At 36.0% G+C, this 133,251-nt stretch overlaps 7 protein-coding genes and 1 long non-coding RNA gene across 12 annotated transcripts; 2 read left to right on the forward strand and 6 right to left on the reverse strand.

Moving 5' to 3' along the window:
• Positions 1-39,641: 39,641 nt before the first annotated feature.
• LOC116199915 (probable serine/threonine-protein kinase PBL3) lies at positions 39,642-42,757 on the reverse strand. Its single transcript, XM_031530502.1, has 6 exons — positions 42,601-42,757; positions 41,635-41,981; positions 41,400-41,535; positions 41,041-41,177; positions 40,794-40,917; positions 39,642-40,542 (listed from the first exon to the last, which is right to left on the reverse strand). The coding sequence occupies exons 1-6, from the start codon at positions 42,662-42,664 to the stop codon at positions 40,088-40,090; spliced, it is 1,263 nt and encodes a 420-aa protein (XP_031386362.1). The 5' UTR covers positions 42,665-42,757; the 3' UTR covers positions 39,642-40,087.
• Positions 42,758-50,675: 7,918 nt separating this feature from the next.
• On the forward strand, positions 50,676-53,384 carry LOC116199893 (UDP-galactose/UDP-glucose transporter 3). Its single transcript, XM_031530475.1, has 7 exons — positions 50,676-50,948; positions 51,212-51,309; positions 51,417-51,544; positions 51,727-51,757; positions 52,098-52,201; positions 52,397-52,518; positions 52,646-53,384. The coding sequence occupies exons 1-7, from the start codon at positions 50,845-50,847 to the stop codon at positions 53,052-53,054; spliced, it is 996 nt and encodes a 331-aa protein (XP_031386335.1). The 5' UTR covers positions 50,676-50,844; the 3' UTR covers positions 53,055-53,384.
• Positions 53,385-53,919: 535 nt separating this feature from the next.
• On the reverse strand, positions 53,920-58,194 carry LOC116199858 (transcription factor MYB88-like). 4 transcript variants are annotated; one of them, XM_031530420.1, is made up of 14 exons: positions 57,793-58,194; positions 57,383-57,665; positions 57,235-57,281; positions 57,081-57,137; positions 56,876-56,948; positions 56,683-56,738; positions 56,385-56,564; positions 56,188-56,303; positions 55,793-55,938; positions 55,409-55,551; positions 55,125-55,330; positions 54,873-55,021; positions 54,527-54,626; positions 53,920-54,421 (listed from the first exon to the last, which is right to left on the reverse strand). In XM_031530420.1, the coding sequence occupies exons 2-14, from the start codon at positions 57,467-57,469 to the stop codon at positions 54,414-54,416; spliced, it is 1,368 nt and encodes a 455-aa protein (XP_031386280.1). In that variant the 5' UTR covers positions 57,470-57,665; positions 57,793-58,194; the 3' UTR covers positions 53,920-54,413. The 4 variants fall into 4 exon arrangements, with proteins under 4 accessions (XP_031386280.1, XP_031386278.1, XP_031386277.1 ...); XM_031530418.1 differs by having other exon boundaries at positions 53,920-54,626; positions 57,970-58,187; XM_031530417.1 differs by having other exon boundaries at positions 53,920-54,626; positions 57,793-58,187.
• Positions 58,195-67,329: 9,135 nt separating this feature from the next.
• Positions 67,330-68,087, forward strand: LOC116199959. Its single transcript, XR_004155622.1, has 2 exons — positions 67,330-67,463; positions 67,742-68,087. It is a non-coding gene; the product is annotated as an uncharacterized LOC116199959 (long non-coding RNA).
• Positions 68,088-71,032: 2,945 nt separating this feature from the next.
• On the reverse strand, positions 71,033-72,432 carry LOC116199906 (homeobox-leucine zipper protein ATHB-13-like). Its single transcript, XM_031530490.1, has 3 exons — positions 72,161-72,432; positions 71,648-72,060; positions 71,033-71,529 (listed from the first exon to the last, which is right to left on the reverse strand). Exons 1-3 carry the CDS (start codon positions 72,282-72,284, stop codon positions 71,209-71,211), a joined length of 858 nt encoding a protein of 285 aa, XP_031386350.1. The 5' UTR covers positions 72,285-72,432; the 3' UTR covers positions 71,033-71,208.
• A 13,961-nt stretch (positions 72,433-86,393) lies between these two features.
• LOC116199824 (sucrose transport protein SUC3) lies at positions 86,394-91,317 on the reverse strand. The gene is made up of 14 exons (XM_031530367.1): positions 90,991-91,317; positions 90,337-90,402; positions 89,687-89,785; positions 89,543-89,607; positions 89,379-89,463; positions 89,246-89,279; positions 89,006-89,105; positions 88,688-88,763; positions 88,018-88,374; positions 87,754-87,897; positions 87,400-87,633; positions 87,248-87,311; positions 87,100-87,143; positions 86,394-87,019 (listed from the first exon to the last, which is right to left on the reverse strand). The coding sequence occupies exons 1-14, from the start codon at positions 91,315-91,317 to the stop codon at positions 86,852-86,854; spliced, it is 1,863 nt and encodes a 620-aa protein (XP_031386227.1). The 3' UTR covers positions 86,394-86,851.
• A 567-nt stretch (positions 91,318-91,884) lies between these two features.
• On the reverse strand, positions 91,885-94,821 carry LOC116199885 (binding partner of ACD11 1). 2 transcript variants are annotated; one of them, XM_031530467.1, is made up of 5 exons: positions 94,530-94,821; positions 94,138-94,264; positions 92,998-93,073; positions 92,775-92,891; positions 91,885-92,671 (listed from the first exon to the last, which is right to left on the reverse strand). In XM_031530467.1, the coding sequence occupies exons 1-5, from the start codon at positions 94,804-94,806 to the stop codon at positions 92,240-92,242; spliced, it is 1,029 nt and encodes a 342-aa protein (XP_031386327.1). In that variant the 5' UTR covers positions 94,807-94,821; the 3' UTR covers positions 91,885-92,239. The 2 variants fall into 2 exon arrangements, with proteins under 2 accessions (XP_031386327.1, XP_031386326.1); XM_031530466.1 differs by having other exon boundaries at positions 94,518-94,821.
• A 4,587-nt stretch (positions 94,822-99,408) lies between these two features.
• Positions 99,409-100,920, reverse strand: LOC116199951 (transcription factor PRE6-like). Its single transcript, XM_031530545.1, has 2 exons — positions 100,430-100,920; positions 99,409-99,833 (listed from the first exon to the last, which is right to left on the reverse strand). Exons 1-2 carry the CDS (start codon positions 100,553-100,555, stop codon positions 99,681-99,683), a joined length of 279 nt encoding a protein of 92 aa, XP_031386405.1. The 5' UTR covers positions 100,556-100,920; the 3' UTR covers positions 99,409-99,680.
• Between the last annotated feature and the right edge of the window lie 32,331 nt (positions 100,921-133,251).

The following is a 133,251-nucleotide window of genomic DNA, read 5'->3' on the forward strand; positions in this document are numbered from 1 at the left end:
TTAACCGGAGTTCCCCCAAACACTTCAGTAGGGCCATGAGCCTACTAGTATGGCATGGAAATCGAAACATAGATCTCGGAAAGTACTTAAAACCGGGACAAGAATGTATCTCAATTAAGTAGCCCAAGTGAAGTGCTAGAAGGGAACTCCGGGGAGCAGCTGGCGCTCTTGTGATGCAATCTGCAGCGGGAACTGCATAATTTAATTTATACTTAGTGTGTGCTCACTATTACGAAGCGCTTTTGCATCTGAACGGTCAAAGAACCTTTCATAAAGGAGAAGAGATCCTATAAACATATTCTAGATGAAGAGATCCTAGAAACATATTCCAGATGATCATCGATAAACCGATGAACCTGGTCTGGATTGCTGGCTAGATGAAAGGATGAGAATCATCTTTATGCAAGTGGTGAGACATGGTAATGTCCTTCCCCTCGACTTGTCCGTTAGTATTAGTATTCTGAAGGTATCGAATTAAGAGGAACTAATTACTATAAATTCTGCAGTTTGCGGAACCGTTTTTCTGCACTGTTGTTACACTTTTGGCACTTTTACTGGCAATATGTATATGTCGCATTCGAAATCTCATAACTGATCGAATCTGGTTTAATATTGAGTCATATCCCGATAAAGCCATTGAACTGTGGTCGTCAAGGAATGTTGGCCTTAGACTCACTTCAAGGGCCATTTCGAAGGAACACGACTGCAATGCCTGCATGACTAGTGAAGTACTTTTGATCTCGTGATCACGGTAGTTGTATGAGTTTGAGCTGTTGTAATTATTCTTATGATGCGAGCCTCAGGCCATCATTCCGAAAAACCAAGACTAGAAAGACATGGAGAAAGTAATTCATTCTTGCAGAAGGTGCAGAGACGACACAGATCGAACAAGTAGAACATATGAATAAACAGCTGTGTCTGTTTCGAAGATGCAGTAACTGAAATTTCACATTTCTTTTGGCGGAAAGAAAATGTGCGTAAAAATTCCAGAGGATGACCTATGGTCGTAACCTGGTATGGATAAAAGTCTGCGTTATCTCTCGATGCTACTCCGTATCTTAAAGATTACCGAAACGTGTGAAAGACCAGGCAAATAGTGGATATCTAGTTTGACAGACTCTTCAAATAGGATAAGCCATATATGTAGGCTGGAATTTAGACGGTAAATGACGCAGCGTACAACGTGAGTAACCGTCACAGACCCGTTGATTCGCGCACGAATACCGAAATTACGACCTTCTATACTTGTTGATTCTACGAATACCAGGAAATAGGCATCAAACTCGAATCGATCCGAGATTGGACAAAGCACGAAAGCTCTGAATTTTATTGATAATCTGAAAAGACGACTCATTCTGTTCAACCCTAGGGTTTACATCACTTAAATAGAATTAAAAATGCCTAAATTGCACAAAAGACATAAACTTTTCCTAAAATTGTAAAAACGCCCAAATAACATAAAAATGCCTGTTTGAGACCTTAAACGACCGAATTCGGCCAAAATCTCGTCTTTTCATAGCCTAAGGCTATGAGTTTTTCTCCGGAGGCCGTTTCCCTTGAGACAGGGTCATTAATGGCCCGTTTTTTTGGAGGCACTGATTTGACACGTTTTCTGCTGCATCAGTAAACTTATCCAAGGATTGGTCGCACAAGTTACAATACGTGCCAAATTCGAGTTCCGTGTTGAGAGAGCAAAATCTATTTAGAGAGCCATAGCAGCATACTTTGGTTCCCCTCAGTATGATTCCTCAATTCAATTGTCTATATATATTCATTGGATAAAAGAAGTCAAATTAACTCTTTCGAATTTAGATTTATACATATTATATGAAAAAATGTGGGATTTACACCGGGCCCAACAGCACTAACACAGATGATCTCAATAGAACTTCTGGCCTTTTATATCACATGGTTATCATACCTCGTTCCGGGGCTGTGGTAACTTTTGCGACCTCGAAATTCTATGAGTTAATTAGCATCATATAATATGTTCTAATTCCCGGGTCCATTTAACATTTGTTTGATGGATTATATTAGAAACATACTCATGTTTTTACATGAAAAAGAAAGGGAAACTGGCTTTGTTTGGTTTTCGGATAATTCTTTTTTACTCTATTTAGCTCAACTCTATTCTCCTCAAATTCAACGTTACAGTAATTACTGTTTTGTCTTTTTCTCTATTTAATAATAATTTTTCACTCATATTTTTTTCTAACTATTTTTATAATCAATTTTTAATATAAATTATCCATATACTTTTACATCTATATACACAAACACACATATATATATATATATATATTTTCACTCATCTATATATTTGTCAACACTTGCAATTATTATATAAAATCAAATTGAGTTGGGTCATAATCCAATTCAAAAACCAAACGCAACCTATGTCTCCGATGACCAAATGTTAAAGCTAAAAAGAAAGAGGTAATACTGAATAGATGTACAACATCAAATTCGAAATTAGATCTGCCTTTTGTCCCCGTATATATAGAAAAAATCTCAAATCGAACTTATACTTAGTTTATGTACGGTGCTCCATCGGATGTCATACGGGAAGTAACTCTCATGGAATGCATATAATTAAGCTTAACATAGGCTTAGTGCGAAAAGCAGAGGAGTAGAATATCTTCTGGATCAGTCCAAGTTCATATATGGCGAGATCATACATTTCAAGGCTGCATCTCGGTGTAGTCTGCCATTGCATTATCCAAGTTCAAGCCATCTCAGTGTAGTCTGCCATTGACACATAATGTGACTGACTTTTGAATGATGGTGGTATGGATCAGACGTTACAAAATATTCCATATATAGTCAGTGTTAACAATTCAAATACATCTTAAAATTATAAAATTGTAAACCTCCTGATACAATTATGAGCCTTGGAATAGCTTTATTCCACTGAATCTCTCATCCTTTAAGAACAACATGGTCCTGACTCCCGCGAATCCATAAGATCATGTACTCTCGGTGTAAACATCCATTCGTGTAAGTGGAGGCATGAGAAGATTATACTGCTCCGACTGACAAGGTTGAGGATCTTTGACGGCCTCAGTCCTGACACCATGGCACGGGATTAGCATGGTCAATTGGCAGTTTGAGTGAAGAGAGAGAGAGGCAGAAGAAGAATTTCATGAAGAGAAGGCAATGGGGGAAAGGTGGAAGAAAAGGTTTCTCCACTGGAAGTGTTCGTCAGTCAAGCTGCCTAATAAGGTTGCAATGGAAGTGTTCAACTCCAGATAACCATTTACGACGATGTCGTTGCTGGACATCGAGTTGACATGATTTATAAATTTTGTAATTTTTTTCAGAGTTTGAGACAACTGCTTAGACATCTCTTTAGAACAAATAATTTGTGCTAGAGGACGGACAGTGGATGTGTGACCGAGAAAAAAAAATGGAAAACAGAAGAAATATACCTAAAATAAGTTACTAGAATCACTCAGTTTAAAGTCCGACTAAAACCTTTACCGTGTCTTATCAATCTGACACCTGCTGAAGAAAATGTTATGTTTACTGCTAAACTGAATCCGAAGGTAGAAGAACCAGAACCAGACAAGCGAGGCATACTATGATGCATACATACATGTTTCTACATCATTGTTAATATCACATGCTATTCAGTGTTCCCCCAAACACTTCAGTACGGCTATGAACCACACTAGAGGTAAGGGAACTCTAGGGAGCAGCTGACTAGAATTCTGATCTATTACGCTTCTCTATCGTTTGCAGATTTGATCACGTGGCAGTGTTCGAAAGGAAGCCACAGAATTCATAGCTAATTCGAAAGGGATTTTGCATCCAAACATGGCCTAGCTTGATTGCTGCTACCCTTGTCTCGTTCAGTCATTTTTCCCTCAACGCAATCAAACGGATAGTCGTAGGTCTATGACTTGCATGCTTGGGTTAGGTTCAGTTAGAAGCTCTGTATTAGTCTTATTATAGGGTCCAGAGTGAAGAGAAACTAGAAATTAACTTTAGCATCGATATATAAAGTTGAGATGGGCTCTCAGCTTGTTCTCCATATAGCGAGTTTTTGGTTGGTCTTTTTTAATTTCATTACAAAAAAGTAGCATATAATATGATGGATCTCAATTTTGTGTACAATAGCTACCTAAGCTAGCTTGACTTCTGTGAACGTGTGTGTGTGTGTATATATATATATATATATGAATCTATATATGTCTATATCAAGGAAAATTACTTCAGACTTTCTGAAGGACCACTTATTTATTTTATTTTTTTGAAAAGAATGGCAAATTTTATTAAAGACCTAACCAGAACATAATCGGAACTATGGACAACAACAATCACCTCCCATAAACAAAAGGGATTGCAAAGCTCTGGATATTCCAAGACAAAGGTAACAAAAGAGCAAGATAAACACATATCCCAGCACAAAGATAAAAACGACCCATAGAAAAATCAAGTTTGTCAAAGAGAAGAGAAGTCCATTTTAGATAGTGGAACCAGTCCATGCAATGAATTCGACTTTCCCGTTTGTACCTTGCTTCGCAAAGAAGTCTGCCATACTGTTGGCCTCTTTGAGTGTATGAACAAATCTTACTTCAGCCAAGTGATATTTCAAAGCCAAAATCATATTAGTATCGCCACTTCTGAAGGACCACTCTTTCAGGAACAAAAGGTTGAAAATCAATCTACTTAGTACGTAAAACTACGTCCAGTTTCCACTTTGTTTAGTTAATTAGATTGAAGCTAGCTAGGTCTTGAGTTCGGTTCCATGCAGCCCCTAATTACGTAGTTCAAGCCACCTCTTGAACAAGATAAGGCAATCAGGCCTGTCTTATTACTTTTTTCCTGCTTTTTCTTGCCAAACGCAGATATCCATCTTTCTGAGAAGCCTTTATTAGGGTCGTATATGCAGCAGAATATTCTGCGTCGGCTTCTAATAACATTAATTGTTCAGCTAGAAATGGTTAATCGGGTCGTAGAAATATGAAAAAGCCGAAGCTCAAGAAGGTGCTGTGTAGAGGAGGGTATCGCATCTAGAGCAGTACTTGCTGTAGAAAGTAGATAAGAAAAGGTGCAAGGACAAGGCATATATCTCATCAATCCCAATTCCGCGCAGAAAAGAAAGAACATGTGTAGTTCTCAAATGTTAATACTATGCATAGCTCTGTCTATGTACATTTGTGTCAAAAAATAAAAAAGAGAAAAAAAAGAGAGAGAACGGTATATGTATTCCTCTGTTGGTATTCTGTTGCTTTCTTTTCTCTTTTAGCATCAGAATTATTGAACGTGGGCTTGCAATTGAGGCCGATAGAAAAAGTAGAGATAAGTGCATGCAAAGATAGTTTTTATTTATTTTGGCAATTTCACAAAATGCATATTTCCAAAGACCATCAGGTTAATACAATAAAATAGAAATATAATAGCTAATAAAATGACATGAGTAATTCCACCAAGAGTATCGAACATAGAATTTCTTGATTACCTGTAAATGAGAGCGTGAACACTATTTATCCGCAAGTCTATAATCAGAGTACTACTATCGTGTTACTAATTGAGTTACACCTCTTTGGTTATGTTTCTTGTACTTAAGGAAAAAATATTTGTTAAGATATAACGCTCTGCCCTAATTGTTAACATTGTTTAAATCCCCTTTTTTGGTTAATTCACCTAAAAAATCCTTTTTTTTGGTTAATTAAAAATTTTAAAATCATTTGCATTACGCCAGAGAATGAAATAAAATGCATCTCAGACGGATAGCTAATAGTGAACTACTTATTGAACAACATGAAGATACTAGGATAAAATTTTTAATAATCTTAGAAATTATATATTGAACATCGCATATTTCTTTTCTTAATTAGTTTTTTTTTATTTAGACTTAGAAATAGTACCCGCCACCTCCGTGATATGATTTTACCTCGCGATGATATATATATGGAAAATCCTATGGTGCTCCGCCGCAATATATATATATATATATGCAAAGAGACAATTTGTTTACAGGATCAACAGGAATTATTGAGTGTTCTCGCATGATTAGTCTTTGTTTGAGAATGGAAATGAAGTTTAACTCCACTCCGTTTCAATTATAAATAATTATATTTACTTGAGATTGTGATGATTATGTTATTGAATTATGGGAAAAAGTGAAAAAAAATATGAATAGTTGGGATAAAGTAATGATTGTGTTGTTCAATTATGAAAAAAATAATAAATAGTTGAGAGAATTAGTATTAAAAATTGAATTAAATGGTAATTAAGATAATTTTTTGTAAAAAAAAGAAAAAGTAATAATTATGTCATTTAATTGAAGATAAGTAAAGTTAAAGTGGAGTAGAGTAAAAAAAAAATACTCATTTGCCAAACAAGGCCACTTTTCAATTTTTAACCATAACTTTTTGTAATATTCGTAGCTATCTAACAGTTTTTTATACTACGTGATGAGATAAGATCACTAGAAAATTTTTATTGTCCATCACATCCTAAACCGAAGAATATATCCTAGATTATTTTATTTAGGCCATCAAAAGAAAATTCCATTTTTTTTGGATCATCTCATCATGATCCAACTTACATTGATTTTGTATAATGATTGCAAGTATTGACAAATATATGGATGTATGGAAATATATATATATATATATATATAGATGTGAACGTATATATTAAATTTATTATTAAAAAATTAATTATAAAAATGGTTAGGAAGAAGTATGAGTAAAAAATTATTATAAAATAGTGAAAAAGACAAAATAATAATGATTGCAGTGTTGAATTTAGAGAAAAATATAGTAGAGTTGAGTTGAGTGAAGTAAAATTTTTTATTGAAAAACCAAACAAAGCCTTACTCCCTCTAGCCACTCAAAAGCTTTCTGCTATGTTTGTTTACAAAATCAAATTTAACTTAACTTAACTTAATTTTACATTTTCCTCAATTAACAACACAATCATTGCTTTTCTATCTTTTTTCTTCAAACTCTCTCTCATACCTTTTCTTATGGGCAAATTACAAAAAAAAACTCAAATTTTGTAAAAAGTCTCAGTTTTGTAATAAAAAAAACCATAAGTTTTCTAAAATGTTTCAAAAATGACCTCCGTTATAACTTCCGTCAATTTTTGTTGCTGATGGTGGGTCCCTTTAACAGTCCACGTAGGTCACACGTAGGCAAAAATTGACGGATGTTATAACGGAGGTCATTTTTGAGACAGTTTAGAAAACTTATGGTTTTTTCTGTTTCAAAACAAAATTTAGGACAAAATTGAGATATTTTACAAAATTTGGGTTTTTTTTTGTAATTTACCATTTTCTTATATATTATTACAATTAATATTTTAATACTAAATTCTCTCAACTATTCAATATTTATTCCTCAATTTTAATAATTTTTCCTCAATTCAACAACAAAATCGTTACTTTTGTATTTTCTTCTTCAAATTCTCTTACATATTTTTGCTAACTACTTTTGTCTTCCTCTCCTCAAATCAAACTAAATCAAATTAAATCAAACTTAACTTCATTATCAATTGCAATGTTCATAATTCATTGAGATGTATGTTCGGTTCTCTCTCTCCTTTAATTTGTGATTGTAACATCTCAATCTTGGCTGCTCTTGCGTCCAAGTTCGTTCATGGAGCAAAACTATGATTCGATAAATTAGAGGACGTGCCGCATTTAACAGTAAGCTCCACTGGGTCTAGTAAATCACTGCCCTTAGAAATACTTTTTCCCTCGCCTTTATCACGCATGTCGAAATACTAGAGAGAGAGAGAGACGGGAATGGAATCAAACCTAATATATGCAAATATTAAAAACCGAGTCAAAGTATCAAATGATGCTACATAGGATGAAAGTCCTGTCAGGTTGAGTGACTTTTAGTGTCCCACTCAATGGAAAATTTACAAATGGAGTAATCACTCATGGGAAGTCAAAAAGTATTTCGGTAATGGAAATCCAAAAATTGAAAGTTTAGAAGTCATGCATGTATAAATAGCACAAAAAGACTCTTAAGAAGATCAATATTGAAGACAAACGCTCTTAACATGAGGAGAGAAAAAAATATATCTCTAGAAGTTATTCATTCAAGATATATGCTTTTGATAAATAAGATCAAGATCACCCAAGGTTTTTAGGAGGACTTTAGGGCAATGACAAGGTTTGATCTCTTGATTTTGTTAGTTGTATATTTTTAGCTGGATATGAATATCATAAATTGTGTAATAAAAAACACTATCGGATTTAGTTTGATTTATTTGTTGATATTATTGATACATTATTCTATTATAATATTAGTTCAAAAACTTTTGTTGTTCCTTGCTTCGAAATTGCAAAAATTTTATGTCAATTGGGAAAGTAAATTTTTTTTTATCTATGTGTCAACCTATGAGGATTGCGATAATTTTGATTTCGTCGTTATGTTTTCATATTTGAAATTTATATCATGCATATTAAGTAATTGTGGCAACTACTTCGATAGAGTGGTTTATTCGGTCATACTCTTTTTGAAGGCTAGGTTCTCATCGGTTCTAAGTGTATCCTTTACTCGTGGACACCCCTATTTTCATATGTAAGTCTACATATGGACATAACATATTATTTTCACTATTTGTCCATTTATATATTGAATGTTATGTTTTATATTTTCAAATTTAAACCATATAAAAAATATGGCGAAAAATATCAAAAATAAAATTAATTGATTTATATATCTCTAGCCCGCGCATAGTTACTATAAATACGGAAATAGTTTGCAACAGGAATATCCACAAGTTATAGGATTAATTAGGGCTAGGGTTTATATGAGTACATTAATTATCAAGTTAGATGCCCTCTAGAGTACCATAAGGAGTTATGGTCTAGTGATTTCAAGCTTACTCCTTATTGGGTTGGAGACCCCAAGGTCTCGAGTTCAAACCCCCTCCTGGGAACATATGCTAGGGTGGACACTTTAACTTGGGAATTGGGTCATCTCCACCTTGTGTGAACTATACTAGGTCCCTGGTGGTGTTATATTGACGGGGTAGAGCTTGCGCTGGTTGTTCAGTTTGTTTGATATGTTCGCAATTTTACGATTTTGAGGCATTGTGCACCTCAATGATCGAATCCTTTAGATTAGTTAAGAATTAAGTCTCAGAACATCTTTCTTTTGCTTCTTCAAGCTAATAATCTGACATCTAATGTCAAGCTACTCGTACATATAAGGCCCATTGATGCGACAGAAGACTTGACAAGTCGGTACTTGAAGAAAAATAGGTTCTGATGACCCTATTTCGAAGGAAACGGCATCAGGAGCAAAACTTATGGCCTTTGGCCGTGAAATTTCGATATTTTAGGCGAATTTCATCGTTTAAGGCCTCAAACATGCAATTTTATGTTAATTAGGATTTTTTTTACAATTTTAGAAAAGTTTATTTCTTTTTATGCAATTTAGTTTTTTTTAAAACCCTATTTAAGCTTTGTGTAAGCCCTAGGGCTAGATAAGTTGTTTTTTGGATTATCAATAAAAAATGGAGCTTTCGTGCTCTTACCCAATTCTTGGATTCGGTCCGAGTTGGATGCCAATTACCTAGGTATTCGAAGAATTAATAGGGAGTTGAATGTCGTAGTTTCGGTATTCATGCGCGAATCAACGGTTCTGTGACAGGTTATTTGCGTGTACGCTGCGTCAGTTGGTATTAGAGCCCACAGTTTGATCTTGATCGACCATGCTGCCCAGGAGGAGGGATCGTGTGGAAGATGTTCATGACAGTGAAAATCTGAGACATCTGAAGTAGATGCTGGAGCAAATGGATCAGAGGGATCAGAGGATGGATCGTATGATGGAGCAGCTAACATAGCAGATGGCTGCACTTTTGGAGAATCGGAATTGGAGAAACCCTAATCCGAATTCTGACCCTGATCGAGAGGAAATCGAGTATGATTCCAATTCTGAAGGGGACGCGACTTTGTTTTCCGAAGAGGATCTATCCGATGAAGCATTTTTTTGTAGCGGGAGGCGATGGAGATCCCGAGTTCGACGAGGAGGAGGAGATTGTGACAGATTTCAACATCAATGATAATGGTCTTCAAGGATTAGGCTTCCATGAGGGCGCTTTTGACGACTGCTGGTCTGCGGCCCGTGCGACCGTCGGAATCACTGGAGGAAGGGATTGTTTTGGTTACAAGATTGTTTCAGTGTAGCCAGTTGACATGTCAGACACTCCTCCCTAAGATCAACATCTTTGCTCGATTGGTATCTCTAGAGTGGAGGAATCTGTAGAGAACCTCGAAGAAACCCAACACAGTTTGGTTTCGGGAGCACAGGAAAATTCTTAACCGCCTGAAAATTTCGGATTATGGTGAAAAGTTCGGGATTGGCGCTACAATTGTCTGTGTTGTCGACATTGAGAGTGCTGGAAAGTACTCAAAATATGCTATCATTGGTTTCTCTAAGAATGGCCAGTGGTTGGGAACAACAACAGTATTTTATATTAGTACAATGCTCAGGGTGAACGACGCTTCAGTGAGAAAGCATCAGTGGAAATTGGCCCAATTTCCACATGTTATGCTGAAAAATGTTGGTGGTGTTAGGAAGCAGATGGCTCAGATTCGGGAATTAGTTGAGCTTCCGCTAAGGCATCCACAGTTATTCAAATCCATTGGGGCCAAGCCACCCAAAGTGATGCAGCGTACAACACGAGTAACCGTCACAGACCCATTGATTCGCACACGAATGCCGGAACTACGACCTTCTATACCTGTTGATTCTATGAATACCAAGAAATAGACATCAAACTCGAATCGATCCGAGGTTGGACAAAACACGAAAGCTCTGAATTTTATTAATAATCCAAAAGACGACTCCTTTTACCCCAGGGCTTACAACGTTTAAATAGAGAAAACGAGAATAAATCAAAGGAAACAAAATATCCTTAATGATAAACTATCTCCTAAAATATCGAAATATTCTTAAAGATAAACTAACAAAATATCTTAAAGATAAATTATCTCATAAAATATCGAAATATTCTTAAAGATAAATTATTTCCTAAAATAGCAAAAAACGCCCTAATTAATATAAATTGCCCGTTTGAGGCCCTAAACGATGGAATTCGGCCTAAATCTCGTCTTTTCACGGCCAAAGGCCGTGAGTTTTGCTCCTGAGGCCGTTTCCTTCGAAATAGGGTCGTTAGAACCTATTTTTCTCCAGGTACCGACTTGCCAGGTCGTCTGCCGCATCATTCTTTCATGGGTGGAGAGAATTCGCCCTAGGAGTCTAGAGATAAAATTATCCACACAAATATACACATCTTCCACACTTGACCGAAAATCGATGTCAGCATAATTTGAGTACTTTCCAGCACTTTCAATGTCGAGAGCACATATAATTGTATGATCAATCTCGAACTTTTCACCATAATCCGAAATTTTTCCAACGGTTAAGAATTTTCCTGTGCTCCCGAAACCAAAGTTGTGTTGGTTTCTCTGAGGTTCTCTACAGGTTCCTCCATTCTAGAGATATCAATCGAGCAAAGATGTTGATCTTCGGGAGGAGTGTCAGACATGTCAACTGGCTGCATTGAAACAATCTTGTAACTAAAACAATCCCTTCCTCCAGTGATTCCGACGGTCACACGGGCCGCAGACCATCAGTCGTCAAAAGCGCCCTCATGGAAGCCTGATCCTTGAAGACCACTATCATTGATGTTGATCCCTCTGCTGATCCCTCTGATCCAGCCCCTGCTCCAGATATCGCAGATTTTCACGGTCATAAACATCTTCCACACGATCCCTCCTCCTGGGCGACATCGTTGATTCAAGAACGAACGCAGCTTTGATACCAACTGACGCAGAGTACAACGCGAGTAACCATCATAGACCCGTTGATTCGCGCACGAATACCGGAATTACGACCTTCTATACCTGTTGATTCTACAAATACCAGGAAAAATGTATCAAACTTGAATCGATCCGAGATTGGATAAAGCACGAAAGCTTTGAATTTTATTGATAATCCAAAAGACGACTCCTTTTGCCCTAGGGCTTACAACGTTTACATAGAGAAAACGAGAATAAATCGAAAGATACAAAATATCCTTAAAAATAAACTATCTCCTAAAATATCGAAATATTCTTAAAGAATAATTATTTCCTAAAATAGCAAAAAACGCCCTAATTAATATAAATTGCCCGTTTGAGGCCCTCAACGATAGAATTCGGCCTAAATCTCATCTTTTCACGGCCAAGAGCGGTGAGTTTTGCTCCTGAGGCCGTTTCCTTCGAAATAGGATCGTTAGAACCTATTTTTCTCCAGGTACCGACTTGCTAGGTCGTCTGCCGCATCAGACAAGGATAATGTTCTCTGGCGATGCCTGTCCCAGCACGCCAAGCATGGTCATTGGCAATTTAAGTGAAGTGAGTACTGCATCAAAGAGATCCTCAAACCAAAGATAAGAGAGAGGCAGAAGAAAAAATTGATGAAGGTGGAAGGAAGGGTTACAGCAACAATCTCAAGTCCGGCTGCCTTAGGATGTGACTTGGAAGCTTTCAGATCCATATAACCATTTAAGACGATATTGTTGCTGGAGGACGAGTTGCAAACGATTATCGGTTTCTGTTGCTGTTCACCACCTTTAACAATACACAATTACATGTATACATACTTCTTTTTTCGAGATTGAGATAGCTAGCTGCACTGCCTGTTCAGACATGTCTAATAAGAACCCATACCTTGGATCAATCCGTCAACTGAATGCTGAAATAGTGTTTTGTATTACTGTCAAGCTGAATTTGAAGATAGAGTGGAACGTGTGTTGTGTATATTTATATATATATATATATATATGCATGTGTATAATTGCACATACCAATGAATGTCACATGCTTCCCAGAGTTCCCCCAAACACTTCAGTAGGGCCATGAACTACTGATCGGTTGGGGAAGGGAAATTGAACACATAGCCCCAGTGAAGTGCTGGAAGGGAACTCTAGGGAGCAGCTGACTCTGATCTATTACGGTTCTCTATCATCTGCAGATTTGATGGGGCAATGTTCAGAGGGGAACTAAGAATTTATAGCTAACCTTAGCCGGCTTTTTCGCATCCGAACAGTCCAAGATTCTTTTGAGCAAAAAGAGATCCGATATGAAAATATTCCAGCTATAGAGCAGAAGATTGTTGATAACATATGAACCTGGTCCATATTGCTGGTTATACCAGACGATCAGAATCATATCAAGTGGCGAACATTACACCTTGCCTTCCTTGCCGCTACACTTGTCCGGTAGAACTCTTTTTGTTACTGAAACGTCCTTCTCATTGTTCAGTCATTTTTCCCTTAGTTTAGGTTCATAGAAGCTCATATTAGACTTATGGGTACAGAGTTCAATTAACTTTAACATTAAGTAAGAGTCGAGATGGGCACGTATAACTTATTTCCATTGCATTGAGTATTCATCAGTCACTCTCTTTTAATTATGTTTCGACAAAGCTATAATTTCATGATTTGAAAATTGTGTAGAATTGAGCCACACCTAGTTAGCTCGACTTCTGTCAATCGTGCATATGCGTATATATATGTCTGTATAATTATCAAGAAATATCACTTGATGAGACTTCCTCAAGCTAGGCCACTCTAAACTAAGGAAAACTTAAAGATGCAAATCTGCATACATATATAAAATAGCTCGAAGCTGGCTAGGCCTTGAGTTTGGCTCCTTTGCAGTTCCATTGGTATACTTCGAAGGAACTATTAATCAAGATAAGCTAAATTTGTATATATGCATGTTTAATCGGGTTATAGGAATACAAAAAAGCCACTGCTCGAGAAGGGTGCTGCAGAGGAAGGTATCGCATCTCTAGAGCAATTGCTGGAGAAAGTTGATAAGAAAAGGTGCAAGAGGAGAAGGCATCTCATCAATCCCCAACTCCACACAGAAAATAAAGAACAAATGGTTGTCCTCAAATGTCAATACTATGCATAACTCCGTCTATGTACATTGTGCCCCCCAAAAAAAATAAATAAATAATATATATATATATATATATATATACACTCATTCCACTGTCGGTATAATTTGTTGCTTTCTTTTCTCTTTTAGCATCAAAATTATTGAGCAAGGTATTGCAAATGAGGCGGATGAAAAAGCATAGATAAGTGCACGCAAACGCTTTTTTTTTTTTTGAAATGCATAATTCAAAAGGAGTATGGACAATTACCATTCTTGAGAATGCTTGTGAATTCCGAGAGAGAGCCCATTTCTCTATAAATTCATCTGTTTAGATGTATATGAAGTTTGTTTTACCTGAATTGATGATAAAACGATTTATTTCATATCAAGAAAAAAGAGTTTATCATATAAATGATGGGACATCTTAAAGAGATAAGGGTATATCTTGGATCCTCTCCCCTTCGAATTCCTCCCAATTCTTCCATTGAAACAAGCTATAAATCAATTTCTTAGGGTACACGTTAGCCAAACCCAACTCAAATAATGGTATGTGAAATATTTTTCCTTCCACATTGGAAGTACTGAATATATAGCTGTGTTTTGTTCCCTAGTTTCACAAAATTGAAGATGCTGTGAAGGAAAAAACTAAATGTGCTTTATCAAAGAGGGTGTAACGGGGCGGCACATGCAACATGTTTTCATCAGATAACCAAAAAGTTCCAAGTTTGATATATACTCGATGTGAGACTACCTGTGCCATTTTATTTTTTCAGTTCATGTATATATCCCTTTATTAACTATTAGAATTTTTATTTTATTATACTAACTTCATGAATCTCTATAACAAAAAAAAAAGCTACTTTTTACCATAATAAGCAACGATAGAGTTCTATGTCGTTTCTTGTACTTAAAAGAAGATTCATCTGTTGAGATATTGCTCTAATGTTAACTTTTTTCTAATTTTCTTTTGATTGATGAATAACATTTTTCAAATCATTTGGATTACCTAATATATTTCAGACAAATACTAGCTAATAATTGTGTAGTACTTATTGAACCCGACGACGATACTAGGATAAATTTTAAATAATCTTCTAAATATTATTTAACATGGCATATTTCTTTCTTAATTAATTAATTATTTCTGAACTTAGAAATTCGTACCCGCCACCACCAATATGATCTTACCTCGCGATGTTTTATATATATGTATGTATATACATACATACACAAAATGAGAAATTCGTTTTTAGGATCAAGAAGAATTATAGAGTGGTCTCGCATGATTAACACTTTTCAAACCAATTAAATTCTTGTAATACTCTCACTAGCTAGTGTTTTTTTTATTTCACGTGGTGAGTTAAGATCACTAAAGAATTTTTGTCACACATCACAATCGAAGAATATATCCTAAATTTTATTTGGGCCATCAAAAAAGAAATTCCATTGTCTCTCTCCTTTAATTTGTGATTGTAACATCTCAATCTGGCCTGCTCTTGCGTCCAAGTTCATTCATGGAGCAAAACTGCGATTCCATATTAGAAACATTTGTGCAATCAATCAACGATCGAGGACGTGCCGCATATGATAGTAATTAAGCAGTCAAGTCAACAGTTAGTACTATATCACTGTCATTGGAGATACTTTGACCCTCACTTTTATCACTCGAGCCAAAATACTAGAGATAGAGAGACGGGAATGGAATCAAACCCGATTACTATAAATACGGCAACAGTTTGCAACAGGGACATCAGGAAGTGTAAGTTATATGGTTAGGGTCAGGGTTTCGATGAGTACATTTATTATCAAGTCAGATGCCCCCTAGAGTTCCTCTGAGCACTTCATTGGGGAGCAAATCGATCTCTTGCCTTCTCTTGAATCCCCACTGAAGTGTTTGGGGGAACTCCCGGTGCCATTTGACAGCAGCTATAACATGCCTGTTATAGTAATGTACACACACTGCTCGTAATAAGGAAGGTAAGTACGTATATAATTGATTCAATAATGTTAGTGGTTTTACGATGAATCAATGTGCACATCAATTATCGAACCCTCTAGATTGGTTAAGAAATCCCAGACAGAAGATTTTTCTTTTGCTTCTTCAAGCTAATCTGAAATCTAATGTCAAGCTATTCATACGTACAAAACATATTCCTAATAATGTGTGTGTAAATGGCTCAGTTATACGACTCCTGTATGAAGGAGGAAGAACCGCACGACCAAGCAAAAGTTTGAGGACAGCACGTTCGGTACTGTTACTTTGCCCCGCCTATAGTCATGAGCTTCACGGTTCGATTCCTCTATGCAAGCTATAATCAATCTGTGCTGGCCCCTTTCTTATATGGACTTCTTAAAGTTATTACGTGAAAAGAGAAAATCAAGGATAAAGGGAGGCTGAGAAACTAAGTTCTCCTCATATATCAATATGGCACCGTTGTGCATGCCTGCCCTATGGCACAGGTGAGCTATAGGCAGTGAAGGATCCAAGATTGCTATTCTGGTTTGAGATGAAATTTACTTGAATCGTAGCCGATATAGATGCATAATTAATAGAGATACCTGATAAAATACTATATATGCAAATGTTCTATACAAGGTTGTCAGAATCGCGATTCTACCTAAAATCGGTTGAGGATTGTAGAATCGTGAATCGTAAGATTCTACCTATAATTAAAAAAATAGCATATATATGTATCATACTTTCCTGAGAAAAAAAAATCAATCCTTGTATTCTCGAGCAATATTTGAAAATGCTTTCGATAGGATCTATCTAGAGATTGATTCGAGAAACAATTTACAAACATATAAAGGGCTTTTTTATGATTATATGTGTATACTTTTGCGGGTATTAACAGCTGGAAACTTGGAAGCGTGACAAATTTCACATATGGCTCCATTCAGTTTCCGTTTCGTCTTGTAAACAAGGAGGTTGTAAAACATAATCAAATGGCAATGTGAGAATCACCTGGTTAGCAAATCCAATACTGAACCCAAGGAAGATCCGACCCAAAACTAGCATCCATACCATATTTAACAGAACAACATAAGATAGCACCAAAACAAGATAGGATTACTCGAAGAATCATGGAAACCTCTCTACCTGGTCTGGTCGAAGCTCAGACGGTCAAAGCTCGGCCATTGGCAGAACAAGAAGAAATGCCGAATAAGAAGAAATCGCGGAAGCTCGGACCATCGGAGACTCGGAGGATTAGGGCACAATCGGGAGAAAAGGGGAAATGCCGAAGAAGAAGAAAGGGAAAAGAAGGAAAAAAAAAGTGTTAGGCTTAGGACCAATGTGCTGGGCTTCGGTCCGACTCTGGCCTGGCCTTCACCCGAGAGCCCGAATTTAAGCTAGGCTTCGCCCCAGTTTGGGTTGAATTCAGAAGAGTAGAATCGGCTAAATTCCGCGATTCACAGCCCGATTCACCTTTGATTTTACATTTCCCGACTCAGCCTATTGAATCGGAATCGTACACCACCATCCGAATCGTAAAATCGTACGATTCTACCATTCGAATCACGATTCTGACAACCATGGTTCTATAAGATGATATATGTGTTCGAGAACAAGAAATAAATCAAATATTAAAAGATTGAAGAAAATATATTATACTATTATTTAAGGGAAAACTTTATTTGTAATTATCACAGATTTTCCTAATGTTAAACTTTATTACAGACACAAATTATTAAAATCTATCCGATCTCCAAGAGATGTAAAAAAAAACATCTATTTTTATATCCTCAAAAATCTTACATTCTATTCTATTATGTTCTTTTTTTAAATAAGTAAATTCTAAAAGAGTCGAAAAGTCGGGTAAAAAACAACTTTAAAAACGTGAGAGAAATTTTGCACTAGCGCTTGGGGTCGGGACAAATTGCACTATGTACTTTTATTAGGGACAATTAACCCCTTTGTGATGTACTCCGTCAACCATAGGGGTTACAATGTTTATTTATTTAATTTTTTCCATTCATAATCCTCAATCATTAACTCAGCGGCCTCTATGAAGGGGCTAGGGTTGTCGTTTGGCTGCCCTAGCCAGCGAATTGATCGGGAACTCCGACTTGGAGTCCTCAATGGATTCAGAGGTTGGGGCCGCCACGGCGGCGTCTATGGAGGGGCTAGGGTTGTCGTTTGGCTGCCCTAACCAGCGAATTGATCGGAAACTTTGACTCGGAGTCCTCAGTCAATTCGGAGGTTGGGGCCGCCAATTGGCGACCCCGCTCGACTGAAGTCGCAAGTACCCACGGAGGACGCCGGCGATCTCAGTCGAGGTGTCGGGGATGCCGATTGGCTCCCCAACCCGCGAATTGATCGGGAACTCCGACGCGGAGTCCCCGGTCAATTCGAGGGTTGGGGCCACCGACCCTTCCACCGAGGTTGCCGGTGACCTCGGTCGAGCCGACCCCTTCTTCCCTTTCGATTTTATTTCTAGGACTAAAATGAAAAAAAAATGGAAAGGTGAGGATAGAAATAATAAAAGAAAAAAAGATTTAGAACCAAAATGATTAAAAGGTTAAAGATTGAGGACTAAAAATGGAAATAAAAACAAACGTCGTAACCTCCTATTGCTAATGGAGTATACCACAGGGGTTTAATTGTCCATAATAAAAACACATTGTGTAATTTGTCTCGACCCCAAAGTATAATGAGAGTTTTTGTACTTTTCCTTATAAATTAAAAATACATATGGAAAAAAGGAAAAGGAGAAGGAAATATTAGTTGAGACTTGAACTTAGGATGTTTAGAGAGATTGAGGGAATGAAAGTAGAATGAAACATATCAAATCTACTTACGATATATAAATTATGATGTTTGAAACATCGTGACCCCATATATAACATATAAATTATATATGATTTATGAAACATAGTGACTCCAATTCGACAATCCGAAGCTCATAATTTCTCAATTTTTACTCGTTCTATCTTAATTAAGTTAATGTTAGTTAATAATTTCAGTAAATTTAAAGATGCTAGTAACTAAATATTGCAAACATAAGAACGAAAAATTAAATAAGTTATCAATAGCTTTTAGTTTGCAGGAACATATGTATTACATGAGTAAATTTAATTGATATATTGACACATTCGGATAACAAATTTAGTTTCAAAGAGTATATTCAATTTGAATATTTGTCATCTCCATTGTTCGATTTGCTTTGAGAAATTCTTACCGCTATCTTTATCAAAATTTGTTACACATGTTAGATTATCAAAATTTATCAAAAGGAGATTCCATTTTTTTTGGATCATGTCATTGTCATCCAACTTATTTTAATTTTGTGTAATTATTACAAGTATTGACAGATATATGAATGTATAAGAATATATATATGTATGCATACATAGTTGTAAAAGTACATGCAAAAATTATTATTAAAATATTGATTATAGAAATGGTTTGGAAAAGTATGAGTAAAAAATTATTATAGAATGGAAAAAAGACAAAATAATAATGATTGCAGTGTTGAATTTGGGGAAGAATTGGGTTGAGTTAGGTAAGGTAAAAAATTTTACTTAAAAATCAAACAAAGCCTTACTCCCTCTAGCCACTCAAAAGCTTTCTGCTATATTTGCTTACAATATCAAATTTAATTTAACTTAACTTTACTTTATTTTTACTTTAATTTAACAATACAATGATTATTCTTTTATCTTTTTTCTTCAAATTTTCTCTTATACTTTTTCTTATATATTATTACAATTAATTTTTTAATACTAATTCTCTCAACTATTCAACATTTATTCCTTAATTTCAATAATTTTTCTTCAATTCGACAACACAATCATTACTCTTTTATTTTCTTTTTCAAATTTTCTTACATACTTTTTCCAATTACTTTTGTCTTCATCTCTTCAAATCTAACTAAATTAAATTATAGATTAATTACACTGGTGGTCCAAAAAGTTTTAATAATGTATCTGGTTGGTCCAAAAAGTTTTTTTGCTACTTGATGTTACAAAATGTTTCAAAGTTGTAACATGATAGTACAAACCGTCATTTCGCCATTGACGCCGTCAACCCGTCCTGTACAAGACTATAAATTTGACACCATCATGTAACTTACGTAAAATATTTTGTACTATTAAGTTACAACTTCAAACCATTTTGCACCACCATGTAATGTCCCACAAAAATTGTTTTGCACCATCAGCGTCAGCTTGACGGCGTCAATGGCGAAATGACGGTTTGTACTATCATGTTACAACTTTGAAACATTTTGTACCATCAACTAGCAAAAAAAACTTTTTCGACCAACCTGATACATTATTAAAATTTTTTGGACCACCGGTGTAATTTACCCTTAAATTAAATCAAACTTAACTTCGTTATCAATCATAATTTAATGAAATATATATTCGGTTCTCTCTCTCCAATTTGTGATCGTAACATGTCAATCTTGGCTGCTCTTGCGTCCAAGTTCATTCATGGAGCAAAAATACGATTTGATAGTAGAAACATTAGAGGACGTGGCACATATGACAGTAAGCTCCACTGCGTCTAGTACATCACTGCCCGTAGAGATACATTTTCCCTTACCTTTATCACACGCGCCGAAATACTAGAGATAGAGAGACCGGAATGGAAACAAATCTAATTTAGTTTCTAGAGGAGATTTAATATGACTATGTGTCATATACATCATTCGATCTGCTTTAAGAAATTCTTACCTCTATGTTAATCAAAAGTTGTCATACAATGTCGTACATTATTAATTTGTAATTTGTAGCTTATTCATAATATCATTATTTTTTAAAAGATAATTTACCTAACAATTAAATTTATTTTTTCCGAAAGAGTTATTTGATTTCATTTTAGATATTATTATTGAAGTCCTTTTTTTTTTCTTTTTTTGTTTAGAAACTCAAAGGAGAATTTGGAATCGCAAACGTTTTCTTTACAAATTTTTTAGATGTTGGGATGGACTCCTCCTCCCTCCCTTTCTGGTTACAAGATGTTGGGATAGAATTTTAATCCAGAGTTCATTCATCGATAAAAAAATTTGCCACGTCTATACGTTGACCTATTGATACATTATGTGCTACAAATTTTTGGATTTGATACTGTGATACATATGAGCCTTGGAATAAAGATTCATTGCAGTCCGATCCTTTTAGCAACAACAAGGTGCCATGTTTCCGTAAGATATATACTGGTGTAAACATCCATTCTGCTGGAAATTACGAAGGCATAAGAGGATCGTAAACAGCTCCGACAAGGACAATGTTCTCTGGCGATACCTGTCCCAGCACGGCATTAGCATGGTCATTGGCAATTTAAGTGAAGTGAGTACTGCATCAAAGGGATCGTCAAACCAAAGATAAGAGAGGCAGAAGAAAAAATTGATAAGGGCAATGGAGGAAGGTGGAAGGAAGGGTTACAGCAACAATCTCAAGTCCGACTGCCTTAGGATGTGACTTGGAAGCTTTCAGATCCATATAACCATTTAAGATGACATTGTTGCTGGAGGACGAGCTGCAAACGATTATCGGTTTCTGTTGCTGTTCACCACCTTTACCAATACGCAATTGCATGTATACATATTTCTTTTTTCGAGATTAAGATAACTAGCTGCACTGCCTGTTCAGACGATGTCTAATAAGAACCCATACCTTGCACCAATCCGCCAACTGAATGCTGAAATAATGTTCGTATTACTGTCAAGCTGAATTTGAAGATAGAGTGGAACTATATGTAAATATGCATGTGTATACATGCACATACCAATGAATGTCACATGCTACCCAGAGTTCCCCCAAACACTTCAGTAGGGCCATGAGTTACTGATCGGTAAGGGAAGGGAAATTAAACACATAGCCCCAGTGAAGTGTTGGAAGGGAACTCTAGGGAGCAGCTGACTCTGATCTATTACTGTTCTCTATCGTCTGCAGATTTGATGTGGCAATGTTCGGAGGGGAACTAAGAATTTATAGCTAATCTTAGCAGGCCTTTTTTCATCCGAACTGTCCAAGATTCTTTTGAGCAAAAAGAGATCCGATATGAAAATATTCCAGCTATAGAGCAGAAGATTGTTGATAACATATGAACCTGGTCCATATTGCTGGTTATACCAGACGATCAGAATCATATCAAGTGGCGAACATTAATTCACCTTGCCTTCCTTGCTGCTACACTTGTCCGGTAGAACTCTTTTTGATACTGAAACGTCCTTCTCATTGTTCAGTCATTTTTCCCTTAGTTTAGGTTCATAGAAGCTCATATTAGACTTATGGGTACAGAGTTCAATTAACTTTAACATTAAGTAAGAGTCAAGATGGGCACGTTTAACTTATTTCCATTGCATTAATTATGCTTCGACAAAGCTATAATTTCATGATTTAAAAATTGTGTAGAATTGAGCTACACCTAGTTAGCTCGACTTCTGTCAATGCGTGCATATGTGTATATATATGTCTGTATAATTATCAAGAAATATCAATTGATGAGACTTCCTCAAGCTAGGCCACTCTTAACTGAGGAAAAATTACAGATGCAAAGCTGCATACATATATAAAATAGTTCGAAGCTGGCTAGGCCTCGAGTTTGGCTCCTTTGCAGTTCCATTGGTATCCTTCGAAGCAACTATTAATCAAGATAAACTAAATTTGTATATATGCATGTTTAATCGGGTTGTAGGAATACAAAAAAGCCACAGCTCGAGAAGGGTGCTGCAGAGGAAGGTATCGCATCTCTAGAGCAATTGCTGGAGAAAGTTGATAAGAAAAGGTGCAAGAGGAGAAGGCATCTCATCAATCCCCAACTCCACACAGAAACTAAAGAGCAAATGGTTGTCCTCAAATGTTAATACTATGCATAACTCCGTCTATGTACATTGTGTCCTCCCCTCCCCCAAAATATATATAAATATATATTTCTAAATTATTGAACCCGACGACGATACTAGGATAAATTTTAAATAATCTTCTAAATTATTTAACATGGCATATTTCTTTCTTAATTAATTATTTATTTCTGAACTTAGAAATTAGTACCCGCCACCACCAATATGATCTTACCTCGACTTGTTTTATATATATGTATGTATGTACATACATACACAAAATGAGAAATTCGTTTTTAGGATAAGAAGAATTATAGAGTGTTCTCGCATGATTAACACTTTTCAAACCAATTAAATTCTTGTAATACTCTTACTAGCTAGTGTTTTTTTTATTCTACGTGGTGAGTTAGGATCACTAAAGAATTTTTGTCACACATTACAAGCGAAGAATATATCTTAGATTTTATGTGGGCCATCAAAAAAGAAATTCCATTGTCTCTCTCCTTTAATTTGTGATTGTAACATCTCAATCTGGCCTGCTCTTGCGTCCAAGTTCATTCATGGAGCAAAACTACGATTCCATATTAGAAACATTTGTGCAATCAATCGACGATCGAGGACGTGCCGCATATGATAGTAATTAAGCAGTCAAGTCAATAGTTAGTACTATATTACTGTCATTGGAGATACTTTGACCCTCACTTTTATCACTCGAGCCAAAATACTAGAGATAGAAAGACGGGAATGGAATCAAACCCGATTACTATAAATACGGCAACAGTTTGCAACAGGGACATCAGGAAGTGCAAGTTATAGGGTTAGGGTCAGGGTTTCGATGAGTACATTTATTATCAAGTCAGATGCCCCCTAGAGTTCCTCTGAGCACTTCATTGGGGAGCAAATCGATCTCTTGCCTTCTCTTGAATCCCCACTGAAGTGTTTGGAGGAACTCCCGGTGCCATTTGACAGCAGCTATAACATGCCTGTTATAGTGCTGTACACACACTGCTCGTAATAAGGAAGGTAAGTACGTATATAATTGATTCAATAATGTTAGTGGTTTTACGATTTTGAATCAATGTGCCCATCAATTATGAACCCTCTAGATTGGTTAAGAAGTCCCAGACAGAAGATCTTTCTTTTGCTTCTTCAAGCTAATCTGAAATCTGATGTCAAGCTATTCATACGTACTAAACATATTCCTAATAATGTGTGTGTAAATGGCTCAGTTATAGGACTCCTATATTGATGCGGCAGAGGTAGCAACAAATCTGTATCTGAAGAAAAATAGGTTTTGATGACTCTATCTTAAAGGAAATGGCATCCGGAACAAAACTTATAGCTTTGCTATGACTTTTCGATATTTAAGGCAAACTCCATCGTTTATAGCCTCAAACGGGCATTTTATAATTATTTGGGTGTTTTTGCAATTTTAGGAAAGTTTATTTCTTTTCATGCAATTTAGGTTTTCTTAATCCCTATTTAAGCTTTGTAAGTCTTAGGGCTGAAATAGTTAATTCGGATTTATCAATAAAGTTCAGAGCTTTCATGCTCTTTGTCCAATCTCGGAGTCGATTCGAGTTTGATGCCTATTTCTTGGTATTCGTAGAATCAACAGGTAGTAGAAGGTCGTAGTTCCGATATTCGTACGCGAATCAACGGGTCTGTGATAGGTTACTTGCGTGTACACTGCGTCATGTATGAAGGAGGAAGAACCGCACGACCAAGCAAAAGTTTGAGGACAGCATGTTCGGTACTGTTACTTTGCCCCGCCTATAGTCATGAGCTTCTCGGTTCGATTCTTCTATGCGAGCTATAATCAATCTGTGCTGGCCCCTTTCTTATATGGACTTCTTAAAGCTATTACGTGAAAAGAGAAAATCAAGTATAAAGGGAGGCTGAGAAACTATTAAGTTCTCCTCATATGTCAATATGGCACCGTTGTGCATGCCTGCCCTAAGGCACATGAGGGTTAATTGTCCATAATAAAAGCACATTGTGTAATTTGTCTCGACCCCAAAGCACAATGAGAATTTTTGTACATTTCCCCATAAATTAAAAATACATATGAAAAAAAGGGAAAGGAGAAGGAAATATTAGTTGGGAGTTGAACTTACGATGTTCAGAGAGATTGAGGGAATGAAAGTAAAATGAAACATTTCTGATACGTTTGGTTTCAGAGTTAAAGTAACTTTGATTTTTATTTTAATTTGATTGTGGAAAAGGACAAATGAAATGAGATTTTAAGTTTGACTTGGGAAACGTGTGTTTTTGTTATGTAATGTGTTGAGTTAAAGTTAAAATTAAATTTTTTGACTTGGAAAATACGTGTTTTTGTTGTGTAGTATGTTGAATTAAAGTTAAAGTTAAAGTTAAAGTTTTTTTGATTACCTATCCAAACAAGGCCTTCAAATCTTCTTTTAGTTTGCAGGAACATATGTATTACATGAGTAAATTTAATTGATATTTTGACACATTCGGATAACAAATTTAGTTTCAAAGAGGATATTCAATTTGAATATTTGTCATATACATCGTTCGATTTGCTTTGAGAAATTCTTACCGCTATGTTTATCAAAATTTGTTACACGTGTTAGATTATCAAAATTTATCGAAAGGAGATTCCATTTTTTTTGGATCATGTCATTATGATCCAACTTATCTTAATTTTGTGTAATTATTGCAAGTATTGACAAATCTATGAATGTATGAGAATATGTATATATGTGCATATATAGATGTAAAAGTACATGCGAAATTTATTATTAAAAGATTGATTATAAAAATGGTTAGGAAATGTATGAGTAAAAAATTATTATAGAATGGAAAAAAAACAAGACAATAAAGATTGCAGTGTTGAATTTGGGAAATAATTGAGTTGAGTTAGGTAAGCTAAAATTTTTTACTTAAAAATCAAACCAAGCCTTACTCCCTCTAGTCACTGACTCCCTCTAGCCACTCAAAAGCAATGCCATGTTTGCTTACAAATTCAAATTTAATTTAACTTAACTTTACTTTACTATTTTCTTTAATTCAACAATACAATGATTATTCTTTTATCTTTTTCTTCAAATTCTCTCTCATACGTTTTCTTATATATTATTATAATTAATTTTTTAATACTAAATTCTCTCAACTATTCAACATTTATTCCTTAATTTCAATAATTTTTCTTCAATTCGACAACACAATCATTACTCTTTTATTTTCTTCTTCAAATTTTCGTACATACTTTTTTTAATTACTTTTGTCTTCATCTCTTCAAATCTAACTAAATCAAATTAAATCAAACTTAATTTCATTACCAATCATAATTCAATGAGATATATATTCGGTTCTCTCTCTCCTTTAATTTGTGATCATAACATGTCAATCTTGGCTGCTCTTGCGTCCAAGTTCATTTATGGAGCAAAAATACGATTTGATAGTAGAAACATTAGAGGACGTGGCACATATGACAGTAAGCTCCACTGCGTCTAGTACATCACTGCCCGTAGAGATACATTTTCCCTCACCTTTATCACACGCGCTGAAATACTAGAGACAGAGAGATCGGAATGTGATCAAACCTAATCTATATAAATATTAAAAGCCAAGTCAAATTATGGGATGATGCTACATTGGATGAAGGTCCCCTTAGGTTGAATGATTTTTAGTGTCCCAATCAATGAATAATTCACAAATGGTGCAATGCTATTGTGCCACATCAGTCATGGGAAGTCATAAAGTATTTCAGTCATGGAAATCCAAAAAGTTGAAAGTTTAAAAGTCATGCATGTCTAAATAGCACAAAAAGACTCTTTAGAAGATCAATATTGAAGATAAAAGCATAGATATAGATAGGCACGGATAGTTCACCACGAGAATTGAACTTGCAACTTCTTAGTTGATAAGTGAGAACATGTCTTATTACGCTACATCTCTTTTTTAATAAGAAAATTTTACTAAGGGCTTTTTGAGAAACTAAAAGTTACGCCACCACTCCCTTATCCAATATAGTAATAATACATAAACTATGTAACTCCAATGCTATAATCCGAAGCATAATTTCTCAAATTTTTACTTGTTCTAATTTGATATTAAGTTAATGCCGGTTAATAATTTTAGTAATAAAGTTGTTAATAACTTAATATTGTGAACAACTTACCAAAAAAAAAAACTTAATATTGCGAACATAGGAACAAAAAATTAAATAAGTTACTAATAGCTTTTAGTTTGCAGGAACATAGGTACTATATGAAATATTTCATTGAATTAATATTTGGACACATATGGATAAAAAATTTAGTTTCAAGAGGAGATTCAATAACTATGTGTTACATCATTCGATCTGCTGTAAGAAATTCTTACCTCTATGTTAATCAAAAGTTGTTATACAATGTCGTAGATTACTAATTTGTAATTTGTAGCTTATTCATAATATCATTATTTTTTAAAAAGATAATTTACCTAACAATTAAAAATTTATTTATTTATTTTCCGAAAAATTTATTTGATTTCATTTTAGATATTATAATTGAAGTCCCTTTTTTTTTTTTAAGAAACTCAAAGGAGAATTTGGAATCGCAAACGTTTTCTTTACAAATATTTTAGATGTTGGGATAGACAAACACCACCCCCCCTCCCCCCCTTTCTGGTTACAAGATGTTGGGATAGAATTGTAATCCATTGCATGGGATATACGTTTCACTGCATCTCTCCGTGCAGCCTGTCATTGCATTATCCAGAGTTCATTCATCGACAAAAAAATTTGCCACGTCTATACGTTGAGCCTATTGATACATTATGTGCTACAAATTTTTGGATTTGATACTGTGATACATATGAGCCTTGGAATAAAGATTCATTGCAGTCCGATCCTTTTAGCAACAACAAGGTGCCATGTTTCCGTAAGATATATACTGGTGTATACATCCATTCTGCTGGTAATTACGGAGGCATAAGAAGATCGTAAACAGCTCCAACAAGGACAATGTTCTCTGGCGATGCCTGTCCCAGCACGGCATTAGCATGGTCATTGGCAATTTAATTGAAGTGAGTACAGCATCAAAGGGAACGTCAAACCAAAGATAAGAGAGGCAGAAGAAAAAATTGATGAGGGCAATGGAGGAAGGTGGAAGGAAGGGTTACAGCAACAATCTCAAGTCCGACTGCCTTAGGATGTGACTTGGAAGCTTTCAGATCCATATAACCATTTAAGACGACATTGTTGCTGGAGGACGAGTTTCGAACAATTATCGGTTTCTGTTGCTGTTCACCACCTTTAACAATACGCAATTGCATGTATACATATTTCTTTTTTCGAGATTGAGATAGCTAGCTGCACTGCCTGTTCAGACATGTCTAATAAGAACCCAAACGTTGCATCAATCCGCCAACTGAGTGCTGAAATAATGTTTGTATTACTGTCAAGCTGAATTTGAAGATAGAGTGGAACTTAATGTATGTATGCATGTGTATACATGCACATACCAATGAATGTCACATGCCACCCAGAGTTCCCCCAAACACTTCAGTAGGGCCATGAACTACTGATCGGTAAGGGAAGGGAAATTGAACACATAGCCCCAGTGAAGTGCTCGAAGGGAACTCTAGGGAGCAGCTGACTCTGATCTATTACGGTTCTCTATCGTCTGCAGATTTGATGTGGCAATGTTCGGAGGGGAGCTAAGAATTTATAGCTAATCTTAGCAGGGCTTTTTTGCATCCGAACGGTCCAAGATTCTTTTGAGCAAAAAGAGATCCGATATGAAAATATTCCAGCTATAGAGCAGAAGATTGTTGATAACTTATGAACCTGGCCCATATTGCTGGTTATAGCAGACGATGAGAATCATATCAAGTGGCGAACATTAATTCACCCTGCCTTCCTTGCTGCTACACTTGTCCAGTAAAACCCTTTTTGATACTGAAACGTCCTTCTCATTGTTCAGTCATTTTTCCCCTAGTTTAGGTTCATAGAAGCTCATATTAGACTTATGGTTACAGAGTTCAATTAACTTTAACATTAAGTAAGAGTTGAGATGGGCAAGTATAACTTATTTCCATTGCATTGAGTATTCATCAGTCACTCTCTTTTAATTATGTTTCGACAAAGCTATAATTTCATGATTTGAAAATTGTGTAGAATTGAGCTACACCTAGTTAGCTCGACTTCTGTCAATGCGTTTATATGCGTGCATATGCGTATATATATGTCTGTATAATTATCAAGAAATATCACTTGATGAGACTTCCTCAAGCTAGGCCACTCTTAACTAAGGAAAACTTAAAGTTGCAAATCTGCATACATATATAAAATAGCTCGAAGCTGGCTAGGCCTTGAGTTTGGCTCCTTTGCAGTTCCATTGGTATACTTCGAAGCAACTATTAATCAAGATAAGCAATTGCTGCAGAGGAAGGTATCGCATCTTGATGCGGCAGAAGACCTGGCTAGTCAGTACCTGAAGAAAATTAGGTTCTGACGACCCTATTTTGAAGGAAATAGCATCCGGAGCAAAACCCACAGCTTTGCTGTGATTTTTCGATATTTGAGGCTAATTCCATCGTTTAGAGTCTCAAACAGGCAATTTATGTTAATTAGAGTGTTTTTGCAATTTTCGGAAAGTTTAGTTCTTTTTATGCAATTTAGATTTTTTAAACTCTCTTTAAGTTTTGTGTAAGCCCTAGGGCTGAAGGAGTTGTCTTTTGAATTATCAATAAAATTCAGAACTTTCGTGCTTTGTCTAATCTCGGATCGATTTGAGTTTGATGCCTATTTTTTGGTATTCGTATAATCAACAGGTATAGAGGGTCGTAGTTCGGGTATTCCTGCGTGAATCAACAGGTCTGTGACGGTTACTCGCGTTGTACGCTGTGTTAGTTGGTATCAGAGCTGCGTTCGTTCTTGGATCAACGATGCCGCCCAGGAGGAGGGATCGTGTGGAAGATGTTTATGACCGTGAAAATCTGCGACATCTGGAGCAGAGGCTGGATCAGCTGGATCAGAGGGATCAACAGAGGAATGAGAGGCAGGATCGTATGGTGGAGCAGCTAACACAGCAGATGGCTGCACTTATGAAGAATCAGAATCGGAGAAACCCTAATCTGAATTCTGACATTGATCGAGAGGAAACTGAAGCAAAGTTGGAAAGGGAGAATTTTTTTGCTGATATTCCACGAAGACATCAAAGAGGCCCAATCGAGGAAGACAGACAGTGATGGGAGACGGGCATTCGGACCGATATTCCCGAATTCCAAGGGGGTTTGCAGCCAGAAGAGTTTCTAGATTGGCTGGCAACGATAGAAGTGGTTTTGGAGTTCAAGGGGGTACCTGAGACCAAGCGGGTACAGCTTGTGGAGACTCGGTTGCGTGGTAGGGCGTTGGCATGGTGGCAGCAGGTGAAGTTTACCCGCAGTAGGATGGGCAAATCGAAGATCACGTCGTGGGAAAAGATGAAGAAAAAGATGTGGGCTACCTTTATGCTCTATAATTTTCAGAGGATCATGTACCAACGCCTGCAGAACTTGAGGCAGGGCAGTAGGTCCGTGGATGATTACACCAACGAGTTCTACCAGTTGGTTGCTCGTAACGAGCTTCAAGAAATCGAGGATCAGCTGGTGGCGAGATATATTGGCGGGCTGAGAGTGCTGCTACAGGACACGGTTAATTTGTTCGACCCCGTTAATGTGTCTTCCGCCCATCAGAGGGCCCTGATTATCGAAAGACAGCAGAAGCGAGCGGGCAGCGGGGTGTTCGGTGGAGGTATTGCCGTTGCAGGAACCGGTGGGGCCGTCCAAGCTGACGGTAGTAGTGTTGTTCCTGGTCGTCTGATGAGGCCTGCCAACATTGGGCCGAGCAGTAGCAGGGCGAAGTGCTTCAAGTGTGGAGAGCCCGGACATCGGCAATTTGAGTGCAGAAAAGGGGAAAAAAGGGTGATGTTTATTGAAGAGGAATTGTCTGATGACGAAGTTTATGTAGCTGGAGGCGATGGAGAGGTCGAGTTTGACAAGGAGGAAGAAATTGTGACCGGAGATGGAGTGCCCAATTTAGTGGTGAGGAGGTCTTGCATGACCCCGAGAGCTCCGGACGAAGACTGGCTGCATAACAACATCTTCCAGTCCACCTGCACCATCGGGAATAAAGTTTGTCGTTTCATGATACACTCGGGCAGCTGCGAGGACATCGTATCTGCTGAGGCAGTGTAGAAGTTGAGTCTGCGAAGTGAGCCACATCCCAAACCGTATAAGTTGGCATGGCTGAAGAAAGGAGGTGAAGCGAGTGTGTTGAAGCGCGTGCTAGTTACCTTCTCTATTAGCCCTCGGTATAGGGACTCTGTGTGGTGTGATGTTGTCATGATGGACGCGTGTCACTTGCTGTTGGGAAGGCCCTGGCAGTTTGATAGGAGCGTGAGGCATGATGGACGGACCAATAAATACAGCTTCACGTATAAGGGATTAAAGATTGTACTGGTACCGAACAGAGGTAGGGACGCTATCGAGCTCGAACCTGCGAATCCGGTTACCGCAACCAACTTGTTGTCCCTTGCCCGATTTCAGGAGGAGTTGCATGATGCAGAGTTTATGTTTGCTCTCGTGGGTAGGGAGGTTGTGAAGGAGGGTCTTATGTCTTGTGAGTCCTTACCGATCTTGAAAGAATTTCAGGATGTCTTTCCTGAGGAGCTGCCAAATGGTCTACCACCCTTGCGGGACATCCAGCACCATATCGACCTGCAGCTTGGTGCGGCCCTTCCGAACAGACCATACTACAGGATGAGCCCGGCTGAACATGAAGAGTTAAGGAGACAGGTGGAGGAGCTGATATCGAAAGGGTTTATTCGGGAGAGTATGAGCCCGTGTGCTATCCCGGCACTTCTAGTGCCTAAGAAGGATGAATCATGGCGTATGTGTGTAGACAGTCGAGCCATCAATAAGATAACAGTCAGGTATCGTTTTCCCATTCCTTGCTTGGATGATCTGCTTGACCAGCTGAGTGGTGCTAGGATTTTTACTAAGCTGGACTTGAAGAGCGACTATCACCAGATTCGGATTCGTGTTGGAGATGAATGGAAGACCGCATTCAAGACTAGGGAGGGGTTATATGAATGACTGGTAATGCCAATTGGGTTGTCGAATGCGCCGAGTACGTTCATGAGAGTGATGAACCAGATTCTGCGGCCTTTCATTGGTCGATGTGTGGTTGTGTATTTTAATGATATCTTGATCTACATCGCCGACCCCAAGCAACACTTGGCTCACTTGCGAGAAGTCCTCTGTGTCCTTCGACGCGAGAAACTATATGCGGCGTTGAAGAAATGTGTTTTTAAGAGTTCAGAAGTTCTTTTTCTTGGTTATGTTGTTGCTGCTAATGGTTTGAGGGTTGACTCATCCAAGGTCGAGGCAGTCAAGCAGTGGCCTAGACCAACGAGCATTACTGAAGTCAGGAGCTTCCATGGGTTAGCCTCCTTCTGCAGGCGGTTTATTCCTCGTTTTAGCAGTATTATGGCTTCCTTAACTGACTGCATGAAGGGAGGCAAATTCGAGTGGACTGAGGGGGCAGAAACGACATTCCAGAATATTAAGGAGCGTTTGACGACCACCCCGATTCTTGTCCTGCCTGATTTTCAACAGCCCTTTGAGTTGCATTCTGATGCATCGAAGGTGGGGATTGGAGCAGTCTTGAGCCAAAACAGCAGGACAATTGCTTTCTTCAACGAGAAGCTGACGGGGGCGAATGTGAGATACAACACCTACGAGTGGAATTCTATGCTGTAGTGCAGGTGGTGAAGCATTGGCGACATTACCTTTTTCACAAGGAGTTCATTTTGTATACTGACCACGAGGCCCTGAAGCACCTCCATAGCTAAGATAAGGCGTCAGCTCGTCATGCATCATGGGTGGCTTACCTAGAGCGTTTTACTTTCGTGGTAAAGCTCAAGAGCGGAGTCACTAATCACGTTGCATATGCTCTTAGTCGGAGGCGTAGTATTCTAAGCAGGATGATGGTTGAGGTACTTGGTTTTAGTTCTTTTACTGAGTTGCTTGAAGTCGACCCCCATTTTTATGTGACGCTAGCTAAAGTTCGGGTGGAGAAAGAACATAATACGTGTTGCATGATGGTTTTCTTTTCAGGGGAAATCAGCTCTGTATTCCTGATTGTAGTTTGCGAGCCCACATTATTTAGCAGCTACACGACGAAGGTCATGTGGGGAGAGACAGGACCTTGCAGCTGGTCCAGTCATCGTATTTTTGGCCTACAATTCGTAAAGAAGTGGAGAAGTGCGTGCAGCGCTGTAAGGTTTGTCAAGTGTCCAAAGGTACAACAACTAATGCGGGGTTGTACATGCCCCTGCCGATTCCCTCGCAGCCATGGGTGAATATCAGTATGGATTTCGTCCTCGGCCTACCCTGTACCCAAAGAGGAAATGATTCTATATATGTGGTCGTCGACAGGTTCTCCAAGATGGCACACTTTATTCCGTGCAAGAAGACCACTGATGCTGTGCGAGTTGTTCAGTTGCATTTTCGGGAGGTATACCATCTGCATGGTCTGCCAGTCTCTATTGTGTCCGATAGGGACACCCGCTTCGTGAGTCATTTCTGGCGGAGCCTTTAGAAGATGGTAAACACCCAGTTGAACTTCAGTACGGCGTATCACCCGCAGACAGATGGACAAACAGAAGTGGTTAACAGGTCATTGGGCAATCTGTTGAGAGGTTTAGTAGGGGAGCACGTGAAGAGCTGGGATCAGAAGTTAAGTCCGGCGGAGTTTGCGCACAACCACGCTGTTAATCGCAGCACTGGTTTCAGTCCCTTCCAAGTGGTATATTCTATTACTCCCCGGGGTCCCCTTGATCTGTTACCCGTGCCGGATAAGACCAGGGTTCATGGTAAGGCGGCTGACTTCGTTCACGGGCTACAAGAGATTCATGAAACTGTGCAGAATAATTTGAAGAATGCTGTCATGAAATACAAGGCTGTTGCTGACTGAAGGAGAAGGCACATGGAGTTTAAAGTTAGCGATTTTGTTTGGGCTGTCCTTACGAAGGATCGATTTTCTGCTGGTGACTACCACAAGCTCGTTGCTAGGAAGATTGGTCCTGTGGAGGTCGTTGAGAAGATCAATTCGAACGCTTATCGGCTTAAACTTTTCAGCCACATTCATACTGCCGATGTGTTTAATGCTAAGTACCGGATTCCTTACACAGGTGATAACTCGGACGAGAAAATTAGGTTCTGACGACCCTATTTTGAAGAAAATGGCCTCCGAAGCAAAACTCACAGTTTTGCTGTGATTTTTCGATATTTAAGGCAAATTCCATAATTTAGGGCCTCAAACAGACAATTTATGTTAATTAGGGTGTTTTTGCAATTTTATGAAAGTTTAGTTCTTTTTATGCAATTTAGGTTTTCTTAAATCCTATTTAAGTTTTGTGTAAGCCCTAGGGCAGAAGGAATCGTCTTTTAGATTATCAATAAAATTCAAAGCTTTCGTCCTTTGTCCAATCTCGGATCGATTCGAGTTTGATGCCTATTTTCTGGTATTCGTAGAATCAACAGGTATAGAGGGTCATAGTTCCGGTATTCGTGCGCGAATCAACGGGTCTGTGACGGTTACTCACGTTGTACGCTGCGTCACATCTCTAGAGTAATTTCTGGAGAAAGTTGATAAGAAAAGGTGCAAGAGGAGAAGGCATCTCATCAATCCCCAACTCCACACAGAAAATAAAGAACAAATGGTTGTCCTTAAATGTCAAACGTGAGAGAAATTTTGCACAAGTGCTTGTTGGAGGCTAGCAGTAGACATGATATATTACTGCCCATAGAGATATTTTTCCCTCACCTTTATCACATGCGCCGAAATACTAGAGATAGAGAGACCGAAATGGAATCAAACCTAATCTATATAAATATTAAAAGTCGAGCCAAAGTATCGGATGATGCTACATAGGATGAAGGTCCCCTTAGGTTGAGTGACTTTCAGTGTCCCAATCAATAAAAAATTCACAAATGGTGCAATACTATTGTACCACATCAGTCAAGGGAAGTCATAAAGTATTTCAGTTATGAAAATCCAAAAATTAGAAGTTTAAAAGTCATGAATGTATAAATAGCACAAAAAGACTCTTTAGAAGATCAATATTGAAGATAAAAGCACAGATATAGATAGGCACGGATAGTCCACCACGAGAATTGATAGAGTTGTATGACGTTTCTTGTACTTAAAGAAGATACATCTCTCAAGATATTGCTCCAATGTTAACATTTTTTTAATTTTCCTTTGATTGATGAATAACATATTTCAAATCATTTGGATTACCTTGCACGGAGAATGAATTAAAAATATATTTCAGACAAATACTAGCTAATAATTGTGTAGTACTTATTGAACCCGACGACGATACTAGGATAAATTTTAAATAATCTTCTAAATATTATTTAACATGGCATATTTCTTTCTTAACTAATTATTTATTTCTGAACTTAGAAATTAGTACCCGCCACCACAGATATGATCTTACCTCGCTATGTTATATATATATATATATATATATATATATATACATACACAAAATGAGAAATTCGGTTTTAGGATCAACAAGAATTATAGAGTGTTCTCGCATGATTAACACTTTTCAAACCGATTAAATTCTTGTAATACTCTTACTAACTAGTGCTTTTTTATTCCACGTGGTGAGTTAGGATCACTAAAGAAATTTTTTCATACATCACAAGCAAAGAATATATCCTAGATTTTATTTGGGCCATCAAAAAAGAAATTCCATTGCCTCTGTTCTTTAATTTGTGATTGTAACATCTCAATCTGGCCTGCTCTTGCGTCCAAGTTCATTCATAGAGCAAAACTACGATTCCATATTAGAAACATTTGTGCAATCAATCAACGATCGAGGACGTGCCGCATATGATAGTAATTAAGCAGTCAAGTCAACAGTTAGTACTATATCACTGTCATTGGAGATACTTTGACCCTCACTTTTATCACTCGAGCCAAAATACTAGAGATAGAGAGACGGGAATGGAATCAAACCCGATTACTATAAATACGGCAACAGTTTGCAACAGGGACATCAGGAAGTGTAAGTTATATGGTTAGGGTCAGGGTTTCGATGAGTACATTTATTATCAAGTCAGATGCCCCCTAGAGTTCCTCTGAGCACTTCATTGGGGAGCAAATCGATCTCTTGCCTTCTCTTGAATCCCCACTGAAGTGTTTGGGGGAACTCCCGGTGCCATTTGACAGCAGCTATAACATGCCTGTTATAGTACTTTACACACACTGCTCGAAATATGGAAGGTAAGTACGCATATAATTGATTCAATAATGTTAATGGTTTTACGATTTTGAATCAATGTGCACATCAATTATGGAACCCTCTAGATTGGTTAAGAAGTCCCAGACAGAAGATCTTTCTTTTGCTTCTTCAAGCTAATCTGAAATCTGATGTCAAGCTATTCATACGTACAAAACATATTCCTAATAATGTGTGTGTAAATGGCTCAGTTATAAGACTCCTGTATGAAGGAGAAAGAACCGCACAACCAAGCAAAAGTTTGAGGACAGCACGTTCGGTACTGTTACTTTGCCTCGCCTATAGTCATGAGCTTCGGGGTTCGATTCCTCTATGCGAGCTATAATCAATCTGTGCTGGCCCCTTTCTTATATGGACTTCTTAAAGCTATTACGTGAAAAGAGAAAATCAAGGATAAAGGGAGGCTGAGAAACTAAGTTCTGCTCATATATCAATATGGCACTGTTGTGCATGCCTGCCTTAAGGCACAGGTGAGCTAAGGATCCAAGATTGCTACTCTGGTTTGAGATGAAATTTACTTGAATCGTAGCCAATACAGACGCATAATTAATAGAGATACCTGATAAAATTACTATATATGCAGATGTTCTATAAGATGATATATGTGTTCGAGAACAAGAAATAAAACCAATATAAAAAGATCGAAGAAAATATATTATACTATTATTTAAGGGAAAACTTTTTTTTTGTAATTATCATAGATTTTCCTAATGTTAAACTTTATTACAACGCAAATTATTAAAATCTATCCTATTTTCAAGAGATGTCAAAAAATACATCTACCATTATATATCCTAAAAAATCTTACATTATCTCTTCTATTATGTTTTTTCTTAAATAAGTAAATTCTAAAAGAGTTGAAAAGTCTGGTGACAAACAACTTTAAAAACGTGAGAAATTTTGCACAAGCGTTTACGGGAGGCTAGTATTAGACATGATAATATAAATGAGGGAAAAGTACAAAAACCCTCCTTGTGATTTGGAGTCATGACAGATTGCACCATCTGCTTTTGTTAGGGACAATTAGCCCTCTTGTACTGTACTCCATCAGCCATAGGGATTACGACGTTTATTTTTATTTTATTTTTATTTTTAGTCCTCAATCTTTAGCTCAGCGGCCTCTATGGAGTGGCCGGGGTTGTCGATTGGCGACCCCAGCCAGCGAATTAATCGGGAATTTCGACTCGGAGTTCCCGATCGATTTAAATTGGCGGCCCCGCTCGACTGAGGTCACCGATACCCACAAAGGACGTTTGGCGACCTCGGTGGAGGGGTTGGGTCGCCGATTGGCGACCTCAATGGAGGGGTTGGGTCGCCGATTGGCAGCCCTAGCCCGTGAAACGGTCGGGAGCTCCGACTTGGAGTCCTTGGTTGATTCGAACCTCTCCACCAAGATTGCCGATACTCACGGAGGACGCCAGCGGCCTTGGTGTTGGGGTCGGGTTCGCCGATTGGTGGCCCCAGCCTACTAATCGATTGGGAACTCCAACTCGGAGTCTCCGACCGAGGTCGCCAGTACCCACGGAGGACGTTGGTGACTTCGGTGGAGCCGACCCCTTCTTCCATTTTGATTTTCTTTTTAGGACTAAAATGAAAAAAATGAAAAGGTGAGGATAGAAATGATAAAAGAAAAAAGATTTAAAACCAAAATGATTAAAAGGCTAAAGATTGAGGACTAAAAATGAAAAAAAAAACTAATGTCGTAACCCTTATGGCTAACGGAGTACTGCACATGGGGGCTAATTGTTCATGATAAAAGCACATGGTGTAATTTGTCCCAATCCCAAAGCACGATGAGGTTTTTGTACTTTTTCCTTTAAATTAAAAATACATATGAAAAAAGGAAAAGGAGAAGGAAATATTGGTTGGGAGTTGAACTTACGATGTTTAGAGAGACTGAGGGAATGAAAGTAGAATGAAACTTATCAAATCTACTTATGATATATAAATTATGATGTTTGAAACATCGTGACCCCATAATAACATATAAATTATATATGATTTATGAAACATAGTGACTCCAATTCGACAATCCGAAGCTCATAATTTCTCAATTTTTACTCGTTCTATCTTAATTAAGTTAATGTTAGTTAATAATTTCAGTAAATTTAAAGTTGCTAGTAATTCAATATTGCAAACATATGAACGAAAAATTAAATAAGTTATCAATAGCTTTTAGTTTGCAGGAACATATGTATTACAGTAAATTTAATTGATATTTTGAAACATTCGGATAACAAATTTAGTTTCAAAGAGGATATTCAATTTGAATATTTTTCATATACATCGTTCAATTTGCTTTGAGAAATTCTTACCGCTATGTTTATCAAATTTGTTACACGTGTTAGATTATTCATTTGTAATTTGTAACTTGTTAATAAATCAATGTTTTCTAAAGAAAATATTTTCGCTGACCATTTATAAGTTATTCGATTTTATTTAAATACTGAAATTGAAAGTTTTTTTTGTTGGAGAAACTTAAAAAAAAAAAACCACACAATTTAAAGAGTTTCTTGTATAATATATAGTCTAGCTAAGAGGGATAAAAAAATGTAATGGTAAAGATTAGGAATAAAAGAGGAAGGAGTCCTAATACAATAGTAATACAATAGTACAAGGTACTAAATTGAAATCAAGAGATTCTGAATTCGATTCTCATCAATAGAACTTATATATTATTTATTTCCTATTTGTATATTATATTGAGCTCATCAGTTTCCTTTTTACCAAAAAAAAAAAGGAACAATGTGCTCTCAAAAAAGATTTGGAATCACAAACGTTTCTGACAAACATTCCAGATGTTGGGATGATATATATATATATATATCTATGTCTGTGTGTGTGTAAATATTACTTTCAAGATGTTGGGATAGACTTAAATCGGATGCACGAGATAGACTTTAATCGACTGTAGATGCTAGACTTTTTTTTTCTTCCTTATGTGTCCACCTTCGTATCTGAAAACCTATTAAACTCTAACTAATTATCTAGATTGAGCCGCGTTGGCCTATTACACAATAAAATTATAAATCATAGATTTTATCCATCTATAAGAATCAAATCAAACATCTTACATAGGGAAAATAAGTATCAAACTGATTCAATCAATCTATGATTGTAAATGATAAGAGTTTTTCTTTTTTTGTAATTGAGACACATAAATGTACAGAGCATTCTAACCTCATAGTCATTGACATGTAGATGTATATTGTCTCGTCTCTGCTTCGATTCAGGATTTAACTCTTTTATTTACTCAAATTTTGATTCAAATTTCCCCAAAGTACATAGACTGTTTAGATGTATTTGTGCATCTTCCACGGTATATACATCTTCTTCTTCTTGATTTTTTTTTGGTGAAATGTTTGTTATAAATATTCTTTGTATGACTAATAAAAAATGGAAGTTTTCAAATTTATTACTAGTTGTATTTGCAATTTAAAGTTTCTCTTTGCATGGCTATTAATTATTGTAATTTCAAATGTTGCTTCGCATGGGGTGAATAATCTTCAAAGCGTTTCAGCATTTTCATAAGGATATGGGAAATGGGAAATGCACTGGCCCACAGCAATAGCTTCAGAGTTTTTACTGTTTCTGAAAAAAAAACTGTTACTGATTCAAAAACTGTTTATTCTTTCATTTTTTTCTCAAAGAAATTGCTATATAGATTTCAAATTTATGTAGCACTCACCTAATAATTGCCCGTCTTCTTTATAAGAGTACAGACCCATAGAAACCGCTTCTTTTGCCTTATAAACCGTTCCTTATACCTGTAGGACTCAAACCCATAGGACATAATATGGATAGTGCTAATGTTCAAGTGCGGTAGTCTTGTCGTCCCAATCCAAGCAACCAGGCATCAGCTATACCCTACCAATCGATGATTAACTACAAACCCATCTATTCCAAGAGACTCGTAAAATATCACAAGTTGTTGATCTTCACAATCGGTTGAAATATATGATTCATCCCTCCTCCCAACCCTCCCCCCACTTCTATTCATCATCATCAACAACAATAACAATACATATAAACCGTAGACCCCAAAATTTACCGTCGAGAAACCGAACCCCACTCCACCCTCTTTAGTGGACCGGCACCGAATGCTGGTGAGACGGCAACGGGGATGCACAAGGCGTCATGTTCATGGGAGATCTTGCATGTCTCAGCGGGGACTTCATTGTGGTTCTCTGGAGACCTTGCTGCTCCGGTGGGGAATGCCGGGTCCCGTCCTTGGAATTCTCAAGCTGTTCCAATGTCGCTAGGACCTCGGACATCTTGGGTCGAGATTTAGCATCCATGTTTAGGCACCGGACTGCAAGGGTAGCGGCAGCATGGGCTCCCTTCTGGGGGTACTGGCCTTCCAGTTTGGTGTCCATGATCCGGAATACTTTCCGCTTATCCCCCAAGTAAGGTTTCGCCCATTCCACAAGGTTCTGCTCCACCCCGACTTTTGTATTGTCCAGGGCCCGTCGCCCGGACAACAGTTCAAGCAACACCACTCCGAAGCTGTAGACGTCACTCTTCGCCGACAGCCGCCCTGTTATTAGCATATGCTTTTTCAGAACATAGTACTATGGCAGTTGATCCAGATAAACTAAGGAAAGATTTATTAACATTAATGTTAATACTGAGTTATCATCATCTTTAAGTCAAGTTTACGACAATGCCATTATCAATTAACCCTATCAGTGGACACCCTGTATTCTGGCCTAGCTAGCATGACCGGTTGTTCATAAACATAATGAAAGTAGAACCATGAGAATGGACACCAATCGAGCATTAACGAACCTGTAGCCACATATTCAGGGGCAGCATACCCGTGAGTACCCATGACTTGTGTGGACACATGGGTCCTATCTCCAGTGGGACCTGCCTTTGCTAAACCAAAATCGGACAGTTTCGCACTGTATTCCTGCATTTGCATATCGTAATCAATGCCATTTAGTACCTTTTACATGGATAGACATACAGAGTGAATCATGCCAACATAACGGAGAGAGAGCAACTGTTTAGGTTTCTCACGAATTGAGCATACCACATCTAAAAGGATGTTTGAAGCCTTGAAATCGCGGTATATGACCGGTGAATTAGCATCATGCAAGAAACAGAGCCCACGGGCAGCTCCTATTGCCACTTTTAGCCTCACAGCCCATGGAAGTGGTTGAGGCCCTCCTGCAAATTAAAACGACCAGGAGTTAGCTGCAGGTTTTAGACTTAATCACATTGAAATTGTGCACGAGAGGCTCCATAGACTTTTAACAGTAAAAGCATGTTTCAATCGGCCAATCGTGTTGACCTTCGCTTAACCTTAATGATAGTCAATATGGATAAGGCGAGATGCCATCTAGTAGTTCCTGAATCTCAAAGTACAGATGGACCAAAATAACAACTTACTTCTGAAGAGATGATTCTCCAGGCTTCCTTTCGGCATATATTCATAAACCAAGAGCCGGTTCTCACCCTCTAAGCAATACCCGATCAGTTTGACGAGATTTGGGTGATGAAGCTCCCCTAGATAATCCACTTCAGTCTGGAATTAATGGAAGATTCCCATCAATTGACGAAAACATTTCTAGAAATTGCAGAAGACAATAGTATCATTCGAAAGTTTCAAAGCTTTCTGACTCACCAACCACTCCTTGTGGCCCTGAAACCCTTCTGGTTTAAGTTTCTTCACAGCCACAACCATTCCCGTCCCGGGCTTCGAAGGCATGAGAGTGTTCTCATCCATCCAGCCTTTGTAGACAAACCCGAACCCGCCTTCCCCGATAAGACTGTCTTGGCGGAAGTTTCTCGTGGCATTCTTCATCTCATTGAACGAGAAGGCCTTTAAGTTCGGGGAGGACAAGATCTCACCCTCCGACCGTGGGGTGGGGAGGCTCAAACTCGAGGCATTGCTCTTCTCACTGTAAGATGGTATGGTGAGGGAGGAACGGGCCGAGGAGCGGCTGGTCTTGCTGGAGTTTTTCGAGATTCCTGCAGTTATAAGCAGAAATTAAGCGCTCATCATAATCCCAATCAAAAGCAAAACTGACGATTTACAATCAAGAGAACTTGAGGTCATCTGATCCACAAGACTCTGAATCTACAGAAATTTCCGATTTTGAAGCTAACAAATTGGGTAGCCACCAAATTTGGATTAGTTTTCGGGTTTATGCATCCAATTACATGTATAATCCATATCCATTTCACTGGAAAAAAGTTAACTTTGCGATTTCTCATTTCTTACGAGTTCATGTTAAACATTACCTGCCCCACTGATACAGACATATACTTAGTAAACAATCATGACAATCAAAACATAGGATTCTACGAATCTAACCTACCAAGAAAAGAAATCAGCAAAAGCAGGGCATCACGAACAGCAATTACTTCACTCACAATCACATGATTCATTAACAAGAGCTCAACTTCAAAGCAGACAAAACCCAGCTTAATTAAGCATCCATGAACTCTCCACCTCAAAAGCACCGACCTTTCAGAGCCGGAAAATCTACTGAGCGAAAGCATTTCAAGAAGGGAAAGATTCGAAAGAACTCTCAATCTGCAGCAAAATGGGGAAAAAGAAGACAAAAGATGTCGTGCCGCAGGTTACCTGAACCGACCCGGGAGCTCTGTGCTGTGTCCACTCTAGCAGAGGAGCCTAAGCAGTTCCCCATAGAAACAGAGACAAGATGCTTCTTCAAGAACCGGGGGCCGGGGGTGGTGTTGGTGAAAGGAAGAGACTTTCTGGTTGGAAACAAATCAGAAGAACATCATCCTGCTTTGAGGTTGGTTGAGGAGAACTTGGGTTGATGAAACCAAAGAGGACCCTTTAGCTGCTCGAAGCAGATAGCTTTCCGCAGAGAGTCTATGCTCTGTTTAAGGAAACCTAAAAACCAGCAGTGCCTCGAAGGGAAGCGGAAGCATCAGAAAAGCAGAGCAAGATCAGCGGGCAGGTGATTGGGGCCAGAAACCTGCATGCGGCCGGGCGTATCGTCCGATCGGGCCACAGATGTGGGGCCCATCCGGGACTCGTGGGTAAGGTGCATTGATCCGGGAGCGTCGCTATGGGTAGAGACGATGGGGATGGGACCCTCATTGTATTTGTTTCATGGTGTGAACGCGACAAACGCGTGGAAGAATTCGTTCCCCCACGACGTGTCCATCACGAGAGCGATCATGAATGACGGAAACACCCCTCCGGTTCATTTTGTCATACGGAAAAAGACAAAAATGTACTTGCACAAACGACAAAGGACCCACTTTGGTCTCGTTAACCTGGACCGTGAATCCCCGAATTAGTAATCCTCATCTGTTATCTACTAGACTAGAATTCTACCACAATTACATTCTATAAATTAACTAATGCAATTAATAAAAATGGTTAGATGCTTTTTCCTTATAAATAAGGTCTCGATTTGGAAATGTGAATAGATTTTGTTAGAATAGTAAAAAAGCATTTTTTTGTGATATTGAATGAAAAATAAAGAAGGAAAAAGATAAGTAAAATTGGCAAAGAGAGACCTGGGGGGAGGGGTGGAATGGTGAAATGAATAGTTAAAGAAAATAGTAAGATTACTAACTTATCCTTTTAAACTCCTCCTAATTTGACTACCTTGAATTTATAATTCTTATCTATATCTATACTACTACAAAATTGAAAAGGAAAAAGCTTTCTATGACATTCTTATTCCTATAATGCCCATGGTTGATGATTAAAAAAAAATTAGGAGCATTAGATCAAAATCACTTTGAGAATAAAATTACCTTTTCATATATTCTTTTAACCACTCATATCCCCACTTTTTTCTCTTTCTCTCTCTCTCTTCTCTCAATTGTCACGTTCTCTCCTTTTATCTCCCTTTTTTTTTTTCCTTTCCCACCCGTAAACTACTATTTTCTCTATAAATTATGTACTTCTAAATAATAGAAAGAATATAAATGACATGAAAACCTTATCTTATGTAGATGAATAAGAATGTCACGATATTCTATTTAATAAATGTAAATCACAATTTCAAAAAATAAATTTTTTTAGACTGATTTCCAAGCATAACACTAGTCAATGCTCTAGTTTTTATAATGGATATTAAAGTAATCCAACAACATAAATTAATCATTACATATATATTTTTATTAAAAATGAAGTCTATAAATTAATATAAGACTAGTTTCAAGGGTTTCGCATAGTAGAGAAGGAGGAGCTCATGTATGCACATGATTTCGAGCTCAAAACCCCATAGGACCATCATAGCATATTTAGTGTGATTATTCATTCCGTCTCCGTCTGTCGCTTGGAATTCACAGAGATTCAGGGATTCTTCGGGGTCAGGAAAAAGAAAAAGTATGAGAATAGTGACACGAAATGAAAACGAGCATCATTAGGGGTGAGAAATAAGAGGGGCATTTTAGGTAATGAGAAAAACTGCGTCACTCTTAGCTAAGCGGCGGCTATCATCTGACCTAGGCACATGGGGCCCACTATCATGCAACCCAACATGTAGGTCAACCAAGGCGAATCATTCGTGCCAAAAAGGGCCTAACATGCCACACAAGACCCTCGTGATGTTGCCAAATAGTGTTCATAAGTATCTCATAGCAAGAAGAGCTTAGTCGATCCGTTCATAAAATCGATTCACTCTCAATTTTAGTCAATATATCAGCCTATTTGACATCTTAAATATGTTATAAAAAGTCGATTCTTACTTTGAAGAAGGTAAACTGACTCTGAGCAGCAAGACAACATTATCGAAACAATAAACTAATGTAAATTTATTCGAGATATACTCTTCTAACCTTTTTATGGCAGACCCACTTTTGAAAAATTGTTCCTTCCGCATGTAATTTATTCAAAAGTATCTCAAACTTTGATTGCCCTTTTCTAAGAAATTCTAGTGGTGCACGGCGTGCTTCGTTTTATATTGAAGACACACCAATGTGTGCAGGTGAAGTCATTGCTTATTACAGTCGGTCTAGATAGATAGTTATGAGCTCATATACTAAGAGCACGATCATTTACAAGGGGAACCTGGACCCTCCAATTAAGTCTTACCGCTTGTAGATGTCGCGTGATAGGTTGATTTTACACCATCCATATAGCGTGGGGTCCATGGGATCGAGGAAATTGATATGTGAAAATTTTTCACTGGTTGACTTTTTCATAAAAGATCGAGTCTTCAATCTTATCGCTTGTAGATGTCGCTGTGATAGGTTGATTTCACATCAGTCGTATAGCGTGGGGATCCCCATGGGATCGAAGAAATTGATATGTTAAATTTTTTTAATAGTAAACCTTTTCATATTGACTCATTTAATTTTACAAATCAATTTTAACTCTATTTTTAATTGTACGCCACTTACCTTCAATTTAACAATACAATTATTACTTTTTTATTTTTTAACAATTCAATTTAATTTTTAATACTAAATTTTTTCGACTGTTCATTACATTTTTCTACAATTCAATAACACAATTATTACTTTTTCTCAACTATTCATTACATTATCATATTTTTTTCTCATAATTCAATAATACAATTATTATAAACCAATTAAAATCAAAATTCAACTCTACTCAACTCTAAAATCAAGCACAACAAAGATTGATGTCTTCAATTATGTCCCAAGCGGATTTTAATTAGACTAATTATATTTAATTATTTTAGTTTTTTTTTTACATAAAGATATGGGGAATCTATTGAGCAAGTAAAGTATTCCGACTCCAGAATAATTCTACATAAAGTATTCTAGTGTTGGAATAAGTGATGAGTATAATATATTATTGCAATTAAGGGATGGGTAACCTTGCCGTCATGCAAGCGTCATGGGTGTGTAGACGAGGTCCCAACATAGGGAAAAACGACCTCATTGTGTGTGTATATATATATATATATAGAGAGAGATATATGGATTGTGATGCAGTTGTTTTTCTAAAGAATCTGCACTTAAATGAAAAAGTAATTGGAGAAAGAGAGAGAAATGGTGAGAGAAAAAAAGAGGAAGTAAGAGTAATAGGTAGTTAATTTTGTACTTTTTATCTTTAATTTGACGACTCATAATTTGTTTTATTATTTTACAATGAGTCTTCACAAATGAAAAGTTAGACCAATTTTTTCTTCTTCTTTCTGAGTATTATAAATTTATTTTATATTAGAATTTTCTTCAAGTAAAACATAATAGGAGCTATTTAATTTGATATATCAATATGAAAAGATTTATGCCAAAGTAAAAGGATTAATAGAATTAGTCTGAGCCTTTTGTTAAAAGAAAATAACAAAATAGATTAATGGTTAACCTAAACGACGTTACTCCTTTAAAATATTTTAAACAACTCACAACCACTAAATCCCCATGAATGGTCCCCATGAGATAAAGCTAGGTAAAGAAGAAAACAAGATTGTCGGAAAACTTTTCAGTTTGACTTTTCTCTCAATATGACGAAAATATATACCCTAATGTCACTACATATACACGTATATTATATATACATTAGAATCATTACAAAATTAAAATATCAACCCAAATTTCCGATTGTGACACTCCAAAAAACTTATCATGTGGACAAAGTCTTGGGCTAGTTGACGATGTCTCTATCATATAATATGTGATGGAAAGTGAAAATAGAAGACTATAGAGGGCGTACGCCATTTTGAAGCATTTAGTTCTAAAGTAATTTCTTTATTTTATTCTTTATATATATAATATAATATAATATTATTTATTAAATAACTTCACATATAATGCAAATACATATGTTGCACAGTTTTTATTTTCCTTGCAAGAAAAATTTTAAAAACAATTTCTGTGTACCATGCGATGAGCCTTTTTCTCATACAAAGATCAGGCAGTGAGAAAGATCCTTCCCACAATAGACCCCTCTTTAGTAGCACTCCGATGCATGTATATAAGTTGATATTGTCTCTTGGTAGCTCTGAAAATTAATGTCAAAGATATATACACTAAAATCAGCATTGATCCTTATTATCGAACTAATTAGGTATGAATGATCATACCTTTTTGTTATTGGGTTACAAAAGAGACGCATGTTAATTATTAAAAGAGATTAATGGTTCAGGTCCAATGACTTTCCTAACTAATCGTCATAATTGGTTGAATTTTGACTGGGTTGGATCCAAATTAACATCTTAAATCCACCATGACTACTTAAAAGAACCTATAAATTAGAATTACTTGCAAAGCAAGGTACTAGCTAGCAAGGATACCAAATTCTTTGTGCAGACTGAGTCCACCCCGTTTGGTTTTACAATATGATTTTAAGATTTTAACTCTACTCACTACACAATAAAAATCAACTCTTTCAATTCAAAAATGTGAGTCCCATATATAAACCCATATACAATTTAATTATACTCAATTTAATTTTTAATAATAAATTCTCTCAACTATTCATTATTTTTTCAACAATTCAACAACACAATTATTATACAATTATCACTTTCTCTTAACTATTTATTACTTTTTCATACTTTTTCTCATAATTCAACAACACAATCATTACAACCCAATTAAAATCAAAACTCAATCTTACTTAACTCTAAAACCAAACACACCATAGATTAACTAGACAATGACCCATTCCGTGCAAACAAATATATATATATATATATATATATATATATATATTATAATTTAGACTCATCCGACGAAAACTCACGAGAGCGCTCTATTCAATTGATGAGAAGCTTTCATTCGTAACCCTTAGCTCCAGGGTGATCGACCTTTCGCATCCCCTGTAAATTAATATATACTTTTTTTTACATTTTCATAATTATTTTTTTCGAATTTTCACAATATATTTATATATTAGATATTTTCAATGAGATTACTTATCTTAATTTTTTTGTTATTATAAGTTCGTAAATACAATATTATCAACATAAAATAAAAATATCAAAAGAGTTCGCGCAACGTTCTGGATAGATGACTAGTTCTTAAATAATTTAGAACCTAGCAAGGAGACTGAATTCTTTATAAAATACAACCTATAAATATTCTCAATTGGGCCATCTGTACAGCATATGGCCGGACTGACCTGTCTCGTGCAAACAAATTATTAAAAGCCTGACAGATGTGCGATGCACGTGTTATTTTTTATTTATTTATTATATTTAAGTTTAGCTTAAATATTTTAAAAGATGAATGTTATAATTGAAGCGATACTTATTATAATTTAAGTCATAAAATTAAGGTATGAAAAACACAATTATGGAAAATTACTATTTATTCTTTACTAAGTGTTTTTATTTAAAAAAGCAGACAATATTTTAAATTGAAAATCAGACATGTGTGCATAACTAAATCAGTTATCATATATATTGATTAATTTAATTTTAAAATAAAGATCATAAAAATTTAAAATCATGATAAACTTTTAGGGCACAATTTAGGGCATAATTCAGCTTCGTCTATGCAATAAGCATCTGCGCATAATTTAAGGCACAATAATATATGCACGCAAATGTATATATTCTCATAAAAATATTTCATTATGTAATTTTGAAAATGAATCTTGGCAAATTGCAAGTTGAAGTGGTACGTATATATGCCTTCGCATTTCTAGTTCGTAGAATATTGTCTACATGAAAACGTTTGAAAATTAAGTGAAAGTGTAACATCTAATTTCTCGAGCTCACTTCTGCTTCTATTTGATTTGAGCCACTATGTTCACAAAGTTCGATCGTTTTATAGTTTCGTCTGATTTTCCAGGTAGAAAATGGAAGACCGGACGAGCTATTGAAATATCAACAAAGATAGAAACCAAGAACTACTGAGAAACATAATAACATGCAGTGAAGTGTCTTAACTATGGTGCCTTCAAAATTTCTTTCTATATTAAATGAAGGACGCTTCGCTTTCAAAAAATTATTATACAACTCCCACCAATCATTTGATACAAAAATGAAAGAGTACATCCCATGATCCCTCTATTTTCCATAAACCCAGCCTCCTTATCGCCATCATCTCTTTTTGTATCAAAACTCTGATCTGCATGCCTCATTTGTCTCTTCTCTGATTACAAACTATGTCATAGACAAAATCCATGCTCTGCAAGAAGTCGTGGAGATTTTAATGACCTACGAGAGCCATAACAGTGAAATTAAGTTTTCATTTCCACCTATTTCGGGCTGCAATATGATCAACGTAGACCAAGTAATGAAGCTAAAATTGCAAGAATAAATAAAACTGTTCAGTGAAAGCACCTTATCGGTTTCACGTTGCAGCGTCAACACCTGGAGGGAGGTTTTAATCTGCATTAAAGAAACAGAGAAGCACTTTAGCCTCGTATAGGAAGAGCAAGAGAGTGTCTTTTATCAAGCGAAAGTTTGTTTTAACCAGCAGAATTTTCTTTATGTAATTACCAGATGCCGTCCCAACTGTCGATTGGGTTGTACCGCTGGCAGTCCCAGAGTTACCCACCTTACCGGCTGATTCTCGGAGGCTATCACCTGTTTATATTTATATCTCTATGTCAGCGGTTGATGAAACAGAACGTACATTTGCATGCACGGTATTAGTTCCTATGACAAGCAAAGTTTCATGCCATTAAAACGTCAGCTAATGAATGTTTTTGCCGACGTTTTCTGAAAAACATCGGCAAGCATCTCCCAGCTACATCAACAACGACGGAAATGGAAACGTCGGCAGTTACGTGGTCGGTGTTTTTCCTGACGTTTTACTCGTCGGCTAAAACGCCGGGAAAGGACCTTGTCCCTGTAGTGGTCATAGGTGGTTTACCTTTCAGGTTAAGAGCCGACTCTTCTATTAGCATATATATGCCATTTTCAATGGATATTATATCAATATAATTCCTCGTTTTCTTTAATATATAATATTTTTTTCTTCGTGTGCATGTGTATCAATTTTTCCATATCGCAAACTCGATCCTACTTTATGGTTCACCGATAGCTAAGGATTTCGGCCCGAATAATGCAGAGTGTTGTCGAAGAATAACTAGAGTAGACGTAAATAAGCCCCTAATCCAACTGTTCCATACACATATATAATTATATGTAGTTGAGCAGACCTAAAAGCTCTTTTTTTTTTTTAAGTAAAGCTAATTCCCATGTGGCCCCCATGTTAACTACAAGTAACGAGGACTATAAATATATATAGACTCGAATCTATACGACACTTGATTCCTCTCATCAATTTGGGTTAATAAGATCGATCGGAAGAGACACACACATCTTAATTAACTCGTAGTATTTTCTCATAAACTTTTCCGGTGAAGGCACATTGAACATATATACTTGGTTATTCGATGGGCGGGATGATAGCGAACCTAAAGACGAGAAGGTAATCCATGATTCGTTTTATCCCGTGATCGTTGCACCTAACTTGCGCGATTATCAGTTTGCTGATAATTAATGCACGTCATCTCAGTTTGGGTCATCCAAGCAACTCCCAGAGAAGGTGGCCATGCGTTAGCCCAAGTTTAGGCCCAATGGGCTGAGAATCCATGGGCTATTCAAGTGGGCCCCACTTGGTCTCAGACATGGCCACGTCCCATTTCCCGGGACTGACGGTACACGCGAACGAGAGCTCTGTCGCTGCGCGTCCCCCCAACCAATAGAAACACACCGTACCGTCACCAGCCCAATGGGAACACGCCACGTGGAAGATCTTCGTCACTTCGCGCTCCTTCCTCTAATAACTACATCGTCCCTCGTGCCCCGCCAAGTCTCACCAACAGACTTCCTCCGATCCGGCAGTTGGAAAGCGACAACGTTTCGTTCTCCTCCGGGTAGTTGCTCCCCTCTTCCTCCACGTTCTTCGGGAAAGCTCGGGGGCCTCTCGCCGGATCTGCAGCTTTCCGGCGGGATTCTGACGCCGATCCATGGAGGCTCACGGTGCAGGGCTCAGCCGCGTCCTGGTGCTGGCATTCTGCGTCGCCGGTATCTGGTCGGCCTACATCTACCAAGGAGTTCTTCAGGAGACCCTGTGAGTTGCTTGACCGACCCTGAAACTACCCCGACCTTTCGTTTGATCACCGGGAATCGATTAAATGGCCGCAAGCCGGTTGATCATAGTGTCACTAGCCAACTCCGTAGTTTCGATCAATGGCTGACAAATCGGGAAAATTCATAATTAGGTTTCAGAGTTGAAATGGGATTTAGCGCACGTCTAGAGTTGAGTTTTTGATTGTTGGGTCTCCCACGGTGGCAATGCTGATAGTGATGATGATTTTTATATGGTTGGCTTAGGTCTACCAAGCGGTTTGGCCCCGATGGGAAGAGATTCGAGCATCTCTCTTTCTTAAACTTGGCTCAGAATGTTGTCTGTCTGGTCTGGTCATACATAAGTGAGTTTCTCTTTCTCCCTGTTTTAGATATTGTGCTGTTTTACTTGTGTATTAGACTGCTAGAGCTCATGGAGTATGCTAAAGGTTTATCTTTTCCCGTTAAACAGTGATAAAGATGTGGTCCAGGAGCTCGGGTGGAGCCCCGTGGTGGACATACTGGAGTGCCGGCATCACGAACACAATTGGACCGGCAATGGGTATTGAGGCGTTAAAGTACATCAGTTACCCTGCTCAGGCATGGCTCTATGTTTTATTGGATGCCCTATGGTGAATTATGCATACGAAGATTCTAAAATAGATTGTTTATCTGATCCATCTCCTGGATGAGTGAGACCTTGCAATGGCTATTATCTTCATTTCATGATGATGATAGTAATGATTAGTAATGCTGCCTGCTTCTTTTCTTCATTCCTGCAGGTCCTAGCAAAATCCTCGAAGATGATTCCTGGTAAGATTTTACACTAATATCATGAACCATTTGGACAAACATGGTCCTATTAGTACATTAGTGAAGCCTTATAATCCTTCAGTAATTACTTTTTGGAACTATTCTAGGGAAAGGCCCTTGTAAGAAGTAAACTATGTTTATTTGAATCAAACTTGTGGCTGTGTCTCCGAGTTATATGCTGTTTTGAAATGTGAGAAACGTAATCTTTTTTGTCCATTTCATTAGCATTTCTATCTGAATAAATTATTGAAAGTGGTGAGCTGAAACTTTTTTTCCGCGGATGTCACCATAATGTTCTAATATCAAGTCGTAATATCCTGCTTGTTATACTTTTATGCAGTGATGCTGATGGGAACTCTAGTTTATGGTATACGATACACCATTCCCGAGTACATTTGCACTTTTCTTGTTGCTGGAGGGGTTTCTATGTTTGCACTTCTAAAGGTAAACATTTCGTCTTTTGGTATGGACCTTTTACTTACATGCGTTGTTCATTGTCTTAGCTAGCCGGACCATAGACATAAAATAAGTATATAATATGATAAGTTTTATGATGATGTTACTTAAAAATCCAAATATGCAGTTCTTGTAATATTAGTAATTAGTACATTTGACTGACCCATCATTTGGGGAATACAGACCAGTTCAAAGACCATCAGCAAGTTGGCTCATCCAAATGCACCTCTAGGTTATGGGCTTTGCTTCCTGAATCTCACATTCGATGGTTTCACAAATGCTACTCAAGATTCAATCAAAGCAAGGTACACGATATTTGTTTAGCTGTTATGTGGAAAATTTGTGTGTTTCCGGTACTAGATTTTGTAGCGTTGGGTTCTGATATTAATGTGCATGTTAATCCATAACTGATTTGACAATTTTCTTGTTCAGATACCCAAAGACGAGTGCCTGGGATATAATGTTGGGCATGAATCTGTGGGGCACCATATACAACCTCATCTACATGTTTGGGTGGCCTCATGGGATCGGCTATGAGGCAATTAACTTTAGCAAGCAGCATCCTGAAGTGGCCTGGGACATCTTCCTTTACTGTCTCTGTGGAGCAGTGGGTCAGAATTTCATCTTTCTAACTATTAGCCGGTTCGGCTCTCTTGCTAACACCACCATCACCACCACCCGGAAGTTTGTGAGCATTGTAATCTCCTCTCTATTGAGCGGCAACCCTCTGTCAACGAAACAGTGGGGATGCGTCGCAATGGTCTTCTCTGGGCTCTCCTACCAGATCTATCTCAAGTGGAGGAAGTTGCAGAGAATGCAGAAGAAGAGGAAATCCATGTAAGAGAGAGACGACCGATCCCTGACAACTTTTGGCGAGGAGTCCGGTCCTGTTATATGGATATATGGCTAGTTTATCGTTGAAGCCGAAATTCGGTAGACAAAGATTAGAGTATAGCAATTTCTATGTTGAGTAGTGAAAATGTAACTTTGGGTAGGTCTCTTACTGGGAAAAAAAATTTGCCTTTCTTTTTTTTTGAGTCTATCTTCGGATGTGCTATCGACATTGTAGACTATCCCAAAAGGGCAACTGGAATTCGAATTCTCTGTTGTGGGAATTATCTTACTATGCACGACTTATGGATTGAATCAGCCCGTAAAAATTTATGTTGTATGAATCGATTTTATTGAGCATCTATAAGCATGAATCGCTTTTATTTATCGAACGTCCTCAGAGCAACCGTTAGCTTTATCTTGAACTAGGTTCCCTCCACTTTCTTCACCTTTTGAGTAATTTCCAATGATTATGGCGGACCACCACCACCACCACCACAGCCAACACTTCTTCCTCATATGCAGTAACCCTTCTTCATGAGACCACATGCTTGTCCTCTGCGTTCAGCTCAGGAACAGAGTCAGAGATCCCTACCCCATGCTAACCAACCGCAATGAATGAATCTTCCTCCGCTGTAAGTGCAGCTACCTTCCAACGTTGTTCATTTTCCATTAAGTGATATGCTCAATTTCCTCATTTACTCCATTTCTATCCTCTAAGAAGCTGCTGGTGGAAGTGATGGTTTTCTTTCGCCTCTCTCTTCTACTCGTTCTTTTTTTCCTCGTATGTTTTGACGGGTCTGCTGCTACAGTGCGATGCGACTCTTTGCAAGACATGAAAATATACCGGGAATTCAAAATTATGCACCACGAAAAGAAACCAAATTTCCGGTCCAACCTCGGCAAGTAAGATAACATTAAGAATTAGTAACAAAGGCCACAAAAAAGACTTTACCTGTTTATTCTATGAACTATCCACACCCCAAAAAAACCCGGAAAAACGAAAAACCCAGATAGGAGTCCATGTGACTGGTTCCTCCTTCCCTGTGTCTTATCTGAAGTATATAGTAGCTAGCTATTGGCGATGTGCCAACCACTTGATTACACTCATCAATTACAAGGTATTAGGCAACAATGTTCCTGTACAGATGACTCGACCAAAAAACTCGATGTGAGTTGAAAACAAATGAAGCTACACACAAAACGAATTAGACAAAGAAGGCAAACAAAAAGAATCAACACACTCCAGCAAGCATGTCCGGTGCTTGCTAGGTTTGCTAGAATGTTCCCGGACATCCTAGAAGGGTTCTAGATCAGGGTTGTCCTGACTGTAGCAGACTCAAATACGCCTTTCAGAAAAATATTAGGCCTACATGGCTGCAAGAAGGAACAAGAAACTCAATCTATGGAAAGTACTATACTTCTGGATGATATGTAAGTTTCTGTATAGAAATTGTACTGGTGAGAGTTTTGGTTACAGACTCTGAAGGAGGGATCGTTTGCACGAAGGTGGATTGATATTAGTGCTTGGAGAAGGAGAAAGAGACTCCATTCCAAGCGTCTTCATCAGAAAGTTCCTCTCCTGTAAGAAGCAAATGGATTTGATGAGAAAATGAATGATTGGGAATAAAACTAGATTCGAAATATTCATCCAAAAAAAAAAAAACTAGATTCGAAATATAATGAAATGTGACAATTATTCTTGCTCCATTTCTGTCACCATCTGTGTACGGTACTCCTAGATCCTCATTCAGTACATTACTGTAACGTGTAATCTAGTCGGTTTTGTGCATTTTGATCAGCAAATCGATAATGAATGAGGACTTACACTTTCTGAAAATTTTGGGCTAGGAATTCCTGCAGCTATTGATCTGAATACTGGAGTTACTTGGAGAGGCGAGCCAAATTCTTTACTTGGTGGGACAGAGACAACGGCTTCCGTGTTGATCTTCTCATCACAAGATCGGAGCATACCCTCTGCAACATAAAAGGAGAAGAAAAAGCAAAGAGAGAATCAAAATCCTAGTCACACAAAGGTGGATTTGTTGAAATCCATCAACAGAACTATTCAAGAACTAGCCTTGCTCGGCAATTGCAGTAGAAATAATCTCCTTATGCCCATCGACTATGCTTTTTTCACGGGTATGTTTTATGTGAAACCTATCTTCGATGCTCTTTTCTTTTGCTTCAGTTTCTGCGGTTTTGTCATGAGTTGTTTTGATCAGATAAGTCGATCCTGTACTATATTCTGAGGTAGCAGGAGAGTCCTCGCAGAGATCAGGTTGCCTGTAATTTGTATCCACGTCTTAGGAGGTAAATTAATGAGTAAAATTTAAGTCCTTTCTAGTAGTTTCGAAATTTTACCTCCATGATGTTTGACTTCCCTCATTACTGCTTGTAAAGTCTCCCATCATGTCTTTAATAATATGAAGTTGGAAATCAATCCCAGCATTGCAGTATTTGAAGATATCTCCATCTTTGCTCTGATTAATGATGTCCTGCAAAACCTGAGTTCCATTTCTCGAATTGAGGAACCATATACAGAAGAGGATTTCGTATTGTATGATTCAAACTGGTCAGAGAAGTATGTTCGTTATGATAACATCAAGCTAGGACATCCAATTCCAATCATTGTCTGTCATTGTTAAGCTGAGCTTTTCCCTATCTCACTTTTTTTTTTCTTCTTTTTTTTTGCTCCTTCCCCTGAAAAAAAGAAAATAAATAAAGCAAGTCATGCGAATTCCTGACCTTCTCAGCGTTTTCAAGACTCTGCTCTGTGCTCTCTGCTTTAACTCTTTGTGCCAGTGAACTAAGAAGTTCGGCTCGCCGCATCAGTGCAGCAAACTTTGGATCATCTGTCCTCAAAAATGTTTCGCCTGTCTTCACGCCCTGATCTGCACAACACAAAGAAGAAAACACACAGTTTACCTAACCCTTCACAAGTTCAGCAAATGATGCTGTAGAAAAACTATAGACATTGGAAACATCGCACTTGTTTTGCCGGTGTCAAGATGTTCCTCTTTATACATCATACCTACTTTTTATCTACCAAGCATCTTGCACTTTTTCTCTTTTTTGTAGCTGTGATATGTTTCTTGAATTTAATTCCGAAAATGTATTACAAATTTATTCAGTACAATTACCATCATTGTGGCGGTCATTATCCTCCCCCTTATGATGCAAATTTTGGGCTAAAACTGCAAATGGAGGCCTCGGCTGCTGATCATCTTCCAACGAAACATCCCGAACGTTGGTCCCTCTGATGATATATGGGCAAACATTACTAACCTATGTGAAGAAGTCATTCTCAAAGATTATAATGATCCCCAACTTGCTTTACCTCGACTTCTTATTTGGATCAGCGACTCCTGTTGCTCCTTGCATGTTCAATGTACCACATGATATGACCCTTTTCCCATTCGGGTTTACACACGAAGCCTTATTCTCCTTAGCTAAGGCTTCATACTTGGCTCTCTTCTTGCACAATGTGGTAAACCGGTTCTTTACGGCATTATCAGTTCTGAGAGGGGAAAAACAAACCCAAGTCAGTGCAGAGCAGAAGAAATGTCCGATGATGTTCCAGCAGGAAATTCGAAAAAAACAAAATTATTAAAAATAAAAAAGAGAAGAAAATCTACCGGCCTGAGACCACCTTTGCTATTTCAGTCCATCTGTTACCATAAACCTTCTGAGCCTGCAGAAGCCCAAATTAATAGATCATAAATACCTTCAGTGGCAGAGTAGTTGGACTGAGATAGTTCATTGGATCTAATGTAACCTAACTGATCTACCGATATTCATTGCTTGAAGATCACAACTACCATTTTTTACCTCACATAAGAGTTTGTCTTCTTCAGGTGACCAACCCCCTCTTTTGAAATCAGAGTTCAAATATGTGCTCCATCTGCAATTAAAAAAAATAAATTAAATCATGAAATTTCCCTTGTTCATTAATCTTGGAAGTTCAAGTCTAGTTAGAACCAAAATAACAGAACAGAGAAAGGCTGGGGAGGAGTGAAAGAGAGGAGCATGTTACCTTCTCCGGCACTGCCTCGTCGACTTATCCTTGAACTTTAATGCAATAGCTGGCCAACTGAATAGAAAGAATTAAAAAAAAATATTATATCGATCACCAATAAACTCTTTTTTGAGGATGATCAAATATTCCAGTGAAAGAAAACTATTCGTACTTCTCAGTTCCATGAATTCTAACTACTTCCCTCAATATATCATCCTCCTGCATCCATGAACAATATGGCATTATATCCCGATCATCGGCAGCACTCCCAGTGCTAAAACACGAGACACTGCAAAGAACGGCGAGAAAAAAAACTGAACCTCTGGAGTCCAGGTGACGATATGCCTCTCCTTCTTCTTGGAATCAGACTCACTGCTGCCGGCAACCTTCTTCTTCGAGTCCGGCATTGCTATTCAAACCTCTCCAAAGCCCACTTTCATACGCTAAGAGCTCAGTAGCTCTCAGGACTCCACCTCAGTCCCTTCCCTTTATAATCTAGCTACAGCTTATTGGGTTTTTATTTGACTTTAACTTCTCCTCCTCCACCACGCAGCTGCCTCGGATTCTAACTTTTCGGTCACATGAGCAGAACAGCCTCTGAATCTGAACAAAGTTGCTCCAAAATTAAGACTTTAGGAAAAGAAAAGAAAGAGAATGGTAAGTATAGAAAAACAAAACGAAAAAGTGAGCTTTAATGTGTAAACTATAGGGGGGGAGGCTCATTGCCCACCACTGCTAATTTGATTGGATGAAAACGGCAAATGCCCTGTTTTTGATTTGCTGGTTCCAACCTCATCGGGATTCGAGATAATTGGGATGGAAATGGAATACGGCTATGAATACGTATGGGGAGGGATCAAAATCCATCTGGGCATTGCAAGAAATGGAGGAAGGAACTTCAGATCACCTTCAAAGATCGAAACTTGGGAATGGGGCTGGTTGATTATCTGTCAAAGATGTGAGCTTTACACAGAATTCACATACTCTCTCTCTCTCTAGAAACTTTTTGAATCTCTCTCTCTCTCTCTAAGAAAATTATATATCGAAAAGAATATTAAAAGACCATCAACACCCAACGGATGACTGGGGGATAGTGCGCGGGTATGAAGGGGAGTTTGAAAATAAACGCTGAAATCCATGAGAAAACATTAATGGATAGTGATGAAGACTGTTGCCCAACACCACAACCACATTCTCTCTCCCCCTTTTTCTTCTCAAGAAAACAAATAACTATTTAAGCCATCCTTGTAATAAAAAAAATAAAAAATTATTAACATTTGGTTTGAGTTGGGTATTGACAAATAAACATCCTTTGATTTTGTGTAATAATTGCAAGTGTTGATAAATATATTAATATATGATAATATGTATATACATATGAATGTGAAAATATATAAAAATTTTATTATTAAAAATTGATTATAAAATAGTTAGGAAAAAATATGAATGAGAAATGATTATTAAATAAATGAAAAAGATAAAATAGTAATGATTATATTGAATAAATTGTGAAATAATAGAATTGAATTTAGTGAAGTTGAATTATTACTTAAAAAAACAAACTGAGCGCAATTTTTTTTTTTAAGATTACGAGATGTTCATTGATATTGATCCTAGAGAAAGATCACGCGATTGTTTCTACTAAGTTTTGATATGCGTATAATATTCACTCACGTGAATTGCAATTTACCAACTATATTATATAACGTGATTATGCATAAAAAAGAAGAAGAAGCATATACTGTGCAATAGTGTTGGTATTTAACCGATACTTGCATATATGTATGTATGTGCATGTCATATAGCTGCATGTGAATCTCCTCCATATGATAGCAAAGAGACGTGTCATGTATGTGGGGTATCATAATATGGTCCCATGGGGGATGGGTCACTGCAGCCTATGTCATTATACATTACACATAATAAAACATCATATACGTGCTTTGCAATTTTTGAAAATACTACACTGATTGGATGGGGACATGACATTCGAGGTAATGAGATACCAGACACCCTTTGATCGTCGGGTTTCAATCGATCAATTCCGTAGCATTGTTTTCACTAAAGTATCAACATGGTCATGTCAGGATATCAACCAATATATCTTATTGTCATCATATTACAAATAACTCAGTTCAAGATGTTATTTCCACCAATAAGTATGCTAACATCCATCATATTACCCAACATATAATGGTTTTCGGACTGTGCCTGCATTTTCATGATATTCTACCATAATGCTGAAAAGCACTCCCCAACCGTTAGATCGCACTTATTTCTCCCACTCTCTCTCTTTTTGGGACGATCCAACACTGCTGATGGCAGGGCATGGCACCCGGCCAACACCATAGAATTAATTTGAGTAAGTCATCTTGGAAGTATATTATTCTCTCTCTCTTTTTTTTTTGCTGAATATAGAAGTATATTATTTAATGATGAGAACACTGTGCAATAATATTTGTACTGAAACTGAAAGTTCTGTCACTCAGAGGCACGTGACAAACAGAGGGATTACCGTTGCATTCAGTCACAACCTATGGTTTTTGACCAGAATTATTTGGAGGAGTACTGCAGAATATAATATCTCTGCTGGCCCTTTTTATTAATCATCAATTTATTTAAAGATATTATTATATATATTATTGTGATTAATAATTAAGAAAGCAATCGTACAAGCAAAGGTTCTACTTCAGTATATATATATATATATATATATATATGTATATATTATTCAGCAAAAATATATATATTATTAATTATTAATTAGTTCTAATTAAATCAACTCATTCATCACATCTAAATGTTGAGATCTAGAGATGCACCTTTTACGCAGTTTCGAGCATTCAACCTGATGACTCCCAGCCGCTTCTCGCACGAAGAATCATTGCCTGCAGAAAAAAAAAAAACTTTTTTTATGAAAGCTATGCTTGTTCAGTATATAATGTATCGATTCAGAAATGATAGGGAAGAGATGCTTGATTAGTTAATACCGGATTTTGAAAAATAAGGTTTCTCGATAATGATATGCGAATGTTACCTGCTTCTTGCGAGATTTGGTAAGACGTAAGTAGACGGGTTTTTATATGAATCAACAATTAATGTTTTAGCATTAAGAGTTCACCTAATTAATTGTATGTCTATATATGAAATATGCGTTCACATACCATATTGCGTTACGGCTATGTTCAAAAAATAATATAACCACGGATACATTGATTAACATATGAGGTAAGTATGTACGAATTCGAATTTCGCCTGATCAATTTCTAAGGTCCACGTGACAGCCTTGTACAGCATGCATATAGGCCAAATATCTCTAAAAAACACTAAGCTTATGAGTAACCTTTACAGGTATCATTCTTACTCTCACATATTCTCGTATGCTCGTATATGATCGACTTAAAGAGTTCCATTGATCCGGGCTCAATTATCCTCGTCCAGGTTCGGCTAATTCATGAACCGTCCTCTCGTCGATTATTGGACATGTATTGCGTACAACAATTGTAAGATTGTAAATTCAACGTTATAGTAAGGGTATGTCTATTTATTCTTAACCAAAATAAAAGAAAAAATAAATAAAGAAATTGACAAAATTCTCTATCTGAAAATACTTTAACTTTTAATCGAAAATTTCTTAGGCCGAATTGACAGTGATCGCCTTGGCTTCACCTTTCTTCCCCAAAATCAGGAAAAACTACTCATACAGAATGTCTATTATACTATCCACGCATTTCGGCTTTTCAAAGATAATAAATCCAAAAAATATGGAACACAGATTAAATAATAACAAAAAAAAGGGAAATTAAGACCAGGGAAAATTCTATATTAGTGAGGTGACACAAACCTAACACTCCAAAGCATATGTTGAACAAGTTCCAGTTTCAATAATTAAATTTGAATTTAATGCCACAAGTGTGGGCTCAAATTGGCCGACCAGCACATGAATATTAGGATTATTCGGATAGGGAAATTAACAAGAATTTATGTGTATGTTACCTTCGATACTTTTTTTTTTTTGGGTAGAATGTTATCCTCGATATAAATTTTGATTACTCAGCCAAAAGCATATACATATATATATATGATTAGATGCATCATCATTAGCCTGGGCGCCTGCACGCATGCTATCCTAATAATATACAATAATCTTTAATTTCTTGCTAACCTTAGTTAATCCTACGATACATATCTTTCCAATCACATATATATAAATTCAAAATTAGTCCAGTCACAAGGATAATTCCGGTGGTCTAGTATATTCTTCTATATATATATATATATATATATATACAGTTCTCGGAGACTCGAATTCGAATGTAATTTATCAAGAGAAGTCGTGCCGTTCGACGATCAGAGATAAGGTCTACTGGATGGATGATCATGGCTCTGTTATCGTACCCAACGTCCTCGGGCTCACTTGCTATGCCACGTGGAGGAAGCTGCTGAATGACACGTGGATTTACAAGAGGGAAAATGAGCAATCTTGTCTGCTCTATTCTAGTCGGTCTTGGCTTTTCGAAAATCTTGATAGAATGGTGGAGCCTTGCCTATATAATATATACAAACACACAAACACACGAGAAACTATATATATACAAATTGGCCATCCCACTCACCCGTCTCTTTCTTGAAACAGAACAACTTGATGATCTCCCGCCAAAAACATTGCGTGGAGACCCGATTCAAAGATAAGGAAGGCTCAACCGTGCATCCCTCCCCCTATCGAAAATACATATCCTGGTTTCGAACAAGCATTAATAACATCAAAAAAAACAAAACTTATATGATCAATTTTAGTTAAGTAATATGAGGAGAGATGTTAATACGCATAAGATAGATTGTTTGTTCAATATGTCTTGCAGATATAGCAACCATTTTATACGAGCCCGTAATCTCTTTGACACGATGAATTTTTAGGATGATGATAGCTATTGTACGAAGAGATTAGAGTGGGATATAAGAAAAGGGATGCTTTTCTCGGGAGGGAATCGATCTTTCTTTTTTTTTCTTTTTTTCTTTTTTCGGAAAGAGAGATTTTTTTTTTGTTGGAAAAAAGAAAGATTAATAAAGGGAAAGTGGTGGACACACAGCTATAGCTCTACATAGGGTGAAATTTTTTTGGGGGGGGGGGGGGGGGGGGGGGGGGGGGGGGGGGGGGGGGGGGGTCGGTGATAATTTGTCCCACATTTGCAGCAGCCATCAAAGAGCAAGACGACCCAGAAAAAAAGACGCATAAAAAGACCATTTCTTTTGGAACCCTATAAAAAAAAAAAAAAGAGGAAGAAGTTAATCAATTTTCATATCTTCAAAAGCATATGAAAATCAAAATTATTCATTGAAGTGAGTTAAAATAAATTAAAGCGCTGCACCCCACATAAGCCCGGGTTTTCAAAAAGAAATATCCTCCATTATGCCATAAGAATTTGTCGATATTGCCTCGATTTAATATGCGATGACCTCCTAATGGTCCAACATGTGGGCAGCTGATTGACTTCTAGCTTTGTTGCTGATGGAATCGTGAATGTGATCTCAAAAGAAAGTTTTTCTTTTTACCCTTTACCAACACTGTAGCAATCCACTTAATTGATAGTTGCCTGTATCGAGCGATCGTTTTCTGGAAGGCTCATTCCGTGTTAACTTAAGCACGAGACGTTCTTTGCCTTTTATTAAAGTCTACACTGTTCTATAGTTACGTGTGTGAACTGATGAGATAAATATATATAGCATGATAGAACCAATCTTTTCAATCACGGCCTAAATGATGCGGAAAGAAAGCGGCCACTGAATAACTTTAGAAACATTGAACCACATGAAAAATCACTTCGTGATAATTGATTAGCTTGATTTTTGCATCGAGGCATAATCAAACACATGGGCAAGAAGAGAAGGATCGATGCATCTTTCCTTTTACTGACCAAGTCCAAATGGAAAACCGAGACTGCTCGGATTAATATTGATCGGTTCGAGAATAATTTAGTTTAAAATGTGTGTGCGCTTGTGCTATACACCACAAAGGGCTAATAAAATCTCAATGTCATCTCCGGCCCGGCGCATCATCAATTCAAGTACATTACCCACTGGAGAAATTCAAGAAATTCAAAATTGATGATTGTCATATATTGGGGGACCCTTTTAAAAGTGGACTACTACTGTGAGTCTGATAGAACCTTTCAGTGCGACATACACACATATATATAGCCAAATGCAATGGGCTCGAGATTTGACTGCTGCCACCAATTTTTCAATCCCCACCTCCATAATGAAAGTGGGGAAAATTATATACATTTTTATCTTATATATATTTATCAAAAAAAATATAGATATATATATAAATATATATTGTGTATGTTTCTATATGGTATTACATCACTGAGGCATCAATTCATTCAAAGGAAAATCAAGAAGATGCCAATTTAAAAGGATTATACTTAGGGAGGAAAAAGAAGATGAAAATTCCAGCACACTTTATAGGCTAAAGTAGGGTTTTGATAATATATTTTGGATGGAAAAGAGAGAAACTTGACCCATAATAGATCATGAAAAAAATGCATATAACTTTAAATAACGTTAAATTTACGTACATAGATATTACTGTAGAAAACTTTCAAGTCATATTTACTGATTTAATATCGTATAATATGTCGTGCTGCTAGTTCTTTTCTTTCGATTCGTGATGATCATGGATAACTTTTCCATGCCCGGAGAAAAAAAAGGAAGAAGAGGAAAAAAAGGGGCCAATTCTTTCTGATGTAAAACTAATTAGCAATGAGCAATTAACATGGATTGATTCATGTAATTCGACACATATTTATCTTAAAGGTTTCTAATTCGAGTTTTAGTGAATAGAGAAAATTCACACTCTGGAGACTTTTACCTCTTAATAGGTTGATTCGACTCGGATCTAAATTAATTGGGGTCCATTAAGCTTACAAATTTCAAGTTGCGCATATAAAAAAAAAATTTGCAGTGAGCAAGCATGAATGGTGGCATGGTGGAAATGGGCTAATTAAATTTTCAAATTTCAAGTAGTGCATGTTAAAAAAAAAATTGGAGTGAGCAAGCATGCATGGTGGCATGACTGCATGGGTGGGGATGTTGAGTGAGATGAGGTGCGGTCCAATTTTCGAAAGAGATTGATTATATGTAAGTTTGGGGGAAAATGGGGATGTGGGGCCAATTAATCTAAATTTTCTTTTGATTAATCTATGATTCTAGGGAGAGCGTCCCGCTGCCCAATGGCCAGCTTCCAACTCTTCATCTCATTCCCTCTATTGACTTTTCTGGTTTTTTCTTTTTTTTTTTGGGTAAACAATTTTTGTGGTCATTTTTGGAAATAAAATTAAGGAAAAGATATAGGGTAATAAACACGTGGGCCTTTTGGGTTAATCATGTTTTATATGGTCTACATAAGAAGCCAAAGCAAATGATTATACCTACAAAAAATTTTCAAGGGTATATGTGTAATTAAAGCTTGATTGCTATTAGGAAATTGAGAAAATTCCAACATTGAGACCATTCATAAATCTTAAATTTATCGAGAATTCTCGTCAATTATTCTCATATAAGTGAAAAAAATATTTGTTAGGAAATTTTTCCATAATACATCCATGTTTTCAAACCATAATTAAAAAGATATTAATTGAAACGGCTTCAAGTCACCATCACAGAACTTTTCTCTTTGTAAAAACTACATATATTTTTTAGGATCGACTCAAAGTTCCGACTCTATTTGAGCGTGTGAGGGGTTCATGAGGAGTAAATAAAAATATATTTTTTTTTCAAATGAGGGTACAAACACAAGAAATTTTATCAAAATTGAAAAAAATAATATATAAATTTTCTTAAAATGTCAAAAATTTAGATGAAACGACTACCCTTAGTTCAGATATCTATTTCTATATATTTTCAACGTGCAACACACGGAAACGGTACTTTTTTTTGTTAGTTTTCAAAATATAGCACTTTCCGTTAATTCACAAGGGTGAATATATTCTATCAAGAGAATAGTTTGAAAATTGGATTTTGTTAGAATGTATTTGCATATATATATGCCTTCATAAAATATAAAGAATGTCTTTGGAATAAAGGAAATAAAAGAGGAAAAATTATCTCCGGGAAGGGAAAGAAATCGCAAAATTAATTATAAATTATAAATGAACTTCTAAAAGTTGAAATGATATTCTAAAACCAATATTTAATATAAGATAACTTTGTAATTATCATTATGAAAATATGCGTTTAATCAATAGGTGCACGCTCAATAACCAACATCTATATTCTCTCTAATTATCACATGATTACCACAAAGGGAAAAGGTTGTCCCCAGACTTTAAGAAATAGCCGCACCATGGGAACCTTTTTCAATAGAAAAGATCATCCATACAATCATATACTTATGTGCAAAACCTACTTAATCCCTTATGCATGATTAAGTACATGTGCTATATCGAATTTTTGTCTTCTTGTCTATGCGAACTGATGACAATTTTTTTTTTATGAGATCATGAGTTGTGCCCAACTTATTGACTGAGATATGTCCTCTTTTTATTGTCGATCAATGACTTGTCCTAACCACAAAATACTTCTCAATTGATTTTTTTTAAAATTTTACAATATTGAATCATTAATAAAGTCTGCTACCTGATAGCTCAGTTTGGCGATTGCATATGCACCTTGTAGATGAAACGATGGCAATCGAGTAGCTAAGAAAGGCCAAAATTTTATTTCAAGATAGGCCCCAATTTTTTGTTTATTTACCACTCTTTAATCATTTCTTTCGAAAATAAGGGAAACACATAAGTCTAGCAAAAGGAAAGGTAATAAAGCTAAATAAATGGACATATATGTCTCGCTGGTAAGGACTAAACTCAAGACCTCTTGATTCCGGAGGGCGCTTTGTGTCACTGCACCAATACCATTTTCTCTCTTTAATCATTTTCTTTTAGACTTAATCCAAAGACACTAACAAAAAGTGGACACAAGCTAAGGTCGAAGAAGATTTATAAGGCTGAAAAAGGGAACGTCTGTGTTGCCTACAAAAAACAAAAAAAAGTTTGATTCACGACAAAGAAAGTGGATAGACAAATATACTTTCGACCCTCCTTTTTTTTCCAATATATACTTTCTATATTCTTTTAAGTTGCGTTATTATGTCCTTAGAACATAAAATAAGCAAGTATATAGGTAAATAGCGCATCTATCCTGCAAATCGGGTAACCTGCCGATCAATCGGTCAAACAATACAAAGATTAATTTAGCTAGCCAGATACAAAATTGATAATGACATGAACTTATTAGCCGAAAAAGAAGATGAACTTCTCTCTTTAAAACACATCTGGAAAATTACAAAATTCAGATTATTTTTCTATATGTTTTAAGGTCGCATCGCATATATTCCATGGTTCCGCGTAAAAGAAAGAACTAGAAAAGAAACAAAGAAGAAAGGACCCACGTGTGGAAAAAAGAAAAAAACCCTTCGGAACTTTTGTAAGAGCTTTGTATGTATATATATGCTCCAGCTTTAGTAAAATGTTCGAGTTTCAAACTTGAGATTCTCTATAGGTCCATTAAACTTAAATGCATATGATCAGCACGCAACCTATTGCAGAGTTCGACTCTTGGGATTAACTGTTAACTTGCGTATATTTGCAGCTCAAATTTGAAACTCACTAGCTAGAAACATCACGCGACTTGAACTAATAAGCCAATTACATCTATGAACAAGGATTGATGTTAGACAATAAATTAAATCTATTTTGTGATCTTACTGAAAAAACTTGCGTGATTAAATTAATTTGGTGCAAATTATGCTTTTAGATCTCCACTTAGGAACTTACTCCCTAGACTTAGGGAATGTATATATATATATATATATATACACACACACTATTTGATATGAATATTTGGTTGTTGTCCTTTTTTTTTTTTTTTGGTAGGGGTGGTTCATGGTTGCACTTTCATTGATTTGGTCGATACTGAATGTATCTGTAGTATATATATACATTCTCATATTGTGTACGTGATTGGAGACATTCTCAATACAAGGAGAAGATTCTTCCCCTAGACTTTGCAACGTGACTTCATTCCCTTTCTTTATCTTTTTCCTGCAAAGCGCTGTACTAAGACAGAGAGAATTGAGGATCCTATGCAACACTCACATTATATATATATATATATATATATATATATATATTATTCTGTGTACTATTTGTATATATATTTATAACAGTATATATGTGACATTTTCATCACTTCACTTGGTATTTCCATCTGTCTAAGGAAATAGGTACAATCCCCAAAGATTCTCTGCTCCTATGCGGACCCTCTAACTTTGTTCTGTGTTGAGGAACGTGGACTCATCGACCAACTGGGATCGGTTCCAACACATAGAGGGAGATTGTGGTAAGTTATCGTTCATATTAATGCAAATTATGCAATGTAACATATATGACCAACCGGTTAACTCCATAAAGGATCCATCTGATGCAATCATGGTTATAGAAGTATTTTACTATATAAGCTGTATCATAACCTAATGAATCTGTTGTCGCCAAACGCCAGCTAATATTGTAGCATGTACGTCTATCTAAAATGTGAATAATATGTACTTATAACTTCTAACCCCCTTTTTTGCCCCATAACGGTGTAACAATACAATATGTGATGATCACCGTGAGCAGAATGGTTTAGCGATACGTAAAATATTGAATCATGGCATCAATCAAGGGAAGTCAAGTTGCAGAAGTTGGACAATTGAGCCCATTTCCGTGTTGACTAAACGGACGGTGGAAGAAGATTAGAATTCAACATCCTAGCACTAATGCCTTACCCCACTTTACTTACGGGTTTTTTCTTTTTTTTGGTAAATATCATTTTTGCTTTTGGTAGTGAGTTTAAATCCCAAATGGGAGGTCATAAAGCTTTGGTTCGAGACGTTGAGCTTTGGTTAATCCAAATTAGTTAATAGTGACTGGATGTGTATTTTGAGAAAGTAATATATATGCGAACTGGCTGGCGAATTATGTATTTTCACTTCCGCTGGGAGTTCATATATTGAGCATTTGTCCTCATAGGCTTTGACCTTCTCTTGCTCGGGGATATTGGTATAAGGGCCATCATACCCCGTCTATGTAGTGCTTAGTTCTAATTCACAAAATAAAAAAAAATAAAAATTCCCATGGGTTAGATGCGACGGTATGTTAATCTACATACATGCCCTTATGTAAACGTACAAATATTGAATATATGTGTCGATATTGTTACATATATACAAGTCACATTCTCAAGAGTTGGGTCATCATCGTCTCCTCTCCTTTAACATCTTCCGATAAAGTCCATGACATGAATGAATAGTTGGAGAAACCCTAAGAAATAATACTTTGCCTTGTCATCAATAGTATCTCAACGTACCTAGCAGAGTACTGTCCCTCTTCCTGAGTTCCCTTAAGCCCCATGCTCCTTGTTGTCTTGCCTTTTATCAGGAAACCCTAGTCATGTACGTATGTTCTATCACTTACATATATATTAATCCATTGTCAGTCCCAATATTTCGAGAACATTATTATATTATCGTCAGAAATATTTAGAGATGATGAACATGGTCAAAAGTCCTCTGCAGTTTCATCTCTTTCGAGAGAGGTCGGTCCATATACATATATCACATATATCATCGTTTATGAATATAATATATAAACACGAACACACCACACACATATATAAATTCCCATCTTTTGCTTTTGCACTCTTACACACTCTGCCCAAGTTTAAACAAGGCATGGGGCACAAATGAATACTAGTCATATAGTATATGGGGCCTAGCAAAATGGTGATCATATTGCCAAGCTTTTCATGATAAAGAAAAAAAAAAAGCAAACATTCTTCAACAATTTACGAATATGTATATATTGAAATCATCTTTTTCGTAAGCGATCCATTTGTCATATTAGGATAGAGTCCTAGCTTGAATAAAAAAACATTCAACAGTTCAAGTCCAAAGATGTTTGTCATTGGAGAATAATTGAAATATATGACATATTGGCTCTGGCAATTTCAATGTCTTCATGCAACGATTACCCCAAAAAAAAAAGAAAAAAAAAAGAAAGAGGGCCCTCGTGCAACTCAATGGGCTGGAGCCCACCATATGTTCTTCAATGGGCCTAGCTCACGATCTGAACTTGGGCTTACAATTGGATCCATGGAATGATGAGCTACTGTGGCTTCTTACGTATTATTGTCGACCAGCTGACATGACGCGAGTAATATTAACAAGCTTAGCTCGAGCCATTCAAAGTACCCAATCATTTATTTTTTGGCTCAAATACGGCTCGTGTGGCTTCAGCTGTCCGCGTGTCTCGTATTTGGCCATAGGGACCCGTTTGAATATTAATGCTCAGCTCAAGCCAATATCCAAACCAAACCGTGTGTGGATGAATGAACCCCCTGGTAAGATTAATCTAATTGAAACGGTATAATCAGGAAAAAGAGCTTGTAAATAACACTATGAACATTTAAAAAATAAAAATTGAAAAATTGTTCGTAGTGCAGTGTCGACGCTCCTAACTCAAAATCAAGAGGTGTGATTTCAATTATTATCTTTGAAATTTCTCTACCCTTTTATTTCCCCTTTTCTTATCCTTACTGACCTATAGGCCTCTTTTATATTAGAAAAAAGAAAAACTGTATTATCTCATAAATAATTATTAAATGTCTTATATATTTAATGACCTACAAATTTCTGTCCAAAAAACAAAAGACGGAAAGATCTGCAAATAGTAAATGATTTCCACTAACACCCACACATCACTGATAGAAAAATAAACACCAACTTGTCCGAAGAAATGAGAAATTTGAATTAATTACTTTTGTCAGCGGAAACTCCAAAATAATTTTTTTTAAAAAGCCAGAGGGTATTTATATATATTAATCAGCACATGATCCCATGAGAAAGATCTTCTGAGGATTCCATATTTAAAATGGAAGAATCTATATCTAATTTTCAGATTTTGGTAGTTGTTGCCAACAAAATGTGACATATGAAATGCCCCCAACTTTCTTCACGTGGATATTAAATAGTATATCCCATATTTCATCTCGTTGTTTTCTTTTTAATCATAAAAATCGGTTAGAATTAGTTTAGCGATACGGTAGAAACTTAAATAAACTAAGATTACTATCCACATTGTGGGCCATCCATGTGGGCTTTGAGTTTCGAAACAGAAAGAACCGTCCAAAAGATATTATTCACTTTGAGCACAACTCTCTCGAAATGTCCTATGGAAAAGACATTGAAACTAGAAACCCGGACATATTGAATTCCTAGCAAGAACAATTGACGATGGTTATCTACAGTTTCATATACTATAAAAGCAAAAGTTTTATGTGGCGTTTGATAATGGAGTTGAGTTTAACTTCACTCTACTCCATATATATATATATATATATATATATATATATATAAAAGTGGGGTTGTAGTAATAGTTATAAAAATTATGTGTGAGAATTTATTATTAAATTAAGAAAGAAGATAAAAAAATAATGATTGTGTTGTTAAATTGTGGAGAAAATAATGAATAGTTGAGATAATTTAGTATTAAATAATTAATTGTAATGATAGTTAAGAAAAAGTATGTGAGAGAGTTTATTATTATATTGAAGAAAAAGATAAAAAAAATAATAATTGTGTTGTTAAATTGAAGAAAAAGTCAAGTTAAGTTAAGTGAAGTAAATTATACTCCATAAACAAACAAATCATTAATCATTTCATGCATGCTTGCTGGCATTCATTTGTATTATAGCTCATCCATGGTGATGTGTGTAAGATTTCACACTTTCGTTGGTCGGGAACTTATCTTTTGCCTCGCTAGTTTATTAATTCCTATTTGTTGATTTTATTGTTTATACTGAAATGTATAACTGACTCATGGTTCGTTGCTATGATTTTAATTAATAATATATCGATTCGAGTTTTCAAATATAGCAATGTCCAAAGAGATATGATTTGAACATATTACACCACCAAGAGAGACAGTAGAATTACCAATTCAAGGACTTAAAAGGAAAAGGGAAAATTTAAGGAATGAACAAACAAAGAAAAGTGCTATATATATGTCGTCCGAGGACCAAAACCCCAATTTATCCGGCCTTAGTTTCAACTGAGATGCTGCTGCTGTTGCTCGAACCATGGCCAAAGTCCCGACTGATGATCGTTATTGATGCCACCGAATATGTTGCTGAATCTAGTTGATGAAGGAAACAGTTGTCTGCTGACCGGGTTTTGATGTTGATGATGATGACGAGCATGTTCATGCTCTTGATCGATAACAGGCGGCCTTGTAGATACGTTTAGTCTAAGAAGGTCGGAACTGTTCTCTCTCGATGACCTGTTGCTTCCACAGCCCTCAGTTTCTTTGTTTAGGTTGATTGATTCATAATGAGTTGCTGAGTCTCTAACACCTTTCAGTGCCATTATCTGCAAAAAAGAGGGGAAAAAAAAAAAAGAAGTCGTCATATGGTTAGCTGATCGATCGATGGACATAATTGCTGATCCGAAGTCGTTCGACCAACTTTCAGATCAGAGATGTTATTACCTCCTCGTGGAGCTTTTGGTTCTGAGCCTGAAGAGCATCGTTATCGGCCCTGATGGAATCGAACTGTCGCTTGAGGAGGTCATAGTCCTTCTCCAGCTGCTTAGTCTTCCACCGAGCCCGTCGGTTCTGGAACCAGATGGCGACCTGCCTGGGCTGAAGGCCTAGAGCCTTGGCAAGCTGCAGCTTCCTCTCGGGGTCAAGCTTGTTCCCCAACTCGAAGCTCTTTTCCAGTGCCTTCACCTGCTCCATGTTCAGCCTGATCTTCTTCTTCTCCCCTAGGGTATGTGATGACCCGTCGTCTTCCGAGAGGTCCTCGTGGTCCATCCCGTTAGGCGATTCTAGTTGTCCACAACCTTCGAATCCCGGAAATGTCATCGATGGTGATCGTTTCCCCAGAAGGGTTGCTCCAAGTCCTGCAGTATCCAGAAAAAGTCATTATGATACATAACTGTAACAAATTCAGACCGTACAGAAATAAGAGGGAACTTAACGATTAATCGACCAACATAGTACCATGACACTGATCTTGAGGCATCCAACAGGTAAGAATCTGATTGGAATTGGTGGAAGGATGGTGATGGTCTTGATCATCTTCATGGGGAGGTTGGAGCATGAAATTAGTGGGGAAGAAGTCCATCCTCTCTCTCTCTCTCTCTCTCTCCCAATTACTAGCTAGAGCTGAGAAGTTCTCTATCTAGTACAATGGTTGGTTTGTGCATAGTATTCTTATCCATGCCAGGGTGAGAGAGAGAGAAGGCCTTCAGCCTTCAGGGTGGCCAATAAGGGGAGAGAGAGAAATATATATATATATATATATATATAGGGGACAGACCCTAATTGCATTATCAAAACAATTACAGATTAGTGCAATCATCACATGAAATCTTAGCTAGTTGACATAGAAAGATGTTAAAACATAATGACTTTCTTGTTCATAGAATTGGATGACTTTTACATAGCTTGGACTATGTTAGCTAAAAGACATGCATTCGACTGAATAATCGTTAATCAAAATATATTACGTGGCTAGATTGAAAAAGATCCGGTACTTCATATCGAGATGACAATGACTCTTCAAATTTTTTCAGTTTATTTACGTATATATATTACTCTCGCGACTGACATGTAGAGGTGAAGTCTTCATGGGTTGGGCAGCTGGACGGTTGTTGGTATGTAGTAGTATTTCCTTACCTTGTAAATATATAGTTAGAATATTTAAATTCAATTTACAGAGGAACTAATAAATGATATATATATTATAATGACACTCATCCTCAATTCGGAACCAATCAACAGATTTTAGGATAAATTTTTATTAGCATGGCTTCGTGTACGATCGGGAGAGGAAGAAGAGTGGGAGGATGAGTACAATTTGGAGGGGGGCAGAGGCTGCTTCCCCACCCACAAACATGATTGATGCAAACCTCTCCCTCCCCTCAATCCACCCCCTCAGCTTTGAGCTTCTCCTTTGTGTCCAAGGAAAGATGAAAGAAAAGTGATAGCATATCCTTATCATCGATGCGATATGTCCCTGTGCACGTACACATGTCCACATGTCCGAAATAGAGGTACACCGAATGAAATCCAATGCATCAATATGTATTAACTTTGTAGATGTTTGGAGAAGACTGTCGAATATTGTATGTTCGTACGTATGTATGTATATATATTCGAAAATGAAAGCTTCCCAATGAGTAGAGATATCTATGCATGATCGACCCTTACATTAAATTAATCGAATATCTTCTCGATATAACTTATGCTTCCTCTTATTTAAAGGAGAATCTACCTGGAAGAGCAAGAAGGCGGCTAGCTAGCTAATGGCAGAAACCATGTTAGGAGATGTAGGCTAGCTAGGTCATTTATATTACATAAATAGATGTATATTGAATATATTATGATATATATATATATATATAGGTGTATATGTGCATGTGTGGTATGCATATCCTCCATGCATAATAAAAGCGTAATAATTAGCTGCCTCATTCTACGACAGGGATGTGTCTAGAAACACTGGTGGCTCCCATCAATCTGTCTATTCTGGGATGATGAATGGGGTCATGACCCACTGAATATTTTCACTTGACAAAAATACGTACTTATATCGTTCAATTCAGACTATAAATAACGAAATAATTAAATTGACATTTTAGTTTTTATAAAAGATATCTATCTCTAGAAATTGAATCTCGAAAGATTTTTCGCAGACAAATTAGTCTCGTCATTTGAAACGTTAGTACAAACTAATCTCACCGTATGAAACATTTGTTGTATTTATATTATAGTTTTAAATAAATAGGAAAAAAAGACAAGCAGAGTGTCTCTCTCTCTCCATAACATGGCTTTGTTAGTTGGAAGCTAAAGCAGAAACCTCACTGGAATGTGGGGTTGGATCCATGTTCTTCTTTCGAAGCCCCAATTTGCCCCAATTTTATTCACAATCAAATTAAAATCTTTGTTTGTTTTTTTTAATTCGTTGCCTTGCATGTTCGATAAAGAAAAACAAAGCTGAATCTTCTTCTTGATCACATGCATGCTCGCTCCACTCCTACATGCTTTTGACGAGTTCAGCTTAATTAACCCTGGTTCGCATGTGGCTTCTCTTGTTCCTGAGTTGACATCACTCTTTCCCTAATTCCAATTTCATTAATTTAATAATATAAGTTTATTAATTTGTGATTTGAAATTCTCCAAAGGGATGCTTTAATCAATTCTGCTTTGGATGTACAGTCTAATATCTTGAAACCCAATAGGTTCCAACTAATTTAATTTAAGCAAGATCAATTTACTAAAAAATAAAATTATTCCAAAGTGAATTTTTCTCATTCACGAGTCTCAAACAGTAAATTTTATTTAAGGGAAACAAAGTGTCGAATCATTTAAATCAATTCATTTTGATACTTTAATCAATTTTCAGTTGTGGAGAGAGATCAGAGCTAAGGATTGAGGAGTTGATGCGAAGGCTAGCTACTGGCATGTCATATGTACAATAATCTCTCATATATGAAACGCCGATGAAAATGAGGAATTTAATGAAATTTATCAAAAATAGGCCTTGCGGCGTGTCATACGTTGTCGATCCTGTCAACGTCGTTGTATATCATCCATGAATTAACCATCTGCTGCCCCTCATTGGTTCAAACTTTGTTGATACATCAGCCATAAATCAACCTTTTAATTTTTATATCTTAAAGAAACCTCTTGCATTTCTTTAATATATATATATATATATATTAACTAATTAGTAAATACCTACAAAATTCGTATATCCAGAAAAAATGGAATTAAAAAAAAATGAAGCTGAGGGTTGAATAGACGGAGGCTTCCAAATGAAGCAATATGACCATCCTGACTATATATCTGTTATAAATAAATGAAGTTTCTCAAATATGAAGCTAAATCTGATTTGACAAAAAGAAAAAAAAAAGATATATATGTTGTATAATAAATTTTAAAATTATTTACTAATAATAATTAATTAAAATAAAAATGACGATTAGAAACAAAATTGATACAAACGGTAAGAATATGGAAGCTTTTGGAAGAATGACATTATTATTTGGTTCAATGTTGACCGCTGTGATAATTATTAGCAATATTAACCACTAATAACAATAATACTATTATCAAATATATGGTCAAATAGACCTCTTGAATTGTCTTTAATTGAACTTTAGTGTTCCTCGCAAATTTTTTGCTGTCTAAAGTGAGATTACATAAGAATTTGTATTTGGTTTAATGTTGACCGTTGTGATAATTATTAGCAATATTAACTACTAATTAATAACAATAATACTATTATCAATTAAAGCTTTATCATTATTTGGTCAAAGAGACCTCTTGATTTGTCTTTAATTGAATGTTAGTGTTCCTTGCAAATTTTTTGCTATATAAACTGAGATTACATAAGAATTTGTATTGTACCAGAAGTAATATTGAGATACGTGCAACTCTATTTTCTATATACTTTTACTGGTTTGGTTCTAGTTAGAGATATCGTGTTTACACCCATGACTACTCTTTGTGGGCATTGTACCGGGATTAGATAATTTCGTTGAAGTCGCGCTGTAATTTTGCGAGGAATTATCTATCATCAAGAGAATTTCCTAGAAATGTCTTGCTCACTCATCGTTTTCAATTATTTGTGTTTTCCGTTAAATTATATCTCATGTTGATGTGTTAGACAAGTTTATTCCCTGTAATTACAATTTCTTAATATTATAATATTTAAAGATAAATCCATTTTTCTAAATTTATTTATAATTCTCTATATCTCGAAATTTTCTACTGAGGATAGGTAATTTTTCCTCGTGATTTGTTTTCTTTGTTTGAGATATGGAGAATTGGATTAATTGTTTTTGATAAAATACAAGCATTTGTTATGGTTGTTTCATGCACAAAGGTGTTGGTTTACGCTCTAGATTAAACAATATATTTTCAAACCCAAAACAAATGTGCTTTCGATTTCACTTTGAGAATTTCTTTCATACATGTTGGTGGTTTGATTTATATCAAAAATAGAGACAAACACAGATTAAAAAAATAAAAAATAAAATAAAGAGAGATGGTGTTGAGGATGAGAGCACACAGTGAAGGGCCTCTTCAGACAGTTTCTCCGTGAGCTCAAGGAAGATGATACGCAAAGGTTCCATGGCGGAGATTCTTCAAGCAAGTCAAAAAATGAAAATAAACGGGGGGAAGCATACTGTAAGTTCGATGAGACATGCATAAATACTGTTAACCCACGATTTGAAAAAGAGCCATGTGATTTGTATATTGTCGAGGTATGTTTTTAATATTTTTAACAAACTCAATTCGGATTCTGGAACAAGAGCCTATAAGTCAGGTGAGTAATTATGCAACAGTGGCAGTGTCGGGTAAGGCCGTGCAATTTCCTGATTAGTTTGCTTCAAGTAATTTTTGGCTATTTTCTGGATAAGGGATGTGTAATTATAAAATGTCGGCTTATTTGAGGTATTACTTTCTTGCATGTGATTGTTTTACTTCGATAATATTCTCCATATGATTTTGAACTCTGAAAATTATAAAGTTAAAAGAATTGAGGCAATCAGATTTCACTGGACTTACACATGAACAGCAACAAAAGGATAATAATTTCAAGTATCTGCATATATTTAGAGATGTGTTAAATTAATTGTTTCGTATATAGTATTGTGTAATGTGCTACCGTCAAATGAAATTAAAGTTTGAAAAGTCCTATTATATATATATATATATATATATATATATATATCTCTGTGTGTGGGGTATTTGTATTTTTATGCATTGAATCTGATGATGGTGTTCGTTTAAATCTGGTGCAATGGAGATGCCTTTTATTGTGTCAATTAAGTCTTGATTATTTTTCATTTATATAAAGACGTGCTGCCTCATATGCTGTATATATAGTCCTGCCATAAACACCTTTGGTGATCTTCTCTATTTGTTTTAGACCAATTTGAATATATTTATTTGATTTTGCATTAATTCTGGTTAAAAGAAAAACCATCAGTACGAACTATTATTGGATTGATATATGAAACTCATGGAATTTTTAATGGGCATATCATTGGTTGAGGACTGAGGCATCCATTTATATGATGCATGATGATTGACTTACAATGATAAACAAAGTATGCTCTATTGAGGATTCACGTACTGTGGAAAAGTGTAAAGAGATGACTTATTTGGTTTGAAAAATTTTGAGATGACCAATTCCATGATCCTTGACATGTGTGAGTTAGCATTTTATGGTATGAAATTTTATATATGAATTTTAGTTTCCGAACTTTAAGCATGAATTGCTTTTATTAATAAAGCCAGTTGGTCATGGGATTTCATATCTTGACATAACTAATATTATAAGTTTTGTTGGTGCACGTGATGACCATATGAGTATTTTCCTAGAGATCTTATAATGAACGACTTGAAAAGTCGCAAGGAGATAATACGTGAATGAGAAAGAGTGCGATCAATAGAGGATTGGAGCCTCTACAAGAATTTTCATCTTGTGAAAAGGTGTGTGTATGGAAAGGTGCGCAATAAGGAGGTACGTACAAATTAAATTAAATTAAGACTAAAAACGAGTCTAGTGAGACAAGTATATTGAGATGAGATAAATATATATATATATAATACCCACGATATATGCTTATTAATCCTCCTATAAGGGGAAGAATTATAAAATCATGAGAGATATGAGAATATTACCAAATTATGAAAATAGTCTGAATGAATCCTACCATCTTTACATCGATGCCACTAAATGAAAGAATTGACTCCTTGAATGGAAATTAAGTTTGGAGGGTTCAAGGGCTTTTCGCTATGGACTATACATGAAGTGTAATATGTGTTTACATTTCCAGTGCATTATTATGGATTGTGAGAAATAGTTGAGGTAATTTCAAAAGTCCGGTACCTTATTTAATGTACCGAATTTTCATAATGAGAAAGCCTAGACATTTGTCCTTAATAGTCTCATAACTTTTATAGTAGAGTGCTAGAGTGGTTATTGATACTATTGATGAGACTGTCTAAACAAGTATGGAAGAGAGAGGCCGCTTCCCACGGATTTCTCTAGTAAATCCTAGAGTACTTGCGAGACCGGAATAGTGCAAAGCCGTATTGTATTGCCATATTGAACTAGAACTCATGTATAGTGTGAACTAAGTTCTTTGAATTTATGTTCTAACTTGCGGTTCAAGCCCTAGGCCACCGTCAGGCTATGCACTATACAATAACCCGAATATTTTATTTTCTTTATATATATATATATATATTTGTGTTTATACTATTATTATTAGTAAATAAGTGGGGATTGTTGTATAATAAATTATAAAAGTATTTACTAATAATAATTAATTAAAATAAAAATGACTATTAAAAACAAAATTAATACAAACGGTAAGATTATTGAAGCTTTGGAAGAATGACATTATTTGATTCAATGTTGACCGTTGTGATAATTATTAGCAATATTAACTACTAATTAATAACAATAATACTATTATCAATTAAAATTTGATCATTATTAGGTCAAATAGACCTCTTGAATTGTCTTTAATAGAACGTTAGTGTTCCTTGCAAATTTTTTGCTATATAAACTGAGATTACATAAGAATTTGTATTGTACCAGAAGTAATATTGAGATACGTGCAACTCTATTTTCTATATACTTTTACGAGTTTGGTTCTAGTTAGAGAGTGTCGTGTTTACAACCATGACTACTTTTTGTAGGCATTTTATCCCGGGGTTAGATAATTCCGTTGAAACTGCACTGTAATTTTGTCAGGAATTATCTAATCATGAAGAGAGTTTCCTAGAAACGCCTTGCCCACTAATAATTTTCAATTATTTGTGTTTTTCATTAAATTATATCTCTTATGTTGATGTGTTACACAAGTTTATTCCTTGTAATTGCAATTTCTTAGTATTATAATATTTAAAGACAAATCCATTTTTCTAAATTTATTTATAATTCTCTATATCTCGAAATTTTTTACAACAATATATCTATCTATATTCTTATAAAAGAAGAAAGAAATTCCTTAGTCTAACTTTTTTATTTTCATTTTTACCCAGATAATTTATGTTACATTATTTAGTGGCTATTAGATAAATGGCGTAACTATGAATTTACACGAAAAACTACTTCTCTCTCACATTTTTCTCTCCCTCCCTCTTCTCTCTCTTTCTCTTGACTAACTAATCGACCATTGCTCGCAGTGGTTCTTTTTTTCAATTTATTATTATTTTTTAATGAAGGATCACAAGATATAATTAAGATTAAGAAATAAAATATAAATGGGATTTGACAAAATTAATGCTGAAAGCTACCAAACGAATGGATTTCATATAAATTTATTTTCATATTGGGTGCGTGGTATGCGTGGATCACCGTCTAGTATATATAGTATATACTATATATATATATATATATATGAAGTTAAAGATGAAATTAAGGATAAATGGCATAACCCTAAAAAGCCTATATATGAAGTTAAAGATAAATGGCGTAACCCTAAAAACCCTATATATATATATATATATATATATATATATATTTAAAGATAATAAGAATCTAATTTTCAGAAAATAAAAATTAACAAGAAATTATTACTTGAATGTTTAAGTTACAATCTATATCTATATATACATAGAAAAATTCACTTGAATTGCAATAAGTGCTCTTAAGTTGAATCAATTGAAAAATAGAAAAAAATAATTTTCAATGTTAGAAATTAAAAAATCCTTAAAGATATAACAAATTTATCATAATTGTAAATATTTATATGTATTTGAGTGCAACAAATACAATTATGTGTGGAATTACAAGTAGCTAAAACCCTTTAATAATTAAAAGATTTTTCTTTCTGTAAATGGACTATATTTAACAACAACAAAAAATTAAATGAGAATCAATTCCTAAAATTAAACGCAGGCATAAATTAGATTTTAAATAAATGAATTAAATCACAATTGAAATAAAAAAAATTATAAAAATGAAACATGAAAAATGATAATAAAAATACTTAAAAAGATGACACCAAATTAAACTAGAATTTACAAAATTTAAAAGAAAAAATTTATCAGAGAGAATGATTATGAGATATACTTAAAAACAATAAATATATTCGGGTTTAAAAAATAATTTCTAGAGGTGTTGAAAATGCTATGAAATTATAATGAATTACATGTAAATTGAAATATTATAAGTAAAAAATTCACTTGAAAGTACGAAGTGAAGGACTTTCAATGACTAAATGTTTGGGAAACATTTCTAATCTATTAATACCATATGTGTTTTTTTAATTTTCTATAAAATGTTGCTAGTGGTAAAAAAAATTATTGATAGCAAATATCTCATATTATAAATGTTTGAGAATCTTATAATTATCCTTTTACTTGGTAACATTTATTAATTTATTCTAATAATATTATATTAGTAAAGTATCTCATATTAATTAGCAAATATATTTTCCCAAGGATACAAAGGAAAAAGGATGATACGAAGGCAACAAAGAAAAGTTTTATTGAAAAGAATGCACTAGCAAAAGTACCCAATTTTCCTAAGAAACAAACCTGATTATATAACTGTAATTTTATTCTGTGGGAAATTAAATGTTGATAAATATATCAATGCGAAATAAAGAGGAATTTATTAGTATATTGTGATATATAAGCCTCCGATTGTCAGAAGCAAATTACTACTTTTTTTGCCGTTGTACATAGTACAGACCCCCCCGTTAAGCACATTCAATGATTTTCTTTTTCTTTTGTTTTTTTCTTACTCAGTACATATATATATATATATATATATATATATATATATATTTGTATCCCACCTTATTAAACATGGTTAGAATAATTAATATTAAAATAAAGTTTAAGATAATTTTATTAAAAAGTTAAAAAGAAAAGATAAAATTTATATGTCTCCCACCCTATTAAATAGGGTTAGAATAGTAAATGATGTTGTCTTCTACCTTACTCCCACCTTATTAAAGAGGATATATTAGAATAGTAAATAAAGTTCTGTCCCACCGTACTAAATTGGATTAGAATAGTAATCATTAAAATAAAAATTAAATTAAAAATTTAAAAAGAAAAGAAAAAATTTATATTTATCTCCCACCCTATTAAATAGGATTGAATATTAAATATGAAAATAAAGTTTAGGTTAATTTGTATTAAAATGTTAAAAATAATAATAAAATATTTTTTTATTAAAGTAAAGTTAATTTTTATTGAAAAGGAAAAAAGACAAGAAAATAATTATATTTATCTCCCACCCTATTCAATAGGATTGAATAGTAAGTACGAAAATAAGCTTTACTTTAATTTTTATCAAAATGTTAAAAATAATAAAAATTTAATTTTTTATTAAAATAAAGTTTACTTTAAAATGTATTATTAACAAAACACACTATGTGCATCGCATGAGCCTAAAATCTATATATATATATATATATATAGATATATAAAGTTGTATCCCATCCTACTAAATGGGGTTAGAACAATAGATATCAAAATAAATTTTAAGTTAATTTTTATTAAAAAGTTCAAAAGAAAAGAAAAGAAATTTATATTTATCTTCCACCATATTAAATAGGATTGAATAGTAAATATTAAAATAAAATTTAGGTTAATTTTTTTAAAAATGTTAGAAATAATAAAAAGTTAATATTTTTCTTAAAATAAAGTTTACGTTAAAATTTGTTATGAACAAAACATGTTAAATAAAACAACACTAACTAAAAATTCGTGCATCGCACGAGCCTAAAAATTTAGTGTTATAATAAAGAGAAAGAAAACTAATCGTAATATATTTGTCGCGTTCGCATTAAAATAATAGAGATTAATTAATTAGTTCCATCATAAAACCTCAAAAATTTGATAAAATTCTAGTAAGTGCATTATTTTCACTATGCCTTCATGGAAAACTTTAATTTGAAAAATCCCTGCAAGCGATACGTGTATTTCATCCGACTTATCTTGAACCGAATTTGATGAGAGATAAAATCAAGTCTCGAATCGATTTAAGAATTATTTTAGTTGTAAGATTTTAGCCTACTACATCTCCGGTTACAAGCAAATCTCATGAGCCTAGTACATGCTTTAGTAATGTAAAGTAAAAAATTTAGTTGCTAAAAAGTTTATTTACCAACTAATAAACTCTTTAGAAACTAATATTTAATTCCCAATGAGAAAAATATAGATGCTAAAAATCTACAACAGCTAAAATAATTGTGTTGGTTGCAAGTTAGTTATCATAGCTCCGTAGTTAAAGAATTTGAAAAATAAATATATTATATGATTGGAAAATATTTTAGCTGTTAATTACGAATGACCTTTTAATAATTAAAATTGATTATTTTGTTAATAATATACTCTCTTTTTTTTTTTGTAGTGGTGCGACCAGATGGGAATTAGTTTTTTATTTGAAAACTGACTATTAAGTCTACAAAATTATATTCTTTTGTTTTTTTTCTGAATACAAAATTATATATTATGATATGTACATATTAATCGTTGTCATAGGCTCATATATGTTGTATAATATTATTCCTTTACAGCATTCTCCTCTGTTCGGGCTTGCATATCCTTTGCTTGGTGCACAATAAAAGTCCAATTTTGATGACTATTGATGATGGTGAAGAAGTAAAGGAATACAGTAAAACTAGGGAAGATACGCATGCACATAAATATATAATATATATAAAGAAAACTATAGTATATTAAACCAAGAAACGAAGAATTATAGTGATGTTCCGAAAGGATTAGCCATTAATTTGCTAATAGAAGGAAAGGGAAATAATTGCATGGAGATCTTGAGGAAGAGATTTATATGCGTCTGCCACCTGGATATTCTTACCAAAGGTCAGGAGAGGTTTGTCATCTCAAGAAGTCGCTTTACGGGTTGAGGCAAGCTTCACGAAATTGGTATGCCAAACTTGCGAAATCTATGCGACACTATGGGTTTCGGCAGTTTGGAGCGGATCATTCCCTCTTCATATTTAAACGCAGTAAAATTTTTCTTGCGGCTTTAGTATACGTTGATGATATTCTTGTGGTTGGGAATAATCATGAGCAGTGCACATGCTTCAAGCGATACCTAGATCAATGCTTTCGCATAAAGGATCTGGGATCGGTACGATACTTTTTTGAGATTGAAGTGACCAGAATGAAGTCCGGACTATTTCTTAATCAGAGGATGTATGTGCTTGACATACTTAAGGAGTGCGGGATGCTTGGTGCACGACCATCTCCATTTCCAATGGAACAGCATCATCGGTTGACAACGGATTCAGGGACTCCTCTTAATGATCCCAACAGGTATAGGCGACTAGTTGATCGTTTGATTTATTTGAAGACTACACGACTAGAACTTTGCTATCCGATACATATCCTGTCTCAGTTCATGCAGAATCCACGTCAAGATCACTGGGATGCCGCGATGCGGGTGCTTCGTTATTTGAAACAATCACCGGGACAGGGAATTTTTCTACGGCCAAGCTCATTAGAACTCGAAGTCTATTGTGACTCGGACTGGGCCAGTTGTCCCATGACACGTCGTTCAACCACGGGATATTTTGTAACAGTAGGAGGGTGTCCTATCTCCTGGAAAACAAAGAAGCAATCAATGATGTCTCGCTCTTCGGCTGAAGCGGAGTATCGAGCTATGGCAGGAGCAGTTAGTGAAGTCTTATGGCTTCGAAGTTTACTTAATTCTCTTGGGATCAATTATTCTACGCCTACTCGACTATTTTGCGATAATCAGGCTGCTTTACATATTGCAGCTAACCCAGTATTTCACGAGCGAACGAAGCATAAAGAGATAGATTGCCACTTCGTTCGTAAACATATTCGGTCTCACGTGATCAAAACTGCACACATATCGTCAAGACTGCAACTTGCAGATATCTTCATGAAAGCTTTAGGGCGAGATCGATTTTGTTTTCTCTTGGGCACATTGGGCATTCGAGATCCTCATGCTCCAACTTGAGGGGAAGTATTACAGGATATATTATTGCCAGGACTAGTGGGTCTATTTTGTATCATATAATCTTAGTTAGCCTAATTAGTTTTATGTATAATAGGCAATTGAATTCTTTCCTGTTTTTCTTTCTTATACTCAGCTATATGTACATCCCCAGAGAATAATCAAATCAAGCATTCTTTTCGAGCTTTCATTCATTGGTCTTTCACAATAGGACATCACAGAAGAATTCCTTCTGACTACTGAAGGGTGGATGAGTTCCTTGACAATTATAACCATAGCCCTGTTGGTGGTGGTGGTGGTGGTGGTGTTCTTGTTCTTCTTCCACGATGACGACATGGTTACGTAAACAAAAGTCGTTTTAAGCACTCTGGTTTGAGAATTTACGTGCGTATGAATTTATAGTGACTTCAGCATCTAAATTCTCTCTAAGTTAGGGAAATTAAACGAGAAGGTTTCCCACTATCAAATGTTATGGAATTATTCAGCTGAGGTGAGCTCGAGAAATTAAATATTACACTTTTACTTAATTTACAAATGTTTTCATGTAGACAATATACTACGAACTGGAAATGTGAAAGCATGTATACGTGCCACTTCAACTTGCAATTTGCCATAATTCATTTTCCAAATTACATAATTAAATATTTTTATGAAACTATATACATTTATATATGTGTGTGTATATTTTTGTGTCCTAAATTATGCGTAGATTTTTACCCAAAATATATATATATATATATATATATATATATGTGCATAGATGCTTCTTGCAATGACGTAGCTGAAAAATATGTGTTGCATTTCTTACCGACGAAGCAATATATGCTGCGATAAACTGTCCAGGATTAATCACTTCTTCCTAAACCATAAATTAAGAAGAAAATCAATATATATATATATATATATATAAATATACTGAGCTTTAAGTCTCAGGATGCAATCTACCGAAAAAAAAAAGTCTCAGGATGCGTATATTTAATTACCCATTCTCGATAGGAAAAAATAGTTTTGAATTCTAAATCAAGAGAAATTTTTCAGTGATACTATCAAGTCACGTGACAAGAAAAATAACCAATTAAAATACAACAAATTCATAAATGAGATGCTAATCGCATGAACAATTACCATAATTATTGTTAACTGGAAGAATTATGTTGGTTCTTTCTAAACACTTCATTATGATTTTATGATGTAGCTTTCAAGGATTTTTTTTAAATTAATCTCTCAATATGATAATAAATCAAACAAGAACTCTACTGAATTATTTTTCGATGCATAATTGATTAATAAGTCGCTAATGAAAAATCATAAATATATATGAAAATATATATAAGGATATATATATATATATACACACACATATATGTGTGTATGCCCCTGCTTCCTCTTATTAATAATTTGATACCCAGGTTAATTTGAGAAAATTTTAGATGATCCTACCTCAAATAGCTTGGTGAGAATGAACTAATAAGAATTCTTTAATGAAAAATAATTATGACAAAGTGATTAGCACCAAGTCTCTAGTTTCATGCAATTTGATTGGCACTTTCTCCTGCTACGTGACAAGGTAGAATCACCCAATAACTTCTCAGTTAATAAAGAGAGAAGAAATCACCAATAAAGTGTTGGTGCAGTAATAAACAGCTCAAATCCCTATAAATAGAAGAATATGAGTTCGAGTTTCAAAAAGTACACTTTCTATGAGAGGGAATAACCTTTAATGCTCGATCCTCCGTAATTGCGAGAGTTAGAATTCTATCATTATACTGGACTCACGGACCTCTCTTGTAACCAAAAAAAAATATTTTCTTCCGTAAAATGCAGTTTCACATGAAAACAAAGACATTATATTTGTCCACGTGTGAATTTATTTTTCCACAGAGATAATATTATATTTTATATATGAATTTATACAATATACACGAAAATTAATCTGTGTGTATGGGTTCTAAGTGGTGATGGTTGGGTTAGGATGTCTTGGCCCTAGGTCCAACCCAAACCAAAGTGAACCTTATCATAAGATCAGCTAGGATGTTCGTACGCTTTGTGCACATGAACTTATTTGAATCCGTACGCTTTGTGCACATGAACTTATTTGAATCCATGAACTTGTGGAGTGTTCATGGACTTAAAAAAACAAACTACTCGTTATAATAAATATAAAATAAAATCAGCAGGAGGTCATTGCATATGAACCGTTGGATGACTGGACAAAAACAATTTAAACAGGGAGACCGAAGCTTGCAAATCTCAATGTGATAGCAGCCACTCGATCGTCGAACTAGAGCCCAACGTAGCTACAAAGCAACTCAGCCAACTCGATGTTAGCACGGTAAGCCTCCCAATTACGTTGAAACATTACAATGGGAGAATGCATTATTCAATATGCTATGAGCAATACAACGCGGCCGGAAGTGAATTACAGCTCTAGATCTAAAAGCTTCGTATGGGTAAGCTGGTTTATACTCTACATTAGAATTACAGGTAAATCTGCCCACTTCGTGGTGCGGAAAAAATGAACAAATTTTGCATGAGATGCGTAAGCTCACCGTGCGCGATATTGGCACTTCCTCATTATGGAGATGATCCCATCCCCCAACCCGAGGAGCAACTCCATATGGCAACTCTCCTAAAACATGAGATGTCGAGTTTGGTTTCGCGTCGGTTTTGTACCAGGCGAATGCCTGTTTCTCACTATTTTAGCCCATATGAAACCCGGAGGACTTGAAATTACTGCTGAGATTCGGCAGCCTAAGGGTTGCAATAACTCCAGCAGCAAAGGCACTGATAGAAGCGAGAACGAACGCGGGAATGTTCCCACCACCAAAAAGCGCATCCCATGGACCCGCACCAAGCGACACTATCATCTGAAGCAACACAATGCACACAAAGTCAGTCACTCGCGGTAATTTCCTCCCACAACAGATATTTCAAAGTAAGAAATTACCTGAGGAATAACAATCGCTAGATTAAGAACTCCGATGGCCAGTCCTGAACAATACCAATTCCAACAGTCCAAGAGAGCCGTCAAAAATTATGAAACCATGATTCAAAATATATACAGGAAAATGAAAATGCAGATAGTAATCACAGACCCTGTCCACCACCAGAGTCGGCAGTCAACTCCGCTGTGACAGAAAAAGGAACACTGTATGTAATCTGCATGACGGCAAGAAGACAATCAGCATCACCACTCGGGTGTACTAAAGCTTGGAAAGGAAGGAAAATCACAGACGTTGAAACTTACTGCAAGGGGAAAGCCAAGGAGAGAGAAGACAACCAATGCAGCGACCTGAATTGCTTTATTGCCTCCAATGACATGTTGAATTCCTTGAGAATATTTATTAACTGATACCAAGCTGATGATAGCAGTTGCAGCCATGCAGGCAAACACTATGAAATTGCTCAGGGCCCAAACAAGCCTTGTACCCATTCGCTGACACATTGGCTCAATGAAGAAAGAACTGACGCCCAGAACAACCTGACCACATAATCAACTGATATTTGTTACTCCTATAATTGGAAAGAACTTTCAAGGTTACACATAGTTCAAAACCTTGATAAGTTCAAAATAGTGATGATTCAAATCTTGAGCTCTTACAGAATTCAACAGCAAACCGAAAGAACCTTCTCGAACTCCTTGGTTGTATAGTTGTATTTCAGAACTGTTCCCTTGAGGATCCCCGTGATAAACTTCCCTCCCCATCCAATCAGTGTCAAAAAGGAAGAACGGAAACCAAGACACCTGCATTATTTATGAAACACAACCATATCAGGTGAAGCTGGACTCAACTTAGTTATTGTCTATTGAAATTCTTAGACCATGTACTAAATGATGTTTATATATGTGTCATTAATTCCTTACCCAAGTAAGAGCCATGACAATAAGCACCGAATGCATCGCAGGGGGTAAATGCCTTAAACTAGTCAATACTTTCACCATGATTGCTCCAGGACCGTCACCTAAAATCTCATTATGATCATTGCTTTGGTTGGGATGGTGATTTTGCACCAAATCCCTTTCTTGAACAGCCTCCGCATTGATACCATTACCATGATTAACATCTTTAAAATCCTGTTTTACTTTTGACAACTCTAATCCATCTTGCTGAGAATCATCCAGCAAAGGGGCAACATCTGATAGATGGTGATGCTGACTAAGAGACAGTGGAACCTCCTCAGCAAAGTATATAGTCACTAGGGTACAAAATGTAAGGAATATCTGCAGACCAAAGAAATAAAAGTTTAATAATCGATTACAATGCAAGGTCGATAGAACAAGTGTACAGTTCACAAAATCTTGCTAGTGAATCGAATTAGCTTGTTTATGAGTTGCTAACATCAAAGGAGAACACAAAATGGAAATGAGCTATAAGAGCCATATGCCACCAAAGAAAAATGTCAGACATCTCAGATTGCACTAGAAGAAGTGATTTGTTGTGGAAAATATGAAAAGAAAAGTACACGCCCATTCTAAATTGGTGGTCTATTCCATCTTCAGGGGTTAATAAAATTTCACGAAAGTAGAATCTCACCACAGCGACAAGAAAAGCTGCCTTCAAATTCCCGCAAGCTTCACAACAAGCTCTACTAGTCAGGAAAGGAAACCATCTGCAATAGAGTAGATTACCTGGTGAAGACATAACCTCGCAATCTAAAACTTCAAACTAATCAATCTTAAAAATACAAGCCCTATCTTAGAAAGAGGAACTTAAACATTATATAAGAGGAAAAAATAAGCGTCGCTCGGGTGCAACCATTTTCAGCTTCATCGTCATAAAATAATCAGGGCAAACTGATTCAAGATACACGAAGTTAAACAGTGCAAACAATAAGACAACATGCATGCTTACTTATGCCAATTCCCACTAGCACCGGAAGAAAATCCAAGAATATTGCCTACAGCCATCCACGTAGCAAATACAGCATTTGCTGCATTTCTCTGCTCAGGACCTGCAGTGTTGACACACCATATATTAAATAGACTTGCTTGTATATGGCACGATGAACTCAGATATAGACAAGAAGATATCGAGGCTTCACAAGGATAATACGAAAACAATGTATTTGAGTATGTCTGTAAGTTTAACAACCTGATAGATCAGCGAGAAGAGCACGGGCAGGTCCCTAGAAATGGCAAATATTTCAGAATCTCCTCAACATATAGTAGTCAGTAAGCAACGTGTTTTGGGTATTGAGATAGGGCTGCACTGTATAATCTCTTACCTGCACTGTATTGTTCGCAAGATCCAGCAACCAGAATCCTATTATAAAGACAAAAGCTGCCCTTGTTCGAGTGCCTTTATATGTGCTGCATCAGCAGAAAAGTCTTAGGGTCTCTTTCCTACCCAATCAATAAAGTAATAGAGACAAAGGACAAGGCAATAGACCTGCAGTGCTCTTCCGTATCACCTAATAGATATCCAATGTCTGCAGAAAAGCCGATCAATATCACCTACATACAAGCCTTTGTTCAGAAAAATTAAAACAAAATGAGACATTTCAATATAAAACATTAGAATCACAAAGCTCACAGCAAAAGAGATCATGAGAGATCCAGCCAAAATAAATGGCCGTCTTCTACCATACTTTGACATGCATTTATCACTCCATATTCCAACACAAGGTTGAACCTGAAAAGAAAAAGCCGCCAAAATTTGTAAAGATGAACGCGTGTCATTCACTTTTCATCTTCCCCATTTTTGGGGTAAAATGGCCTAATGCTAAACTTTCGTGCAAGTTGATAAGATTGTGAAGTTCCAAAAGACTTGAAAATAAAATGTTGATCTAGCTCTTAGACGGTCTGGGGAAGGAGATTTTTCATCCCTCATGAATGATATAAAAACAGAGAGTTGAAAAAATTATCAGCTTCACCATAATTTACAGGAACTAGTCCCTTTGTTGAGTATTTTAATAAATTCGTGTCTACAGTGATTGGTAGCAGAGGTTGCCAATTCAGTAGTGTGTCTCGCAAAGGTGAGATTTTCTTCAATCAGTTGTATTGGAATGGCAGAGGCAGTAATGCATCCAAGTCTTGGACAATTTTTCATTCAATTTAAAAACTCCAAATGACACAATAAGGATCTAGTCAAGCGCCGTGTGGTATATGCTTATGTCAGAGGCTGCCTCTGTGGAATAAACTGCCACTGGCTCAATTGGACAGGAGGTAGTAGAAATCACATACCACAAGGCCTGTAATAGGTCCGCACAACCAAATGAACGAAGAAAAGGCATGTCCTATCCCAAGAGTCTGCACCAAATAATAAAAGCAGGGCACGGTCATCTCCTTGCAAAAGCTGTATGAGCTGATTCCAAAGCAAAATCTGGAAGAATAAAAGAACCAGACATCCATTTCCACGAGTTGACAATTTTTAACGACAATAACTATACCTGCTCTTTACATTGAAAGACAAGTTGAACCACGTAAATCTAGTGCTCTAACCAGTGCCTTTCTATGATATTTTATCACATACAACGTTGCACATCATAGGACAGAAGAAAAAAGCCAAGCTTCTTAAGCTCAAGTGTGTATGTAATAAGCCCATTCTAGCGGTGGATTAGCAGTTCCGATCTAATTCAAGTGAAGACAGCAGTTTTGCAAATTTCAGACAACATTGGTGATCTCTAGCCTTATTTCCTAATCCACATTTGAATTGAATCGGAATATTGTGTTAGTTCACACTCAGAGTTACAACTGAACAGCTTGATGAAACTCCATTGAGGAAACAAATCAAACTTGAAAATTGCCCCCTTTACAGTATCACGAATACTGCAGCAGAAGCGTAACGGGCCACAAGGCATGCGGTCAGATTACGATGACGACAGTAAAGAGACAGACCTGAATGTAAGGAGTCAAGAGCGAGAGCTGCAGGGCCCAACCGAACTGAACACCGGCGGCGACGGTGCAGCTGAGGACCAGCATCACGAGAGTGCGGTTCTGAGATCTGTTGGGGGCATCTCCGGGCGAGAACTCGCCATGCGCCCCATTCGCGGGCCTAGACGAGGAGGAAGGAGAAGGAGAGAGAGACGAACTGAGCTCGATCCGGTGATGGTGGTGGTGGCGGCGGCGACGGCGGTCGTCGTCGTCGTCGTCCACCGAGACCATCTCCACTTCGAAGTCATCCCTGAGGTTCCGGTACGGCACCTTGATCGGCTTCTCCGCCATGAATCGGCGTCGCTGCTACTGATGTCTACTCCCGGCCTCTGAGATTCATCCACAGTTCATCGGTAATGGCTCGAAGATCATCGAGACACTCTCACAGATCTGCTCTCAGGATAAAATCAATCGCCAATTCCCTTTGCAGATTTATTTAAAAATAAAAATTAAAGCTAAAATAAAATAAAAAATAAAAAAAGTCAAATTTGGGCGGGTCGGGTTCGTGGCGGCTGATTCAGTGCCGCGAGGCGGCAGGGAGAGCGGGTACGATCACGACCGTTGATCAGAATATTTTCCACGACAGCTCTACGGTGGACATCAATTGAAAGCGACTGGGGAATTGATCGGTGCCGTCAGTTGCGGCGGAGAGAAAGGGCAGTCGACTTTGGACCGTTGGATTCATGATGAAGGAAAGGCAAGAGTAATAACGGGCGCCGCCAGCGAAATGGAATCGCGTCGAGTCGAGTGTACGCGTACGAGTGAATATCAGAGCACAGGGGTGCAACAATTTCTCAATACTCTGATTCAGGAGTTCCATCGGATTGGATTGAATTGAATTTTCTGGGAAATCAAACAGGGAGTAAACTTCAGCTGAGTTTTCAATTACATTCGTCCCGGTTGACATGGATCTAATTATCTCCATCTTCCGGAAGTTCCCACCCGCGCTACAAGTGATCACTGAAGTCGAGTTTATGATTTCCGAGTGTCTATCGATTAGAAGGAACATACTCAATGAGCAGAAAAGCGTATTCGAATGATGGAATCATTCGACGAGTGGGTATACAGAGAATATGTCGTATCTAAACTATTGAGCATACAGATCTATCACCGTTCCGGTTATAGTGGATGCAACTCGAGTATTACCAACGGCAGCATGCTGAAACGTCCCCAAGCTACCTAGATAGCCCAAAGAGTCTTTTGTATTCTAATGTCAACCTCGTTGTTGAGCGCCCTGACTGCCCAAATCAGCGGCGACCTGTGCTGCACGATTGAGAGCACCAGAGAACCAAAGAGCTCCCTTTGAGAAGTAGCTGCTGTTCATCACTGAGTTTGCGGCTGCTGCAGCTGATCTCCCCGTTGCTGATACAGCTGATCTCGTGAGCTCCGTCACATGGTATTTCTCATCAACAGACTTGACCGCTTCAACACCTGCAAAAAGCTTATCGGCAAGGCCAGTTCTCTCAGCGAAGTCAGATACCTTATTTAAGGCAGTGGCCGAAACTTGATGGGACTCATCAAAGTCTTTGGCCTTGGCCAGTGCATCTTTGCTCAGCGTGTATCCCTTTGCAAGCATGGTCTTCACGACTTCTTGGGCCACAGCCACAGCTTCCCCAGGATTCGAGACAAACTGACCTCCTTGAGTCTATACGGAGTACAAAGTTGAGCAACTCAGTTGATAAAGAAAAGCACCAAGAGGCAAAGCACTAACTTTAGGACAGCTCTCGCTCTCAGAAAAGTAAACATACGCTTGAGCTAGTATCATCTTCCTGCCTCAGGGAGTAAGCCCTATTCCAAAAGTCGAGTTCATCATCGTAGTGCCCCCAGCGAGTAATGCAGACTTGCTGATCAACAATAGTGGCACCCTAGAAAAGGGAACGGATAGTTTTAGATATGCCTCAAATCTTCAGTTGCAAGCCACAGTTGCAACATAGGAACACCGCTGAGTTTCCAGTAAGTATCAATACTTACACTCAGCAAGACGGCCGTCTCCTGAGAGTATGCGTCTTTGAAAGTCACATAGGCAGTAGAGCCGTAGTCACCAGATCTGTATGCAGGAAAAAACATGTAGCAAATGTCAACCATAAATTGATTAGAAAAGTGAAAAGCGCGTATAGGAATCCTCATATGTAATATATATATATATATATAGTATATCATAATATACTAAGCCCCAAATGGGTTAGGCGAAATATCAGAAAACTTTTACTGGGCCCACTTAAATTCAGAAAAAGGCTTCTCATGCTGATGTTGGTAACCAGTGACGAGTAGCATAAACAATGCGAATGCAAGACGTAGAGATGGAAGCTTGAGAAAGAGTTCCAAAAGCATACTGCAACATTACCAGCAATTTTGCACATGATAATCAGTATCCACGCTCTCCACCAGATTCATTACCTCACATTATTGCCCTATCTATGGTGGCATATTTCCTAGATATTATTGAACAAGACATACATCTATTATTGATAATATCTTCCTTTTTGTCCAAGTAGGATTCTAAGTACCACCTTATCGGATGGCATATAATGGCTTCTGCTTTAAGAGATCAATACACGCACTGAGTTGGGTTCTTAACAAGAAAGAATTATTTTCACCAAAGCAGGATCCATAAACACTAGCAACCAGGCTGCATCAGGGGTGATGATGCAGTCTGATCCTGTTTTAAGCCAAACCCGGGTAGCTCCATTTGGAGACTATACTGACCAACCTGTGTCCTTTTATCGAATCAGGACACTTTGGCTAACATTTGTCAATATTGACAACAATCTTCTTATTTTACCAAACAATGTAAGCATAATATTTCGAGTAATCCTACTATTTCAGCGTAAATATCTTCTGTTGCAATACAAGAATCAGACACCTGATAACAGCATTATATTTAACTCAATGGTGGTGTAAATTCTCCATGTAAAATTATCAAGCGATCCACTAATATCAGCTAACAATGAAACTGGAGATTGCTTGCAATTCTAAGTCAAAGCATCACATTCCGAGTAATAGCTCTTTAAACCTAAAGAACGAACGATACGTGTATCGAAAATAGAGAGCCATACCAAAACCGAATGGGCTCGCTACAATCTTACAACGAACAGGCATCGAATTGCATACCTTACAATCTCCAGATGCTCGATAGCACCAGAAAAAGCAAAGAAATCGTACAGATCACTCTCCGTAGCCTTTGGAGACAGACTTGTGACTTCAACAGCGTATCCACCGCCAGAAGAGCTCATCCTCACTGAGAGATTTTCACAGAATAAGGGAACTGCAAGCTCAGGTCACTCCAAAAATGCTCGAACCAACATGAAGATTGCATCAAAAATTCAGTTCATAAACATGCTAAGCCACATATCAATCTCGATAATCAGTTCAAAGATATATCATCCAAAAATCACTCGAGAGCTGGGGATCAGTCCTCCGATGCTCATCGAAACCAAAGAAACAGTAAATCACGCACAGACGGATGAAACAGGAGGAGGACGACAAAATACCGGGGCCGTCACCTCTGCTCGAACGATTGGAATTGGGCTCGCTGGACGATGACTCCGGCGGAGATTGCGAGAGCGGTGTAGAATTCGGGCAAGATTCCGACGACTGGAACTTCTCGAGGCTATCTCTCGATCTCTCGCGCGATCTGTTCCAATGAAACGGAGAAGCGAAGGGAAAATTTCTGTTTTCTTCTCTCCCTGGGAAAGTGACAGGTAATTTTAGACGACCCGACTCAACCGTGACGGTCAGTCGGGTTGAAACTTGGAACCCGAATCGAGTAGAGTGGGCCATTCCGGTTAGGGCTCGGTGGGCCTGAAAATGGTCTCTGGCTCATAAATCTAAATTAGAAGCCCTATTTCCCACCACTTTCTCTTTTTTTTTAAGTGCAAAATACGATGCTATATATATATATTTTACCGGTTATAAGAAAGGTTCATAGTCTGGTATAAGAATAGTAAAAGTTGAATGAATGTATTAAATACAGAATGGGTATGAAAATCTCACTTACGAGAATCGAGCTTGGAATCATATAGTCCCAAGTTGTCGACTTGTGCTAGTACACTACGGTCCCTTTTATTAATATGATGCTATGTATATTTATGGCACCAGAGCATCAATGGTGAATCATATAGTCAAGACATGGGAGTATCGTTGTCAAGAGGACCAGACAGTGAAACGTGATGGGCATTATGTTGTTCGTACTCTACCAGCACGTCATGGAACAACCATTATTATCTGCTTTATTCATCGCATGTAAAGCGCACATATTGATATAGCTCGTTATATGGGGTGCTGTGGCGGTGAAAACTCGAATGCGAACGACTTCCTGGCCTCGAGACAGTTTCTCTATGGCGAAATATACCCGTACCTAACCTAGATAGTTGATCTATCAGAAGGTAAACCATTTCTAGGATACGACGACTGTCGACAAATTTGGGTATAAACAACAAACACAGTCTTGTGAAATTGTGTTTATTCTCGAAAGATTTCAACAAATCCATTCATTCGCACACGCTGCGTAAACGATGAAAATATCTATCGACGTTGCATCATTAACCTACCAAAATAGTTCATCTTCCACCGCCTATTGTGTTAACACAGTAATTAGTTAGTCTATGCGTGAGAGCCTTCTCAAATACCTAACTGCTGTTATTACACACAGAACAATACCTAATTGTTGCTGTACGTAGCCGGACTATAGAAATTCAAATTTCACTTCCCCCAAAGAGAAGTAGGAAAATTTCCTCCTCATAATTTCCTATTGATAGCCGAAAAAATCTGCAACACTCACGCTCATCGCGACTAGTACGTACTTACAACTGCCCGATCGGCTCGAGTAGGCATGATGCGCGTATAGCGCCCTCTAGCTAGCAATTTTTCAATTTTCGGTTCGGAATCCAAATCCCGTTGCCATTTGGTTAAAGCGGGTACAGTTCTTGGTTTTGCCTTGGTTAATGCAAAGTAGACGAGGGGGGGAATCTGATGATAAGAGAAGAGAGAACAAGGCTGCAGACTTACTGCAGACATGTCCCTGAAATTTTCAATTTTGTCATATGCTATAATTCATGTCCGGGTTATCAGGTACACACAACATGAATAAATGGAGGGGCCTCGTTGAATTTTGACCATGTTGTTGTGCGTACAGTAACAATTAGGTCCTGTTGATTGACATCGACCAAAACTATAAACATATATACTCTCTCTCTCTCACACACACACACACATACACAAATATATATACATATTATAGAAATAATTACATTAACAATACGTGAGATGATTTCCGTTTCCATCTGGTGCTAGCTAGTATTGATATGGCATGTGCAATCGAAGCTGTATATACATTGAACATGTGTTGTTGTGCATGAACTCGTACGAATGTCGTAAAATTTCCATGAGCGTGCACATGAAACGTTGGGGAGCTGTCATCCCGAAAAAGTTAGACAGCAGAGATCGTCCGTTATTTTCAAATATGACAAATCGGTTATTATTATAAAAAAAAAAAAAGCAATAGATGAACGAGTTTGCTACTAATGAAGTACTTTGAAACCAAGGAATTAAATTCCTCGTGATTTAAGTTTTTCGACATTTCATACCTTTTGTGGGTCTGCTTTCTTATTAGATTAGAATGCAAAATTTTCAAAGTTGTGCCAACGTACGTATATATTTTCTTGTAATAATATGGACGCAACCTAGTTTCAGATCCCGCAAGAATTTGAACTGAACTGCAATGTCACGAAAACCACTTCTATTACTTGTACAATAATATGTAACCTAAAGACCCGTTTATCAGTATAAGATTCGTCAACTATACTATACATAAGCCTCGATACAATCTGGAAAAGCATTCTAGCATGTAAAATTCTCACTTGGGCCTACACAGATTTGAACCCATCTGTAATCCAAAAGCTTAAACTAATAGGTTGTTAGACCCACGCCTCATGCAAGCTTATAATTTCTTTCTCAATTTTTTCATATGGGATAACATATCTCAACAATCGCCCTCACGTGGCAACGTATAGTCCAACACATGACACGTGCCATTAAACACACGTCCTTAACAACTGACCACGAGCCGAACATGCTCTTCCGTGCTCAGGCAAGGGGGGACAAATATCAAATTAGCATCGAGCTCCACATTCGGACCTAATTAGAGGTGCACCTTTTTTTTAGCTATCTCGAAACTGGATCGGGCCACTCTCGGGCCTAATTAACATGAGGCACACTCTTGGCTGCCTCGAAACAGAATCTAACATGGTGTGAGCCCACACGAGCTCGCGGAAACATAACCCGCTCTGATACTAAATTTCCACTTGAGTCTACACATACTTGAGTTCATATATAACCTAAATTTTAAGCTAATAGGTTATTGGACCAAAACTTCATATAAGCTTGTGATTTCTTTCTCAATTTTTCCATATGGGATAACATATCTCAATACGGTATTACAAAAAGAAGCAAGAAGTATATACGATAATTAATGAAGAGAAACTTCGAGCTGGGACCATGTAATATTAATCTATATATATAGATATACACACATCTTTTAATGGTCATGTTTCACGAGAAATCTGATTGTACTTCGTAAATTTCTAGGGCCCGGCGTTAAATTTCCGGGAATCCTTCCTCGTGTGAAACTTATCAATGCTTTTGATTTTTTTCTTTTCCTTTTCAATTTCAATTCTCCTCTTTTTGGAGCTTATATCAAGGATTGGACTTCACACATGTTTGTCATTATAATAAACGGTTTCGCGAGCTGTCCAAGGTTGACCTTAATTATTGTCCCAATCCTCTATTTATTTCAAAATGAATCCCAACCAAGAAAATTAACGTACTATAAATTGGAGAAGACGAGTGGGATATAGTGATATACTTTTTCCTCAGATATCAAGAAGTTTCGATTTTAGTTCACGTTAGCGGGACTTCTCCTATCCTCTTATGTCCTTCATTTATTTGTTTACTAGATTCATGGGTTACTGTAATTTAAAAAAAAAGTATAAATTATATATAATAATTAGAAGTTAGAATAGTTCCTAAAAACCTTAATTTGACCAGCAAATTGTATGGAGTACAGTGTAGGCAACGTACGCTAATGTGGTCTATCTCTATGTAAGTGTCGCAATCCGCAATAGGAAAGATAAAATTGAATATTGCCTCTTCTGGAAAATTGCAGACGTAAGCTACTATTAGCTCCTTGATCCAAAAAAAAACTACTAGAGCTCCTTTATGGCGAAAATCAACTAATAACAAATTTTCTTTTCAGTGAAAACTAAAAATTTTCAATTATCCCATAAAACAAAAAAAAAATTTGGTTCAGCTGCACTTTAGTTTTGAGATATTAAATTTTAAAATTCAGTTGTTTTCTTTTGCCTAGTAAAACCAAAAGTCATGCCAAAACATTGTTACGTACAGTTTGCTCCTCGGATTCTTCATCTCAACTGTCAATCCACATGTGATTCAGTTTAAGTACGTATACACATGAAAATGACACACACATATATACATATACACGTAGACCCGGCGACTAGCTTACGACGAATTTGCAATCCTACCAAATGAAACAACAGTTTTCTTCTAGCAATCTAAAATTACATTTCATCTTTCAGTAAGACATTGCTTATTTAATAGAATAGAAATATTTGTTATTAAGGAGATATCTACAGATCTATTACACTAAAAGATTTCTTTTACAAAAATATTTTATTCTTAAAAATTAATAACAGTAAGAAAGAAGTACATTAGAGTTGATGCTTTTTCCTTATGTGCCTGCATTATTTAGGGCCGTTTGGATTCAGAGTTAAAGTTACTTTGATTTTGATTTTGATTTTAATTGTGGAAAAGAACAAATGAGATGTGATTATAAATTTGACTTGGAAAACATGTATTTTTGTTGTGTGGTGTGTTGAGTTAAAGTTAAAGTTAAAATTTTTGAATTGGAAAATGTGTATTTTTGTTGTGTAGTGTGTTGAGTTAAAATTAAAGTTAAAATCAATTGTCTTTGAATCCAAACGGCCCTTATATATTTGTATATTTATACTTTTTTATTCCATATCAAAAAATTAAAGGTCTAAATATCATTTACACAACCAATGATGGTTGGTTCAACGAGTTCAACGTTTGTTTCCCTTAAGTAAGATGTCAGTTTCGAATCTTGTAAATAGAGAAAACTTTTGATTATGAGAGTTTTATCCCTTAGTGTGCCAATCTGACTCGAATTTGATTAGTCGGGGCCCGTTAAGCTTCCGAATAACGGGGTATACACCCAAAAAAATTATCATTTACACATAAGAGTGATCATAGGATCTCCATTGATCCCGTAATTGGTGATTAGATGTACCCCATGCACTGCATTTTTAAATAAGAACTGCATAGGAAAGAAATTTGTACTTATTATGATTAAAATAACAATAATAATTATATATTATCATTATAGAAATGACATATGAGTCAATGAACTTGCTACAAGGTTTCAGGAAGAGGTCCCACGGAGCTAAAAGCTAGCTAGCTCTCACTTAGAAACACTCTTGTTCTTTTTGGCCTATATATATTGACCAAACCCTAAAAAAGGCTAGAACTGATGAGGGTAATGGAATAGGAGGAGGAGGAGGAGGAGGAGGAGGAGGAGGAAACATAATTAAGGTGGTAATTTATTTATTATTTATTTATTACATAAGTAAGCTCCTTATAATAGCTGCCTGATCACTATCAGTATCCGGTGAAGCCAGCAGCTCCGATAATCTCTCGCTCAGGTCGTCCACCTCTCTGTGTAAGCTCCGTATGTAATTGCAAGTCTCCTGCAACACTTTCGACGCGGACACCTGCATGTCCCGAACCACGCCATTCAAAATGTGATCAGGTATACATGTACAATATTATAGTCGCTAATTTAACGTTGAACAATCGCATGCCCTTTTTCGTCCCGTATTGCCCCACTCGAAACTTATTAACCGCAGTGAAACCCGGTAAAAAAGACATTATTAATTAATGAATGAGACGTGGATATATATATATATATACACATATATATTATATGTTGGGTGAAGTAAATATATTAACATATATTCCTTCCAAGTACACATATAGAAGGACCTCAAAGGGAATTAATTTAATAGACTAAGGGGAACAAGCTGAGTCCCACACCTCAAGTTGGGGATAGAATGCACCAAAAGGAATTAAATGAGGCAACATGAGAAGAGCATTCACCGGCCGCTTCATATTGACAAACACATTATCTCTTTCCTATGCCCCCGGAAACAAAGGATGGCCACATAAAAAAAAAATCTTGACCCCCATTCGAATGAAAATACGAGGAAAAATGAAACAAAATATAACTAATTAAATCGATGGCAAGTAATAAAAGTTCATCAGATTTTGGTATAGTTATTTGAATATATATGCATGTATGTCTATATACCTTATCGGAGCGCGTGTTGCGAATCTCAGGAACGAGCCGCTGCAACTTGGACACGAGGTCGGTGATCTGATCTTCAGTGATTCTCGAACCTCCCGACTGCCTGGAACGGGATCTCCTGCTGGACATTTTAAAGGAGGAAGGGGAGGAACACAAGACCGGATGGAATATATATAAATAGTTTGTGGAGAAGAGAGAGAGAGAGAGAGATGTGTTGTTCAGTGTCAGAGAGAGAGAGAGAGAGAGAGAGAGAGAGGGGGGCTTGGCTTGAACTTAGAGGGTATGGTGTGTGAGGGTTTGGTCTAGAAGATGGACAAGGGCTGGCTTTTAAAGGGGAGAGGAAATAGAAACTGTAGATGGAAATATATTTTGTTTATGTTATGGACAGGGAGATAAGGGCAGCCATGCAAAGATATGAACTCAGTGAGAGAGAGAAAGATAGAGAGAGAGAGAGAGAGAGAGAGAGAGAGAGAGAGAGAGAGAGAAAGGGGAGGTGTTGGGCTTGAAGAAGACAAGTGCATGGGATAAAGCAGTGGGCTATACTTGTCTTTAAATAGGGGGTGAGAAAAATCACAACTATTGACTCGGGTTACGCAGTTCGCGTAGCGACAGATACATTCAATCACAGTTAAGAATTCTCCGACTGTTCATATTTATATTCAATTGTCGACGTCATTTCTCTAACTATTCATATCATGTGAGTTCAACGTATTTTAACTTATACTAGTTAGAGGCTCTACGAGAATCATGAAGTGGCTCCCTTACCCTAGGCTAAGTCTCCAATTTCTCTCAAAGATTTTCTTGCCGCATGCCTCTACTATATGGGAGAAGATTTGATGCAGGACTGGAGTATATTTACCTTCATGATAAGAAATTCTAGCAGTGTAGTTCAAGTCAAAGTAAATGATTCGATGACCGTAATGATCATAAAACTAACGATATGGTTTCTCATTGTTACAGAGTGTGTCGTACATGACCGCAATGAAATTACCGGCTGTGTGATAGGACTGCCCTTTTCTCGAGTCGGCCATGACGTACACAATACCGGTCGACACGTAAAGCAGGTCGGGGTGGGGGAGCGAGAGGACAACAATGTCCTTCTCAAGATGTCTCCAAAGAGGGGAAAGGGATCAAGTGGGATAACAGAAATGTGCTGGTTTATCAACCAACGACGGGGGCCTCTGTGTGTCAGTTTCACCATGCATCCCCATGTTCGCCATCCTCTACCTTAATTACTTTCTCCCACCCCGCCATTGTCACCTCCCTGAGCACAACATTTTTCTATTAATAATAAAATATTTAATTATTATTATAAAAATAATGATAATAATTCTAATCACATCACTCCGGCCTTCAATCCCAAAACCCTTTTAATTTTTATCTCTTTTCTTTTATTATATCCTCATTGATTTGTTGTATTATTTTTTCATTTACAAAAGAAGCCCAAGAGTCTAGTAGTTTGTTGTACTATCTATATGTTCATTATCTTAGTTAGTTACCGTTCAATGAGTCGTCAGTTCAACATACAAGCTCTCCTCCAATCACTAGTAGGTTTCTCATGCAAGTGCTTTTAACTTAGGTCTCAATTCGAATCCAAAACGCAGGAATTGGGAGCATTGGATCGAAGTATCCACATGATCATCGCCTATGGTCCTCGCTCGACCTTCCACCTCTATGTTGGTGCCGGCCGGTCCGCTTGCCTGCCCATCAAGGAGGCGGCAGTCATCGGGGATTTTGGGAAAAGGAGATTGAGCCAAAACACGTCTAGATGTTGAGGGGGAGCTGTCAATGATCTGACTCTTAATCTACCATGAATTCTATATGATCTTTCTGGAGTAGGGGCTCAGTCCGTGAGCTGTGATGAATTCGTACTTCTTAACAATAAAAAAAGAAAAAAAATGTCTTCTCTTGAGCGCAGACTATCTCTCTGTGGATACGATCGATCGATCTACTGGTGCTTGCTGATCAGATATTAATTGATTGAATAAATTGATCTTCTTGCAAGATAGATTTTTTATAATTATTTTATTTAAATAATGGAGGGAACGGGGAGAATTTTTTAATTACTTTTGTTTCTCAATGTGGGGAAAATATAACATGTTAATCCCTAAACTTTGGTGCATTTAATAAGTACTCCCAAGTCGAGGTTGATGATCTCTAGCAGCGCCAAGTCCTGCAGTTTTACTATCAGTTGAGCTAGGGCTCAGGGCTGTAGACGCGGACACCAGCAACTTATTTGGATCGCAGGTTAGGTGACCAGTCGAACTTCTATTGTACAACAGCCAATCACCGAACATCTTGAGATTAATTCTCATTCTCCTTGTCAATTGAATTCAGTTCTGAAAGAACTACCAATTATAATCTATAAGCTTTCGCAATAGCATTTCTTGGGGGACCTCGTATAATTTCGTCGATAATATTATATTTTAGGGAGGTTCGCTTTCGAGCTTGAAAGTTAAGGGAGTGAAAGTAAAAGGAAACAAATTAAAGCGGGGGACTGACAGGGAAATTTTTGCCCAATTAAGCAGTGTATTTAAATGTTTCAGATTTTTTTTTCGGTTACAATAGAAGGCTTATGGCCTAATATAAGGAAATGAAAAGAAAATTTAAATAAAGGGACACGTGTAGTTTCACTGATGAGAATCGAATCCGGGACCTCTAAATTATTCGGTGATAATGTTAGCCACTGCACTACACCCCTTGTTTTTAATTTTTCAGATTTAGATATGCGTGTGTTTCTCATGGGAAGTGGATCTCGGTGAAATCGAAAATGTCGGGCTGCATGGCCGCACGTGACGGTGATGTTAATGTCTTTCCGGCGAGATTCCTGGGTGATTTAAGTCAGAGGCCAGCCCAGGTCGTCGAAGATGATCAGTGTTGACTACTACTAGTGATTTTTTTTATATCATGGTATTCAAAAGTTTAATAGGTCATGACTAATTCAGTTCAAATCGATCGACTTACTGACCGATAAAATTAAGGCCATGTTTGAATTCGGGAACAAAAAAAAATTTAATTTTAACTTTAACTTTAACTCAACACACTACACAACAAAAACACACATTTTCCAAGTCAAAAATTTTAACTTTAACTTAACACATTATACAACAAAAACACACGTTTCCCAAGTCAAATTTATAATCACATCTCATTTGTCATTTTCCACAATCAAAATCAAAATCAAAATCAAAATTACTTCAACTCTAAATCCAAACGTACCTCAATTAATTAAGCTGTTACTTTATATATATATATATATATATTTGTGTGTATATATGTAAAATCTAAGATTGCTACAAACAACAGTGCCACCCTTATCTATATGAAGCTGTCCGAATTTCACGAGTCAATGATAACAATAGCGGTCGCATGCAGTTAGCAGCGAAAACGATAAACACTCGTCTTTGGATTCAGTATCAGAAAATATTTTTGCGACCTTTCTGGTTATTGATCGACCATTTCATAAGGTTAACCCTCCTAAATCTTTAGACACCCCTTCACTGTGAAGGGACCGGGGTAATTTGATTGATGGAAGGCATAAATACGCAAGCGATATTCACATATACAACGTACGTATGTAATACTAATTCCTATATATATATTCTAGTTCCATTTTATTATAGTGTACCCCACGTAATAACAACGAATAACAAGGAGGATTATTATCACGAAATTGTCTCTGCTCCTTATAGTTAGGTTATATATTTTCCCTTCTCCATCTCCCTTGCTATAAGATATCCATTTGAGCGTATAAGCAATTGGATCTATCTTCAATCCAAAAGTTCGAGCTAATAGATTGTGATATGCAATCTCTTATAAACCCATTAGATTCTTCTTAGTTTTTCCGTGTGATATTTTTTACTCTCAACATCACCTACACGTGTGGCTTTGGTATTCACCTACACGTGCCACGTGGACTAGAACAATCCGCCCTCAACAACTAACTACGAGCCATGACTGGACTTCCATGCTCAGAAGAAGGGGGACGACAATTGACAACGAGGCCACGCTTGGGCCGGACTAAGATAAGGCGGGTTTATCTCCGTACTCAGATTTCAAAGAGACCACGAGTTCCATTCTCAGGCCAAACATGGGCGCACTTCAACTGCCCATCGACAAAGAGACATTTCAAATGGTGTGATGTAAACCCACACAAATGTGCGTGGAAACATTACCCCCTCTGATACCGTGTAAAATATACATCGAGCCTATAAACACTTGGGTCCATCCCCAATCCAAAAACTCGAGCCGATGTATATTTTACACGGTATCAGAGGCAAAAACTCGAGCCGATAGATTGTAATATCCAATCTCTTATAAACCCATTAGATTCTTCTTAGTTTTTCCGTGTTGGATTTTTTACTCTCAACACTTGCACATCATACATCCATCTCTAGCTAAGTCGATCGAAATTATATATATATATATATATATATATATCAGTTGCAATTTTTCAATCGTAACGGGCAACAAACAGTCCGGCTTATGTTACTCCTGCATAGCACGCGAAAACGTCCTCGTGCCACTTTTGAGGCATATTATCTCGGCTTTTATATGCATGGCATTAATTGTCTATTCAAATTAATTAGCATGAGATGTCGACCGTTAAGTAGCCGATGCAGTCACACGCCTTTTGACGTTATTACAATCTTAAGCTGGACGTCACATGGTTTCCTGAGATTTCTAAGAATATCCGCAACTAGTTCAGGTTATAGATCCAAGCATGCATGTATCATGTGATACGTATTGATGATGTGCATTTACTAGTTTCGGTACAAGATAAATATCAAAACTAACAAACATATTTTTGTTATTGATGAGCCATACTAGTGGAGTCGGCGTCTATTGGCCTCAAAATTCAATCACGTACATATATATTCTAGCATCGGATAAGCGTGACCCTTGAATATATACCAAAATGTTTGACTAATAATGGTCCTTTAATTATTCTTCCGTATGTATGCTGACTAATTAATGGTGACCATAATTTTCTTACACAATTTTTCTCTTGACCCAATTGTCCGTAACAAAATCTAAAGCACATTTCTCGATGGATCCAGAAAATGGATGATGGGCTAGATGCCTGGAAACCTGATGATGGATAACATCTATGAAGATCTTAAAAACCAATGCTACACTGCTTTATTATCCCCCCAAAAAATCAATATGATCAGTTAAATTGCAATAAACAATCAAATTTTTCGTATGAATCAACTTCTAGATTAGTTCTTAATTTTCGTGGTTGTATTGGACTTGTATTTTTACTTTTTGGTCTGCACTAGTGATATCATAAAGTCTAACAAGTCCCAATTCGTTTATTTCTCCTAGTGATCTGTTGATGGTTTGTAACCTTAAGGGAAAGGGGTAGCTTTGACCAAATGATTAGTACTCATTTTCACACTTTGACCAAATGTGGTAAAGAACATACGTGTTTGGGATACCATTGTCTGGCTGGAAGAATCTGAAGGGGAGAAATGATGAGATGGTGATTGCTGTATATATTCTCTGAATCTAACGCATTGAGACTCCTTTTCTTTTTTTCTTTTCTAACTTAAACCAAAATTTGATAATTTCCTCATCTTTTTGTTAAAAGAAGGCTGTGATGTAACCAAAAAAAAAACTTGTAAATCCATTAGAGGATAAAAATTTATCCGATTCAGTCACGTACTGTTCCTAAATAAACACAATCAATTATAAAATACAATATAATCAACTGGAGTTATGGGTTTTAGAGTGCAGTCGACTATGTCTACTTTAACAGTTAATTGTGTTCATTTGAGCCGCGGATGGTATAGATTGAGATCAAATAAATTCCCATTAGAGGACACAAGAAAGGAAATAAAATTCAATACATCATTATCTTGATTTCATATCCTCCTTAATTCACAAAATGGTTCTTTAGTAATATCATACAAAACAAATTCTTGACGTATTATTTTCACATCGAGTCTAGTATGTTTAGAGACATTACTTCTCATGAGCTGGTTTTACTTCTATGAGCTCTCAACAAGAATCAAACTTGTTACGACCATAACAAGATAGAGTTAAATGGTAAATTCGTCCTGAGATGACCGATTTACGTCAATCATGTCCCTTGCACGAAATTTACATCACTTGAAACCTTGGTTACATCAAATTGGTCATTGGTAACACTAGTTTTATCATTGGTTACGTCAAATTGATCATTGCTTACATCAATTTGATCATTGCTTACATCAAATCTGATGAGAGTTAACTCTGCTTTTCTATCTTTGGATTTGCTGGCTCGTCCTTTCTTCTTAGACACAAAAGATTTCTCTTCCAGCTCTTCTCTAATATCCCTATCCAATTTATCTATTAGTGGCACGTCATTTGTGTCTTTCATGCCACATATTAAGAGTAATTCAATGTATTTTCTATTCTCGAACCTATGTGGGATTGTATTTATCTTTTATATGTTGACTCTCAACAAAATCATCCCTTCATCCAGTCAACTGTTAGTTTTGGAGGGAAATGCATTGGCATTAATTTCATCATTCCGACCCACTTTCATCTTCCTTTTGTTTGTTCTTTTGTGTTCTCTCTCTTTACTCCGTCTCTAAGAATTGACTCTCATAGCTCCCGCTCTCCCTCTCATAACTCCCTCCAAAACTATTCTTCTTCATTGAGCGAGGTGGAAAAGCTCTTAGAAAGCACGATTGGTTTCACTATACATGAACAACGGTTGTCCTAATCATGGATTCGGATTGTAGATTTGTCTGCAAGTCGAGGTATTTCTCTCACTATCTCTCACGAGCTACTATTTTTATTGAAATTCAACTGAAAGTTGGGATTTTTTTTGTGATCGTGACAATGTGGCATACACATTGAAGTTGGTCCATTTTGTAATTGTGATGACTGGTTTCCACTTAAGTAAATGCAATGACTTTTAGATGTTATTTAACTATTGCTCCAAGCATTTGTCACTTCTTATTTGTTTACTCATTTTGAAATTGCTCAATATATTCTCAAACTGTACCGAGGATTGCAAAAATCACTTAAAAATATTTTATTACTTGCAAAAAATGAGTTAAATTGCATATAAACAACCTTCATCAACACTACTTTTTAAGAACAACTCCAATAAAGGTCAACACTAACAATGACATCGATATTATGCATACAATTTTCCAGCTTCTTCATTCGTTCTTTATACTTAAGAACCATCTTCTTTAGCTTCCAAATAATAATCCCATCAGCTTATATTGCAGTAACCTCCGTGCACTCTGAATCAACATTCACAGACGCATCATAGAGCTTATCCGACCATTGGAAGTATCCCCAACTCACTGCATTGTTCTTGAACAATTACAATTATGAAAATTTAAGAATTAAAATACATAATTTAGTATACCAAACCACGTCATGTCAAACACATGAACATCCAAATCAAGAAAGTGTAAGAGATACCTGAAAGAAATGGCGATTATGAAAATGCTTACCATTATATCTATGGGTTAGGGAAATAAGTACCAAAGTCTTCCTCCCACAACCATAAAAAAAAAAATTAAGAATAATTTGCTCGATTTCGCATGGATGCGCAGCTGCTTTTACTTGATTCCATAATAGACCTCTTCTGGAATCGATCGCTTGAAGCATGTTGCATTTTCATGCTTCACAACTAGCCAAAAAAGGGGGGAAGTAAGGAAAGATTATGGAACGAGTGAGTTTTGATTTCCAATTTGGGACTGTTCAGTAAGGAAGAAGAGAAGAAGAGATGGATGTTTTACTCACGATTTGAAGGTTTAGGGATTATAAAATGCATTAGAATTTCCAACGGATAAAAGAAGGGGGATAAGGACTATATTGATGTAGAATAACAGAAGAAATAGAACGGGATAAAAAATCAACTCAACAAAAAATGATGAAAATTTTAATTTTAATAAAAAACCGAGTGAAGGACCTTTTTGATTGTCAGCACTTTTGGATCCTTGATAGAGTTATCACAGCAAAGACAAGTTGGGATCTTAGAGACTAATATGATGTAATCAATAACCAAATTGATGTAACCAAGGACCAATTTAACATAACCAAGGACTAATTTGATATAACCAAGGACGAAATTGATATTGGAGAAAATCTATGATAGAGATTGATATGATCTAGGAGATTATATGAAATCTTTTATATTTTATGGGATGTTAATTATTATGTAATATTATGTTTCTATATTAGTTGTAATCCTAATCATTAATAAGAACAATCTCTACATAATTACGTGTGTGAGTTTTGTACCAATTCTCTATATTAGTTGTAGTATCAGAGCAAGACGATCTTGATACTAACTGAGACTTCCACTAAGTACATTCTTTGCAGGCGTGTTAGGCTTTAACTGGCTCACGCCTGGCAACCTCAATTTTGCGCAACACTCCATTTTCGTTCTACTTCAATTTTCTCAGGACAACTAAGGTTCTTCCTACATCCCAATTGTCCAAAACCTCATTGATTCAATAGCAAGCTCCCATGCTTCCTTCCTCTATCTTCCCCTTACACAAGTACATTCCAGAACCTCTATTATTTTTCGCTCACTCTTGGTGGTCTTAGCCCTCTTTCAAGGCCATCTTCTCCTTCTAGCCTACTTTGTCATTCCGTGACCGCCTTTGCCGACTGTCTCTCTCAGTAAACTGATTAGCCTAGCCCTCTCTATGTCAGGACCAAGTCTTCTATCTCCTATCCTGAGTTGAGTTGAGCTATGCTCCTCATTAATCTCTCATTGCGAACAAAGTTCCTTTCTTTTCTTCTTGTAAGCCACTCCCATTGCTCCTCCCGGGATCTAGCCACGATATTATCATCTTGAGCTCTATTTCAACAGTGTCCCTTCTCATCTTTCTTTCAACATCTCTTTCAAGCCACAATAGATCGGCCCATTCCGAACAAGTTCCAATCACATTTTCAGCTTCTCTGTTTCAAGGACCATTTCGCTTACGGGGGAGTAATGCAAGTCATCACTTCATATTGGATTTTCACTGGTCTAACATTTTCATTTCATCAGCCTCTCTTCACAGCATGTTTCACTCCGGACAAATTCAAGTTCAATGTCCGACATATCCCATTGTACTTGAGGGGGAGTATTGGAGAGAATCAATGATATAGATTGATATAATCTAGGAGATTATAGGGAATCTTTTATATTTATGAGAGGTTAATTATTATGTAATATTATATTTCTATATTGATTGTAGTCCTGATCTATAAATAAGAACAATCTCCATACAATTATGTGTGTGAGTGTAGTACCAATTCTCTATATTCTTTAGTTACCAATGACTATTTTGATGTAATCAAGAACTCAACTGATATAAATTTCGTGAAAAGGACCCAATTGATATAAATTGTAAGTCTATCTCATGGACCAATTTGCCATTTAATTCTAAGAAGATAGGTGAAACTCTCTTACCTATTGAGATAACCTCTTTTTGGTTTTTGGGGCATCACTAAAACCTTCTGAAACTACAAAAGGGAAATAAAAGGGGGAGTGGGGTGAGGGAGAGATAAGAGTGAGAAAATTATGAGAGACACTATTCTCGCGATTCCATGATATGAAACATTAAAGTTTCTCTTTTAATAACTGCTCTTCTAGAATTCGAACTTGTGCTTCCTCATTACAAGGGTTGAAACTATTTACTATTCAATCAACACTTAATTGGTGATGTCTAATTAGATTAAGAGACTTAAAAAGGAGTTATATATTAAAATTCAACTCCCTCGGCATAATATTTTGCTAATACAAGAGGCTTAAAAGTGAATGCCATTCTTCAAAGAGAGTGTAAGAGGCATATGCCTTCATTTGGTAACGAAGAATTTCCAGATTCGATATTCATTATAAAACCATTCGTGTCCCTTTATTAGATATTAATATTTTTATTTCATTGTATTATACCTAAGAGGTTATGAGTCTCCCTATAACTAGAGAGAGAGAGAGAGGAAAAAAAAAAAAAGGAAGTGAATACCATTCATCAAGAGCAAAACTGCACAACTCGATATCATGAAATCTATAAATGAGGTACAAAGATGGAATATATGTTTTATACTGAAATAAAAGTATGGAACTCATCTGTTATTTCTCTATATTTCAATTCAAAACCTACCTGTCTTATATTATCTTTTATTTCTAAACAGTGTGCCAAAGACTTGCTAATTAATAAAAATAAATTAGGAAAAGTAACAATACACTTTATTAGTATTTTTTTTGTTACATTGGAGACTCATGAGTCTCGTACAATGAAATAAAAATCCTAAAAAGGTAATATAGGGATTCATGTAGTCCCAATGAGTATGGAATATGAAGTCTTAGTTATTAAGCGAAGGCGTGCGACATTATGCTTAAGGGCGGATCGAGGACCCAAGAACTAATGGATGCAGAAGTACAATCTATTTTGTTCTTATAAAATATTAATAACTTTTAATTTCATAATAATGTTAGAACATCAAATGAAAAGCTAAATAATAGCTCAATCACTAAAATTTGAACATATTGAAACATTTTACAATCGTTCCCTTTGAGATTGCTGTAATTTTATGCTAGGGATTATTAATTAATTAGTTATATGATTAATCTTAAAAACTATGAATACTTCACATTTGTTAATATTTAATTTATTTCAAAGAGACAATATTGGTAGTTCTAATTGCAGCAATAAATAAATTTCATTGTAGATTAAAAACTGAGAGGAACAATATCATTTTTTTTTTCTGAATAGGAACAAAATCAATTGGAAATAATAAAGATGGATATAAGAAATTGTACTGACTGATTACACCACATCTGCCCGAGAACGACGAGGCGTTCCATATAAGGAGAGAGAGGATAGTATTTCTTCCTTCTTTATTTTGTTTCAGCCTTATATGAGAGAGAAACGGGGAAGAAAATAAAATTATAAGGTAAATTGCACTGATGGTCCAAAAATTTTTACAAATATTTCAATATGGTATAAAAAGTTTTTTTTTGCTACTTGATGGTACAAAATATTTCAAAGTTATTTCAGTATAGTACAAACCGTCATCTCGCCATTGACGCGTCAAGCCGACTCTGATGGTGCAAAATGTTTTGAAATTGTAACTTAATAGTACAAAATTTTTTACGTAAGTTACATGATGGTGCAAAATTTACAGATCTTGCAAAGTACGGCTTGACGGCGTCAATATCGAGATGACGGTATGTACTATACTGAAACAACTTTGAAATATTTTATACCATCAAGTAGCAAAAAAAACTTTTTGTACTATATTGAAATATTTGTAAAAATTTTTGAACTACCAGTACAATTTATCCTAAAATTATGTGTAGGATCTCGTGAGAGAGATTTGTGGGATTTATTTTGAGAACTGACCTCATATTACTATGGTCCATTTACGTCTAGAGAAATTTTCAAATTTTTAGGAAAATTTTTCAAAAATAGAAAAACTACAAAGAATACGTTTACTTATATTGAATTGAATTAATTTTTCAAAGAAAACTTTCTTCTCCATTATTCTAAATTGTGTATAAATTAGAAAAGTTCTTTTTTTAGTTCTCCAGTTTTCATTTGTCCATTATTTCCTTTTTTATATTCTAATTGATAGCTTTCCTTTTCTATTGACTTATATATATAATTTATTTTATTTCATCTCTTATTAGAAAATTTTCTGATTTAACAATAGTAAACATATTCTTATATGTTTTGTGGAGAAATAAATTTAGAAAAAGGAGATGAAAAGTGGAAATCAATTTTCTAAAAGTAAACAAGCCCTGACATTTTCAATCACATTTATTTAGAGTTTTCTAAATATCAGTTGAACTAGTTTACGAAACACTGCCAACTATGGATACTCAAAAATAATTTTTCCAAAATTTAGTGGGGTCAGTTAACCCCAACCCTCTTTGATTATAACGATTAGTTCTTAAAAAAGTAATTGATTACTCTATTTCATTAATTTTGTCCGAGAAATATACAAAAGAAAAAGGGAAAGACCTTAGATGCAATCATATATGCAAATTAATTTATTAACATTGTAGTAAAGTAACTCCATATTAAGTAAGTTTCATGATTCTTAAGATAATTAGTTCGGATAAATTAATTAGATTCTTAGTGAATTACCTACCATTAAAGTAAATTATGCAAATTTTAAAGAGTTTATTTATATTATTGGAAAATTATTGGGATTTTGAGAGAGTTTTTCTAGAAATTTTAGTAAGATACTTGATTGCATCATGTTACTACTTTTTATGATTGCACAATGAAATCTATTGAAGAAAAGAGAAAAATGATAATTGATTTTTATCCTCCCTTTAATTTGCATTGATGATGATGACGATGATGATGATTATTATTATTATTATTATTATTATTAAAAGCATGACATGAGGAAGTCTATTTTCTCTCAAATAAACACATCTTAAACACACATCCTTCGGGAAAAAAATTGAAACTTCTAAAATAATAATAGAAATTTTCATCTCACACATTTATCATATTTTTGACCTATCGAAAGAACACACCTTTTCTTCAAGGAGCATTATTTTGATGTTATTTTCGGAGAAACGAGATCCAATTTTAAATTGTACAAGAGAAAAAAAAAAAAAAAAAAAAAAAGGGGTCACTGTCACTCTCGCCCACGGTGAACTTTCGGCCGAGGTTTAACCAATCAGAGTCCTACATTTTGTATCTAAGGTTGCACAAGATCATAGAATGCACGCTTAATTATAAATTAATGATAGACCAAGTTTTAAGAGCTAAATTACTAATTAGAATATTCACAAAATCAATTTATCACATGTAATGTCAATTTCTATACATTGGACTGCTCTGTATATATTAAGTTACATGGCTTGATTTTTATATTAAAAAAATCAGGAGTCTGTTTTGTAACCTACAAGTCATTTACACGGGATATAACTTATTTATTTATTACACCCAAAAAAAACTTATTTATTTAATATGCAAAATAGGAAAGAAGGAATATTATAGGGAGATTGCCCCTAACATCACAAAATTTTCAAGTGCTTTCCACGTAAAACTTTATATTTTACTATTGCGATAGATTTTGATAATTCGTGAATATTAATTTTTTGTTATTATGTAGATAACTTTTGAACCCTGCTTTCAATGTGTCAATTTTCCCTTCAATCCCTTCTTTCCACGCCGGCCATTAGTTTTCTTTATTTTTTACTTTTTCATCCTTTATTATATGTTTATTTCCTCATGCACTCTGCCAAAAACTTCCAGAAGGAAAGAGTGACGGAGGCAGGAGAAATATTGAGAGGAAAAATTACAGAAAAATAAATTTCGATCAAATATCAGATGTTTTGATTTTCAGGGACTTGTTAAGGTGAGTAATTAATTTATATTTTAATTTAATTTTTATTCTCATTATATAGTTATTTTTAGAATTATATTATCATGGTCATTTCAGTATTACAAATCACGCATATGTATATTTATACGATCGCGATATTCGGAGACGAGTTAGTGAGGTTTTTGAGAAGTTGAATTGAGATTGTTAAAAGTTAATGAGTTTTGTGGTGTCCTAAGCCAATCGTAAGGCTAGCAAGAAGAAATGGTTACTTGGAGCAGATAGTTTTCAAGTGAGGATTTGCCACTATGGCCAGGAGCAGGAAAGGGGTACTAGGACAAGATGAATTTGGAGGCCTCGACGATATTTTTGTAATGTTACTGAGCCCGCGTAATGATTCGGCAATGGCTTTAGGTTGTGACATGGCTCAAGATTACTCACAAAATATATTCTTTCAGAATGGCGACAAAGGAGTGGAATTTTATTTGAATTTTTATGTATTATGAATCATGCATGTATATTTATACAATTCATTATGATATTTGATAATCAGTTACTGAGGTTTTTGAGAAGTGGAATTGAGATTGTTGGAAGTTAGTGAGTTTTTGGGCGTTCTGAGCTGGTCACAAGATGAGCAGGAAGAAAGGGCTCCTTGAACTAGAGAAGCTTCAAGTGTGGATTTGCTACTATGGTCGAAAGAGAAAAAGAGGTACCAGGAAAATCTGAACTTGGAGACCTCGACAATACTTTTATGATGTTATTGAGCCCATGCAATAATTTGGCAGTCGTTTTAGATTGTGACAGGTTTCAAGATTACTCACAAAATATATTCTTTTTCAATGTTTTTTACAAATCAGAGTGATGGCAAAAGAGTGGGATTTAATGGAATTTTATGTATTTAATGCAATATTTATTTGGTGTTTCTATCGGAAATATTGTATTATCGAATTCATGGATCTTATTGAAAAAAATTGGGAATTTTCTTTATTAGGATTCAATCATGCCTAAAAATCTACGGATGGTTTGGCAGATTGACAAAGAGGTCGAGTTGGCCTGTTATTGGCATTTTATCATATATTAAAACGTTTTTTTCTTTTTTTTCAAAATTGAAGGTAAACGGAAAACCATGTGTAAATTAATCCCTCATACACCTGCAGTTTTAGTTTCATGAATAACTGTGGGGTTATAATCAGAATGATATCGTGACTGACTTTAATTTGAAGTAATTAATACTATTCTGCTGATTAATATTTCATTAGTTGCAATTTTATCAATTCTTCATGACATCATATAGTAAAGGCAACCAACCTTAAGTTGATCTCAAATAATTTTCCCATTGATGGTTTATCGAATAATATCTGATCATCATCCATGCTTTGATCATTTTCAATGGTAAATTAAGACTGGGGCATTATTGTAGACAAATAGCTATTCTATCTTATAATGCTATTCTACCTTTCGCGAAGGTGATCTCTTAAACCATCTTACAAAAATTTGATTTTCTTTTTCATATTAATCGAGTTTAACTCTTCAAAGTCTCTTTTGAGAGCGGATAACGAGAGTTTGAGATATTAGCTACCAAAGATCGAGTTCTTGCCAGAAGTATGAGGAGATACCGATCACTAGAAGAAGTGATGTTAAGGTTGTACCTTTCGGTCCCAGGCAATGAAAATAACATAATTAGCAGCGTAATTAACGTTCTTTCTAACAAATCATTCTTTTCATATTTTATATATATATATATATATATATATATTTCGCTTATGTGTGTGTGTATGACTTTCCAAGTTGACTGGAATAGATGATGACTGCTGAATTGTCCAGTCATTCCTTGATTATACACTACTAAATTTTTATTGAACTTATACGAATTTAGAGTTCATTTTCACTTAAACACCTACTCTCAACAATTAATATCTAGTCGAGCTCATCTTCAGTGCTCGGATGAGAGAGGGGATAGCACGAGTCATTTTTTGACTGCTCTCGAACATATTGAGTTTAGCATGAGGTTAGCGTGCATGCGCGTTATTTGAACTCTTATATCATATTAAATTTATATTTAACTTATACGGATTTAGTCCATTCACTTAAAAATTCACTCAAACTGATTGATGGTAATACTCAAATCATATATTAATGTACGGATTGTGAGATATAGTTGACGTAGAAAACTCACTAATAGGACATCCCCGATTGACTTTCATGGCCTCTCATCGGTCTCCGCAAATGTCCGTATGACACCCACTTGTCTTTCTTTTCCATTTTCCTTCCAATAATGTTTTCTTCTGTGGAAATATGTACATACATTATTACATTATATGTATATGATAAAGAGACTGAGTGGGCGATAATAATAATACCAAATGGAGTCACGTGATGACAAGTCTCCTTGGACGTACATCATGTATCCGCGTAGGGATAAGGGCAATGTCGTCCGACCACAATAAAAACAAGAGCCAAATGGACGTGCCTGCGGGCCCATTGCTGTAATTAACCGTGCCGACAACTAACAGCCGATGCATGCAAAACTATTTTCCTATTTTTTCTATTTATTTGTTTTTTAAATTTTTTATTTATTTCGTTTTGGCAGTTGGCCTCGCTTTCTACTGGAAATTTAACTCCCAGTATGGGGCATAGATATGGACTGAGAGGAGAGGACTGCCCATTTTTTTACTTTCGATCTTATACAAGATCTTATGGGTAATTAATTATTGACCTTTTGAATACATTTCTCGTTCCCACCTTTAATTTCGCTAATTATATTTGAATGTACCTTGTTCTCCAAAATATTCTCGCTTTGTCATCGGGGGTCCTGGATCTATCCCCCATAGCATAATTCTCTCTTGACGGTGAATTTCTACATATAGTTCACATATACTTAGTTCAATATATCATCTTGATCATGCGCAAAGAATAATGTATTGGATAATCACTACAAGAATTCGCTCCTATATTGACGGCGATTGAGAAAGAAAACTTCGTCTCTACATGATATAGAGACGGACTTTTCTACCTTAGAGGGTTGGTCCCAGAAAGTCTTATTACAAAATAATGAGACAAAAATTTGAGACGGAATTTTATGTCTCAACCTAACAGGCAGAATATACCATCTCAATTTTTGTCTCACGATTAAGATAGAAAGATCCGTCTCTCCATTAGAGAGGAAAAATTTCGTCTTTCTCTCTGTCTCAATCCTTCAGACCGATGTCAGCTAAAAAATGTAAAAAGAAAAATAATGTTGGGTTGGCGAAGCCTAGGCTTCTATGCGCCCACCACCTATACAAGGGGTGCAATTCACCGTGTCTTACTAATTCTGTTTGTCTTTGCACTCACAGAGATTTAAACCAAGTTCTTCACCGTGGCGCGAATGTGTTTTACCACCTAGACTACTCTTATTTATTGAAACCTTTTAACATTTCATTCATTTGTTATACAACTACAAATCTTCATTCTAAAACTTCTATTTAAATTTATATTGCTTATTTATTAAATGTCTCCCACTGATTTTACACTTTCACTTAATGTGGTTTGTACACTTTTTTCCTAATATTTATCTCTTGCTTGTAATTTATTTATTATTTTATCCGCAATACATTTAATATACAATCGATATATTGATTTTTTAATAATTTTTGAAATTTTTATATAGACTTTTCTTATAATTTATATTCGTATACCTAGTTATTTGTGATCTCATTTACACTCAATATTAAAACTAATATGAACAATTAATAACATATTCGACACATTTGATATGCGAGTATTAAATAATTTTAATTTTTTAATGTGTGAAACCCTCGAAAACTTTCGAGTTTTACGGAAGGAGAGGAAGAAGATTCAACATGAAAAAATTGAAAAAAAAAAAGATACATAAAGATTCAAACTCATAAGTAGTATCTATATCCATAGAGACGGAAATATGAAACAAAAATTTTCGTCTCATGTGGATAGAGAGGGAAATTTGAGACGATATTTATGTCTCGTTATTAAGAGCCAAAGTTTTTTGTCTCCTAATCTGTCTCCAAAAAAGAGGCAGAGCTCTACATCTTATTTTTCGTCTCGTTGATGATAGACGGAATATTTTCCATCTCAATTTAAAATTTTCGTCTCAAAATTGAGACAAACCCGTCTCGTCTCAAAGTTCTATCTCTATAGGAGAGATGGATTCTAAGACGGAAAGTGCCGTGTTTGTATTAAGATACAGAATTTTACGTCTCAATTTTTAAAAATTTCATCTCAAATTAGAAACAAACCTATTTCATCTCAAAATTCTGTCACTATAAGACACTTTTTATATTGATTTAGATTGAAAGTAATTATGATTGGTTTGGAATTAAGTTTCATGAAAATGACGATTATAACATATTAGACGACTATGACCCTAGCTAAATAATACTTCTTTTTTGTGAATTATTATACTTCATGTCGGTGAAATAAAATAATTCTCTTCTGTCTATGTGCTTGCGCCTAAACCCAAGTCCACCGATTTTGACTACTACTATTTATTCATTTATTTATTGAGCTTTTTTTTCATATGCAACTTAATATTCGAAAACTCAATAAATTCCAATTAATCTAGTTCGAACCAACTCGACTCACTAAGAGAAAAATACATTCCCAAATCATGAATTTTTAAACTTATAAATATATTTGAATCCAAAATCTTATTTAAAGGGAATCAACGTTGACTTGTTTAAGGTTAGATTGCCCGTAATTTAGCTAGCTCCAGGGGCGGCTCAACCATTGGGCAACTAAGGCAATGGCCTTAGGCCCTGCAAAAAAAATAGGCTCCTAAATTTTAGGTTTCTAATAGTATTTTTTATTATTATAATTTATTAATTATGAAAAGAATTTTAAAAATTAATTAATAATCAAAGTCTCGTAAATAAAAAAAATAACGACCTCATTTATTAAGTTAGTAGTTATTTACTAGTCTCTCCTAAACTACTACTAAATTTTCTCTCCTACTTATTGATTGATATTTTTTAACTTCTATATCTAGTTATTTCCTTAATTTCTTCTATTATCTTCTATTATCTCCTCCTTTTTTCTCTCCTTTATTTTCTCCAAACCTATTGTAACATTAATCTTCAATGTCAGCCTTCATTAATAACTTAAGTATCTGGCGTTCTCTTCCAATCAAGGCTTTAATGTTCGATTAAGGAGTTGTATTATTTTAAACTCTAATTATTCTTACAATTATTCTTTTTTCTCATCTTTTTATTAAATTACACTCCCTACAATTGAAGCAATCCTCTCAAGTTTAAAGCACTTTCATGAAGTGATCTCCTTCAAATTTTATAATTAATCAGGCTTGATTGTTACAAACTTTGATTAATCTTTTTAATTTATATTTTTTATTTTATTAAATTTATATTGTTTATATATATATATACATATATATGGTAGTGTTTATAGGTATATTTCATTGTTTGTAATACATATGAATTTTTCAATAGAGTTTAATAGGAAAATATGTCAACTAGGACATATGAATTTGGTTAATCAAAATTTAAAAAAAAAAAAAAGAAGAAGAATTAGAAACTTAATAAAATCTCAAAAAGGAGCTCTTGATAAATTTGTCCAATATTCTTTTTCACTAATTTTATTAAAAAGAAAAATGGCCTCATTTTTATTTTTTGGCTTAGGCCTCAAAAGCCCTTGAGCCGCCCCCTGGCTAGCTCCTAATACGTCCGTGAAGCTTTTCCCTGGAAATTTTAATAAAATAGAGTCGGCTTTTTTCAATATAGCCCGCACCCGGTGTGAAGGGTTTCGAGTCATATATAAGTTCGGATAATGTGTCATGCCGCAGCCGCACATACAAATCCATCCTCTAGCATCATGTCTTTTGTCCCCGTTCCTTAAAAGGTCTCTCATGTTACTGTCTGAGGAAGAAAAACTCGACGGAAATCGAGTTCCATTCTCTGAATTTACCCAACATTTGCAAATTGCAAGCTCTCATTGTACCAATACATATATTATACATATATATTATATGTAATGCCACAATGCTAGCTTCTCAAAGTGTCCTGAAAATTTTGAATTAAGGCCACTGACATCATGGGCTAGGGTTGGTTTGGGGTGGCCAGACATGTGGTATGTTCCCTCCATCGGGTTGTTTGGGGTGGCCCTGGTATGTCCTTCTTGGGATGAAGTGTACAGCCTGAAATCCTATGACGAATGAACTAAGCCTTTGCAGAGTCAGATCTTAGGACCTCTTTCATGGGACAACGTCTTCCAAAGGAAAAATGATACTGTACATCACAGTTTGAAAACAAGTATCACAGTGCATTATATTTTGAAAAATTAACATAGTGCATTAAGAAAATTTTGAAAATTTTCACCGTGCATCATATCGTTACTCTTTTGTCCAAAATGAGATTGAATTGTGAAGTTACAACATTTTCAGGGACATTATTGCACAAAATAAAACTTGAGGGATTTAAACGAAATAAAATGAAAAATGTATAAAAACAAAAAAAACAAAAGGCCTGATCGGGGGCCCCCGCCGGGAGTCGACCCCTCGATTGGGGTCGCCGGCCTGGTTTGAGCCAATCGACGACCCCAATCGAGGGGTCGATTCCCGACGAGGGCACCCCCGACCCCCCCAATTTGAGGGATCTAGCCGCTGGGATCCCCCAATTGGGGTCGCCGGCCTGGTCAAAGCCGGCTAGATACCCCAATCGGGGGGTCGATTGTCGGCGGGGGTGTTGGGTGGCCGGCGGGCGCCCCCAATCAGTCCCTTCGTTTTCTTTGTTTTTTTTTTACATTTTTCATTTTATTTCGTTTAAATCCCTCAAGTTTTATTTTGTACAATAATGTCTCTGAAAATGTTGTAACATCACTATTCAATCTCATTTTGGACGGAAGAGTAACGATATGATGCACGGTGAAAATTTTCAAAATTTTCTTGATGCACCATGTTAATTTTTTGAAATATGATGCACTATGATACTCGTGTTCAAACTGTGATATGTTCTGGAATTTTTCCTCTTCCAAATCATCAATGTGCCCCAGTACTAAAAAAATATTAATTGAGTGTTACTCATCCACTTTGAACATGTAACCTATTAGAATTCATAAACCCAATTAGAATGCTTATAAAATAAAACAACCCATTGATAAGTGATTGGAATGCTTATAACAACAGATTGTTGGGCTCATTTAGCAAAAAAAAACTATTAGAATGCTTATAAGTGAGAATTCATAAACACATTGTGAGTTAGTTTCTCACTTTCAGACGTTCTGATTGAGTGTTACACAGTCAAGTGACCGAGTAATATTTACCATATATTTACTCTCCAATGCTCCCTAGATGGGGCCCATTTTCTAGTACCGTAGATGGAACCTCAAGGCCACGCCGAGTCACCGCCCTTCTCATCATATCTTATCAGTTCAATCACATCACTTACAGATCACCAACAAACATAACTGATGATTTCATCAGAAGGAAAACTATGATTGTCATAAACGTGTGAATCTTTGAGCTAGCTAGCTAGAGTGTCTCCTGTCTTCGACTCCGAGCAATATCTATCTATAAGTTGTCATGAAACCATATGCGTGAAGCGAAAGGAGGAATCGAATGCAATATGCTTATCCGTAGACGGTTTAAACTAATCAGTCTGAGGTCTGTTGTTTGGAAAGTAGCATTCACAAGTCTTCATTCGAGTGGGATTCTGTCCTGTTACGTTGCGACCAGACTCAGCTCATTACTGCAGGACTTGATTAGGTTTCCGTCTAATGGTCGAAAAGGCGGCACGTCATGTTCTTGGAAGTTGACAAAGAGTGGGGGATCAAAAGAAACACAAACATATGTTTCAGTCTGTGCTGATTAATTATGTAGCCACAAGTGAGTGTGAATCATTAAGTCACCTGTTCTTTGTATTACTCAATTTTTCCAAGATTGATGGGTCATTGCAACTGATTTCACATGTGATCCACGATATTATTGTGAGCTCATTCTTTGAGTAGGGTCACCATGCCCCTTAGAAATCGAAACATTACCGGTATGAGCTGATCTAGACTGACCCACCCTCGCTCTTTCGTATGGCCTTGTATAGCTGTTGCCATGACATATTCGGGAGTCATTGAGAGTTCACTTTCGCCCTTCGATGTCCTTGCGAGGTCTAATAAATGAAATGATACGTGGAGTCCATTCTATCTTCCAGAAACTAAGGTTGCGTACTGTTGGCCGTGATGAAATGGTGCTAGAGAAAAGGGAAACAGCAATGGCATCTAATCATATATTAGGGCCATATCTAACGCGGATTGATACCGAGAACACATGTTCATTGAAACATCAGATTCTATAATTTATAAGAAGCACGGCCTTATAAATAATGCATGAAAACATTTCGTCGGAGACAAATCCATTGATTAATTAGAGATCGAGGTAACTGACTCATGAACAGTTCGTGCTCACCAGTCAGGTACACATCTCATGCTCGTTAGACGACTCATCAGCAGTTTGTGCTCTTTCGTCCAGCACAGATCGACCAGCCGTCCCCCATTCTTTTTGTCTGCATATTGAATACGCCTCAGGGCTCATAGACACTTGATCGACATTACATGGAACAGATGAGCTAATTCTATCATGCGGTTCGAATTGGAACCAATTTCTTTTGAACGAGCAATCAAGATCTTTCGGCCTAAATGATGTCTGAAAGGTTCAAGGAACATATCAGATGAACGGGCCAGTATCCTTGTTTCTTGGTCTTATTTTGTTTTCTTTCTCTAACTTGACATTAAAAATTTAAATCAAGATGCCCGAATAATTGTGATATAATTTTTATTAATATAACAAAATAAAATTAGTTAGTTGATATATAACAGGAATAGGATTTACATGGAATTACGAGAGCAATGTCTCTCACAATTTTTTTAATAAAAAATTACAACAAGACCTTGGCTCAAAAAAAAAAAAGGCCAGATATGAGGTTTGGGCATGGCCTAAAAAAGATATAGGGGCTGGGCTGGAATGACGAAACGTTTCTATTTTTCCTTTTCCCTCGATCTCTTTTTTCTTTTTTTTGACAGACCAAGAAAAAAGAGGTTTACTTCAGTGACCGGCCGGCCCATGGATCAGGCCCAAATTTCAAATCCAACATGACACATTGTCTTTTTCAGTTTCGGTCAGTGTGATCTTGTTTATGTTTTTTTTCTTTTCATTTTCGTCGTAGTCGACTAACTGTGAATTCGACATTCAGCTCCCGATAATAAACAACTTGCGTAATCAGTTGATCCCGCGATGTCCACAAGGACTTCTCCCCCGAGAAACACTTCCATAAGGTTCGTGTAAAGCATTACGATTATCCATGTTATATAGTCATTAGTCCATCTGCTAAAAGTGTTCTTTACTGTCACAAACATGGCATTTTCGGAACATAGATGCTTAGCCAAATGTAGCTGTGGGGGACGATATTTTCGGGGTTTTTTTTTTTTTTTTTTACATAATCTGATGTTTGTTTTACGCATGAGTAGAAAACATCGATCTCATCGGAGTGGGTAAGGAAAAATGCGAAACGGACAATAGCCCATCTGATCTGAGGATAGTCGAATCCGTCTACGAAGAAACTTCACGTCATTTACTCGACCTTAAGCGTGAAAAGAGGGAGAAATTGACCGATTTGAACCAGAAAGAAGCGAAACAAGCGATACACATATCTTAATGAACCTTATATCAGAATTGAAGTGACACCTGATGATTAAGTCGTGTGGTCACATCGGCGATGGACTGATCCTAAAGCATCGATAATGACCTTCGTACGTATGGGTAATTAACCATCGAGTTAGTTTAGAGGGCATTCTCATTTACATATTTCGTCCTGTACAATCCCACCTGAGACACGTTGATATTCCGTCGCAGCATGAAGGACATAAAGATCAATGAATACGCAAATTGAACCGTTCAACAGGCCAATTACTTACCTTTCACGTGTATTAAGTTTGCAATTCTATATCCGTGGACTTGCAAATAGTTCTCTATGCTCAGCCTAGCCAATCGAGTATACTCAACTATTTTTCGTAAAGCCGACAAAACGAATGTAACACGATCATCACTATCGGAGTCTCAATTCTAATTGGCTCGATTTGAAAAGCACATGAACCGAACTACCTTAAGCAATATTAATTCCTCTCTCCTTTCCCTTTCCATTCTTCAGTTATATGTAATAATGTCTTCAACTTTTATTAGGAATTAGTCTACTGCGCGTGCAAATTTTGCTGTATTTTGCTTGCAATTTGATTTCTCATGGAATAAATAATATTATTATTATCAATAATTCTAACTGTTAAATGATCGAATACATATACTTCATTTTTAAAAAAGCAATCTGCTAAGCCCTTCATATATTCTTCTTGACTTTTATATTTTGAAATTTTTTTTTGTAAAATTAAGATATATTGATCGATATAAATGTCTAGTCTATATATATATATTAACCTATTAAAATAATTAACGACGTGATTTACTATTTCCTTGCTACTTGTTATATTCCTTCATGTGTCATTTTTTATTTCCGGGCATCGTTATATCCTATTACGCATTATTTAACATTTTAAAATTATTTAGATTTTTTTTTTCAAAAAGTCCAATCATAAAACTATTCGTATTCTAAGTTGCCGCTGGAATTGCGAAGGACGGCCCATAGACTTTGATTTGATTAGCGTTATCGATTCTGATTCTTAATCACGGCAGCAACGGACAAATCCCCTCTCCCAGTAATATTGGAGATGACATTTTATCGACCTGATTCAATGAATTTCCAGATATATCACCGTAACAATTTTGTCCTTTTCATTTTCGTAAGGGTATGAGAGCTTAAATTATGTGATTAGTATAAAAAGGATATCGCGTACTGAAACACACATTCGTCTAACAATAAAAAAAAAGTTTCTGATACGATATTCATTGTGTGACTACCTGTAATTTTTTTATTAATTATTAAAATTGCTATTTCATTGTAATTAGTTCAAGAGTCTCTCGTAACCGAATTGAAAAAAGTTTATGTGATATTCTCTTCATGTATGAAAACATTCAAACGAATCATGGATGATTTCGTCTTACCCATTTGCCGATCATTAATGAACCTAGTTAAACCTATTATCTAATTTCCAACCAGAACTGACGACCGACAGGACTACTAACTGTATACATCTTCCTTTCTATATTTTTTTAGGAAAATTCGACAATTTCGTCTCTCGGCGGTTCCTTTCATAAGAGCTAGTATTTCACGAGGGTGCGCCACGCGATTCGTATGATCTATCTGGATCGGTTCTGAGAGGGAATAGGCTGCGATTTAGCTCGGAAAAGCCTGATCGTTCCATCAAAAAAAAAAAAGGTTTATTTTTCTACCTTATCCACGATTAGGGGATGTAGCATGAAAACGACCATATACTTAGCAAAACATCCATTAGCCGACCGTATTTCTAGAAGTGAGAAAACGGGCAGACGTAATTATCAGAAAAGTGTACCTAAAAAAGGCAGAGACAACTTTCTTCATTTTCCTTCTAGTCTTCTTCTTCAAATTTAATTAATCAAATCAGCAAATGAAGACACGGATCATGGAATATTGAATCTCTGTCATAATAATCTCCTAGAAGGAGAGCCCAAATAGAAAAGCTAATCTATCTAATCGATCAGCAGTGGACATTTTATTAAAGACCCTCCCTCCATAAAAAAGTGTGTACAGAAATTGCCCGCCGACGTGTGCCTTTGTTAGCCTCTTCCTTCGGCTTTTCTTTTCCCATTGTTCCTCTCCAAAATCATATCAACGCCCCCATAGAATGGTCTATACTCTCTCTTATTTAATTTTGGCCCTTGTAGTTTGAGGTGCTGTCTGAAAATGCCCCCCCGACAAATTGAGTTGTCTCATGCTGCCCCTAATCAATAAGGCTTGAACGGAAACTCGACCGATTTTATGTTTCTGAAATAGGACGAGGCAGGGACTTACAGCTCCCCCGCGATGAGCATAAAAATCAACAAAAGACCTTGAAATTCATGGGTCGATTAATTCTCGCCCATAAATTCTCACTTCTCAGATGCATTTTCTCGCTGTCCTCAAACTGCAGGGAGCAAAATGAAATTAGCTTCTAAAAGAAAGAAAACTAAGAATTGGTTAATTTTCATGGCTAGGTTGTGTGTCTAAATTTTAAATAAAGAAACTTAATGATTCGATGACGTGTTTCCATAATTTGGTATGTGTATGGGTGGCTATGTATGCAGCTTCATACCGAAGACCAAACATATATTTCACAGTTGGCATCGAGATTTTTTTTTTGTTTAATTACGAGATGACTGTATTCGTCTATTGTAAAGGGTTTATCTTGTCAGATAGTTAATTAGAATGTATTCTATTTATTCAGTAACAATAGCAGCCTAGGAAAATTACCGACGTTTTAATAAGTCAGGGTCTTAAGCAACTTTTATCGAAATGCAAAACATACATAGATTACAAACCGATATATCAGAATATGTTCTTCCATTTGGGAAGCTGATATGGTATGTGCAAAGGTTCCCATATAGATGTAAGTCGTACAGCTACATAATTCCAGCCTAGCTCCAGCCTTTTAGGGTTTCAAATCCTTGCACGACACCTACCCAATTCCCACGCTAAATATCTGAAAATTCCAAAAACCCTAATTATTAGTGACCGGAAAAATTATCTTTTGCATCTGATTCCCCCACTTCCTCAAATGAGCTATATTGTGCAAATTAATAAATATGTTTTCATCGTCATCGTCATCCCATTACCCCTCATGGATCCATGAAGGAGACAGCAGTTAATGAATCAATCTTTGTGTCTATGACCTCTTCCATCTGCCCTTTTCAATTTTAGGAACATTTATCCAATTTCGTGAAAGGTTCAAACTTCTAGCTATTGCTTGGCACGCAACGATATCCCTCCTCTTTATGAAAACCCCAGCCAGCTAGCCTGCCAGCCAATAAGATGTGCTTAAGTCCTTAATTCGGCATTGCTTCCATCGGCATATCCATGCGTTTGATAACGATAAAGGGTAAGTGAGGGATATTACGACTAAACTAAAGAGGCAGCTATCAGATTTATTATAAGGACATGAGCCTATGTAGCGTGACTTGACCAACTTATACCGGTTCGGTCTGCTCCATGAATTAGACCAGCATTGTTCTCATCTTCTAAAGTGAAAGTCTTATGAATCAAGGAATGGTACCAGTCGTTTTCGATGAAGATGTGAATGGTGATGATAACGATCGTGGAAATTCGACCTGATAGTTGCCTCACGGATCGAAAGCCGATTAGGGAACGTAGGCGATGTGCTAAAACCTCGACCCACTATAATTAATTAAGCCAATAGCAAAACGTAAATCATTTTATTCATTGCCCTTTAATCTTTTCCTTTATTGTACCAAAGACGATTTGGGAGTGGCAGTTAGCAATTCTATGTAATGGACAAGATCTAACTGGTGGGCGCAGATATACGTTCTTCGTCACAAGGACAAATTCACAGTAAACTATATTACGAGTAAAACATTTCCACTTGTTTATAAAGGGAGTTATTACACCATATATCACATGATTTTACTGTTTTCTCAAATCTATCATATGCTTTAAAAATTATCAAAAAACGTCTATGGTTTACATCTCATTCTAAATGTATCAAGTCATTAATTAATCCGTCAAGAAAACGTAAGTGGGTTCCAAATTTATCTCATGATTTTAATTTTTTCTCAAATTTATCTTATGATTTTATTTTTTTCTCAAATCTATCACAGGCAAATAGCCACGGTGGCAAGAATGGATTCACTTATATTTCACAACAGCAATACCATTAATTGTTGAGGAAAAATTAACGCCGTGATAGATTTTGAAATCAGATGTAAACCATTAGAGTGCGTTTGATTTCAGAGTTAAAATAACTTTGATTTTGATTTTGATTTTGATTGTGGAAAAGGATAAATGATATAGTATTATAAATTTGACTTGGGAAACGTGTGTTTTTGTTGTGTAGTGGGTAGAGTTAAAATCAAAATCATGATTCTAAAATCAAACTCTCAATCCAAACGCAGCCTTAGTCTTTCTAGATAATTTTTAAATCATGAGATATCTGGTGTAATAACCAATTTATTAAGTTGATAATTAATCATATCACTAGCGCTTAATTTCTAGAAAATCAATCATTATTCGTCAACCTCATATACATTGTGACATATTGAATATATGTCAATTTTTATCAGCGATTTACAGGCACAATTGAATATATGTCAATTTCTTTTATCACATATCAAATGAAAAATTGGAGAATCACTGAATAAGCATCTTCGTACGGGACTGCCCTATCTAATTAAGCTCAGCGGTTGTTATTTTCTCCAATCATGCTAATATATCTGTGTGTGTGTATAAAAACTATAAGTAAATTAACTATATTGTTCAATTATAGATCCTTAGACATAAATTTTGTTATTTTTTAAATAACTAGAACAATAATATTGTGATGCATATGTACCAAAAGAATTATAATCGAATAGAACAGAAAAGATGTCGGACCGTATAAAACGAGATGATATATGAACCAACTCTATCAGTCACATCAACAATCAATGGAGTTTAGCACAAAAATTTTAGGAGAGGATGGGACTTAAGACTCCTATCAGATCAAGTTTAGCTCCATTTGGTTCTTGTGGGGCCACAATAAATTTTCGAGACAGTCTCATCAATTATAAGGAAGGAAAAAAAAAAACGCATAACCATAACGTGCGTCTCATATAAATGACATTAATTACTTGTAGTGCAGGATTTTAAGAAGTACATCGTCATTAGATGTAAGTCGATGTATAATTCAGATTTAGTAATAAAATATATCCGATTGTGTGGATTCTTTCGAAGAGAAAGCCACTGATGAAAAGAAAAGAATAATGATCAGCACAGGCACAGCTATTATATAATCTAAAAGAACACATTAATTTTCATGTATTCATGAGTTAACTTGTGCTTTTCCTTTTTAATGCTTTTTTCATAATAATTTGTTTTCTTGCTTAGGGTTAAAGATTATGCTTTTTGCACCATCATTGAGTCTGCGTATCTTTTGCTACGGTGTTTCTTAGTGGAGCCATGTCACTATCAGGACAAAATGTTGGCCTGCTGAGTTGAGATTTAGCAAGGGCTCCCTCTGGCCTTCATCTTGCGTTCATTTCCCATAGTAAACTCAATACGCTTCATAAACTCAGAAGCCGTCGGCGACCTCACATATGGCAGTGTGTGGCCCGGCCATGAGCCTCCCTCGATTTCTCCATCTCACTCTGTGTTGGACTGCCAAAGATGGCAACCATGGGCCGAAACTGGATAGCATATTCCTTATATAAATTATGGGAGGAGGTGTCAGTAAATCTTCTCTAGAGTATGCATGTGTGGTTTTAGAATATAAGATAATATGAATTATTAGACTGGAAATTCGATTCGATGACGATATATATGTAAAGTTTTTGCGGGGACAAGCATATATCATGCACGTTGGAGAACTGATTGGCTTGAGCTAGCTAGCCTCTATTGGGGTTTCTAATACCCTATAGCATTTCTCAGTTTTTGCCAAAAGTATTCTATTTATGATGTTTCTTATCTTATGCTAAACAAATCATAGTCCCCCCAACTTTCACTTCCTTGCACTAAAAAACAAGGGAAATTAATTTCGTCCCACCACACAGCTTAATAAGAACAAAAAAGGGAATTTTCAGATGAAGGGTTATTACACATTTCCATATTTGTAATGTTTTTATTACATAGTCCTCTTCCCTTCTTCAATAAATGTCACGCGACTCACACCTCTCTTTCTACCGAATAAAAATGTCACACCTCTCTCTCTAAATTTATAATTAGATACCAACAAAGTGTTGGTTGGGTGGTACATAACTCTACTCCCCGTAAAAATGAAAACACAAGTTCGAGTTCTAGGAAGCGTAATTGTTGGGAATGGAAATAACATGTAATGCTCTTTCTACAATTTATTCACCTAAAAGAAATTTATGATTGGATTGAGAAGAGATGTAATAATTTTTCGGTGATCCTGTATCATCATGTCGCACGAGAAAATATCAATAAAATTGCAGCGAATTACTGATGGATGAGTTTACTATTTCATGGGTAACGGGTTATGCAAGGATACAGTGAAATAATGTGAGTGGTATTTTCATTGTGAGGAATATATATGACCATTAAAATATTAATTTTCTCGGTTGGATGAGTAACTCCAGGGTTTTTGAATAAGTGATCGACTCGGTCGAGAGCTCTATTTGACACATGAGGTTAAGCTTTCCATGGAAAATAAAAAGATCAATATTGGCCGATAAAAAGAGGTTCAGACCCTGCATACGTACGGGAGAAGGAGATCGATTAGCGCGTATCGTTTTTTCCCACGTTTTAAATGCTTCCATGGAATTTGCCATACTTCTCAAACTTCTCGATTGCCATATGGAAGATGAAACCAGTGGATAGGAACAAATCACGTCCTCATCCACCTCCCCCATTGGATGCTTCCTACTTTGCGCGATCAAATTTAAGGTTGTTGTGGTCCTTATTTCCGTTTCTTTTGTGTTAGAAAGTTGCCGAAATATTTGACGACGCGCTGGGAACTCAGTCTCTTCCATTTTTGCTTCCGCAACTTCCTGATTGTTTCGTAATTTATAGATTGATTGAGACCACCGACAGTTGATACATGAATTCGATATCATTTTGCACGGAAAATCGAAGGCCATTCGAGTAGTAGGATTGAAAGTCAAAAAATATGCTAGACGCTGCAAAACTTGGGCCTGTGTATTTTCCATTTTGCTTTCGCATGGCTAAAAAACTAAAAGGAATTAAAAAAGCGTAGCAATTTAATTTGTCATATAGATTTTTCTTGTCCCCTTTACTGCTAAAAAAGTTAAATTACTATTCACATAGAATTAAATGCAGTCTTTCACGAGATTGATGGTGTGTTTGGTTTTAGAGTTGAGTAGAGTTGAATTATGATTTTAATTGGGTTGTAATAATTGTGTTGTTGAATTATGAGAAAAAGTATGAAAAAATAATAAATAGTTGAGAAAAAAATAATAATTGTATTATTGAATTGTTGAAAAAAGTAATGGATAGTTTATGGGATTTAATATTAAAAAAATTGAATTGAATGGTTAAAAAATTGAAAAAAATGTAATAATTGTGTTGTTGATTTTTGTTGTGTAGTGAGTAGAGTTAAAGTTAGAGTTAAAATTTTAAAAATGCGATTATAAAACGAAACGGATGGTGAATCTCTCATTTATCAATCCAGTGGAACATGCACCGCGACAATTGTGCACGAGTCATGAAAATACCTATAGATTTCTCGATGATGATAAATTCTTTGTTATGTTTTTTTTTAGGTAATGAAGAATTGTGGCACGGAGCATGCGAAAATCTAGAAAATTTGTGCCGATACAGTCCATATAATAAACTTGAACTCCGTACGTCACATATACTTGAATCCAAAATCGTATTGAAATTCTTGAAAAGACGCATACGGCTCCCGTATGTGTGATGACTTCAGGTCACCCATTAAATTATACAGCAAAAATACAATTTTGTTTTTTTATATTCTTGTCTTTATATTTTTATTTTTTAATATTTTTTTTAAATAATTTTTTTTCAAAGGAGGCTTAACACCTAATACAATGAAAGAAAAATCTTAAATAACTAATAAATGAGTACGAATAGTTTCACTAGATATTAAATATATCACTTCTAAATCAATAAGTAAGTGCATGTATCACTTCGTTAAATTCTATTTTAAATAATTTTGTATGCGTAGGTTTTGTCGTATTGCGGATGCATGCACCAATTAATTCCGTTCTTTCTGTTAATTGGAACTAAAAATTCCGTTACTTTGCAAACGGCACAATTAGTCGTCGACACCTGTCTTGATTGGATATAATGCTTCACATGACCACGGCTCTTTGATCTAACTTTCCCGACACGTGTCGGTTTACCATTGGGTAGAGGGGCCTCGTTTAGTGAGTGGAATATTATTTAGGTGGGTAGTGCACGCCAGAATCTTTTCTTGTTTGGGCAGAGACGGGTGGAAGAGTTATTCCAATTTTTTAGTTTAATTTTTGTTCCGGGAAAATTGCCGTGGTAGTTCTTTAATTCTCATTTTTTTAAAATCAAATTTCCGAAATGTTATTTTGGCTAAATCAGTACTCAAATATTTATTCTATTGTATGCTTCTAGTCCAAATCTTTATTGATAACAGACGGTGTTATTATTGCCGTGAAATATTTTCGAATGTAATTAAAATGCTTACGCGAAAGACATAAAATATTTTTTAAAAAAAGTAAAATGGAACAAAAATGAAAAATAAAAAAGAACCTAATCAAGCTAGGTGGTTATTGGGGTTGCAGACTTCGCTCGTAGCTTCCACATATCAATGACCAGCACCCGCTCATTAAGATCGCTGAAGGACATAGTGATCCTGGCGACTTCGACACGGTGTGTCATGATCGTTGCGTAGTGATCGGCCCCTAAATTGAAAATGATAAAAAGAAAATGAACCCTAAAACAGTCGAGGAGGTGACTGGTGGTAATGCCAGCAGAGACCAGCTCCCTCAACAAGGTCGTCGGAAGCCATGAGGCCGCCAGCCCCGTACTTGGTTGAGAAACCTCTTGGTTTCACCGTCTCTATTTTTTATTTATATTTTGTTTTTCTTATTTTAAAATATTAATTACATGGATATTCTAATGGCACTTGGAATATGTTTCATGCCATTTATGTCCACGTTGGCATCGCTTAGTGGGCAGTCACCATTTAGAGCAAGATTGTATAATGGAGTAGAGATTTTAAAATTGATTTATTCAGAATGAAATTTACATGATTAGATATAAAAAAAAATGTGCAAACTTATAAGACCATTGTTATAATTCTCTTTTTCGATTCAGTTTGACAATTGGCACAGTATTTTCAATTATATATAAAATTGTCTTATTCATTAAATATTTTAAAAAGGAAACAAATTTACCATGTGTTAAAATGTCAATAATGAGGTATTTTATAATGCCACACTACGTATGGTATTTTATAAATATAATAAGTAAGATACATTTTAATTCTCTATAATAATATGAAATTTATGGTACTTGTACTTCAATATGATGAAAAATATTTATAAATTGAAATATTATTTTAAATTAAAATTATCAACTGATAAATAAATAGTAAAAGAAAGAAAGATAGAAAGAAAGTACTACGTTGAGCAGAGAGGAAAAGAGAAATAGGAATACAGAGAAAGGAGAAAAAAAGTAATAGAGGGAGAGGAGGGTGGGGAATTCGATACTTAAAAAAATAAAATAAACGGAAGAATGCACTAATCTACCCTCAATTTCCTTCTAATTTAATGGTTCCTAATTTTTGTTATTATTTTTACTGTAGGCATTATCCGAAAACAATTGTTACACCAACTAACACCTTCAATTTGTAATAAAAATAGAATTATAGATATTTATATCTGTGTATTTATGTATATACATATTTTTTTCAGTTTGTACTGCCTGTTCTATGAA

The sequence above is a fragment of the Punica granatum genome, chromosome 3 (assembly GCF_007655135.1).
Source record: "Punica granatum isolate Tunisia-2019 chromosome 3, ASM765513v2, whole genome shotgun sequence".
Lineage (NCBI taxonomy): Eukaryota > Viridiplantae > Streptophyta > Magnoliopsida > Myrtales > Lythraceae > Punica > Punica granatum.

What these genes read in the sequence shown, in the direction of transcription:
- LOC116199915 (XM_031530502.1), bottom strand. Translation starts at nt 42,664, where the DNA reads ATGGGGAACTGCTTAGGCTCCTCTGCTAGAGTGGACACAGCACAGAGC. An exon ending in GAGCTCCCGGGTCGGTTCAG is followed by an intron (nt 41,982 to 42,600) that starts GTAACCTGCGGC and finishes TTATAACTGCAG; the next exon opens with GAATCTCGAAAAACTCCAGC. An exon ending in CCCTGAATATGTGGCTACAG is followed by an intron (nt 40,543 to 40,793) that starts GTTCGTTAATGC and finishes TGCTAATAACAG; the next exon opens with GGCGGCTGTCGGCGAAGAGT.
- LOC116199893 (XM_031530475.1), top strand. Translation starts at nt 50,845, where the DNA reads ATGGAGGCTCACGGTGCAGGGCTCAGCCGCGTCCTGGTGCTGGCATTC. An exon ending in GGAGTTCTTCAGGAGACCCT is followed by an intron (nt 50,949 to 51,211) that starts GTGAGTTGCTTG and finishes TGGTTGGCTTAG; the next exon opens with GTCTACCAAGCGGTTTGGCC. An exon ending in CAAGATTCAATCAAAGCAAG is followed by an intron (nt 52,519 to 52,645) that starts GTACACGATATT and finishes TTTCTTGTTCAG; the next exon opens with ATACCCAAAGACGAGTGCCT.
- LOC116199858 (XM_031530420.1), bottom strand. Translation starts at nt 57,469, where the DNA reads ATGCCGGACTCGAAGAAGAAGGTTGCCGGCAGCAGTGAGTCTGATTCC. An exon ending in TCGTCACCTGGACTCCAGAG is followed by an intron (nt 57,282 to 57,382) that starts GTTCAGTTTTTT and finishes TCATGGATGCAG; the next exon opens with GAGGATGATATATTGAGGGA. An exon ending in GCAAAGGTGGTCTCAGGCCG is followed by an intron (nt 56,565 to 56,682) that starts GTAGATTTTCTT and finishes TTCCCCTCTCAG; the next exon opens with AACTGATAATGCCGTAAAGA.
- LOC116199906 (XM_031530490.1), bottom strand. Translation starts at nt 72,284, where the DNA reads ATGGACTTCTTCCCCACTAATTTCATGCTCCAACCTCCCCATGAAGAT. An exon ending in GCCTCAAGATCAGTGTCATG is followed by an intron (nt 72,061 to 72,160) that starts GTACTATGTTGG and finishes TGGATACTGCAG; the next exon opens with GACTTGGAGCAACCCTTCTG. An exon ending in ACCAAAAGCTCCACGAGGAG is followed by an intron (nt 71,530 to 71,647) that starts GTAATAACATCT and finishes TCTTTTTTGCAG; the next exon opens with ATAATGGCACTGAAAGGTGT.
- LOC116199824 (XM_031530367.1), bottom strand. Translation starts at nt 91,317, where the DNA reads ATGGCGGAGAAGCCGATCAAGGTGCCGTACCGGAACCTCAGGGATGAC. An exon ending in GCTAGTGGGAATTGGCATAA is followed by an intron (nt 88,764 to 89,005) that starts GTAAGCATGCAT and finishes ACTCTATTGCAG; the next exon opens with ATGGTTTCCTTTCCTGACTA. An exon ending in TCCTTGGCTTTCCCCTTGCA is followed by an intron (nt 87,312 to 87,399) that starts GTAAGTTTCAAC and finishes GCCGTCATGCAG; the next exon opens with ATTACATACAGTGTTCCTTT.
- LOC116199885 (XM_031530466.1), bottom strand. Translation starts at nt 94,806, where the DNA reads ATGGCCCACTCTACTCGATTCGGGTTCCAAGTTTCAACCCGACTGACC. An exon ending in GAGCATCTGGAGATTGTAAG is followed by an intron (nt 93,074 to 94,137) that starts GTATGCAATTCG and finishes TCCTGCATACAG; the next exon opens with ATCTGGTGACTACGGCTCTA. An exon ending in AAGATGATACTAGCTCAAGC is followed by an intron (nt 92,672 to 92,774) that starts GTATGTTTACTT and finishes TACTCCGTATAG; the next exon opens with ACTCAAGGAGGTCAGTTTGT.
- LOC116199951 (XM_031530545.1), bottom strand. Translation starts at nt 100,555, where the DNA reads ATGTCCAGCAGGAGATCCCGTTCCAGGCAGTCGGGAGGTTCGAGAATC. An exon ending in GCAACACGCGCTCCGATAAG is followed by an intron (nt 99,834 to 100,429) that starts GTATATAGACAT and finishes CGGGACATGCAG; the next exon opens with GTGTCCGCGTCGAAAGTGTT.